The sequence below is a fragment of the Dermacentor silvarum genome, chromosome 8 (assembly GCF_013339745.2).
Source record: "Dermacentor silvarum isolate Dsil-2018 chromosome 8, BIME_Dsil_1.4, whole genome shotgun sequence".
Lineage (NCBI taxonomy): Eukaryota > Metazoa > Arthropoda > Arachnida > Ixodida > Ixodidae > Dermacentor > Dermacentor silvarum.
The window spans coordinates 95,289,484-95,417,045 of record NC_051161.1 but is presented as its reverse complement, the minus strand read 5'-3'; the positions used below and the strand labels follow the sequence as shown (position 1 = coordinate 95,417,045).

Below are 127,562 nucleotides of genomic sequence, written 5' to 3'. Positions count from 1 at the left end.
CACTCGCACTCGCACTAACCATCCACTCAACACTCAGTGGCACTCACTCGCACTCGCACTCACCTCCACTCACTCGCACTCGCACTCACCTCCACTCACACTCACTCGCATCACCTCCACTCACACTCACTCGCACTGACCTCCACTCACACTCACTCGCACTCACCTCCACTCACACTCACTCGCACCACCTCCACTCACACTCAGTGGCACTCACTCACGTTCACACTAACCTGCACTCACACTTATGTTCGCATCACCTCCACTTACTCACATGCACTCGACACGTTCACACTCGCTTCCACTCACTTCCACTCACTCACGTTCGCATTCCCCTGCACTCACACTCACAGGCACTCAATCATGTTCAAACATACCTCCACTCACGTTACACTTATCCCACTCACTCCGTTTACTCTCATCCCACTCAATCACAAGCACTCCCGACGTTTGCACTCATTCCACTCACACTCACAAGCACTCACTCACGTTCACATCTCCACTCAATCACAAGCACTCCCCACGTTTGCACTCACTTCCACTCACACTCACAAGCACTGACTCACGTTCCCACTCACCTCCACTCACTCACGTTCACACTCACCTCCACTCACTCACAAGCACTCAGTGGCACTCAATCGCACTCACTCCACTCACACTCACTGGCACTCACTCGCACTCGCACTCACCTGCACTCACTCCCACTCACCTCCACTCACACTCAGTGGCACTCACTCGCACTCGCACTCACCTCCACTCACACTCATTGGCACTCACTCGCACTCACACTCAACTCCACTCACACTTACTGGCACTCACTCGCACTCGCATTCGCCCCCACTCACACTCAGTGGCACTCACTCGCACTCACTCGCACTCACACTCAGTGGCACTCACTCGCACTCACACTCACCTCCACTCACACTCACTGGCACTCACTCGCACTCACCTCCACTCACACTCAGTGGCACTCACTCGCACTCACACTCAACTCCACTCACACTTACTGGCACTCACTCGCACTCGCATTCGCCCCCACTCACACTCAGTGGCACTCACTCGCACTCACACTCACCTCCACTCACACTCACTGGCACTCACTCGAACTCACCTCCACTCACACTCAGTGGCACTCACTCGCACTCACACTCAACTCCACTCACACTTACTGGCACTCACTCGCACTCGCATTCGCCCCCACTCACACTCAGTGGCACTCACTCGCACTCACACTCACCTCCACTCACACTCACTGGCACTCACTCGCACTCGCACTCACCTGCACTCACTCCCACTCACCTCCACTCACACTCAGTGGCACTCACTCGCACTCGCACTCACCTCCACTCACACTCACTGGCACTCACTCGCACTCACACTCACCTCCACTCACACTTACTGGCACTCACTCGCACTCACTCGCACTCACACTCAGTGGCACTCACTCGCACTCACACTCACCTCCACTCACACTCACTGGCACTCACTCGCACTCGCACTCACCTCCACTCACACTCAGTGGCACTCACTCGCACTCGCACTCACCTCCACTCACTCGCACTCGCACTCACCTCCACTCACACTCACTCGCACTCACCTCCACTCATACTCACTCGCACTGACCTCCACTCACACTCACTCGCACTCACCTCCACTCACACTCACTCGCACTCACCTCCACTCACACTAACCTGCACTCACACTTATGTTCGCACTCACCTCCACTTACTCACATGCACTCGACACGTTCACACTCGCTTCCACTCACTTCCACTCACTCACGTTCGCATTCCCCTGCACTCACACTCACAGGCACTCAATCATGTTCAAACATACCTCCACTCACGTTCACACTTATCTCCACTCACTCACGTTTACTCTCATCTCCACTCAATCACAAGCACTCCCGACGTTTGCACTCACTTCCACTCACACTCACAAGCACTCACTCACGTTCACACATCTCCACTCAATCACAAGCACTCCCCACGTTTGCACTCACTTCCACTCACACTCACAAGCACTGACTCACGTTCCCACTCACCTCCACTCACTCACGTTCACACTCACCTCCACTCACTCACAAGCACTCAGTGGCACTCAATCGCACTCACTCCACTCACACTCAGTGGCACTCACTCGCACTCACTGGCACTCGCACTCACAGTCACCTCCACTCACACTCACAAGCACTCACTCACGTTCACACTCACCTCCACTCACACTCACAGCACTCACTCACACTCACAGCACTCACGTTCACACTCACCTCCACTCACACTCACTGGCACTCACTCGCACTCACACTCAGTAGCACTCACACTCAGTAGCACTCACCTCCACTCACACTCACTCACACTCACTCGCACTCGCACTCACACTCAGTGGCACTCACTCGCACTCGCACTCACCTCCACTCACACTCACTGGCACTCACTCGCACTCGCACTCACACTCAGTGGCACTCACTCGCACTCGCACTCACCTCCACTCACACTCACTGGCACTCACTCGCACTCACACTCACCTCCACTCACACTCAGTGGCACTCACTCGCACTCGCACTCACCTCCACTCACACTCAGTGGCACTCACTCGCACTCGCACTCACCTCCACTCACTCGCACTCGCACTCACCTCCACTCACACTCACTCGCACTCACCTCCACTCACACTCACTCGCACTCACCTCCACTCACACTCACTCGCACTCACCTCCACTCACACTCAGTGGCACTCACTCACGTTCACACTAACCTGCACTCACACTTATGTTCGCACTCACCTCCACTTACTCACATGCACTCGACACGTTCACACTCGCTTCCACTCACTTCCACTCACTCACGTTCGCATTCCCCTGCACTCACACTCACAGGCACTCAATCATGTTCAAACATACCTCCACTCACGTTCACACTTATCTCCACTCACTCACGTTTACTCTCATCTCCACTCAATCACAAGCACTCCCGACGTTTGCACTCACTTCCACTCACACTCACAAGCACTCACTCACGTTCACACATCTCCACTCAATCACAAGCACTCCCCACGTTTGCACTCACTTCCACTCACACTCACAAGCACTGACTCACGTTCCCACTCACCTCCACTCGCTCACGTTCACACTCACCTCCACTCACTCACAAGCACTCAGTGGCACTCAATCGCACTCACTCCACTCACACTCAGTGGCACTCACTCGCACTCACTGGCACTCGCACTCACAGTCACCTCCACTCACACTCACAAGCACTCACTCACGTTCACACTCACCTCCACTCACACTCACAGCACTCACTCACACTCACAGCACTCACGTTCACACTCACCTCCACTCACACTCACTGGCACTCACTCGCACTCACACTCAGTAGCACTCACACTCAGTAGCACTCACCTCCACTCACACTCACTCACACTCACTCGCACTCACACTCAGTGGCACTCACTCGCACTCGCACTCACCTCCACTCACACTCACTGGCACTCACTCGCACTCGCACTCACTCGCACTCACACTCAGTGGCACTCACTCGCACTCGCACTCACCTCCACTCACACTCACTGGCACTCACTCGCACTCACACTCAGTAGCACTCACCTCCACTCACACTCACTCACACTCACTCGCACTCGCACTCACTCACCTCGACTCACACTCACTGGCACTCACTCGCACTCGCACTCACTCGCACTCACACTCAGTGGCACTCACTCGCACTCGCACTCACCTCCACTCACACTCACTGGCACTCACTCGCACTTGCACTCACTCGCACTCACACTCAGTGGCACTCACTCGCACTCGCACTCACCTCCACTCACACTCAGTGGCACTCACTCGCACTCGCACTCACACTCACCTCCACTCACACTCACTGGCACTCACTCGCACTCGCACTCACCTCCACTCACTCGCACTCGCACTCACCTCCACTCACACTCACTCGCACTCACCTCCACTCACACTCACTCGCACTGACCTCCACTCACACTCACTCGCACTCACCTCCACTCACACTCAGTGGCACTCACTCACGTTCACACTAACCTGCACTCACACTTATGTTCGCACTCACCTCCACTTACTCACATGCACTCGACACGTTCACACTCGCTTCCACTCACTTCCACTCACTCACGTTCGCATTCCCCTGCACTCACACTCACAGGCACTCAATCATGTTCAAACATACCTCCACTCACGTTCACACTTATCTCCACTCACTCACGTTTACTCTCATCTCCACTCAATCACAAGCACTCCCGACGTTTGCACTCACTTCCACTCACACTCACAAGCACTCACTCACGTTCACACATCTCCACTCAATCACAAGCACTCCCCACGTTTGCACTCACTTCCACTCACACTCACAAGCACTGACTCACGTTCCCACTCACCTCCACTCACTCACGTTCACACTCACCTCCACTCACTCACAAGCACTCAGTGGCACTCAATCGCACTCACTCCACTCACACTCAGTGGCACTCACTCGCACTCACTGGCACTCGCACTCACAGTCACCTCCACTCACACTCACAAGCACTCACTCACGTTCACACTCACCTCCACTCACACTCACAGCACTCACTCACACTCACAGCACTCACGTTCACACTCACCTCCACTCACACTCACTGGCACTCACTCGCACTCACACTCAGTAGCACTCACACTCAGTAGCACTCACCTCCACTCACACTCACTCACACTCACTCGCACTCACACTCAGTGGCACTCACTCGCACTCGCACTCACCTCCACTCACACTCACTGGCACTCACTCGCACTCGCACTCACTCGCACTCACACTCAGTGGCACTCACTCGCACTCGCACTCACCTCCACTCACACTCACTGGCACTCACTCGCACTCACACTCAGTAGCACTCACCTCCACTCAAACTCACTCACACTCACTCGCACTCGCACTCACCTCCACTCACACTCACTGGCACTCACTCGCACTCACTCGCACTCACACTCAGTGGCACTCACTCGCACTCACCTCCACTCACACTCACTGGCACTCACTCGCACTCGCACTCACACTCAGTGGCACTCACTCGCACTCGCACTCACCTCCACTCACACTCACTGGCACTCACTCGCACTCGCACTCACACTCAGTGGCACTCACTCGCACTCGCACTCACCTCCACTCACACTCACTGGCACTCACTCGCACTCGCACTCACCTGCACTCACAATGAGTGGCACTCACTCGCACTCGCACTCACGCCTTTGAAATGAGTGCGAGTGAGTGCGAGTGAGTGCACTCATGAGTGAATGCGCCAACCTATGTGTGATTTCAATATAAATGCAGCTGAAGCTAATTACACGTCACTTAGTCTTGCCAACATAATTGAATCGAATGGTTTTACAAACGTGATAGCGTCTCCCACAAGAATCACTGCTTTCAGTCAGACAACTATAGATTTATACGTCGTGAACGCAGACACTACTGTCGAATGTGCTGGTACATTGTCATCCCACCTTAGCGACCACTGTCCAATTTTTGTGTCGGTTGTACAAAGGCTTTCAACTTCCACTAGAAAAGGCCTTACTACCTATCAGTCACTTAATGATACAAATCCTAATAAATTCAGAGAAATGATAAACAGTGCTGACTGGTCCAAAAGTTATACTTATAGCAGTGTAGATGAAGCGTACAATATTTTTATAAATAAATTTTGTGAAATATATGATGCATGTTTCCCGTGGTCCACAAAGCACCAATCTAAAAAAAAATTAGAAAACCATGGATTACGCCGTCTCTTTATAAACAGATAAAAAAAAGACAAGATGTATCAAAAACTATTATACAGCCGAGATTTGGCCGATCTGGCTGCATTCAAACAGTTCAGAAATAAATTAAACAGTGAGTTGCGTAAGGCGCATATTATATTACGAATATATTTGAAAAAGACGGGCGCTGTGATGCGAAATTAGTTTGGAAAACAATAAACACAGTCATTAACACACCCAAGCCATCAAATTCTATAGGAAGTCTTACAATAAACGGTGTAATCTTAATGGGTACTGCACTAGGGGATAGCTTTAATAAACACTTTATTGGTCTCCCTAAAACAAACTACAACAAAGATGCTACCTGCCTAATTTCTGTAAAGACACCCGACTCCTTTTTTCTCCCCCCTACACACCCATTCGAAGTTTTTGCTACACTAATGGCTTTGAAGAATATCTCCAGCCTTGACGCAGAGGGTCCGTCAGTAAAACCAATTAAATTTGTAGCTGACCTTCTTGCGCCTCACTTGTCGTATATATTTAACCTATCTATATCCTCCTCTGCCTTCCCAGACAGACTGAAACTAGCCAAATTGATTGTTATCCATAAATCTGGGGCGACACAAGACATGGGTAACTATCGACCACTATCGATTCTGCCGCTTTTCAAAACCGGCAGCAGTGGGAGGCCCTGCTGCTCAGCTCAGACCAGCAAGACCAGGTCTGGGCCGTCCAGTTAGCCGAGGCAGCCGCTGAGACCCAGGGGATCTCGGCCGTCTGCTAGGCGGAGGGAGGCTGCGTCCGCCCTCCTGGCACCATTAAAGTTGTATCTCTCTCTCTCTCTCTCTCTCTCGAAACCACTAGAAAAAATCTTGCTCAAGGGTTTGGAAAATTACTTCAATGATAATCGCCTGTTTACAGATTCCCAATTTGGTTTTAGACAAGGCTTATCTACAGAACCTGCGCTACTTAAACAAAAAGAACTAATTTTGCAAAACATTGAAAATAAGCTTTTAACACTGGGCATTTTTGTTGATTTCAGCAAAGCATTTGACTGTATTATTCATGACATTCTTTTAGATAAACTTTATGCATACGGTATAAGAGGCAATCCGCTTAAGCTGATAAGGTCATACCTTGAAGAGCGGCAGCAATCTGTATGCGTCGATGGTTGTAGTTCCAGTTTTGAATATATATGATGCGGAGTACCGCAGGGCAGCATGTTAGGTCCGCTCCTTTTTAACGTGTTTATAAATGATCTCGTCCATATCTCCAAGAAAGCTAAATTCATAATATATGCCGACGATACTAGTTTATTTTTATCTGGAAACTCATCGAATGAGCTCCTGCTTGAAGCTAACGTCATATTAGAAAGCCTCCATAACTGGTCACATGTAAACAGCTTAATGATTAATTATAATAAAACAAAGGCGGTCATTTTTCGTTCAATAAATCGGAATGTTACGATATCAATCCCACTGCTTATCGGAGACTACGTCATCGTAATCGTAAATAAATATAAATCTCTTGGCGTAATATTTGACGAACATCTTAAATGGGCTGATCACTTTCGTTATCTTTCTTCAAACTTGTCGAAATCTGTAGGAGCTCTTTCACGAGGGCGCGACTTGTTTCCCGTGAAAGGTAGGTAGGTAGGTAGGTAGGTAGGTAGCAAACTTTATTGAGATCCTGAAGTAGTCACCCCTCGTTTTCATGGAGGGAGGACCGCGGGCCGCTCCCACGTCGGGACGGGAAGGCCAAGCCTCACCGCCGCATCGTGGGCCTTCTGGACTGCCTTGAGTTGATCGAACCAGTCATGACTTTTATCAGTAAATGAAATGTGTCTTGCGAGATCCCTTGATCCGTGTGCTCCTGTAAAGAGGGGCACTCCCAGAGCATATGGTTATAATCGCTGTATCCGCCGCACTCGGGACACGAAGGGGAGACCTCCGTGAAACGACTATAGATCAAGAGGCTGGGATACGAGTGCGTTTGTAATAACCTAAGCGTAACCCATTGAGGCCGTGATAGATTTCGGTGGGCCAACGGAAATGCCCTGCGAGCAAGTTGATAATGTTTTGTGACTTCGTTAAAGGTGGAGAGTATGTCCCTAAAGCGGGGGTTTCCGTCTCTGCCACGATCGGACCAGACCCATCGCGGGCCCCGCCCGGTGCACCGGCCCCAGATAGCCCGGCGCGGCAAGCAAGACCGCGCGCCTGAGCATGGGCCAATTCGTTGGAGTTGACAAGCCCCCCTACTTTCGACCCTACATGGGCCGGGAACCAGGTGATGCATGGTATAATGAACAAGTACTTTTCCTTCGAGTATCTTGGCGACTTCCTTACAGACGGCCCCAGATGCGAATGCTCTTGCTGCCGATCTCGAGTCTGTGTAGAATTCCGTTTTGCTTGGATCTAACAGCGCTAATGCTAGGGCTAGCTGTTCTGCCTTACCGGGCGACGAGGTAATGATTCATGCGGCCGAAAGTACCCGGCCCTTGGTGTCAACGGAGACGGCCGCAAAACGGGAGGTGCTGCTAGCGGAACGCTCGTATTGCGTGGCATCGACGAAACATGCGTCCGACGCGTGTGCGTGTGCCAGGAGTGCAGAGGCCCTAGCCAACCTTCTGCCTGTATTGTGTGGTGGATGTACGTTCCTAGGCAGTGGAGAAACCTTAATGTAAGTAAAAAAAATAATATATCATTCACTATTTCATTCTCAAATAAGTTACTGTCATCTTGTGTGGGGAACTGCGGCTCGCATGCATCTAAACCAACTACTACTTCTGCAAAAAAAAGCTATCCGCATAGCTTAGCTAGCTACCTAGCTACCTAGCTCATACCAGACCATTGTTTATTAAACATAAAATACCTCCCATCCATCATCTATAGTGTCATTTACCATACTTCGCGCCTTGAATAACTTGATCTTACCTCGGGATAAGTTCATAATCCAACTATCATCGGTGACACAATCGCACACTCATACTAGCGCCAGACGCAAAGAGAAATGGCATCTAACCCAACTTCGCACAACGTATGGCTCCCAAATGCTGTATTTAGTGGTTCCGAACACCCTAAACACAAACAAATGGTACATAGAAAATATGAACCTAAGCAAAAAAAAAAAAACATTTGTTCAGCAATTTTTTGAGCATGTGGTGGGCTCAAACCCAAATTAGAGATTCTTTTTATATTTTTTTTGCCACGGCATAAAGGTAAAATACTGCTATGTATTTTGTTTGAACATGATGTGCTATATCGTAGTGTGGAATTGCAATCATGGTTTAAACATTGTTTCTGCTATACCACTGTTTTTTCATTTTTTACTGTCAGTGCATTGTATATTTGAATTTTACTTTTGTCTTCCATTTAGTTTCATTGTAATTCTGTATTGTGTACGGTTCCTTGATTCATGATATATGTGAAATTGTATTTTCCCGCTTCACTGCTGCCATTTTGAAAATGGGCCCCGGACCCCATCAAGCTGCTGCAAGGCAGCTTTTTGTCCCGGGCCTTTTTCTCTTGGAGAAATAAAATGAATCTTGAATCTTGAAATTGTAGATATGGAATTTGCAAGGCGGATCCACTTGGAACGAATTTTCGGGATCGCACCAGTTTCGATATGTTAATTCCCGAACTTTGTGGAGAAATGGATTGCCGTTCCAGTTACTTGCTTAACAAAACGTCGCTTTATGCATAGAAGCACTTTTCTGCTTCAATGCATGTGCTTGCGGGGTTGCAGACCCCGCACCTCCACCAGGCATCTGCTCACCTCACCGGCCATTCTGCGTCATTACGACCTGACTGCGCCAACCGAAGTACACACGGACCACAGCGGCGTCGGTCTTGGTGCAGTACTCGCGTAACGCAAACCAGGCTTTTCCGAGTCTGTTGTAGCTTATGCTAACTGTACCCTCACCAAGGCGGAATTTAACTAATCGGTAACTGTAAAAGCGTGTCTCGCGATTGTGTAGACAATGAGCAAGTTTCGTCCCTACTTATGCGGCCACACTTTCGACGTGGTGACTGACATTCACGCTCTGTGTTGGGTGGCTTCCCTGAAGGATCCTTCTGGCCGCCTTGGCCGTTGAGCTCTTCGCCTGCATGAATTTGACATTCTCTTGGTGTGGCGATCGGGGCGTAAGCACTCTGACGCGGATGTGCTCTCCTGATCTCCCGTGAAATCGATTGAAGAGCCGCATTCAACTGGTGCCTTTCCCTTGGCTGCTCTTACCGCCACAGACATGCCATCTGAACAGCGAAAAGACACCTGGATCGCCTCTCTCCTGAATGTTCTTTCCGCTCCGCCAACTTCTGCACACCCACGTGCAGTTCGGCGCCAAGCCACGCGTTTCGCGATGAGACAAACTCTTATAGAGAGCTTTAGTTTAAGCGTTTTTGCGCCCCGCTTAGCTGCTGGGCGGAGCGGAAGCGCGACTGCGTATGAGCCCTCCGCATAGCCGCAAGCGGGCTAGCGGAGCGGGAAACACGGAGCTCCGCTTACAAGCTGCCTAAGCGGAGCGCGGGGCGTTGCTGCCGTCTTTCGCTAGCGAGGGTGGTCGATGCACGCGCCCTCTCTCGCGCATGCATCGAAGCACCTTGCATCGAGGCACTAGTTGTTCGAGCGTTAATAACTTGCGTAATACACCTCCAACTGGTTATTTAAGGAAATAAAGTTAACAACCACCCTAACAAAAATGTCGCCAACGCATTGGCATCAGAAAGGATTGGATTGAATTCGGAATGAAACCTCGCTGGCTATCACGCGGCGTTCACCAAGTCAACGCTTCATTTTTCGCTCGATAAAGTGGACCGGTAACGCATTGCAATTAAGCGGGCCGTCTAAATACTTCATGAACAAATAAGGTTTATATATGCGTCTTACGTTGTAAAAGTAACAAAACGTTTTTTATTTTGTTTCACTACGCTGAATTTGGCCAGAGGGCACTGCAACTACGAAAGGTCCGCTCCGCTACGCTAAACACAACTAAAACATAAAAATCGCCCGCCGCTCCGCTGTGGCTTAGGGGGGCAGCTGGGAACGGAGCGGACCGTAAAGACGCTCAACTAAAACACTATTATATCGTCACAACTATAGACCGGATGGCCGTAAATGGCTGCTCGTCATCCCCAGCCACATGTGCTCCGATGTCTGCGCATACTTTCATGCTTACTCTCAACATCCTCACGCTGGTGCGATCAAAACTTGTGAGCGGCTCCGCCAACGTTATTACTGGCGTGGATTATGAACATATGTCAGCAAATACATTCGGTCTTGCCAAATGTGTCAAGCACCTAAACCATTCCCCTACGCGCCCGGACTGCACGCCCCTGCGACCGTGTCGGAATCGATTTTTATGGCCCACTGCCGTGCTCTGTGGCAGGATATAGATGGGTAACCGTCGCAGTGGACCACCTAAGGAGGTATGCGGAAACAGCAGCGCTGCTTTCTGCTGGGGCTCGTGACGTTGCGAACTTCCTCTGACGTCAATTCGTCCTCCGCCGTGGTGCACCACGCAAGCTACTGAGCGACAGAGGGCGTGTGTTTTTATCCGATGTCTTTCAGGAGCTCCTTCGTTCATGCCGTACAGTTCACCGCACATCTACAGCCTACCACCCGAAGACCAGCGGACTAGCAGAGCATTTCAACCGAACGCGAACTCCTACAGGCGGACGCGGGCCTGTAGGAGTGGTGGCCGCGCGGCGACCGCGACGAGTCGAGTCGCCGGAGTATCCAGGCCCGTGGTGTGACACCCCACAGATGACGCGGCGAACGCCCAACGGCTAAAGCCTCTTGGTAATTTTAAAGTACCGCCACGCTTTGTACTCCGCCGCTGGCGCACGACCTCCTCGCCCTTCGCGAGTCCCCTCCGCGGCAAACGCTCTTGCGCCCGTTTTCCTGCACGATGATTGGTGTCCCTGCCGTTGCCCTTGGAAACGAGCGGATTTTGCGTTTTTCTTGTGCTTTGCTTTTTTGCTAGCGCCATTTTCCGCCTTAGCTCGGCTGGCTCGGCGTATAGAGAACGTTGCACGCTAACATTGCCCGCTGTTTCGTGCACTGTCTGCTAGCGTTATGCCGTGCTGCTGCGCATATAACTGCAGCAAGAATCATGATGATGGTTATGCAGTTTTCACGATACCGCAAGGAAAACGTGATGGCTTGCGCAAGAAGCAGTGGCACCACAACATTGGCCGAAATAACTTTGTTCCGACAAAGAACAGTGTTGTTTGCGAGGTAAGGCGCCTTTCTTATTGCTCGTATCAAAGCATCCCTTAATGCCGCATTTTTTACAATTGTTCCGGCCTGCTCATTAGCGTTTTTGCTGCGGCAATTTGTACGTTGCATAAAAATGAGGTTCTCCTTAGAATGTTGAATATTCTGCTGGGACTCCATCACCTCGCACGTTGTCAACTGTTATTCAATCGGAAATGCAGCACTATAGATCCTGCTTTCCACTGAACAAATATACCCGAAGATATAGCCTCTCACCCGCCGTGGTTGCTCAGTGGCTATGATGTTGGTCTGCTGACCACGAGGTGGCGGAATCGAATCCCGGCAACGGCGGCCGCATTAAGATGGGGGCAAAATGCGAAAACACCCGTGTACTTAGATTTAGATGCACGGTAAAGAACCGCAGGTGGTCCAAATTTCCGGAGTCCCCCTCGACGGCGTGCCTCATAATCAGATTGTGGTTTTGGCACGTAAAACCCTGTAATTTATTTATGCAGCCTCTCGGTCGCAATTTTCATGATTGTTAGGGTCCGTTGCCTGTTTTACTGAAAATCGAAATTGCAGCTTGTAGAGGAGCTATTTACAGCTTACTTCGATGCGTGCGTCAGTTACCTAAATACAATGAATGCCGGGCCTAAAATATTTGTGGCAGGTATACCCATGGTATTGCAGGTGATGAGCGCCAGCTATTCCACATTTTAAGGCGAGACCCTTAGTTGGATATATTTCAAGTTGAGCGTTTTAGGTACAGAAAGTAACGTGACGTAATGAAGGTCAGAAGCGAACCAAATCATGTCCAGCCGTGTATAATAGATTATTAATGATTATCAAAGTAAATTCATGACTTATTAATCATTGTAATAAGGTGGTTTAAGGTCGATTAAGGTTAAATAAGGAGGACTAGGGTCGATTAAGGGGGATTAAGTAGGATGAGGGTGGATTAACGTTGATTATTGTGCATGAAGGAGGATTAAGATGATTAGGGTGGATTAAGGTGATTAAAGTTTATTGAGGAGAATTAGGGTAGATTAAGGTCCAATAAGGAGGATTAGGGAGGATTAGTGTGCATTGACGTGAATTACAGTAGATTTTACAAGACTGGCATTCGCGTCTCTTAGGCGATAGCTAAGGACACCTGGTAATCTTTTTCAGTTCTTAAATTTGCTTCGAACTAGGCTGCCATGCACGCGTGAGTGGGTGACGATTTGGTTTTCTCACGGATACAGGGAATGTGCAGGAGGTGTTCACATGATCGCGCACCCTTGCTGTTGATATCGAGTTCTAGGTGGAGGCCGGAAATCTTCACTTTAATAGCAAATGCGTTAAAATCACTTTTCTTCGGTTTTGTTCTGTGGGTAAAGCTTTTCCATCCATGTAACACGAGCCGATGTCATTGTATCAATGAGCTTTGATCACATGGCAGTGCAAGAAATAATGATTAAGGTTATGATGTAGCAATGCAGGGAATATTATGTAGGCAATAATGTTTAGCACTGCAGCGTATTAGCCACTTGTACTTGTATAAAGGACGCTTTATTCATCCTGCCTGAGTGATTAACTCTTCGATAAATGTTCTAGCTACCTTTCATTGAAGACCAATTTGAGCCGCGCATATTACAAGAACTTGAAAAAAAAAAAGCTGAAGCCCAACGCAGTTCTAACAATTTTCTCCCACCGACCTATCGTGAAGCACAGGAAGCCCTCTCGACAGCGGCATGAACCTCGAACTGACAGTAGCAAGTGATTGCTCCTGCTTACTCCTTGTCCCGCCTCTAATAATTTCAGCATTGATGATCTCGGTCGCTTAACGACGCAGCCAACGACATTATGATCATTTATGCAGAGCCTGTCACCGCCACATGCTTGCCCGCAATGTACAATGCGTCGGAAATAGGGCCCCCCGCTACTCTAAGTGAACCCTGCTGTAAGATATAGTATCTCTTTTCATACAATAACTTAGTGTGCGGTGTTTCACTCACGCAATAAATTCACTCCTCCATCAGCACCATCTGAGGACTGCCCTGACCAATTTGGTGCTTGCCACGATGCATGCGCCAGTTATTCATTATAAGAAGGCACGCTGAATATAATACCTGCGGTGCACATGCGCGCACATGCAAGAAAAAATTGCCAAACACAGAGCGATGTGCCACGAGCAATAGTAGATCAGATGCACAAAGTAAAGCAGCGTATCATGTGGCAGAAAAAATATCTGGAGTATAGAACTCACCTCAAAGCTCCTTTTACATCAGTGTGTGTCATTCATACGACTTTAAGATGAAACCAACCTCCTCATAAACGTTGCGATCAGCATTTTCCATACTGTTATCACCATTTCTCAAAATTTTCTACGTCACTGAGGCGTGCAAATGGCCCAAATTCATGCGCCTTGATCGAATTCTGCGGCCCGTCCGCGGGAGCCAAGGCGCAAGAGCGTGCCGCGGGCGGCGCGCACAGCCGTATAGGGCGAGGAGAACCGAGAAGGAAAGCTCGGCGGGGAGGAGAGTGTCGCTACTTTCACATTATCAAGGGGTTTTATCAAGGGCTAAAACCCCTTGATCTTGAAAGTAGTGACACTCTTCTCGGTGCTCGCGCTTTCCTCCTCAATTCTCATCGGATTTCTCACCGCCCCGGGCCGGCGCGGTGCGCACGGCACGTTGAACCCTCCTTTGGCTTGGTGCAGCTGCATTAGCATCAATGCGTGCGCTTGTTTATTCGGTCTTTGGAAGCGCTGTATGGGAAATTTAACCCTTGTGAAACTGTCATAACGAAAGTACGCTTCCAATAGAACGTCGTGACATTTTTTTTTTTTAAGTCACTTCGATAAATACAAGCGGAAGGGCTCCGAACAAATGAATACCAAGCAGTGGCTGAGCGGTTTGCATCTGTCGCCACTTGGGCTGTCCGTAAAGTGGAAGTGTATTGAGCGCATATAATGTAAGCAGCGTAGAATATATACGAGAATTTGTTTCATAATTGTGGATCTTAAAAAGCTGAAAGAACGTAAGCGAGAAGAAATGTTAGTTTATTTAAAGTGAATTCACCGAAAGTAGTGGGCCTAAAACCTTTGTACCAATGCCACAGTAAAAATATATGCTATGTTTACGAAAGAGCCAATACAGAACTTAATCCAAGCGCCGGTATTCCGTCACGATGAAACGGCCATAAATAAAAAAATATTAAAAAAAACGTTTGGTCAACGGAAACTTCTGAGAATATGGCACTTGACAATTAACTGACAGCATTCAACATGTAACGTTTACCAGAATACAGGGGGATTATGAAAAGCGCGTGGCTTGTAGTTTGTAAGCATCCGCGAATAATACACACCCAATACGTAACTTCGATTCTGTGTGTACGGCTATTTATTCACGGCTGCTGCCAAGGTATCATTCAGCGGTTGTTAATTGAATTTTTACTTTGGCTTAACCAACTCATGTTCATAAGCCTATATGCAGGAAAGAGGATAATTGTTTAGTTTAATTTAACAAAATATTTCTTATTCGCACTTTTTCCACGATGAAAATCACTACCAGTGTTTTATAAGTGATGGCACTGAACTACAGAATGATCTAGGTGGCGCCGAAGATTGCGGACCGGACCGGTAGGAGGTTCCAAAAACAACTGTCACGTTAACGACGGGATATATGGCAAATAAACTCTAATATTCTCAGTAATTAAGTGCTGTATGTGCGTATTTCTTCATTAATCCCTGTTCCACATTATGTTCTCATTTATCAATACCGTATTTTGCCGTCTATTGTGTTTCATTGTGTAGTTACGGTACGCGGCCGAATGCTGTAAGTAATAAGTATAATATCATTGAAGAGTGCCTTACTTTTTTTTTTACCATTTCTTGCTAACTTCGCATCTCTTTGCCGGGAGGTTTCTTTTCTTTGACGCCGGCCAATCTCAGAACAAATAAGGAACTGCGTTGGGCTTCAATTTTTTCTTTCCATAGGATTGCAATACTTTCGGTTAAAACTGATCGTTCGTAAAGTAGAGCTGAAACATAGCAGCGATCTCTGAGTGTACGCAAGGTAAGAAGCAAATTTCCTCCATATGAATTTGTTTGCACTCTTGGAAAGGAGACGGCACAAGCATGCACATTTTTATTATACATGTAACTAAAAGAAAATGCCACTTATCTAATTACATATTGTGATTTATGCCTTCGAAAGTGTACGTAAACAAAAATAAACAAAAATGCTCGCCGTATTGAAATTTCGTAAAAATACAATTAATCAGCACGCAATAAAAGCAAGAGTTCCTTGGCAGCACACACACACACAGAGAGAGAGAGAAACAACTTTATTTAAATTAAGATCGTGCTTGGTCACTGTGGGTGGAGCCCCTCTTCCAGGGCCCCAATGGCTATTGCGGCGCGCCGGGCCTGGTCGAGGGTCGCCAATTGGCTTCCCAAGTCCAGTTCGGAGAGTCGCGCCTCCCGCGACCAATTGCTAAGTGCATCGTTAAGTAGAGGCGAGACGTCGTCTGCCGGACGCTGCGTGCATTGATAAGTGATGTGTTCTAGTGTCGAGGTGGAGTCGCACCATGGACATCTGTCGCTGTGTTTGTTTGGAAATATTTTGTGCAGTCTATGTAAATGTGGGTAGGTGTTTGTCTGTATTCGGCGCCGGTCCCTTCCCTGTCGCCTGTTGAGCTTGGGGTAAGGTGGAGCTTTGGTTCGTCTTCCTAGTCGTTATCCTCAAGTATGTCTCTCGGTGTGCTGCCGGGTGTCGGAGAGGCGTCCGTTCGAGCGGTATGTATCGCGGCTCGGCCTGTTATACCTCGAGCCAGACGATCCGCCCGATCGTTGCCTTCCACTCCGGTGTGCGCGGGACACCAAGTTATCCCGTGGTCCATTTGGAGGCTTGGTCCTAGTATGCGAAGGACTCCGGCCGGTAGAACTTCCCGAAGGTAGAGCCGGCAGGCGTCTTGCGAGTCTGTGAGTATATAAGCCGACTGGCACTAGGCGTCCCCTAGCGTCTCGGATGGCTAGGGCTGTGGCCGCGGATTCCGCCGTGGCGCTTGAAGTCGTGCGTACGGACGCTGCTACGATCAGTCTCCCCCGGCTGCACAGGTATCAGGCGCAAGAGTGACACACACACACACACACACACACATACACACACACATACACACACACACACACACACACACACACACACACACACACACACACACACACACACACACACACACACACACACACACACACACACACACACACACACACACGCACACACACACACACACACACACACACACACACACACACACACACACACATACACACGCGCGCACAGACACACAATTCCAAAACAGGAGTTACAGGCATTAACTTATCAATTACATACATTTGAGAACTAAAGAACACGCGACAGCACAAAACAACTTTGTCATGGCACGAAGAGTCAACAAAAGTTCAGCGACTCACTATATACACAGTTATAATCAATCGATCAATCATCATTTTTTATTATTTCACAACAAGCTTTTGCAGATAGAGGTGCTCTGTATTGAACTGAACGAAGAGAGTCCGGGTATGCATAGAGCATTAAAATCTCCATGCAACTTCACCCACAAATACAACAAAAGCTGTAAGATTCGCCTCGAAAAGAACGACGTGCTTAGAAGAGGCGAATCCCTTACCCCCGTAGTTGTGGAGCCACTGCTCCGGCGCACGACATTCCGTTCTCCTCGGGGGAAAGAATATAATGCTTGCCCTTTCTCTGACCTGCTGCGGCATTTCCACGGATAACGAAGCTCAGATTCCTACGGAAAGACGGAAAAACCTAAGAAACACACGCTCGGAGCGGCAGGGCGGCCACCGCTTGTGAGTTCCTCGGGAAAGACCAACTAAAAGCGCGCGAAAGCAACGTTCGCGCCGTTTTCTTGACGTAAGAGTCACGTGACGGGGTAGAATTGCGTGCCGCAGCCATTCAGCGTGGCGGATGCGGTGGTTCCGCGAAAGAGGGGTGTTGTGGCGTAGATCGAAGAGCGCCGCTACTTTCCAGCATCAAGGGGCTTTACCAACGGCCGGAGCGGTGGCCGCGCGGCGACCGCGACGAGCCGAGTTGCTGGAGAATCGAGGGCCGTGGTGTGACCTAAAAGTGCGGTCATGGCTCAAAGTGCAGCGACAGCGAAGAGGCGAAAACCTGGAGTAATGTAGCTATCGCTACAAAAATTGTAACGCTAAAGCGTTGTACTCCCACAACTGCATTGCTTTTCTGCCAGTCATATGTAACAGAATCCGCGGCGCCATAGGAGCCGCTAAATCAATAAAGAGTGAAGTAATCATAGCTATTTATTGGTTTAGGTGCTCCAGTGTCTCCATTTGAAACTTGCGTCCGGTTCGTTTCTTCTACTTTATCCATGTCAACTCTTGTCCGTCGTTTCGACTGCGCAGCAATAACTGACCATTTCCAAGACCGTATAAAAACGAAGATGACAACGATAATAATTACTACTACTACTACTACTACTACTACTACTACTACTACTACTACTACTACTACTACTACTACTATAATACCACTACTACTACTACTACGACTATTAGTTATTATTATTAATTATTATTATTATAGAGGAAGAACAACAACGCTGAAAACCTTGCGTGCGATCAAACACAGTGTTTGACTATAAGTGATGCGAATGTTTCTTTGCGAATATAGAAAAGTTATATGTTAAATCGTCCATTTGATGCAGATTGACAGTAGAATCGACATTCTCTGGCGTAGTTATCGTGATTTTTTTTTCATTTACCATAAACCACGTCTCCAATATAAAATCTATTAGGCGAACTTGGGTGCTCTCGGGGCTTGGGCTTCTGTGTACTGATGAGGGATGGTGTCCCTGTATATGCAGGGTCTTTGTTTTCTTCGCGCCACCGGCACCGCCGTTGGTCGAGCGTCGTCACGCCGTGACAAGTGATATGAGCCGTCGTTCTACTCGATACTGAAAGCCTTCTTTGCGGAAACAACGCCTGTATACCACTTGCTTTAGCACTTAATTGTGCCATCCGTATCGGCAAAGGCGTGTTCCCACCACGGCGTCAGTAGCGCATGCTTACTAAGCACTTCTGGCCGCTTAGGCTGGAGCAGCGGTCTCACTTTATCGCTTGCACCGGAGCAGCATATACGCTCACCTTCATCGCCGCGCAAAAACTATCTGCAGCATCACTGAACGTTGTGGCTCATACGCTAGTCTAGAGCACTGCACGGGCTCGAACTTACCCGAAAGCCCGGGCCCGGCCCGGCCTGGGCTTTAGAACAGTTTTTTCACAGGCTCGGGCCGGGCTCGGGCACGGCGTGTGCTTTTTGACCCGAGCCCGGGCCGGGCTCGGGTTTTTTGACGCGGGCCTGGGCCGGGCTCGGGCTTTCTGGTGGTGTGCATGTAACGTGCAGCGGGTTATTATCGGGCGTCTCAACTCTGAAAAACATTATGTTTCGGTCACGGGCCGGGTTCGGGCTGGTTTCGAGTCGGGCTCGGGCCGGGCTCGGGCCTAAGGTAAAGGGGTGGCGGGCCGGGCCGGGCGGGTAACGTAGATTATTTCCGGGCCCGGAAAGATTATTTCCGACCCGGGCCTGGCCCGGGCCGGGCCCGGGTCTCGCAATAAAAGTTTTGAGCGGGCTCGGGCGGGCAGCCCAACGTAAAAACGGGCCCGAGCCGGGCCCGGGCTGAAAAAATCGGCCCATGCAGTGCTCTACGCTAGTCTATGACAATGGGGCGGACTTGGCGCCGCGAACGCACTACTTGGCCATCGCGCCGGGTGAAAACAAGACGCCGGTGTCCTTGCTCTTTGAAGAACATGCCGAAGACGATCAATATAATCAATATTGGTAATATATAAATTCACAATACGAATATTCACTACAACAGACCCACCATAGTCACAGCTTCGCTGGCTTCCATCTTGACAGTATAGTGGGAGGGTTTTGAATTTTTTTGCGACTAGTCATGGTATACATCAACTAAATACCAGTATGCCTGCCAACCGTGCCTGCCAAATACCAAATATCAAATGCCTGCCAACAAGGACGTGGCTTGGCAGGCCTGCACCATTTAGCGAATTGGCTGAAGGAATAATTACAACCGACAGCAGCTTCCGCGGCTTTTCCTCTCTTCTTTCCTAACTGAATTCTCATGATTTGCTTGCGACGGGCATTGATCTTTTTTCAGGGTAGGAAAATCGGCTTAGGTCTTATTGACACCGTGATGACTGCTTCGGTGGAACATTTTAGCGCCTATGTTGACATGTGTATATTTGCTGAACGTAAATGCGCTGTGTAAACTATTCAAGGAACATGTATCTTGGATAACAAAATCAAAAGTCTTAGAATAAAGGTAGCATGATTTCAAATCACCTTTCCAGTAGCAATGCTTGTTCCTTTGCGTATGAGCGCAGCTTCCCTGAGAAAAATGTCAACGCTCCACTTTGGCAGGAGTAAAGGGCACAAAATTTTTAACTCTGCCGTCATTACGCCTTCGTCAAGTTTAGGTAATGACGTATGTAGAAAGTTAGGCACTCAATGAGTATCTGTGAGGTAGCACGTGCTTACAGTAGTATATATTGCGCTTATTACCGGCAAGCATACTGCGTTCGCTCGCTAGCTTGGTAAATCATTATGGGTATCCCAATTGTTGCAGCTATATGCTTCTTTTTGGTTGGCTCTGTTAACACCGCGAGCACACAAGATCCTCGGGCCACCGCTCATGGAACACTAGACCAGCTTCTGGTTGTAAGTTTATTCTTTCTGCATTTTTATTTGTATTTATAGTATTCATACAGTCCATATCTGAATGTTATTACTGAAAATGTACTGGTACTTGCGGAAAATCGTGGTCCGTTTCTCACGATTGTTTTAAGCGTACTTGAGTCCCCATGCACGGACAAAATGCTTCTGCTGCTTTCCATGCGCTTTTGTAAATACGCCAACAAAATTTATATGATACTGTGAAGAGGTACCGCATTTTCATAGCAGTGTACTTGTTGTAATATTTAGTGTGCATTGATTACCTTTCAACGGATGTCAAATGAGAGCAAATGATTATATTGAAATACACAAAAAGAGCCCCCAATAGATATCAGAGATTAAATTTAAGCTCACTAGATTAGTTTCCATGTTGAATATGAATGAATGAATAAACTTTTATTTCCCTTTTTAAGAAAGGGGAGGGGCCGGGGCGGGGGGGGGGGGGAAAGAGGGAGATATGTGTGTTCCATTCTCAGCACCTTACGTTGCTAGACGTCCGCCTACCAGTCGTGGTAGGCCTCCGCTACCTCCTCAGCCCACCTACGGACTCGGTCCTGTAGGGTAGGATCGGATCTGCGCAGGGCAGTCTCCCACAGCTCCTCGCTACTACTTAATGGTTTGAGGTTCCGGGGAGGGGGGGGGGGTATTTTTGATGGGGCACTTCCACATGATGTGGGAGAGATCTGCTGTCTGGACAGGGCAGAAGCGACACTTGGGTGTCGGTTATGTGTCGGGAAGGAATAAGTGCAAAGTGCGTGGGGTAAGAAAAGTGCGAGTTTGTAGTTGGCGCCACAATATTTCTCTCTGGCGCGTGCTCGATAGAGAGTGAGGTGGATACGTTAGGCGTTGGTGTTTCTAATGTGTGCAAATTTCATGGAATGTGATGAGTGTGTCTTTATTGGTGTGTTGTTGGGAGTCATTGGGTTCTATAGTAAGGCCCACATTTCCGTCGACTCGGTCCGTGAATCCTCGAACAGCGGCATGAGACATTTCGTTGCCTGGTAGTCCTTGATGTGCTGGAGTCCAGATGAGAGCGATGTAGTTTTTCGGCGGGTGAGCGACAAGTAGAGAGAGCTCGAGGTTGGTAATGTAGCCGCTACTGAAGTTCCGGATAGCAGTCTTCAAGTCACTGATGATGACATCGCAATCAGGTAGCCCGATGTGAGTGCTATGACGGCCTCTTCCGTCTCGCCCGCCGAGGTGGCCTTGACTGATGCTCAACGAACAGTGTTGCCCTGGTTGTCTACGAGGGCTAGAGCATAACGATGTTTAGTGGTGCAGGCTGCGGCGTCCACATAGTAGACTCCTTCTGCCTGTCCATAGCTGCGTGGTAGCACCTCGGCTCGAAGTTTCCGGCGTTTGACGTGGAATTCGGGGTGCATGTTTCTGGTTAGGGGTTGGATGTAGTATTGGCCATGTATGTTCCGCGGATGTTGGATGTCGCTTGTTCTCGTTGAATGGTGGAGCTTAGTTACGTTGTCTCAGGATCTCACGCCCAGCTTCAGTGGTGGTGAGTCTGTGGTATTGCGATAATAGATGTGCTTCGGTTCATTCTTCAAGGGTATTAATTGTGGCTGTGGCCATCACCCTTTGTGTGGATGCTTTAATCGGAACACCAAGAGCGACTTTGTGTATATGTTGCGGATCAAACAATTTAGAGTATCCGCTTCCTATCCTAGGAATGAGACATGGTATTGCCAAGGTGATTTTGCTCAAGACAAAAGCTTGGATGAGCTGAATTGGCTCCTTCTCTTGAAACCCTCCGTGTTTATTGAAGATCCTTCCTATGAGGCGTAGCGTGTTATCTATTGTTGTTTGTAGTGGTTGCAATGTACGCTGATTTGCTCGGTTGCCTTGAAGGTGAAGTCCTAGCACCCTTATCCTGTCTACCTGCGCTATGGAGCGCCCTTCAACCGTAGTTGGATATTCGGGGGCGATGTCCTGAAGCGTCTCGTGCGAGGCAGAAGGAGAAGCTCTGATTTGGTCGGGGAGCATCTAAGATTCAAGTCGTGACCTACTTGTCCGATCTGGTCAATGGCTGCTTGGAGGCTGTCTTCGATGTGCCCGTCCGAACCTCCACTCATCCACAGCGTAATATTGTCCGCGTACAGTGTGAATCGGAGGTCGGGAATCTTCTTCAGAGTGAAAGCTAAAGGTTGCATAGCAAATTGAAGAGGATGGGGGAGAGTACTGCCTCTTGGGGAGTACCAGTGCTTCCTAAACGCATTTGACCTGATTGTTCCCTGCCTAATTGTAGCGTTGCAGTGCGCTTCGTGAGGAAGCTGCGTATATAGCGGTAGATTCGCTCTCCACAGTTTATACTGTTAAGTTCGCGTAGAATGCCCAAGTGGGATACATTATTGAAGACTCCCTTGAGGTTGAGGCTCAGCAATGCTTTTGTGTCACGTGTGTCACTCGGTTCGATAATGTCTTGTTTAAACCTTAGCATGAAATCCTAGAAAGAAAGAGATTTGCGAAAGCCAGTCATTTCTGAGGGGAACAAGTGATTATCTTCGATGTATTTGGAGAGGCGTAGGTGGATTACGTGCTCCAAGATCTTCCCTATGCATAAGGTGAGAGAGATAGGATGGAAGTTATCAATGTGGATTGGCGTATTCGGCTTGGGAATGAAGATCACCTTGGCTGCTTTCCATTGTTGGGGTATCTCGCCCTCTTCGAGACAGTGGTTGTAATACTCGGTGAGTTTGCGTATGGATTCATCGAGGTTGCGAAGCGTCTTATTTGTCACAGAGTCTGGACCTGGTGCCATGGTGGTTCGCACTTGGTTGAGGGCATGTCGAACCTCCGCTTCTCTGATGGGGCTGCAAAGTTCCTCATAGGTTCACCACAATAGTCGGGCATGGGGATGTTGTATATATTTTTAAGATGTAGTTTGTGCCGAGATGAAAGGACATTATCAGGAGAACAGAGATGATGGCACGCTGGCATTAATATCAGTAGTATCGCTGTGAATTGTGCTATAGTTCTACACAGGCTCTATCTCTCTCTCTCTATATATATATATATATATATATATACAGGGTGTTTCAGCGAACACGTTCAAAATTTATTTAAGGTTGCCTGTGGCAGATAGCCCTATTCTAGTTAATGAGCTGGTCTACTCGAAGAGGCGGACATTACTTGCACAATATATTGAAATGCATAATCGACTAATTAACAAAAAATCCCTAATTAAGTTTTTATCAAATTCCCTGATGGCCCATATTGCAATTTACAAATTGTAGCCATCACGTTCGCAAGGCGGATCCACTTGGAACGAATTCTCGGGATGACACTAGTTTCGAGACATTAATTGCCGAACTTTGCGGAGAAATGCATTGGCGTTCCAGTTAATTTTGTGCTTCAATGCATAAAGCGACGTTTTGTTAAGAACTTAACTGGAACGCCAATGCATTTCTCCGCAAAGCTCGGGAATTAATATCTCGAAACTGGTGTCATCCCGAGAATTCTTTCCAAGTGGATCCGCCTTGCGAACTCCACGGCTACAATTTGTAAATTGCAATATGGGCCATCAGGTGATTAGTTAAAAACGTAATTAGTGAATTTTTGTTAATTATTCGATTATGCATTTCAATTTCTCGCGCAAGTAATATCCGCCCCTTTGAGTAGACCAGCTCATGAACTAGAATTGTGCTATCTGCCACAGGCAACCTTTAAGAATTTTTGAAAGTGTTCGCTGAAACACCCTGTATATATATATATATTCCCTGTAAATATCTTACCAGGTAATATTTGTGCGGGGTAGACTCGCAGCGGAAGTCACGTCGGTTCAGCTGCCGTGGCTGACGACGCTGCCTCATCTGGTAAGAAAGGCCCGCAAATCATCCTCTCTTATCTACTTTAATCGGGAACCTTCATGAGAACCAATAGCATCGACGTCAAATGATTGGCGTGGTATGGACGCTTCAGCTAGCACCACAGGTGGGGTGCCACACTCATGCTGGCCACCAGCATGCAGGGTGTTCCTAATTAAGCTTTATGGCTTTCTTAAATTTAGGCACTGGGAGGCACGCGAAGACCACCTGTGCCAATAAGTTATGTGTCCAGGGGGGCACAAAGTTAGAGGATAATTATCACTCTCAAAAGCCCAATTAACTAAAATTGAATAATGAACTCTTTGTTGACTTCAGTAAGTGTGCATGTTTGTATTGAAATTTTAGAGGGAGCCGTGTTTCTACACAGCTTCACTTGGAAGAATTCTTCTAGCATGTCTGTGCTCCGAGATATCCGACCGCCAGCGATTCCCGCATCATCACGGCGGCAAACAAGGATGGTCTTCGTAGGATGAAAGGGGGGAAGCGGGATCACACTTTTCTGCCTTTGCTTCTCAATTACAGGATGACTCCCCACAACACCGAAAAGTCTCCATCGAAATTTCTGCGGGGGTACCAAATATGGCCGCGCCTGGACACTTGATTTGAATTCTGGGGTTCTAGGTGCCAAAAGCACGATTTCATAAGACAATTGCTTTCCTAGCACAAAGCAAATTGGAAGTTAACGATTGGTTGCCGACAATAAATTCTAATCTATATATCCGCAACTACGGGTCAAGCAGTAAATGTACGCCTGGACGGGTAACAGTGGTGTAGGGAACACGGATGCTCACATTGAAAACTCCTGAAATAATTGTGCGGCATCACATAAGTCAAGTACGGGCTGAACCGGTAACTTTGCAAGCCACGTCACCAAGGCAGCTCCAGATACATTCAACAACGACAACGACACAGTGGAGAGTGCCGCGCAAGCCTGCTCTCAGCCAGCCGCAAGCCTGGAGAAAGCTGAATAAATTGCACCCGATTAAGCGTTTCTAGGCATGGACCACCATGCCCCCATCGTGGTCTCCACACCAATTGCAGCCCGAGGAGACAATGCAACCGCACAACCCCTTCGACTCTCCACGAAGTAAGGCAAGCCCGTACAACGTCTTTAAGAGAGAATGAAAGTTAAGAAATTGTGGTGTCAACCCGCTTCGGCATGTACACGCTCTGAGTGCACATGCACCAAGTTTACAGTAAGTTTCCTTCTTCCGTTCCCCTTTCCACAATATTGATATCATCATCATCATCAACAATATCAGCGTATTTTCATGTCCACTGCAGGAAGAAGGCCTCTCCAAGCGATCTCCAATCACCCTTTTCTTGCGCTAGTTGATTCCGTCGTGCGCCTGCAAATTTCCTAGTTTCATCACCCCACCTAATTTTTTACCATCCTCAACTGCACTTCCCTTCTCTTGGAGCCCATTTTATAACTCTAATGGTGCACCGCTATCCTTCCTACGCATTACATGGCCTTCCCAGCATCGTTTTCTTCTGCAGATGCCAACTAGAATATCGGTTAACCCCGTTTGCTCTCCGAACCACTCTTCGTGTTTTTTAATGTTGCGCCAAACATCTTTCGTTCCATTTCTCTTTGCGTGGTGCTTAACTTCTCACCATCTACCTTTAGTGTTTCCTTAACTCACTACTAACGTCCGAAATCATTCCAGTGGTTATTAGGTGTTAATCTTTTTTCGATGAGTCATTGTGATTTTTGCTTAATCAGGGTCATCATTGAGTCATTATTGCATTCTACTATTAGTATCGTTACTATCATTACCATACCTGCACCCATTACCATAATTATTTCTCCATCCTTTGCGACTTCGAATTTTTTACCCATTTTCCGCGTTGTCATGCTGATTACCATCAATAATTATTGACTTTCATGATCATTTGTAGATATTTACATTTGTCATGCAATTACCTAACGATTGATACATGTTTTGGGGTTTGGAATAAACCTATTGAGTTATCAATTTTTGTACATGTCTTTATCGATTTTTTTTCTGAATTTTGGCTCGACTTTCTCAAGGTCACCCCAAAACGAGAAACAAGGATTTCGCCTTAAAGGGACCCTAAAACGATTTTGACGATTTTCTACAAACGTACTATGTCGTTAGAGTAGGTCCTTCTGATCATTAATTGACGCATCTAAGCGCTCCACATAAAGCGTGTAATTTATTATAGGGTTTTAAAAGGTATATCGCTACCGATTGCAGCACGCCAATCGGCAGGGTTTCGTGCCCAAGTGACGCGATTTGCCCATAATACGTCACTGGGCCAGCTATCCGACTGGCTGCCCAAGGCGCATCATCGATAATTTTTCCAACATTATGGTGAACAAACGTTGTTCGTAATAGTTCAGATGTTAGTTAATTTGTTTCTATAAAAAGAAAGTATCAGAAAGAGAATGCACAAGGACGTGTATCACTACACTAAAAGCAGTTCCGGCTCACAGCAAGTGTCGTCTGCTTGTGTAAAACGTGTTCCGTGTTGACGAGAGCTGCGCGGTCAGTGTTGGTCTTGTTCTTTCTTTGTGAGCACCATGGTTCGCCCTTGTTGCGTTGTGGGCTGCAAACGTAGCGATTGGCGACATGTCAAACTGCGACATCGTGCCCCGCTGCGACATCGTGCCCCGCTGCTAGGCAGCAGACGAGCGGAATGGCTGCAGCGCATCAGACTTTCGGTATCCAAACCAATCCAAACGGCCCCAGCATCTACGCGTTTGCGGCCGTCGCTTCACGTCGAAGGTTTGCCCCAATAGAGTTTAGCGTGTACGTTATTCAGGTCAACGCAAGCGCAAGTGTACTGGCCGCTTTACCACGTTTTACGTGATGAATGGAGGCGCAAAAGTGAACTGCTTGCACGGTGCAGCCACCTAGCGACACAACGCTCAACCAAACACACACCTAATATAGTAGTAACCGTTCCTGCTGGACTCTCATCCAAGCTTGTTTCCAAATATCAAGGACCCTACCGTGTTGTAGCATAGACATCGCCTGTGAACTATATTGTCGAGCCTGTCACGCCACCTACGGACCAACGCTGTCGTGGGCGTGAAACCGTCCACGTACACCTGAAGCCGTATTATGGCCCAATGATTCTATGTTCACCATGAGTTGCCAGGATGGCTCCTTTTCCGATGGGGGGTGATAGAATCTAATATGAATACAGGACAAGAGAACAGCCGGCAGCGTGTCTCAACCAGAACAGCTCAGGCAATCTCGAACTCGCGCCTCCCGGACGACTGGCGATGTGGCTGCAGCGCCGGGTATTCCTCTTCACTACAATATACATATATAGGGTAGCGGTAGCGGTAGCGGTAGCGGTATCGGTAGAACGGCAGCGGTAGAAGTGGAGGGTGGTGCCTCTTGAGTCATGCAAGCGGAAAGTGGGCGCAAGCGGCGGCCTGAACGTAGCTCCAGGGACGTAGACTGAGCGAGCAGAGGACTGAGGATCGAAGGAGCTACCTCCACCACTTAAGACGTCTCTGTTGGCACGACGTTTATTCGGCCCGAGTACTCGGGAGCGAATCAGCAAAGGCACACAACCGATGATGATGATCACACATAACTGAAGATGAGGATCGAGCAACGCAGAATGATGATGATAATATACGGATGAAGAAGACGTGCGTAATAAACGCCCACACTATATACATATGTACATATATATATATATATATATATATATATATATATATATTGTACATTTGTACAGTATATACGACGCTTATATAGCCCTTGTGCACCGCAGCGCCCCTATTGGTCTCCATGCAAACCAGAGCTACGGACACCGGTGGACGACGAGGACAAGGCTCAGCCCTAAAGTGCTTCGCCCCTAAAAAGCGAAAGCTTGCACCAGGCCGCGCAAAGCTCAAGACACAGTGAAGCTGACCTATTGATATCGAACGGCTAGTCTCCAACGCGTTCGGCGTCGGCAAGCAGCAGCGTTCTTGGCACTGTGCCAACCTTCGTTAGCCTACCTGCGTTTGTGGCATGCAGGAACGCTGTCCCTCGTAGGCGCCGACGCGTCCAGGGCTAGTCACGCGAAATGTCGCCAACGCGTTCGCCGTCGGCAAACGACAGCGTTCTTGGCATGCCACAAACGCAGGTAGGCTAACCAAGGTTGGCACAGTGCCAAGATTGCTGCTGCTTGCCGACGCCGAACGCGTTGGAGGCTAGCCGTTCGATATCAATCGGCCAGCTTCACTGTGTCTTGAGCTTTGCGCGGCCTGGTGCAAGCTTTCGCCTTTTTTTTATCCAGCGGCCGTGGTGAGGCAAAACAAGCGTCACGTTAAAGATTAGGCAAGTGTTACACGTTTGTAAAACGTGAAGGCGAAAGCCTGCCAGCTGTGGAAGAAGACGATGACGACGAACGCGCGAGCATTGGCACGAGCGCGTCTCTGTGACCACGTGACGTGTGCAATCAGGCACGCACCCGGTACATCATTAATAAGCCCTAACCATGGAGAAGTCGTGGCTTCTGTGACACGTGTCTCTATTAACATCATCACATTCTTCGTGACTGAGCTGTGCCAACAACGAAACAAAATTTTCCGTGATAGCTTCACTATTAATTATTTTATGACATTGCTGCACAAGAAACAGCGCCGGAGTGGATGCCTTTATTGGACGGTTGCACATGCTTGCCTGACTCATGAACGTGTTTTCTGTAACCTTAAACTTCTGTAGCGCTTTGTTTTTCTTGTTTTGATGAAGATTCTGTTGCCATGCTAAAAAGGAAAAAGAGCAGCCATGGCTTCAGGGAAACGTGTTCGCCTCGCAGCACGGAGGCCCGGGTTCGATTCCCACCAAGACGGAAATTTGGAAGATATTCTTTGCAAGACCACTAATATACTTTATTTACAGGAACCTCCCTGTGAAATGTCACCTGACTCCGATCATTATTAGACGTGTTATTACTCTTTGCGGCGTCGGCCATTTTTCGTCACGGCACAGTTTCGCCAAGGTCACTGCCAAGGGCACCGCGAGCATGGCCACCTAAGGCTTTCGCCTTAATAATGTAGTCTGACGGTTACCTGCGAAGTACACCAACCTGCTAATGGAATGCGGGATTATTTCAACGGGTTCTCTCATTTACTTTATTTTCTTTGATTTGGCCATTTGGTATGCGTCACAGGCTGTGTGACCATTCATCACCAATCCTCCAGCATTACTACATGAAGAATCTTTACCTGATGTTTGACACGTACACTTTTCTATGTCCACACTGTCATCACTACTCTTACCTTGACAAGCATCCTACATCACCTCGTTCTCGTGACATCGTGGTGTAGACTGTACATCGGCCTCAATTGGAGTTTGCATTTCGTCGTAGCTTGTGAGCGATGTAGTTCAAGATAAAAATTGTACCAGGGAAGCTTTCGACCTGTATGGTGAATAAACATAAACGTTGCATGAGGTTACACGTTACATAGCAAGAAACTAAATAGGATTGTACGCATCACTGGCACTTGTAAAGCATATAAATGACTGTTTCACTAAAGCTTAACTGGCATCGCTTTTGTTGTTTATTTATCTAGGCACTTAACACCACTGAACCCATCTGGATGTTGAAGCGCAGTTACAACGTAAGCGGCCACAGCTGCGTACATTCAGTAAAAGAGTGGCTGAATGGCACATACTATAAATTTACTCAGTATTACGTGGATCAAACGAATGGGTGAGTAAATAGAATCAAGGGATCAGAAAATATTTTATAGCGAAATACAGCAGAACTGACTCGACAAACATTTTGATGAAGAATGCAAGCATAATCTTAACTTTTGGTAGCGTTTACAGGGCATGAACAGCATGCATCAGCATTGCTTTATAAAGTATCCCCCCCTTCCACCCTTAGTGCCTAAGGCCTTGTGTAAAATAGCGTTCTATGCCAGCTCTATTCCTCGTCGCATGCGGCGATTGTAGATGTTTATCATGATAGTGCAGCACGCGCACAACTAACGTGGACACAAGGCAAAGGTAACAAGCAAGCACTCACACGCAACTTAGTTCATTGTGGAAAGCAAGTTAGATGGAAATATATTGCCACGAGAGAGAGAGAAATAACATTTATTAGCCCCGAAGGAACTAAAGCCCAAGTCCGGGCCTCCTGGTAGGCTCATGCCTCCTGGCCCAGAACGTTCTTGACGTGCTGCACCAGAAGCGGCCACCATAGTTTTTCAAACCTTCGTGGGGGAGTGGTCCACTCCTCCCAGCTGCCAGGACGCTGGTTGTGTGGTAATTTGGAAAGTATTGTCTTTTTGAAGATGACGTTTGCAGGGCACTCCCACAAGATGTGTTTATTTGATGGATAGGCCCCGCACTGTTTACAATTGGGGGAGCCTGGGTTCCTGGTAATATAATGCGTATAGTGTGGTGTGAGTAATGTGTGTGTTTGTGCTTTTCGTATGATTGAGGCGTCCTCTCTCGTATGCGTGTAGGATGGTGTGTTGAGAATTGTTGATGCTTCCCTGCGAGACTTCAAAATACGTATCCTTTCTTTCCGCTGCATCTTCTGCTCTTCTCTGGGGTTGTAGGTATCTTCAACAGGCCAAAGGATAGGAGGTCCCGGATTGTCTGCTCGGGTGAGCTGGTGTGCTCTTACATTTCCTCGCAATCCTTGATGGCCTGGAACCCATTGTATGCGATTGCTTAGAAGGGGGTGAGCATGCATGTACATGTGGAGCTTTGTGCGTATGTGGTAAGGAAGATCATCATTTTGAATGTCTCTGCAAGCGCTTTGACTGTCTATTCGGATTATGATCGTGTCAGATGTGTGTGTCATTTCCGTTATGGCGAGCATTACTGCCAGCAATTGGGACTCCCAAGTAATTTTTCACAAGCGTCGAGTCATGGCCCACGACCGCTGCTTTGCTGATTTCGGCATTATGACTGGCATCTGTGTAGTACGTGCTTTTATCCTCTGTCCTCTGCATTACACTTGTTCTTTTTGAGCGCCTATTTCGATTCTTTTCCGGGTGCAGATTTTTTCGAATGGGATCTACGGTTATCCTTGGCAGATCATCCCATGGTGGTAGTTTCGGGGGAATTGGGGGTAAGTTAGCGGTTTCGTATCCCAATCTATTCAGTATTCGTCGACCCTGATTAGATGATTTAAGTCTCTGTATTTGTGCTTGATTGTGCATGTCTATTCTGTCTTCTAGTGAGTTAAAGAGGCCGGTTGCTTCAATTTTATGGTTAGGTGCAAACTTAGGAACTCCCAGGGCAAGTCTAGCACACTTTCTAATTATAATGTCTATCTTTTTGCGCTGAGTGCTGGTTATCTTAGCGTATGGTAGATAGTACATTATCCTAGAAAAGATCAAGGCTTCTATAACCTTACGAAGTTCATGTTCTTTCATTCCTCTCCTTTGTCTAGTTATTCTACGTATCATTGCAAGGATCTGTTCCAGTTGTACGGTCAGCTTCTGCACCCATGTTGATGCTTTACCATTGTCCTGTAGAAAAAAACCGAGGATTCTTATGGTATTGTTGCGGGGTAAGACTGCGTCTTTCATTCGAAGTTTGATTAAATTTTTATATTCTTCGGCTCGCTTGCTAACGTCTTCACTAGTGACAATATATTCTGATTTCTGAGGGGAACATTCTAGCCCTACTGTTTCGGCGTAGTCACGTATAGTATCTAGTCCACATTGAATAATGTGTTCTTGCCATCCTGGTGATCCTCGACAGCACCAAATAGTTATATCATCGGCGTACAGATTATGTTCTAGGTTTGGTATTTGTTCTAGTAATGCGGGTAGCTTCATCATCGCAATGTTAAATAAAGTCGGCGAGAGAATAGAACCTTGGGGTGTTCCGCGCGTGATTGGATGGCTAGGTGACACATATTCATCAAGTTTCACTTTAACCGTCCTTTCACTTAGGAAGTCCTTAACATAGTTGTATACTCTACGCCCAGGTTTAGTAACCTTGAGGTTTTCTAGAATTGCGCGGTGGGTGACACTATCAAAAGCTCGTTGCATATCGACCCCTACGATTGTTCTTAGCTGAGCTGTACTTGGTAAATCGAACACCTGGTTTTTGATCCTCAGCATAGCGTCCTGAGTGCTAACATGTTTTCTGAAGCCTATCATTGTCTCGGGTAAAAGTTGAAGGCCTTCCAGGTGCCACTCAAGACGTTCTAAAACCATCTTCTCCATTAATTTTCCTATACAGGAGGTTAATGATATGGGCCTAAAATTGGATACTTTGTCGGATGGTTTTCATGTCTTACGAATTGGTATTACTACTGCCCCTTTCCATTGTTTTGGAATTACACCTTGTTCCCATGCTTTGTTTATATGTTCCAGCAGAGCCTCTTGATAATTATCTGGCAAGTTTCTCAACATTGCGTACGTGATTCCATCTGCTCCAGGGGTATTGTTCCGTTTTAAGCTCTGCATGGCGGCATGTAATTCACGAAGGGAAAAAGGCGAGTTGATGCTTTGGGCATTGTCGTTACCAGACTCGTCGTAATCTGGTAAGGGATGATCGTCGCTTTTGATTGGAAAAAAGGTATGCAAAAATTCTACAGCGAGCTCCTCTGCATTTTTATTTTCCAACATTTGCAGTTTAGTTATCGCGTGCCTTGGTTTTGCCTGGCCTAGAAGGGTCCTCAATATTTGCCAAACCTTCGGAGTATTCAGCTGTCCGTTAAGCTGATCACATGTTTGAAGCCAGTTCTTGTTGGCTAATTCCTGGGCATAATCTTGTGCTTCTATTGTGATTCTTTGAATTGTCTTGCGTAATGCTTTGTTTAATTTATTCTTTTTTATTTGTTGATTTACCTGTGGCGCTTGTCCCAGAGATTTAAGAGATGGGAGTAAACATAGGGGTGATCTTCATCTCTTCCTATTTCCTTAGTGGTCTTTTTGTACACAGATTTGATATCTTCTACCCAAGTATCTAAGTCATCCCCTGGGTCTCTCTGTAATAGTTGAGCTCGCATATCGTCCCATTTAGTAATCTTTGTTTTACTAAAAGTTCTGTTTTCGGTTCATCCTTTTTTCACTATAAGCTGCGTTGTAAGGATAAAATGATCGCTTCCCATGTTCTCTAGGCTGTTTTCCCACACAGCATTGATAGGTCCTCTGAACCATATTAGTCCGGGTTCGTGTCTTTCTCGACGCTGTTGCCTGTTCTAGTAGCAATCGTGGTATCATTTAACAGAGTAAACTGTACGTTATTCATAACGTATTCTAACTTTCTGCCATTATTGCCACGTGCATAACAGTTGGCTTATAGTGGGTTTGCCACTTCTGCGGAAGCTGAAGTCGATGACGGCGACGACGCACTCTCAGTGAAGATGTCGCGCGGAAACTGTCGGCTTCCATTAGATAAAGCCCAATGGTATTTGCCATATATATATAGTAACGTAACTGGTGGAGGTGCGGGGTAAACTGTTCCATGCACTGCGACCAACAGGAAGCTCCATCCTTCGATCGCGACACCTCGGACGCTGACCTTCGGCGCAGCCGGCGGCAACTAGGACTACCACCAGAACTGGACCCTCTGTCAGTAAACTGTGGAGCCATGACCACCGGTTCAACGAGTAGCTAGACTGGAGAGGCTACCACTCCAGCTGCTCCGTAGATTTTCAACACGCCACGAACCATAACGTCATTTCACGGTGATGCTTTCGGGGATGTCTAGAACTGGCTAGATCACTACAATCGAGTTGCCAGCGTCAATGAATTGGGACGACCATTGATTTGATTGATTATGGGGTTTTACGTGCCAAAACCACGATCTGATTCTGAGGCACGCCGTAGTGGGGAACTCCGGAAATTTGGACCACCTGGGGTTCTTTAACGTGCACCTAAATCTAAGTACACGGGTGTTTTCGCATTTCGCCACCATTGAAATGCGGCCGCCGTGGCCGAGATTTGATCCCGTGACCTCGTGCTCAGCAGTCCAACACCATAGCCACTGAGCAACTACGGCGGGTAATGGGACGACCACTGGAAGCTCCGGTATGTCTACTTCGCCCTTGATGACTCGGCGCGCATCTGGTTTGAAAGTCACGAAGCTAGTTTGGCGCCCTGACAATTATTTTGTAGCCAGCTAGACAACACCTACGGAAGCTCAGACTGGAAAGAGCAAGCACAGCGTGCTCTTAATTCCAGGAATGAAAGACCAAATGAGAGTCTCGCCATGTTTTTTGAGGACATGTCACGGCTGTTCGGGCGTGCTGATCCCAGAATGAGAGAAGAAAGTACGCTTGGTTGATGCGGGGCGTGAAAGAGCAGTTATTTGCAGGTAAAGCGCCAAACCCACCAGGTACTGTTGCCGAATTCCTCAACGACGCAACAACGATAGTGCGTATGCTGTGACAGTGGTCGTCGCAGTACGAGCGCCCCAGCGACTTTACATCTCTCTAGTCGTCCATGGTAACCCCTGATTTGGTGACCCTGAGGGAACTCATGCACGGTATTGTACGCCAGGACCTTCAGCAACTACATGCAGTGTCTCCTCAACCCCACGTGACTGCTCCAAGTGATGTGGTTCGTGAAGAGGTCAGGATGCTGGTACAACCGCTGGTGCAGCCGCTGGTTGAGCCACTAGTCGCGCCACCAGCCGCAGCCCCTCTCCTGTCGTACACAACAGCCTTAAGAGCTCCTATGCCGGCAGTGGGCTATCCATCCCGTCCATCCGCGCAACAGACGACACAGTATTTTTCGAGCTCGCTGCCTTCCGCAAGCCCGAGTCTAAACGGGAGGAAATCCAATGTGTAGTGAGCTCCCGATAATCGGCCACTCTGCTACCATTGTGGTAAAACAGGTTACCTATACGGAGAGTGCCCATACCGCCAATTGGGCCTTCCTGGGTTTCTCCCCGACACACGTCGACTCCATGATGATGAGCGTCCCCGAGCTGTTGCCGAGGGCTTGGCGATTCACCAGTCCCCGACTCTACCGCGACGTCAGTCCCGCTCTTCATCTCATCGACGTCCCTCGTCAACTGACCAACACTTGCACCATTCGTCACAAAGGATCATTAAAGACGATATTCTGTCTTAGGCTATCTAAACGCGAGAGAGAGAGAGAGAAGTGACATTATTTGCACTCGTAAATTAGATGACGGCGTAGAGGCTTCAGCCTGAACCGACACTCATCCTCCCTAACCGTCGGCCGGGATTCCTTAGGACCCGGCGGCGGTCAGGGCAAGACCGATGACTTGTCGTTAAGCATTTTCGTCTTTGCTGAGTAGCAAGGACTCCCACAGTACCCGTGGTACCCGCAGTACCCGCGCCACAGTACCCGTGGCCGAGGCGAGGTATCATGCATGATCGCTAGGGGGCCGCGAACGCCGCTCGAAATAAATAAAAAAAGTCAGCCTTGATGCTATAACGAGCACAAAAACATAAAAATGGCGAATAAATACGACATTTTGACGATACCGTCATAGATATCTGTTGAATATGTTCAGTTCACCACCTAGAAGGTTTCCGATAGGAGTATGTCTTCGCATTCGGACATGTGAAATTGTGCACCTTCACCAGATGTCACGTAGTAGTGACGCTGAAATAAAAAGTCCTAACACTGTGTATGACGAAACTAATTCTTTATTCGGTGAACCTGTGCCCACAAAAGCAAGCTACACTCGAACCACAACGAAAGCGGCGAACACAGTCGGCGATCGTCGAAAATCTGATCAGCGGCGAAACGCGTCGGCTTTAATACACGAGTAATCGAAGGTTCCCGATTAATACCTGGTACCCGCGTGTCTTCCAAAATTAATTAAGTTAAATTAAGCGGTTTTACGTGCCAAAACCACGATCTCATTATGAGGCACGCCGTAGTGGGGGACTACGGAAATTTGGACCACCTGGGGTTCTTTAACGTGCACCTAAACCTTACTACACCGGTGCTTTTTCGCATTTCGCCCCCATCGAAATGCGGCCTCCGTGGCCGGGATTCGATCCCGCGACCTCGTGCTCAGCAGCCCAACACCATAGCCACTGAGCAACCACGGCGGGCTGTCTTCCAGAAAGTTCTAGACAATTCGCGTCGCTCATACAATCACATAACATGAGCGTCGGTGACAAGAGACAACGAATAGAAGCATCGATAACGTTCGAGAAACTTCCGATACATACAGGCACGTCTTGTGCTTAGCGATAACGTTTAACAGCCGGTGAAAAGCGGTCACTGGTGAAAGGATAAACATGTATACGTGTCAATATTAACATATGACAGTGACGTCGGGTTGATATATGACAGAATTTAGTTCTATATTGTTGAAGTAGTGCTTACCTAGTTAGACAAATATAACGTATTAGCCGTAGTATTACAGCAGCAAAACGTACTGTCGATTGCCGACTCGTACATTCGAAGCAATATGCGGTCGTTGATTGCGCATAAAAAAATTTGTGATGTATACAACCTGTGCTAATGCGAGCTTGTCCCACATAAAACCGTGAATTTTAGCCTCGTGCCAGCAGCTAAATTTTAGGCACCGATGACGCTTTAGGGCATGAAAAACCATCCTGATTTGGCACCGCAAGAAGGGGAGACATATTTACAGTGGTGGGTGTGTGTTTCCGATCCTTCTCTGTTGACATCCGAGTGATATTTTTCACTATCTGTGTCTTACATAGTCGCCCAGAAACAGCATTATTACTTGGTCCTATAAGGAACACGTCCATTTGGATGTGTGGAGTTTTACGAGCGTAGCCAGTCCACAGCGGTGGTACAGTGGTTACGGTGCTCGGCTTCTGACCGAAGGTCGCTGTTTCGATCCCTGCCGAGGCGGTCGCATTTCGATATAGGCGAAATGCTAGAGGCCCGTCACGATGTCAGTGCATGTAAAAGAACACCAGATTTTCGAACTTTCCTGAGCCCTCATACGGCGTGCCTCATAATCATATCGTGGTTTTAGCACGTAAAACCCAAAATATTCTCATTCTTACAAGCATAGCTCTCGCACGGGGAAAAAATTTTCCAGTCTGACAGGGCTACCTTTGGTGGCAGGAGGGTACGAACGGTCCGCAGGCGCCTTTATTTTTTTCTGTCTTTGTTAAATGAGCAGGGCAGTCGGGAAACTTCGTCGGCACGGCGTGTTTTGCCAGAGCCGCCTTTCGCGGTGCACTCACAAGAACGTGTCCTTTGTAGACTGCTTCCGACATCTTCGTCACGTACCTCGGCTCGAATTGCTTCTCGCTCACGTAGTCAGTCGACTGCAGCACGCGGTCCTTGCGCGGAATCGCATGGCGCCATATCTCCAGGCGGTCCGTTTCTCGGGGTGCAGCAAAAAGCGACACTTTTTAACTGCAGGTCTCGTAGCCAGATTTTCACCGGGGCAAAAAAACAATTCTTGCCCATTTCACGGCTTGCTCACACGAAGAGCACAGCTTGTCATCGCACACAAAGAATGAAAACAAGGGCGCAACGTGGCGACAACTGCTTCGACTAGACGGCGACCGCTCGTCCACAAATGCGCAATAGGGGTCGGCGTGCCCGGATGTCGGCCACGCGACCGCTCCTGCCATCTCGCGGCATGATGGAGCGGAGGTACCGAAGTTCGACGCCGCGAGTGCACTGCGGTGGCGCTCCGTCATTCCACCTGTACTGTGGTGCCGGGTTAACGCTTTCATATCTTGATTTCGCCAGCCGAAAGAGGAAGGGGGAAAGTTATTATTTTTGGCAATGCCTCCGCCTCGTTGTCAGACTAAACGCCGCACGCAACAGCCGCGTCACATCAAGGAGGAGCTTTGCGCCAATCCTAACTCTCTTGCACGCGTAATCATGCGAACGACAATTAAAATTTATAGTCGGATGTCTCGAAGCACAAATACGCTAGAAGAATTCTTCCTACTGATACTGTTTAAAAACACGACTGCCTCTAACTTTTCAATACCAACATGCCTGATTACTGCAGCCACTAAAAAGTGAATTATAATTGTAGTTAATTAAGCCACCGACGTCAATAATTGCCACATCATTCTGTCTCCGTGGGCGCATAACTTTACAGTAGAGGTGGTCTTCAAGTACATCGAAGCGCCGAATTAAAAAAACCTGTCGACTTAACTTTGATCACCCTGTATGAATACATATACATATATATATATATATATATATATATATATATATATATATACATATATATATATATATATATATATATATATATATATATATATATACATACATGTTTAACACGCCAACAGTAGTTTTGGAAAGATAGTAAATACTGTTTCTGTATAGTCGTATATGCTAATAAAGGAGCGTTTACTCATATTGTAATGAGGAAGAAGACACACATGTACTCGATCGTGAACATATAACAAAGATATTCGTTTCACGCGTGATTCATTTGGCAGTGACGCATTAGTCACCGTATAGTTCTCACAACCAAACTGTATCTGGCAAAGTAAAGAAATAAAACATTTGAATAAACAAGGATGAAACGACGCGTATGAAGTCACGCTGCCGATGTAAATCCACGCGAGAAGTATGTTTTAAGCGACGGTAACTATTCAGTGGCATTGAAGACCTCCCTGGTGTACGGCACTGGGACGCGAAGCTCTCAAAAGCCGGATACGTAAAAATACAGTTTCAATGCTCGCGACACCCACCGGCTACGCACTTTCAAGTACGGCGGAGAGGAGAAGTGAGCCCAGACCACGAAGGAAGATTATTCTTGCTCCGTGGCCCAGACTGCCCCTGTTGTCACCTTACGCAAAGCGGCGGCAACTCGAGAGCCGTCGCGCATTGGCGGAGCGGCGCCGTTTGGCCACCCCTCCTATTCTACCACCGTAGGCACACCTACCCATCTAGCCATCGTACTGTCGGCCAGCCGAGCTGGGGCGTGATGCACTCCGGTGTAGCCTCTTCGACGTGGAATAGGACATGTTCTAATCCCACGCCAGCCCCACGAAAACGCGCCTGACGCCGCCGGTGGCGCTGACTGCGTCCGACGCTAGAGTGTACGAGCGTCCACTTTTGCCGGCGTAGCGGAACTGCGTGCTTGGCGCGCTCACACGCTGGTTGTTTCGGAGCGCTCTAGACCGGTCTCGAGAGCAGCGTTGTCTTGTACTGGTCGATAGGGAGTGCGCGGCTCGCATTCGGCTGGTTCTTTTCGATCGCTCTTCTGCAGTGTCGAGTGTTTTTTAACACGAAAGTGTTTCATGCCGGGGTCCACCAAGACTTCACTGACGTATTTCCGTCACGGAAATACGTCACACGAACATACACGAACATAATACAAAGAAAGAAACCAGAAGAAAAAGTTCCACAATCATGCAAAATTTGGAAATCGAACCCACGACCTCTCGGTCCGCGACGATAGATCGCCGAGCGTTTAACCCATTGCGCCACAAACGCATTTGCAGAGAGCTACACAGACGCGCCTTATATATCTAACACTCCTCCGTGTACCCGCGCTCTTGCTCGGGGCGGTGCCGCCGCCTACGAGCAGAAAAGAGAAGTACTGCATTATGACACTAACGCGCACCGACAGTATAGTGCCTAGAATATACTTACTAGTGTGCCGACCGCCGGGAGTTTCCAATGGGAGACGCTGGCACTGCCGGTGATGCCTTCCGCCGGAGGCCCCCAGACGGCGACACTGTTTGGGACCGTGCTAACCGAGCGGCGCATCACGCGTCACTTGCGCATCACGCGTCGCTTGCGCTTCGGGTGCACTTCGGATGCGCGTTCGTAAGCGCAGTCGGTTGCGGCGCGTTGTTGCTTTCGAGCAAGTAGCGTGCGGTGCCTCCGCACGTCATTGCTGGGGTTCTTTTCTGTGCGCATGGTTCGTACTTGTGTTTGTTCACGGACGGAACCGACATGTCGTCGCAGAAAACGAGGCGTAAACACAGCACCTGTTTTGTCGCATATTGTACAACTGGATACCGCTCAAATAACGAGCAAGTCTCATTATTCAGCGCGCCTGCTGACTGGCCAGAACGTTTTGCCGAGTGGGAGAAGAATATAAGAGTGCAGATCGAAGGCTAACTCTGGCGGCTGTCGCTTGTGAGAAACACTTTAATAATTGCTACATTGAGCGCTCGTTCAAAATTAGTTGACGGTGTGTCGCCTATGAAAATGTGCCCTGTTTAATTACCTTCATTTATGGTAAATAATTTAATTTATGGTAATTAGATACAACTTGGTGTGAATTTAGCATTTGTGGACATGTCTCGCATATAATAGTTTACTGTGGAAAAAAGTTACACTTCTTCGGAAACCACGTATTTATTTATTGGTATTTTTCGCAGAAACACCCCGTATCGTGTAGCGTTATAATGATAACTGTGCATACGATCGTTTGTAAGTGCAACAAAATCATATTCTTTCGATTACGCTTTGCACCTCAATCAACGTTCCGCAGAACGAAACGGGCCGGGACAGTCCATTGGCGTCTATCGCACACGCGCGCGTTGGCTAGAGACGCCGCTCGGCATAGCACGGTCCGTACGGCTATCGCCGTCTGGTGGCCGCCGGCGGAAGGCATCATTCTCCGTGCCACCGGAAAGCCCGCGGTCGGCACACTAGTAAGTATATTCTAGGCACTATACCGACAGTGAACGCTTCGGTGGTCTCAGCACTACGACGCCTCGATGCCAGCATTCGAAGGGACGCTGGCATCAAGAAGCACTACCAACGCCACCTAGGTGGCGTTCACCGTACTCAGCACAGCGGAGCGTGGCCTCCGCAATTAGCTCTGAAAATGTTTCTGAAGTTGATCGCGGAGGCTGCAATTACGACGCGCTGTACGCGCTGATTTGACTCGGGGACGATTCAGTTACGTGCTTTGTCTTGCGCGTTGTATTAGTGTGTCAGTTACGTGCTTCGTCTTTCGCGTTGTGCTAGCGTGTGCAGCGTAGTGCAGCTTCCATATGCACGACGGTTGCTCATGGTCATCGACGTTGGTAGTCGTGATGGAGGAGACGTGCCACCAGGCGTCAGCGTGGGTGCATCAACGCCTAAGGGCGCTTTAGCCACAAAACACCAATAGACATTATATATCAATGTGCAATAAACATTACACTGCTTCTGTGAAGACACGTTTCACTTTCGTGTTCTATACCGATTCCTATATAAGAGGGATCAACCACATTTTTTGAAGCACTCCGAGCTATGTAGGAGGTGCTGTCCTGGCCCTGCAGTCGGAGCAAGGCAACGCTCGTCCTATCTGCGCGTCCGTGGTCGACGTGAGCATTTCCTGCCACGTCATCGCAACACAAAGTCGGCGCTGTTGGCGACGGACCTCCGTTACCTTGGCAAGGCCACTGCATGGGAGGCCCGTCCACGGCGGCCCCGCCGGTTTTTCCCGGCCGTGCCGAGAGCTCTGGCTAGGCAAAATATCAGACGCTTTCTGTAGTCAGGTGTTTTGCACTTGCCATTTCCTGATTCGAGAACGAATCGCAAGTTTGGCTTAGGTGCTTGTTCTCGGTCTCTGAGATCGAGACATGCCAGATCTGCCCGAGTGTAATTCGGAGGATAGAAGCGGCCAGTCAATATACCATTACATAGAAATACACAATGTTCACACACTCAGAGATACCGTGCCGCACTATGGCATCGTCAAGGCCGCTGATGCATATGAATATGTAACAGTAGCCTTTGGAAGGTGCAAGAGGACCGACCAGGTCTATGTGCGCCGTGTCAAAATTAGCCTCCGGTGGAAGAGAAGGTTCAGAAGAAGGTACGTAGCGATGCTGGATCTGGGAGCGTTGACTCGGCAAGCAGCAGTACACCCAGTTGCGAACTCGTGCGTTGAGCGCAAAAGAAACGAAACGACTGCCAATAAGTTTACGTGTTGTGCCGATTCTGAGAGGCGACGGATTGTAGAACACCCCGTACAGACGTCAGCGAAGTGATCTCGGGATGAACGGCCCAGTTGTACCGATAGATGTGTAGCAGACAGAAGATGTACCTCCTGCAGTCAAAAAGTCCTAGGCACGCATATATGTTGAGGTATCTGGAGGGTACGAAGTTCAGAATTCCGTGCTGGTGGTTCGCGAATACGTACTTCGATGACAACTGGCTCTTACAGTGGGATGGAAGCTGCATCGACGCGACTCAGGAAATCTGCTGGAATGTTGTTAGTGGCCCTTAAATGACGAAATGGGGTTCCGAACACCGATATGTAGAGAAGGTTGCGACTCTCGCGTGGTGAGCAACAGGACGCGGAGCGGCGAATATCATGCACAAGTGGCTGATAGTCTGTAACGACACTAAAAAGACAGCTGTCGAGAATGTCCGAAAGTGGCGCACAAAACGAAAACAGCTCCCACACACTGTCGATGAACTACTGCAGCACGGAGCCGACAGTGGCGTTCGAAGTGTAAAGGGGGTTTATTTGAGTCGTAGAGCGGCAGCGAGAAACGCAGCACCAGCAGGTAGGGCGTAGCCAGAGAGCGAACTGGGTACGAGCCACACGATGGCAACGGGGCGGTTCAGCGTGCCGATCTTCTTCCTCACAATCACCCTCACAGTCTCTAACAGTCCTCACAGTCTCTCGGTATGGAAGAGTAGCCATCCCGGCGACCTAGGGAGAGTGCAGTGGATCGTAGTACGGCTTGAGCCGATCAATGTGTACAGTCTCTCGCCCGCGACGACGGAGATCGGAAGATGGCGACACGGGTTCAACCACGTAATTAACTGGTGATGTTTGCGGAATCACGCGGTAGGGCCCGTGGTACTTGGGAAGTAGTTTCGACGAAAGACCAGGAGCAGCAATAGGCGGGACCCAAAGCCACACGAGGGAGTCGATGGCGAAAGGGTGAAGAGGTGGTTTGAGGTCATGACGCTGTTTTGGCGACGCTGTTGAGCAGACGTCAACGAATGGGCAAGTTGTCGGCATTTCTCGGCGTGCTGAGCGACTGTAGCAATAGGCGAGCATTCGGCAGGGTCCGGCCGGTACGGGAGAACCGTATCAATGGCGTTAGAGGGATGGCGGCCGTAAAGCAGAAAGAATGGTTAAAACCCGGTAGTGGCTTGGGAGGCAGTGTTATATTCGTATGTAAAAACTCCTCTCCTCGTAAACAGTCAAGTGCGTCGTCTATACTTGGCAACGGGTATATATCCTTTCGAGTAATCTTGTTAAGCCTTCGATAATCAACGCGAAATCGTATGGTGCCATCTTTTTTCTTAACTAGGACGACTGGTGATGCCCACGGACTACTAGAAGGCTGAATGACACCGCGTTTGAACATATCGTTCTCCTGGTCATCGATAATGCGTCTTTCGCTCACCGATACTCGGTACGGACGCTGCCGAATGGGTGCATGGCTTCCGGTGTCGATAGTGTGCCAAACAGTCGTTGTGCGGCCGAGTGACGTTGCTTGACAGTCAAAAGAGGAAGAGAAGCCTCGGAGCAAGTGAAGAAGTTCGGCTCGCTGCGTCGTCGTAAGGTCTCTGGCAATAGACGGCGTAAAAGAGGGCGGCAGCGACTGAGGAGGCAATTCTTCGAGTGCGGCAAGATAAGCGAAACCGTCCGTTGTGCCAAAGATTGAAGGTGAAGCCAGTATCTCTGCTGTGCCAAGGCTTTCACGGCGGCGTAAAGTAATTGGTTCGGCCGACGGGTTTGACACACATCAGAGAGACGCCAGTGATTGACTCGAGAACAGCGAACGGCAGTGGTAGTGATCGGCGGCGAACTAAATGTTCAGAGGGCATGAAGAGTACTGTGCCGGTATCTACAGAGGTACAAGATACACTGACAAGAGCAGAAGACCAGGCAGGTATAATGGTATCTTCTGAAACGGTGATTTTGCAACAAGAGTCCTCGTTTGCATGGATAATATCTGTCGAAAACGAAAACAGCTCAATTTCGCCGCGGTCGCAGTCGATGATCGCATCATGTGGGGAGAGAAAGTCCCATCCTAATATGACGTCGTGAGAACATGACAGCACCACGATGAATTCGATGACATAGAGAACTTCCTGAATGACGACACGAGCGGTGCAGGCACCGATTGGCTCGACGTGCTGCGCGTTGGCCGTCCGAAGGGATAATCCCGGAAGCGGTGTCGTCACTTTTCCAATTTTGCGGCAAATACGCGAATCTCGCTGAAAGTGCAGCGCCGGTGTCGACAAGGGATAGCGTCAATATTCCTTCTATTGCGATTTCAATAACGTTTTTCGGGGAACTATGAGGCCTTATACATTTTGCTGACACCAAAGTTCTTGCCTCCTGAACTGCTATATTTAGTTTTCCTGGCGCAGAGGGCTCCGCCGACGGTGCATGAGCGAAACCGAGCGCCGGCGAGGAGATGGTGAACGGCGAGCGGAGAAGGCGGTCTCAGCGGCAGGAGAAGAACCATAGCTGTCCGAATAATTGCGCCGATGTTGGAAACGTGGCGCATATGGAGGCACAGTGTTGGAGACGTTCGGTGCAAGTAGGCGACAGTGACGTGTCACGTGTCCAACACGGCCACAATAAATACAAATCGGACAGTTGTCATCCGTGCGCCAATGGTATTGAGGTCGTGCACGCTCTACCACTGGCCTAGCTGGAGGGGATACAGGCGGGCACAAAGGCGGGCGAAGTGGAACGTAGGTCTCCAGTCCAGGTCTCGCAGGGACTTCGGCGTACGTCAGGGGAGCGGCAGTCGGAGCCTGATGGAACGAAGGCGGGACGTGGTCGGCTATCTGCTCCTTGATGACATATTGCGGAGCGGGCGGCAATGGAGAAGTCGACGGGCCGTGTGTAAGCGACATCAGCGAAAGCTGAAGGGCAACTTTTTCATGGACGAACTCCTTGATCTGTGCTAACAGCGAAGTGTTATCCGGGGTAACAGCCAAGCTCGACATTTAAGTGGCCTGTGGATGAGATTGGCGGGTGGCAATGCGTCGTTTGCGTAGTTCATCGAAGCTTTGGCAGAGACTGACGAGTTCTGCCACTGTTGCCGAGTTTTTCGCCAGCAGCATCTGGAAGGCGTCGTCTTCGATGCCCTTTAAGATGTGCCTGATCTTCTCGGCATCAGCCATTGCGGCGTCAACGTGGTTACAGAGGTCGACAACGTCTTCTATGTAACTGGTAAATGTCTCCCCGCTCTGTTGCGCACGACCACGCAAACGTTGCTCGGCGCGAAGCTTGCGAACGTCGGGGCGCCCGAATACCTCCGTTACGCTATAGCTTTGAAGGCCGCCCACGTCTTGAGATCACGGTCGTGGTTTCGGTGTCGCACGCTGGCGACACCGCTCAAGTAAAACGACACGTAATTCCGCTTTTGGGTGTCGTCCCAGTGGTTGTGGGTGCTCACCCGGTCTAATTCAGCGAGCCAGTCCTCCACGTCATGATCTTCTGGGCCACTGAAGATGGGTGGGTCGCGTTGACGTAACGGGCCAGGGCAGACCAAGGTAGTCACCGAGGCAGCGGGTTGTGGTTGTGGTGGTCCTTCTTCCAGCATAATGAAGACAGGCTGTAGTGTCCGGTTGCGAAGTTCCAGATTTCCGACGTACCCAGCACTTCCACCAATTGTAAAGGGCTTTATTTGGGTCGTAGAGCGGCAGCGAGAAAAGCAGCACCAGCAGGTAGGGAGTAGCCATAGAGCGAACTGGATACGAGCCACACGATGACAACGGGGCTGTTCAGCGTGTCAATCTTCTTCCTCACAGAAGTATCACTATGATGACAGTAGGCGCGCTAGGTTTTAGGTATCAGGACTTGCAGCTGGGCTAGTTGGTTCATCTCATTCCGTAGTTTTAAGACGCAACCAAGGACTAAAAAAAAAAAATCCTGCTCCTTTTTTTCCGTTCTTGGTTGCGTCTTAATACTTCGGAATAGGTTTTAGGTGTCTGAGCAGCGTAGCGATGGCTGATTATACTCGGCTGAAAGTACACCGAAGCACTTGCTGAAGCTTACAACCAAAGAGAGCGTCTACAGGAGCCGCAAGTCGGACATAATTAGGAAGAAAACAAACAAAGCCAAGGAATCAACCAGGTGTTTATGATGGGAGAGGGGCGACCCCTATGGGATAAAGGCACGGGAACGGGTAGTACTGTGCCATGTGATCGCTGTGGGTGCAGTTTTCCCCACTCTCTGTGGTTCTGTAGATGATCGCTCCCTTTTAAAGGTGGTGAATCAGCATCTGATCTAATTATGGGCCTCGTAGTGCGCGTTTCAATTTGTTGGCATAAGTGATTACGCCATATGACATAGGGAAGGCACGAAATGGGAATGATTGGTTGGAACCAGCCATGACATCATGATTACACGGCGGCGCTGTGGAGACAGCATGTGCACCCGCGTCGGCATTATAAACGGGCGCTCCGTCGTGTGCGGTGGCATAATGAATGCAAAAACTTTGCACACACTCACAACCGCAGTATGTGGGATTCATATGGTGGCACACTCACACAGATTCAGTAAGACTCAGACAGATCCGAGAGTCTAAGTCTGAGTAAGTCCAGATGAGTAGAATTTTAGTGGGTCTCATTTCTTGTGAGGCGCGGTCGCGTAGAATTGTTCCGGTGGGTCTAAAATAGGAGGAGGAGTAGATTTTAATGAAGAGAAAGAAGGACACGTCAGCGTAGAGAGTGTGGTCTAGCCTGCTACGCCTCACTGGGGTAAGGGAAAGTGGGAGATACAGGGAGAGGTAGGTGGCAGGTGATTGTGATATGGTACAATGAGCTGCTATTTACACACGTTATCCAATACGCGGATGTGCGCTTTAGAAACGCAGGAGTAATCTTGTCTACACAAAATGTAATCGCGAAAGCAGAGCTATGATGCATAGCGAAAGCAGATCTAAGCAGAGCCATATCGTCTCAGAAAGCAGAGCCACGATGCCGCCAACTAGTGGACTATATGCGCGTCTGTGATTCATATAATTGCTTGTGAGCTGCAGCACCGGTTTTGAGTCACAGAACGCTGTCCATTTAGCGAGGCTTCGTTGCAGTATGCAGCGGGTTGCTTCTCGAACGCCCGTGAACTCAACCGCTGTGGACGTTTTGTGTCCTATCTTGAACCATTGCGTGAACCCCATTCCGGGTACTGTGTAAGCTGCCGCGGAAGAGCTCTACGTTACAGAACCATCTCCAAAAACATGTTCGGTATATCAGTACATGTAATCAATGTAGGATAACGTGAAATGCTTTAAACCAGCAAGCGGCACTTTCGGCTTTTTTTTTATTCCAGGGATTGAGAGTGTAACCGTCGGCTTTGCTATAGTCCAGTGTGGAATTTCCAGCATGTCATGCGGTGCGAAGTCCGACGGTAGTAGATCTTGTTGCGACAACACGGTTCTGAGTAGGCGGCGTCAGGCGGCGTGCTTGTGACGTTTGTCAGTGGATAATTCCTATATCTAATCAGTAGCCTTAGATCCACTCGCACTGGCTCATGTTGCAGGTGAACTCGAGCTGGACATGCGCGTGTCTCAGCAATGGTGCCCCCTGTAGAAGCACACTGTGGTAATCCTAGGCGAATTATTGGTGCATGAACCTGAGCTCCTTCAAGTGTGTGGACGGCAGATGTACTAATCCGAGCAAGTACGGGCGCGCTGCAGCGGTTGTATCCAACAAGATGTGCCTGAGAGATCTGCAGAAGAGATGATTTGGATGGCCCCACCGATTTTCCAAACATATGTCGAATGACTTAAGCAACGCTGTCCAGCTTCTTTCTTAATGCAGAGATGTGCTGCATCTGAATCCGAGTAAGCCCCGCTGAGTAGAATTTGGTGAATCTGAGCCCGAGAAAGAGAGGCTGGGTTATTACCATTTGGCTGAACCTGGGTACAATAAAGTCCTGTCAGAATGGTGTATCTGAAGAGTGATTCTGAATCATTTGTTTCTGTTTTACTCATATATACACAGATGGTTGTCCATTGTTGTCCTATTCGGCAACAATGGAGACGAATTACAGCAAATGATTGAGGACCTTAACCGAGAAAGTGTAAGAGTGGGGTTGAATATTAATATGCAGAAGACAAAGATAATGTTCAATAGCCTGGCAAGGGAACAAGAATTCAGGATCGCCAGTCAGCCTCTAGAGTCTGTAAAGGAGTACGTTTATCTAGGTCAATTACTCACAGGGGATCCTGATCACGAGAAAGAAATTGACAGAAGAATAAAATTGGGTTGGAGTGCATACGGCAGGCATTGCCAAATCCTAACTGGGAGCTTACCACTGGCGTTGAAAAGAAAAGTGTACAACCATTGCATTCTACCGGTGCTAACATATGGGGCAGAAACTTGGAGGTTAACAAAGAAGCTCGAGAACAAGTTAAGGACCGCACAAAGAGCGATGGAACGAAAAATCTTAGGACTCACGTTAAGAGACAGGAAGAGAGCGGTGTGGATCAGAGAACAAACGGGGATAACCGATATTCTTGTTGACATTAAGCGGAAGAAATGGAGCTGGGCAGGCCATGTAATGCGTAGGATGGATAACCGGTGGACCATTAGGGTTACAGAATGGATACCAAGAGAAGGGAAGCGCAGTCGAGGTCGGCAGAAAACCAGATGGGATGATGAAGTTAGGAAATTTGCAGGCGCAAGTTGGAATACGCTAGCGCAAGACAGGGGTAATTGGAGTTCGCAGGGAGAGGCCTTCGTCCTGCAGTGGACATAAAATAGGCTGATGATGAAGATGATACAGATGGTTCACCAGCGAAGCTGAAACGTGCGGCCCCGGTGTTTATCACTGGAGGGGTTCATTAAACGACGGGTTGGTGGGCGGCCGGATCCTCGGTACGCAGTTGCTGCTTGCGCTCGGCCACCAGGGCCTGTTCTTGTGCCCGGACTGCAGCATCAACATGGTGAACACGAGCTCTCTCATGGTGCTGGTGTCAGCGCCGTTCATCGTAAGCTGTCTGCTGTTCGGGACTTCGTGCGATGCGTGGCCTACCCATGTTGAAGTCGGAGAGAAATTGCTGCACGCGCGCTCGGCTGCAACGACGAGAACGACGTCACTGACGGCGCAGCCACTGGCGCGCATCTCTTTCTCTTTTACGTGTGACAAGGGTACTCCAAGGGTGCATTACCTGTCCCGGAGTCTACAGGGGTATGTGCCTTTGAGCTTGGAAAGAGATAAAATAGACGTCTTTATTAGGTAAATGAATCTTTGGAGAGGCGTACTGATTTCAGAATGCCTTGAGCTCGGGCAGCATCCTGGGCCCTCACAATCAGCCGCTGCTCATTCTCGATGGCGCAGCTGTCCAACGCTCTCACAAAGCTCCTTGGTTTGGTAAATATTTGGAGGATGTAATGGTGCCTGTCTGCAACCCCCTACTATGTGCCTGAGGGACCCGGGCTCTGCGCAGAGAATTGTATAGGGTTTAAGAGGGGACTTCTGTTTAGGTGGGGGAATTACCCTGTAGAGCTCGGAGGAATTGCTCCTGCTATATAGGCAGTGACTTGTGTGGGAGTGCGTATGCTCTGCGGATTAGCTTGTAGTGTTATGTGATGTCTTGGTACGAGACTAGAGGGTCCATGCGTTCGAGTTCAGATTCCTCGGTATCGGCACGGTGGCTCAAATCGCGAGCCACGTTGTTGGCTACCTCGTTTCCAGGAATTCCGCGATGAGCTGGCGGCCAGATGTTCATGACTGATCTCACTGGCGGCTTTTGATTGATTATCTGGAGCGTAGCGGCAAGAATTCTTCCGCTAGTGAAGATGTGGCACGCCTGTTGGGTGTCAGTCACTATGACTTTTAGTAGTAGTAGTCTTTTATTGTTCCAGACATTTAATACATCACATGGGTGAGGAGATGGGAAAAAAGCCACTGTATCGCGACTTGACAAAGCTCCCATCTCCCGTAAGTACATCAAGCAGTTGCATGCCGACGGATGACCCATTCATAAGAATATTGCAAACAGTACTTTAAGCGAATACTATAACATAACTGATATCTAAAATTCTACATTACCACAACTAATACAACTACAGAAAGAAATGACAAAAATATTTTCTTAAGGTTCTTATAAGAGATGTTTTTGATAGACAAATCATTTAAACTATGGTTATTTAGTGTTGAGGGAAGAGCGTATTTCAGTGCTTGCATTCCACAATTTGTGCGCGACCGTGAGACATACCAGAATTCATGGTGTCGTGTTGTATAGTGATTTGGGTTCCTCTGTAATTTCGCAGTTTCCGATAGAAAAGTAATTCTGTGCTTAATTTGCGACTTATACAGGCAGAGAATACGCATGGGATAAAGAGCGGTAACTTTCTTAACACGTAAACTAGAGTATAGCGGTACTGAGGGAGCCGAAAACGGCACATTGGCAATAGCTCTTAACGCACCCTTCTGCAGTGTTATTAATTTGTTCATATTTGTTATCGTGGTAGTTCCCCACACCAAGTGGAATATATTGTGTGTGATTCAAACAGTGCAAAATATATTAAACTTCTGGTTGAGATAGCGCTGCTTCCACGGCATATAGGGGACTGATTCGGGTGAGCGAAATGTTGCTCCGATGTTCTTTCCTGACGATTACGATGCAGTTGTGGCTGCGCGTCTGGGAAAAGAGCCCGCATACAAGTAGGCTGTAGAGGGCTGACTCCCGTATTGCTTTTGTAGGGCCCGGGCCTCCCTTCGCTGTGCGTGGTGCACTGGGTGCATTTTTGATTTAGGGGAAGTACAGTGATGTTCCTCCGGATGACATGGGATAAGCTCACATTCTGAGGCGGCGGATGCCTGAGCGGGGCAGAGAGCACCACGCGTAAGAAGATCAGCTCCTCGGCCGTGTTGTACTCCTAGTCGTAATAGGCGTTCTGTGGAAATACTGATCGGAAATACTCCTTCTAATGAGATGTTACTCTGTTAATTTATTTCCAGTCCCAAATCTGAAAGGCTACAAGCACAGCTAATTTCGGCAAATGGCAAAACTGAAGGAGGGGTAATGATTGTCAGTAAAGTAGAGGGTGAGTACAAAATCTGAGGCTTTCTCTTTACAATACCTATTGGATGCTAACATTTATTAAATCATTCAAAATGAACAGGGTTCAAAATTTATAAACACAAAGATGTCAAGTAAAAAAATTAAACCCGTCCCCTACCTTGAAGAGGGGTGTGGGGGTTTTACGTGCCAAAACCATGATCTGATTATGAAGCAAGCCGTAGTGGGGGACTCCGGAATAATTTCGACTACCTGGGGCTCTTTAACGTCAATCTAAATCTAACGCAGCTTCGCCATCTGACGGCCAGGCCTGAACTGGCAGGAAACGGCCAGCGCAAGGTGAGCGAACACGCGATCACACCCTTTCGCTCCTTCAGAGGGAAGGGATGCCGAGCGTTTAAGACGTTCACGGGCCTGCTACCACTGCCTTTCCTTCATCGCAGCGTCAGAGTGAATAAAAAAAAATTAATAGACGACACTCCCATAGGGCTCAGCGGCCCAATTGACTATAGCACACCAAGCGGCTAGACGGAATACTAACCACTTACATCCGCTTTCGGTTCCCTGGATACCGATATCAGCGGGTAGTTTGAATACTGGAATGGGTTGCTCGCGGCAACGGGTATGCGCACGCTATTCCGATGCTTTTACACATTTCTTAAAGCGTCTATTTTGCAGCTACATGACTGCATGCTTTAACGGTCAAAAATTTAATTCCTTAAAAGGTTCCATTGTACTTACCAGAACCGTTACAGGTAAGGTAATACTAGCGGTTCCGTTGTCTGTTCAACTTCTTATGGAGAGATTATGGGACACGAGATACCTCATAAATGAGGAAAGGTTTATTGCATGCCATTAAATGTAACAACAAATTCAAAGTGACGCAATCACTTGCAGGTTACAAGCATGTTAAGGAACATTGACAAATATAACACAACAGGGAAGCAATATGATACAGAATAATCAGAGGGAAATCACATGTTGCCATTCATAAAAAAACGTGCGAAAAGTAAAGATATCGCAACCACACGACGAATTTACCTCCATTGTTAAAGAAAAGAGAAATCTAAAAGAACCAGTAATTTGCAGTTGTATTCGCACCTACGGCATCCTAGCATTGTGTATGCAGTTGCAGTCATAAAAAATATAAAAAAATTACACCATCTTCCCGTAGGGGAACCCTGAGTTGTATGCGAAGTAGCCATGGGGAAAACGGCGTTGCATGTAGGCTCCCTAATTGGGTCGACTCAAGGTAGTTTTATCAGCTGTATAAACTTGGACATGCAGCAGCACCAGCAACGCGCAGAACTGTTGTCGACGCCGTTGGCGTTTTGCCCGTGTTCGCACCGAACGCGCGCGGCGTTGGTGACTTTTGCCGGTGCCTCTGGGGCGCCTACCGTCGCGCCTCTAACCTGAGCTGCTTTGCATTATCGCGCGCGGAGCCGCAGGTGTTGCCATTCGTTGCGCAATCCGGAGAGGAGAGGAGCGCCGGAGAGGAGAGGAGGAATGCCGAGAGGAGAGGAAATGAGACAAGGAGAGGAGAGGAGGTGGAGGAGGATGCGCAGTAGGGGTGTGGACGCCGCACGGCGGATGGATGGCTGGAGGGAGGGAGTGACATAGCCCCGACCATCAGATGCTTCGCATCTGAAATAGCAAAACATAGATAATCCCGGAACGGCTTATTACCACAATTCTTGCACATTAATTTTATTTCAGTGTGGCTATTTCTCCAGTCGATCAACACGTGAAACAAGGAAAACACTCGAGCCCCGTTTACCGAAAAGGCTTTCTTATAAGTAGCCTTGCTCAACTTATGATCATCAATGAGCTCCACTTTCCCTCGACAACGACTAATGAATAGTGCTAATTGTTTGAACAGAAATTATATTTGTGTGGACAGTTAAAGCATAACCTAGAAAAGAAAATGGGCCGCCATCCCACCCTGCGAACGTGAATCTCCAGCGAAGCTGTATAAAACACCACACGTGTTCGAGCATTGTATTCACGCTATTATTATTCAGGTGTCTTTAATTTCCGCGGTCTACCCATGGCAACCTTAGAATGGACTGAATGAGTAGCTAGATAGGTGTCCCTTTTATATAGCGGGGTGACGTCACTATATATATATATATATATATACAGGGTGTTTCAGCGAACACTTTCAAAAATTCTTCAAGGTTGCCTGTGGCAGATAGCACAATTCTAGTTAATGATCTGGTCTACTCTAAGTGGCGGACATTACTTGCACGATAAATTGAAATGTATAATCTAATAATTAACAAAAATTCACTAATTAAGATGTTAACTAATTACCTGATGGCTCATATTGCAATTTACAAATTGTAGCCGTGAAGTTCGCAAGGCGGATAAACTTGGAACGAATTCCCGGGATGACACCAGTTTCGAGATATTAATGTCCGAACTTTGCGGAGAAATGCATTGGTGTTCCAGTTAGTTTCTTAAAAAAACGTCGATTTAGGCATTGAAGTGCAAAATTAACTGGAACGCCAATGCATTTCTTCGCAAAGATCGGGAATTAATATCTCGAAACTGGTGTCATCCCGGGAATTCGTTCCAAGTTTATCCGCCTTGCGAACTTCACGGCTACAATTTGTAAATTGCAATATGAGCCATCAGGTAATTAGTTAAAATCTTAATTAGTGAATTTTTTTTAATTATTCGATTATACATTTCAATTTATCGTGCAAGTAATGTCCGCCAGTTAGAGTAGACCAGATCATTAACTACAATTGTGCTATCTGCCACAGGCAACCTTAAATAAATTTTGAAAGTGTTCGCTGAAACACCCTGTATATATGCCTTCTGTATGCCTGATTGGACAGAAAGAAATGCCGTTTGCCTTCAGATGTTAACCTGGCGTTTTTTGTTTACGCGACGAAACCAGGCGCGTTCGGCGCGAAAGCGGGGAAACGCGATCAGCGTCGCAGCAGCTCTACGCGTCCCACTACCACATGCCTTCACTCCTCCTTTCCACCTCGCATGCGCTATGCTGCGCGATGCTATTTTAAATTCGAAGCATTTCTTGGCGAACATTTGTTGCTTTGACAGTATCTATCTATCTATCTATCTATCTATCTATCTATCTATCTATCTATCTATCTATCTATCTATCTATCTATCTATCTAGCCGGTTACGTCTTTGTGCTCTGAAGGTCGTTTCGTTAACTTTGCATGCACCAAAATTGGCATACTATGAGGAGAGTATATGAAGAACATAAATGACATGTTGTGGCATGAAATTGATGACATGCGTGTCATGTAGGTCATGGAATAGCATCCTACGTCTTGGTGCTGTCATGGTCGTTTCGATAATTGGTAGCTACCAAAATTGACATAGTATGACAGGAGTGTATGACGAACGTAAGTGATAGCTCATGACATAAATGTCATGACGTGCGTGTCATGTAGGTCATGAAAATGACCCAGTGAAAAAGATTAACACTCCAAAACCACTAGAAAGGGTTCGGACGTGGGCACTATGTGAAGGAAACACTAAAGGATGATGGCAGAAATCATAGTCATGAGCATGACTCAGCAACAATGGCAATGACTCAGCGAAAAAATGTTAACACTCAAAAGCCACTGAAATTGCTTCGCACGTGGGTACTAAGTGAAGGAAACACTAAAGGATGCTTATAGAAATCAGAGTCATGAGCATGGCTCAGGAAAAATGACAATGACTCAGTGAAAAAAAAATTGATACTCAAAAACCAATGGAATGGGTACGGATGTGTCTCTAAGTGAAGGAAAAGGCTAAAGGTTGATGGTCGAAGTCATAGTCATGAGCATGACTAAGGCTTTCGCCTTAAGGTCTCTTCGGTGTAGCTATAGGGACTACTGAGTATTCATGACATGAATGTCATTACATGCGTGTCATGTACGTCATGATAAAGCCACCTACGTCTTGGTGCTCTCATGGTGGTTTCGTTAACTTGGTAAGTTCCCCGCACACTGCTTCGGATAATATCGATTCCCACATGGAGTGGGATCTGCCGGCATTTTTATACTCTGCATTCACTCTCTCTCTCTCTCTCTCATGTGTATCTTAGCTCTCTCTCCCTCAGCTCGGCGAAGCTATCGCACAGCTGGTATGTGGTATGGCGTTCTGTGTTTACGCCATGAAATGTTTAGACCAACGACAGGTATACAGCATCGCTGTAAACATCAATTTCCAATTGGCCCCTGACATGGGTGCAATTTCCCAAGTGGCCGGGTTGACTTCCCGAACCGCTATCTTCCCAGTAAAGGCCAAAGACCAGGCCAGGTGATTTCCATGCACCTAATTAACTGGAAAGTATGGTATGTTTATAACATGATATCATATTTTTACATGTCCTAAGTGTTCCTATAAGTTGAACGTTTTGCCCGCAAACGATGCAGACACTGGCGAATGAACAGAAGCTGGCATCATTGCACTTCCTACCGTAAATACAACTGGCTGAACCCACCCTCTAAGAACATCAGCCATAACAAGCATGGCTCGCTCGGCCATAGCGCTGTGCCGATCAATACTATAACCTGGGCAAATCCGTGCACAGAAACACAGGCCGCATCATACGCCAAGCTATTGCATCAGAGATAAAAACTTGCAAGCACTGCCTGGATGTTGTGAACACTCTATATCGCATGGCACGAGAATGCAAGTTCTACCCATGAACGCCTGAAGACCAATCACCAATCTTTTCCTCGCAACTCTAGACGCCAATGAGCAACTCATGCTTGTGACCCTTGAAAAACAAGTAGCGGGAGACAGGGATTTTCTGCACCCCGGAAACCATCCATCTACGGCTAAGTTATGCCATATGTGGTATGGCGTTCTGTGTTTACGCCATGAAATGTTTAGACCAACGAGAGGTATACAGCTTCGCTGTAAACATCAATTTCCAATTGACCCCTGACATGGATGCAATTTCCCAAGTGGCCGGGTTGACTTCCCGGCCACTTGAGAAATGAAATGAAATCAATGGTCTCTTTTATTTGCCTGTCCAGAGCAGTACCTAGGCAGTCCAAAACTGCTCTTGCAATAACGATTCTATGGGAAAATAAAATACGCAGCTGCTTTAGAGCTGTTCTGAGCAGTCCAAATGGCCACAAGTTTACCCCTCTTAAGGCTAAAGAAACCGTTCACCGCCAGCAACACTAGAGTACTACTCTCTCACATTTTTGCTTTCAGTAAACACGAAACGAAGCTGTGCAGAACTAACCTTTAAACTTAGGAAGCTGAATGTCTCATACAGACTGAAATCGAACTTAATCCAAGTTCCGGTTGACAAAACGCACATGCCAGCATAGGTGGATCCGGAAAAACATCTGGACAAACCTCCACCGGCACTCAATGGTACAAAACTTTAAGGAATCAGTGCAAGAAAGGTAACGGAACAAGACATCACATACCCGTGGAAGATGCGTAGGGGTCTCAATCGTCGCAAGAAAGTGCCTCTCAAGTTTTCGGACAAAACCAAAAGCTCTTTCTCGTAGCACACTTAATTTGCCAAACAGCTTCTATGGTGCGTGTTACGCTTTTAGCATTGTGAAGTACTGATGGAGGCCGCTTAGTTCTGCATATTTTACAACTGGGACCAGCTGCACTTTTTCACAGTCCTAGCTAGAAAAAAAATTATCAAGTAGCCTGCAACGTAGCCTGACCGAGATCAGAAATATCATCCAAAAATTGGAAGTCATCAGGCTCTCGATTTTCTACACTGTCAGCCAGAGATGCGTTGTTCAGGGAGAATGGCGACAATTCCTGAAGGAGTTAAAACCCATCATCTTCGACTTTACCATCGTTTTCCGACAGTTTCAATGGTTTTTTAATAGAGATGTGTTTCCGTCCTGAAATAATGTCCCACTTTGTCTCGTAGACAGGACGTCAATACGCGACATAGATGGCGTAGTATGGTTGTTGGACGGCCCTCTAAGTGGTCAATGAGAGATCGAAGTTCAGCGTCTTCACGCTGCCATCTGACCAATTCCGATGTAGTAAGAGCGCCCAGGAAGCCGTCATTATCCTCTGACTGTCGACAGAGAAATTCAGCGGGTGCACGTGACAGCGTGTCGGCGTCTTCGTGCTTGCGGCCAGACTTATAAACTATAGTGACATCAAATTCCTGTTGCCGCAAGCTCCACCGTGCCAGAAGCCTTGAAACATCGCGTATGTTCGCCATCCAAAATGGAGCATGGTGGTCTGTCACCACTTTGAAGGGACGGCAGTAGAGTTATGGGCGAAACTTCGTGATCGCACAGATGACCACGAGACATTCTTTTCTGTAGTCGAGTAGTTAACCTCGGCATGGGACTGCGAGCCGCTACCATAAACTATTAATCTTTCAATGCAGTTTTGACATTGGACGAGTACTGCGCCAAGGCCGATGTTACTGGCGTCAGTATGAACCTCGTTGTAAGCCTCTTTGTCGAAACGTGCCACTACGGGTGCGGACTGCAGGCGTTGGCGCAGTTCAGCGACGACCGCCTGCTGCTCATTCGTCCAAGAAAATGGCATGTCACCGCTTATAAGGCGACTAAGGGGCTCCTCTATCTTCGAGAAGTTGTCAATGAACACAAGCCCAGGAAACACCGTACGGCCTTCTTGTTGGCAGGAGGAGAAAAAGCTGCTACAGCGGCAAGCTTGTCCGGTTCGGGTCGGACTCCTCTGGCGCTTACGACGTGTCTGAGAAACTTGAGCTCTTCATAACCGAAGAGGCACTTTATTGGTTTAAGCGTGATATCAGCCGACCGGAGCGCTTTTAGCACATTCCGCAGGCGATGAAGATGTTCAAGTGTTTCATAAAAGCCAACTACGTCGTCAAGATACACAGGGCAAGCCTGCCACTTCAATCCAGCGAGGACAGAATTCATCATTCGCTCGAGAATTGCTGGGGGCTGAATACAAACCGAAAGAAAGCACTCAAAATTCGTAGAGGCCGTCGGGAGTCACATAGGCAGTTTTCTCGCGTTCTAATTCGTCTACCTCGATCTGCGAGTATGCACTTTTCAAATGGAGTGCGGAAAAATACTAGGTACGCTGCAGTCCATCTAACGAGTTGTCGATAAGTTGCAGTGGGAAAACGTCCTCTTGAAGCGAAAGCTTCATTACGCTACCTCGGGCAGCCTTCGTTGGCTCAACAGTTTTCACCTTGAGAGCTAGAGGTCAAACCACAAGAGAGCATTAAGGCGCGTTTATAAAGCCTCCTTGGTTGTTCTGGTTGACTTGCGAGTTTTGCAACTATATCAAAATAGTGTTGCGGAGAAGTTTGATATGGAGATTGAGCGGTTAAGTACCTTTATCTTGCTTCATATCTTTTAGGCCAACGTCTTAAAGCAATGTAAATGTACGTCTAAAACTGTGCGGTATAAGTGTTTGCTTCTAATGGATTCAGAAAGAAGCTGGTGTGATGTCGAAAGTGGGGCGTGCTTAGCACGAAAGTGTTTTGAAACAAAAGCTACATTACGATACCTCGGGCCGCCGTCTGCGACTCGACAGTCTTCACCTTGAGAGCTAGAGGTCAACCCACAAGAGAGCATTTAGGCGCGTTTATATTACATCGGTACGCGGGCGAGCGTCATCAGACGCCAGGCGCGTCGGAGCGCATTGGCCGCGTATCCGGTTACGTTGGCGGCGCAAGTACGTCGAACCATCGGTTGAACTATAGCCGCTGCTAATCTCGCCAACGTGACATAATGTGTACGCGCGTGCACGCTACGTCGTACTATATTTAGGCCTTTACGGAGCCCTGAAAGGAGACATTGCCGCCGTTGCCCGAGTAAAGTTGGACGAAACCACACCTCGGCCACAGCTCGACAATGGGCCTAGCCAGGGCAGTGAAGCTTTTGCTATCAACCCGGGTTTACCAAAGCTAAACCACAGAAAATTTTTAGTTACGTTGTTGGGCTTCTGGTAGTCGACGCACAAGTGTAGCGTTCCGTCTTTCTTTTTGACAAGCACGACCGGAGACGACCATGAGCTAGCTGTTGCAAGGTTCGATAACGCTGTCCTCAAGCATCTCTTGTACTTGCGTACGAATCGCTTCGCGTTCTTTTGCCGACACGCGGTAGGGCTGCGGGCGTATCAGGCGTGTGTCGTCGCCTGTGATGATCCTTGGCGACGGCGAGCGTGACCGCCGCCCTGTAAGCGGTGGTATGTGCTGCTGAACCAGATAATCTTCATGTCCTGAAGCCGTTGGCCCAGTCGGGGTGGCGGCGAGTAGGCGGAAAAGCCTCGCAACCTGAGGCGTCGGTGTGGGCACTGGCAATACAAATGATCTGCCTCACTACAGTGGAAGCACAGAGTACGGTGATCCGGTGTGCGCCAAACATTTGATTTCCGAGGGGACATGCGTCGATCATCGGCGCAACGTAGCGATTGCTCCTGCGGAAGCACAACCGGAGGAGCGGCATGGGGAAACGGTGGAGGCGTGCGTCGTTCCTCGATGTACTGCGCCTGTTTGCCTGGTGAAAGTGCAACCGATGAGCAACCTGAAGAAACAGTGGAGGTGACGAGCAGGGTGTCTCATGACTTCTCGGTAGGTCGTGCGGTGCTGAACAGAAGGTGCACGCGCGGTGTTAGCAAAATGCAAAGTTGGCCGCAGCACTTGGTGCACTTCATCTTTGATAACACTCACAATGGAGCTCACCGTGGCTTGTGGCGTGCCAGAAACCGTCAGTATTTCTTCGCGCACAACGGTACGGATGAGTTCTCGAAGGTTGTCATTGTCGCTTCCGATTGCCCTCAGCATGTCTGTAGTCGATTTCACTTGTCGCTCGTAAAAGTTCGAGCAATGCTGAGGCATCTTTTTCATAGTTACAGCCTCGGCTAAAACTTCGGCGACAGTCTTCGGAGGATTGCGCACAAGACCAGCGAAGAGCTGCTCCTTTATTCTGCGCATCAGGTGACGCAACTTGTAGTCCTTGGTCATTCCAGGGTCTGCTGGTCTGAAGAGGTGCGTCATAGCTTAGACGAACGCGGTAACGCTTTCGTTGGGAAGCTGAACGCGGGACTGGATCGCTCTGGGGATTGGCCAAGAAATGGGCACCTGAACTTTTCAGATACTCTTTCTAGAAACTACAATTACTATACAATTAGGTAATCAAAACAGACATATTATTTTTTTTCTAAACAGTGGGTGGTGGTGGGTGGGTAACCTTTATTGTCTTCAAAGTGCAACGTATAATAGTAAGGCTATGATTGAACACTGAAATATCACTAAGAGAATTGTAAAAATGGGGATTTACAACACTATTCGTTTTGTTGATTGAATGAAACTGCAAGCGGCAACAAATACGTCCCTGCGGCTAAAGCCCAAAACTGGCGCACCGAAAGTTAGTAATATTTCTGATGTTAATGTTAACCCTAGTTTGGCAAGCGGAATTTCTAGCAGTCTTTTTCTTAATAACTTATACCGGCAGCATGACAAAAATTTGTGATCTAGGGATTCTGGCTCTTAGCAGTATTGACAGAGGGACGATATTGTTTAAACGCACAATTCTTTCTCCTTGTGCCTCTGCTCTTACACTGTCCCCACTACTACAAGTGACACTATTGAGGGAAAACTAAAGAAGTGTCCCTCGAGGTGACAGCAACCGCAACATTCTGTGGGTGTGGTAACGACGGTCAAGGCCAGGCTTCTTAAATCGCTGCAAGCTGACCTTCACGGAGAGCCCATTAATTGCGGCAAGGAGCTAACGTCGACGACTTTCGTGGGAACAGCGTGGACCCTTGTTTCCCGATGGCCTCGTCATTGCATAGTAGGGAGGTTCGAAGGCTTTAAGTCAGAGGTGGATTATGGCGGAATGGTGCAGCATCATGGGTGGGATTTTGCGAGTAGTTCTACCATTCCGATTGGAAGAGACGCGGTCATTAAATTCATTCGACTAGTTACCTAGGGAAAGCTACTGTTTAAAAGAATATCATGTGGGTGTACAGTGTGTTTTCAAGGATGTAGTGTGTTTGGATATGTTGTTTCATCAGACAAGTAAATTTCTCAGACATGGAGTGTGCCGCAATATGTATAGAGTTAGTTGTAAGTTGTACTACTGTAAAATAAACCGAAGTGTTTCCTTCATCCTCCCCACTTAATCTCCTCACCCGCAAGCAACTCTTGGTGATAGAGGCTTACGGCGGCGCGGGTCCGCTCAGTTAGCTAAATACGACGCCCCTGTATAACTCCGGGCAGCTACCACGTTTTAGGCGCTCTCGCGGCGTAGACACGCGATTCCTTTTGTGACGTCTGAGTGCGAACCAGGTTTCCCACAACTGGATCCCAAAAAGATAGAGATAGAGCGAAAAATGGTCTGGTCTGGTTTAGCCAATGAATACGGAAGTATATCAGCTACCTGTAATGTGTGATCTGACCGTGACATATTGCAAGAGATTGTTGTATAGATCTGGTGTAGAGATAGGTTGTAAGTTTTATTGTGGTATTGATCATTGCGTACAGATAGGTTGTAAAGATCGCATGCGGCGAAATGTTAAGATAGAAATAGTGCGATATTGATTAAGGCAAACAGGTGTATTTGATATACAGTTAATTTACAATCAGAAATTCAGTTCAGAGGGCCATTTAGTACCTTGATCAGGTATACCTGGTACTTATGGGAGCATTAAAATAGGAACCTTGTATAGGAAAACAGTTGCAAAAATGGGTAGGTTCAGAGCATAAATAAAAGAAATTCCCCCACGCATCATTAAAAAAATTATTCGGCAAAACTGAGTGCTCCGAACCTCTTGAAAGAGTCAGAAAGTTAAATAATGTTCTATTACGTGCTAGAATTTTCATTAGCATCTCTCATCATCTGCATCTTGAATCCACCATCATATGCTTCCACATTCTTCGACGAAAAGCTGTCATTTAACCTTAAAATAGGCGCTTTGTTGAGAAGCTCTCATGCACATCAGCTAACAAAAATGTTTTTATCTACTGTGCTCAGACCTGATGAATTTGTTAAGGTTGGGTGGTTATCCAAGAAGACTACAAATGCAAAGCGTGGTATATGTATATATATATATATATATATATATATATATATACATATCAGTGAAGTAAAAAGTAACCGGAGCAGGCACAGAAGTAGTCCAAAAATGGAAGCACGTAGGAAAAACATAAGACTTTACTGACGTTTATATATATATATATATATATATATATATATATATACATATCAGTGAAGTAAAAAGTAACCGGAGCCGGCACAGAAGTAGTCCAAAAATGGAAGCACGTAGGAAAAACATAACAAGACTTTACTGACGTTTCGGCCGGGGTGCGGCCTTCATCAAGAGTGCGTGTACAAGCATACAGAGCTCAATTTATACCTATTTGCCGTAAGCGTGAAAAGAGACAAGAAAAAAATAATACAAAGTGAAAAAAATAAAATAAATACAAAGTAAAAAAGAATACAACGAACACGTAAATGGAAAACTGCGCGTGCACAGAGTCGAATTATTAAAAAAAAGTGAATACAACAAGGCTGTAAAAACAAGCTCCTAAATCGTGAGTGGCCCATGACCACAGGTGTGCACAGATTTCGTGTCGTCATGAATGTCAACACGTGCAATGACTCATGTCAAAGTCATCAAAACGATGTGCATGTACAGTGGTGCTATACAGGGGTAGAAAGTTGGGCGTGCATGGAGTGGGATTATTGAAAACGCATTAACAAAGCATGCGGGCATCACTGACAGGATTTAGTGGCGTCGTGAGTGTCTACACATCTGATGGCTCATGCCAAGGTACATCAAAAAGCGACAGGCATGTACAGTGGTGCCATAAAGGGGTACAAAGCTGCGTGTACATACAGTGGCATTGTGAAAAACATATTGTCACGATATGATTCATCTAGAGGAGCATCGATGAAGAAGACGCTGATGATCGGGCGCGCGCTCTCCGCCATATGGTGGACGCTTGATCGCCTTGTAAATATACTGTAAATACGTTTTCCTGTTGTGTTTGCCTCCCCGTAACATCTTGGTGGAAGTGCTGGGGGTATAACGCAAGACGGAGCTCCGCAGCGGCCGCCAAGTCGCCACTCTAGGCATGTCCACCAGCGGTGAAACTGCGTCAGCGGCGGCCGCCATGCCAACCTTCGTCCTGGCTCCACCCCGTGACCCTGGGACCTTTTCCGGCACTGCTGGCGACGACGTCGACAAATGGATTCAACTCTACGAATGCGTAAGCGCACATTACAGGTGGGACCCGACCATGATGTTGGCGAATGTCACATTTTATCTAAAGGGAACGGCGAAGGCCTGGTTCGATAACAACGAAGAGGAGCTCACAAGCTGGAGCGTATCTAAGACTAAACTTCGCGAGTTGTTTGGCCAACCTGCAGGCTGCCAGCGTGCTGCCAAGCAAGAGCTTGCCTCGCGTGTGCAGACGCCTACTGTGTCGTTCTTGACGTACATTCAGGATGTGCTGACCCTTTGCCGGAAGGTTGACGCCAAGATGACAGAAGCCGATAAGGTTGCGCACCTGCTGAAAGGGATCGCGGACGATGCGTTTAACCTGATCGTGTTTAAAAACTCTTCGACAGTCAACGAGATTATTACTGAATGCCGACGCTTCGAAGATGCTAAAAGCCGACGTATCGCCCACTAATTCGCCCGCCTTCCGAACACGGCAGCGACATCAACGTGTGAGCATGTTCATATGCCGACTCAACCTTTAACATCGGAGACCATCACCCGAATCCTTCGACGCGAAATTGAAGCCGCATCGCCCGCACATTTAATGCGAGGAGAGACCTGTGATGCCCCACCTACGATATCCCTTATACAATCCGTTGTTCGTCAAGAACTGGCAAACGTGGGCCTTCAAACCATCTGCTCTGTGAACCACCCTGACAGTTAGCCTTCGGCCACCTTCAACCCTGTCCAACGCCGTTACACCACTCCGAATTATCGCGACCCGAATGCGTGGCGGACGCCTGACGACAAGCCAATTTGCTTTCGATGTGGACGTGTTGGACACATTTCACGATATTGCCGAAGTCCTTGGCCCTCGTCTTCTCGACCCAACTCATCCAGCTTCCGCTACCCACCCCGAAGCCAGCACCAGGTACCAAGCCAACCTGACCAGGAAACATCTGCCGAGACCACTACTACTACCGCCCATTACAGCCGCTCGCCCTCCCCACGACGCCGACCTTCTCGGTCACCCCCACCACGCCGTTCCCCGTCCCCGTCTTACTCCCGGCGTTTTCCTTCGGGAAACTAACGGCTGCAGCTCCTGGAGGTGATGCTGCTATTCCGACCTGCTCTCCAATTCCTCTGTTGACGCTCCCTACCAATCAGAACTTGATCGACGTTGAAGTGGATGGCCTACCTGTTACTGCTTTGATTGACACCGGCGCCCATATTACTGTTATGAGTTCTCACCTCCGCCGGCAGTTGAAGAAAGTTATGACCCCTGCCCTATCACGTGTTGTCCGTGTGGCCGACGGTGGTACGTCTCCCGTAGCTGGCCTTTGTACCGCACGTGTCAGGGTTGCCGGCCGTCAAAGTTCTGTTTTGTTCACCGTCCTCGTCTGCTGTTCCAATGACGTCATCCGCGGTCTTGACTTTTTGTCCGCCCACTCCGCCCTCATCGATTGTTCCGCTGGTACTGTACACCTTGACCTACCAAGTGTGATTGATCCACCCGGACCAATCAAGAGTCGGCTCTGTTCTGCTGAGCACGTCCGTTTGCCGCCACAAGCCGTTACTTGTGTTGCTGTGACGCCCTTTCCACCAGTACCCGACGGTGATTATGTGCTCGCTCCCATCACCGCCGTTCTGTTGACGCACAGTGTTGGTTTGCCTCACACTGTTATCACTCTACGGGACAATCTTACTTGTCTTCCTGTGATTAGTTTCGGACTGTGTTCACAAGTGCTCCCACAAGGCATTTCACTCGCTGTGCTGACGCCCTCCTACGATTACGTTATCTCGACCTTGTCTCCTCCTGATGCTGGTCGCTCTCACACCATCGATATCCCGTCTTCTTCGCCAGATCTGTCTCCTCACGACCTGAAGAAAATGATTGCTCCAGACCTTTCGCCCCATCACGCTGACGATCTCCTTCGCCTCCTCTTCTCTTATAGGGACGTCTTTGACCTTTGCGACCGTCCTCTGGGTCAAACCTGCGCTGTCAAGCACCGCATAAACACTGGCGATGCCCATCCAATCCACCGACGGCCATACCGCGTCTCTCCAGCTGAGCGCCGCATCATTCAAAAAGAGGTCGACAAGATGCTTGCCAAAAATATAATCGAGCCATCCTGCAGCCCTTGGGCTTCTCCTATGGTTCTTGTTAAAAAGAAAGATGACAGTTGGCGATTTTGCGTGGACTACCGGCATCTCAACAAGATCACCAAAAAAGACGTGTACCCGCTCCCACGCATAGACGACGCCCTCGATTGCCTTCACGGCGCCAAGTATTTTTCTTCAATCGACCTTCGGTCAGGGTACTGGCACATAGCCGTTGATGACATGGACCGTGAGAAGACCGCTTTTGTTACCCCTGACGGCCTTTATCAGTTTAAAGTCATGCCTTTCGGCTTATGCAACGCCCCGGCCCCCTTCGAACGTATGATCGACACTCTCTTACACGGTTTTAAATGGTCCATTTGCCTGTGTTATCTTGATGACGTCATTGTATTTTCACCGAACTTTGAAACGCATCTCGACCGCCTTTCTTCTATCCTTTCTGTTTTTCGCAAAGCCGGCCTGCAACTTAATTCATCTAAGTGCCACTTCGGACGTCAGCAACTTATCATGCTCGGTCATCTCGTCGACTCAACCGGTGTTCGCCCCGACCCTGACAAAGTTCGAGCTGTGCAGCAGTTCCCCGTTCCGACTTGCGCAAAGGAAGTTCGTAGCTTTCTGGGACTGTGCTCCTACTTCCGTCGTTTTGTGAGGAATTTCGCGGAAATCGCACGCCCTCTCACAAACTTACTGAAGAAAGGCGTCTCGTTCATTGGGGGTGCTGCACAGGCTGCCGCCTTCTCTACTCTCATCACGTCGCTCACTACACCACCTGTCCTGGCTCATTTCGACAGCTCCGCTCCAACAGAACTCCGCACCGATGCCAGCGGCTACGGAATCGGCGCTGTTTTAGTCCAGCATCAGAATGGGCATGCCCGTGTTGTCGCCTATGCCAGCCGTCTCCTTTCCTTAGCCGAACAGAACTACTCTATTACAGAACGGGAGTGTCTTGCTCTCGTTTGGGCGGTCGGCAAATTCCGCCCCTATTTACATGGCCAGCATTTCACTGTGACTACCAATCACCACGTACTTTGCTGGCTTTCGTCGCTTAAGGATCCCACTGGGCGTCTTGGTCGCTGGGCACTCCGGCTCCAAGAATACACTTACTCTGTTTCTTATAAATCTGATTCTGACTGTTTGTCCCGCAATCCCGTGGATCCACCTGAAGCCTCCGATGACACGCCTGCATGTGTACTCTCGCTCTCCGCTTTAAGCCACATCCGTGATGAATAGCGCCGTGATCCCATTTTAAGTGAGCTTATTCAGAAGCTGGATTCCGCAGCGCCCGATCCTTCCCTTCGCCTCTTCGTGCTTAAAGATGACACGTTATATCGCTACAAAATCCACCCGGACGGACGCGAACTGTTACTCGTCGTTCCTACGCATCTGCGCTTGAGCGTTCTCGGCCAGCTACATGACGCCCCGCCCGTTGGTCACCTTGGAGTTTCGCGGACCTACGATCGCGTTCGGCGTCGCTTCTTTTGGCCCGGTCTTTACCGCTCTGTTCGTCGCTACATAGCTGCTTGTGAACTCTTCCAACGCCGAAGGAAACCACCTAAGCCTCCTGCTGGCCTCCTTCAGCCCCTTGACGTCCCAGCTGACCCCTTCTTCCGAGTTGGCCTTGACCTTCTCGGTTCTTTCCCGACCTCTACTGCTGGAAACAAATGGATTGCCGTTGCTACGGACCACTCCACCCGCTACGCAATTACACGCGCTCTCTCTACCAGCTGTGCTACGGACGTTGCAGATTTCCTACTACGCGATGTCATCTTGCATCACGGAGCCCCTTGTCAACTCCTCACTGACCGTGGCCGTTGCTTTCTCTCCAGAGTTATCGATGACCTGCTTCGCTCCTGCGCGACCAAACACGAATTTACGACGGCTTACCACCCGCAAACTAACGGCTTGACTGAGCGCTTCAACCGCACGCTTACTGACATGCTTTCTATGTATATCTCATCTGACCATCAAGACTGGGATGTTGCGTTGCCCTTCGTTACATTCGCTTACAATTCCTCCCGTCATGATACTGCTGGTTTCTCACCCTTTTATCTTCTGTTTGGCCGCGACCCAACGTTACATTTGGACACTATCATCCCCGATGCCGTCCATTTGCCAACTGAGTACGCTCGTGATGCCATTTCTCGAGCTGATGAGGCACGCCAAATTGCTCGCCGTCGCCTTACTACATCGCAAGGCCACCAGAAGCACCGCTACGACTCCCGTCATCGCGACGTTATCTATACTCCGGGTGCCCTTGTGCTTCTGTGGACTCCGACTCGGCGTGTTGGACTCTCAGAAAAATTGCTTTCGCGGTACTCCGGACCCTACCGTGTATTACGTCGTGTAACAGACGTCACGTATGAGATTGGCCCGCTCGAGTCTTCCTCGCCAACCGTTTCATCACCTACTGACGTTGTTCACGTATCCCGCCCGAAACCTTACCACTCGCCTGGATCATAGCAAGCACCGTGACGGTGCTTGAGCAGCCGGGGGTCATGTCACGATATGATTCATCTAGAGGAGCATCGATGAAGAAGACGCTGATGATCGGGCGCGCGCTCTCCGCCATATGGTGGACGCTTGATCGCCTTGTAAATATACTGTAAATACGTTTTCCTGTTGTGTTTGCCTCCCCGTAACAATATTGACAAAAGGGATGCGAGCGGTCGCTGCTGCCAGGTTAGTATTTGGCCACAAAGACGGTCATACACCCTCACCTGGCTTAAAGGACTCCTGCACTGTGACCTCCACTAACCCCCAAGATGAACGAACTGCGATCCATTGAATTCTTTGCACACGTGGTATTCTTTGTGTTTGTCGGCAGGTGTATTTTATACAAATTCTATGAGTGTGTGAAAAAAATCAAATATAAAATAAATGAAAGATGTAATGACAAGAATAAGTAATAAACACACACACACACACACATATATATATATATATATATATATATATATATATATATATATTGATATATATATATAGGCGAGCACGTTCTTTGCGCCCAATATTTGAGCTGCTGAGTCTTTCTTGGCCTCTTGCAACCGAATCAAAGGCATCTTCAGGTGCGTCACATATGGTCAAGCAACCGAGCTTTGGGTGGAGCATATATGTCGCCATTAAATAGATTGTAGTGCTATTGAATTGTCACTAGCTTTTAGAGCCTGTGCTGCCTTAATATGTTACATTGCACAGATCACCTGACAACTCAGCATCCTATTATCAATGTTCACACTCTTCCTTAAGAAAGCGTAATGCATAAAAAATGAACGCAAATATGCTATGTACTGATTGTGTAAGCAACCCAATAATTTGCAGGAAGCCAGCAGGAGATGAATTACACACTGCATACTTGGATTCACGAAGAGAAGTGTGGAACTCTAGCCGTTAAAGATCACACCGGTAAGAACTGTACAGTACTTCTGCACATATATTATCTGAAAACATAAAAAATGGGCGCATACCTCTTGGCAATACTCAAATTACAAAGTAGCATTTTTGCTTTATGTACTACGAACTACAGAAAGTGTGAGATTTTAGAGGAACGAAGGGGTAAATTATCTTCAACATTACAAACACAATGAAGCTAAATTCATCGTAGCTGCCATGCTGGAAGCACATCAATATTATGATACGAGTGATATTGCTAAGGCTTCTGTTCTTACTTTGAAAGCTCAGAAATTTCACTGGGGCTTCAAGAATGAACGTAATGACGCAAGTTGTTATATCAGGAACCATAGTGGCATGCATAATAACACCATTGTTTAGGATGATAAACTATTTAGACAGCGCCTCCTCTATTTTTTCAATGCCACTGCAATCGCTCGGTCGGTTGGTGCGCCTTAGTTCAGTGAGTTGCCGCGATGTGACGCTACCCAGAGGGTACGACTGCTTGCGTGTCACGCTTGCGTCTGAACCATTGAACGCGCGCCGCTGCCGTTCCGGAGGAGATGCGGTAGATGCGTCACGCGTCTGTCAGAATTACTTCCTCCGACTTCCGTCGTGAGGCACCACTCTGAGGGTATTCTTCCCCACGACCGTAAAGCAGGCGCAAACGCTAGCCGACGGGGGAGAGTAGGAAAAGGCGATCGGAGATGGTGGTTAACCGTTGGATCTGCCGCATCTGGCTGGCATCGAAAAAATAGAGGAGGCGCTGGTTTAGAAGTCTACAGAAGATTAATAAGATGGCTGATCGTACGCATATGCGAAAATTGGCGATGAGCCAAGCTTTTTTGTTTACTGAAGTATCTTCACTTCTTTTTCACCTATATTTTTCTCAAAGCTTTTCGCTCAATGCAAGCAATGGTTTTAAATGTCTGACCTACTTATGTGCATTGGCGAAACCTGCTTAAACTTTTATTTAAAATTAGCACAATGTTTAGTGACTTTGGAATTTAGCACAAATCTACTCGTTCAACTTGAATACTCGAAGAGGTATGCATTGCTTGCACTATAAATTTACACACAATTGAAAAGTGCTAAAATATCTGTAATTATCTTTGCCACGAATTAATTTAGCGCACATATTGCAATACATGAACACAAGACAGTGATTTCACAAGGCACATTCACTTGCAGCGAATTTTAAAACTAACACGAATTTATGGATAAACGCAGTCCAATTTGTCGTAAAACGTGGACTATTATTCAAGTATTTTGTATATGCATTCAAGCTCAAAGGGTATTGGAACACCAAAACATTTCGGCGAACACTTCGCGAACGCTAATCTCAAGACTGGTGTCATCCTAAGAATTCCTTCGAAGTGGATATGACTTCAAAAGCTACGGGCTACAATACGTAAATTGTAACATGTGGCGTAACGCAAATAGTGTAGAGGTTAAGAAGCAAAAAAATGTACTATTTCGTCAAGTATTCACTTGTATTTTTTGTGTAAATAATGTCTGCTTTTGAGAGTAATCTAGCTCAAGAAGCAAAATTGCATAGCAAATTAAAAAATTCGGTGAACGACAAAATACAACACCCTTTAAACCATTTATGCATTTTGGCAAGTTTTAGAAAAAAAAAACTTCTTTCCCGCCACCTGGCTAGGTCATTTTCCACCTTCTTCACATCGCGGTAGTTAATCACTCTTCGCCTAATGCACGTTCTCACCCCATACGTTTCCTTACACCTCTTTCTAATCTGTCGGCTGTTTAGTTACCGACATCTATTCTGTGTAGCCGACTTCTTCAATTTTACGTTGCCGATAACTTCACTTCGTGACTCTTGTTCTCTTCGCTTGCTTGGCCACCTAACCCGTGCCAGATGCCAGCTGCACATACCAAGTGGTGCAAGATGTCCTTTTAGTCTAACATCCAGTGGCACATGCCCTGTAGCACGTTATTAGTGGCCCAAATTTTCTATGCGAGCACATACTAACACATTAGCAGTAACAGCCAGGAGCGATCACCGAAAAGTACGACGAAAGGCCGGAGAAACGTTTACTTGATTAGTAGTTTCTTCCACATGTTCGAACCACTCATTACGCCCTTTTTGATTGAATATCTTGCGTCAACAGCAAATATCTCAACTGCGGTCAGTTTGCAGATGACATTATCCTGTTAAGGAGCACTGGGGGTGAATTTCAAAAAAGGAATAATGACTTTAACCAAGAAAGTGTAAGAGTTGGGTCGGAGATTATTATGCAGAAGACAAAAATAATCTTCAATAGCCTGGCAAGGGAACAAGAATACGTGACCACCAGTCAGCCTCTACAGTCTGTGCAGGAGTACCTTTGTCTAGGTCAACTACTCAGGGGGGACGCTGGTTCTGTGAAGAAAGTTTACCGCAGAATAAAAAGAGGTTCAAGTACATACCGCAGTCGTTACCAAAGCTTCACTTGAAGCTTGCCACTGTCGTTGAAAAGAAAAGTGATCAAGCATTGCATTCTACCGGTGCTAACTTATGGAGCAGAAACTTGGAGGTTAACGAACAAGCTCAAGAGCAAGTTAATAATTAATAGCGATGGAACAATAAATGTTATGCGAAACGTTAAGAGACAGGAACAGAGCGATGTGGTTTAGAGAGCAAATGGGGTTAGCTGATATTACAGCTGGCCTGAGAGAAGAGAATGGAGCGGGGCAGGCCAGGTTATGCGTAGGGCAGATAACCGGTGGACCAATAGAGTTACAGGATTCGTGCCAAAGGAAGGGATGTGCAGGCGAGGATAGCAGAAAACTAGGTCGGGTGATGAAATTAGGAAATTTGCAAGCGCAAGTTGATATCAGCCAGCGCAAGACAGGGGTCATTGGAGAGCGCTGGGAAAGTCTTACAGTGGACTTTCGTCTTAAGTGGACATATAAATCTTATGATGAGGGTGATGATGATGATCTTGCATTTGTTACATTCAGCAATATTATTAGCGTAAATGCCCAAGCGACAAAATGTCTGAATGAGAGTTCGGTATTTACAAATCCACGTGCAGAGAAATACCTTCCAGTGGTACGTGGGCTACAGGCGTCTAAACAGAGTCGTTGAATCAGCATGTTTTAGTTTATTTCTCTTCTTATGTGAGACCAATAAAGAGTATGGTAATTGACAATAATAATAGTGATCATGTTATTATATTCAAAAGTGCACTTATTTATCTATTTGCCCGGGCTGACTGTCACTCGCTAACAAGCTAAGATTATCGTTCAGCGCAAGACGTGCCAGCATGATTTGGAATTTGCTCGAATGTTATTGCTGATTCTATCTGTTGTGTAGGCTCTCGATGAACTTAGGCAGTTGGGAACCAGCGATTACGCTGGAACATTGGATGAGTTATGCACAGTCAGGACGCGCTTGACCCGCAGATCAGACGCCGACGCTCGCCGACTATGCTCGCCGCTATCCTTGTGCTTTGAGTGTAGCCTGTTTTTCTGGACTTTGGTTCGCCCAATAATGGTTTAGTTTAACAGCGAAGCTTTCTATGGTTAGAATCCGGGATTTTATTGTGTCCGCGCGGAAAAACTCTATGGCGTCCATCGCCGCCAGCACGCCCACCCGTCTCCCCGCACAGCAGTTCAAAGACTGACCTGTGGCACACCCCGGCTAACGTCCGTTCGGTAACCACTGCGGAAAAGCGGACCACATGCACCACTGGTGCCCATACCGCGAGATGGAACTATGAGGGTTGGCCGTTAGCGCGCCGCGTCTACAGCTGGGTGAACGACCACGAGACATCGCCGACTGCATAGCTGGAACTGTGTGGAGACCGCGAAGATCTTCGCGTTCGCAGTCGCAGGCCACTATCTTTCGCCACAGTGGCGACCGTACACTGGTCCAGCCCGGTTCGGTCAATTAGCTCATATCGGGAAAAGCAGGAGCCGATGAAGGTGCAGTGGCTGTTCGGCAAAATGTCGAAGATACTCTGCCGACGAAGACGACGCTTCAACCTCCTACTCGATCATGTAGCAGCGACACCGGTCATTAAGACGCGCTTCGAAGCCAAGACTACGACTCCTACAGAAGATTTGATGTGAGACGTCCCAACAACGAGATAATGCGATGCAGACGTGATCCGACTCCACGACCTAAACATTACGGAAGACGAAGGACCACTGACCTCGACACTCTCTTCGACGGCCACGCGCTCCCGGCTCTTGTCGACACACGAGTCGAGTACTCCATCATTAGTGGATCCTTCGTCGCCAAGTTAAAGAAAGTAAAGACTGCATGGGAAGGCCCGAAGTCCAGACAGCTGTAGGACAATTGATAAAGTGGCTGGAATGTTCACGGCGAGGGTTACACTTTATTGCAAGACTTAGAGAGTGACGTTTCTTATCCTGCCGCAATACTCACGGGGCATAACCCTCGGCATGGAGTTCCAATGCCAACATGGCGCAATCAGCGACTTAAGATGCAAGTCGATATTGCGGTCCACGAACCAAGCTAATGGGAGTCTGACTTACCATGTCTTGAACGTGGTCGAAAATCACGTCAATATTCCACCGCGCGCCAGCATGATGATTTCTGTCGGAACAGAAGACACGGGAGACATAGAAGGCATTGTTGAAAGTGACCAACAGCTGCTCGACCATGAAATTGGCGTCGCATAGGGAATCGTGCGGGTGCGCGGAGGAAAAGCGCAGGTAATAGTGACAAACTTCCGCCGTGAATTTTGAGGCCACAACAAGGGCACGAAGATTGCATGCGTGGAATAAGTTGCAGCAGACAGCGATACGTTGGTCTTCAGCCAAACCAATAACGATGGTCTATGTTACTGAACCAGCCTTCGATATTAATCCGAGTTTCCGAAGGCATAAGCAAGCCCAACTCGATGGTCCCCTCAAACAATACATGAACTGCTTCTTGTCGTCATAAAGGATTCGAAGAACACCAGTTGATAAGTATCGCATAACACGCGAAGAATGCCCTCGACCACTGCGCCAGAGCCCATACCGCGTTTTTACGTGGGAACGTGAAGCTATCAGACAATTCGACGAAATGAGGTACTGCGACGACATCATCGAGCTATTTAAAAGCCCGTAGGCGTCTCCTGTAGCCTTGGTGAAAAACAATTGCAGCAGATCGAACGAGCTGGAATTTATATACAGCGAAGCTTTGTATCATTGCATAGAGTACAAGCAAAAGTACACGCACGCACGCACGCATGCACGCACGCACGCTCGCACGCACGCTCGCACGAACACGAACACGCACGCACACACACACACACTCTCTCACACACACACACACAAATTATACCGAGCCTTTTGTTACGCGGAGTTGCTGACTATTACGTAGTATGACGAACGCAATGAACGCATCTGGCGTCAGAAGCAGCATGCGCAAACGTGGGTAGCCTAATTCGAATCAATTCTATTCACAAGAAACGTTTACTCTTCATTACCTTGCAACCGCAGATTTGCGAAGGCGAGCTTTCTGGTTGTTTTATTACAGCTAAGCTGTATACCTCTACCAGCTAAGGAAATTTTCGTGTCTTTGGCATAAGCAAAAAACGCCAGGCTAAAAATCGAATACAAACAGCATATCTCATTTGAAATCAGGCATATACCATACTGATCAGCACTCGTTTTCAAAAGAAAACCACAAAACAATGCATCAAAACCACATGATGGACGATAAGGCGCGTGTGCACAATGGGAACACTCTCCGGCGCGTTCCGGTAAATATTGTTTGGTAAAACGACACCAGGCGGGACTATTTACACTGTATTTAGCGTATTTTGAGAGACACAGTGGCCAAGATGGTGGACAGCCACTAGCACCAGAGAGAACGGTCTTATTCGTTATCTGCCCCAGGCTGAATGTCTCTCTCGTAGCATTACCCCCGACGGTGGAAGCGCCATCTCAGCGCACTTCACACATTGTCGTCAGAAGGAAGGCGGTAGGCTTTCAGTCTGCTGACGTGAGCTATGTCACTGGGAGCGATCGCAGGCGGTAAAGTCGGAGAGACGGGAACAATCTCGTAGGCGACGTCCGTGACCTGGCGGACGATTCGGTAAGGACCCGTGTATCGAGATAACAACTTCTCGGACAAGCAAACACGACGGAATGGACACCACAGGAGAACTAAGGCATCGGATGAGAAGCGAACGTCGTGATGCCGGCTCATAGAGGCGCTTCTGGGTCGCTTGCGAGGCCAACAGCCTAGAGCGGGCGATCTGACGCGCGTGATTGGCACGAGTGATGCAATGACGTGCATATTCGTGAGGCGGCGCGCGGAAGCAGCCGGAAGTAGGGCGTCCATTGGTAACGTCGGTTCACGGCCAAAGAGCACATAAAAGGGTGAATAACCGGCGGTATCGTGACGCAATGAATTGTAGGCGAAGTCCACGTAAGGTAGCGTCAGGTCCCAGCCACGGTGGTCAGATGAAACATACATTGCGAGCATGTCCGTGAAGGTGCGATTTAGTCGCTCGGTGAGGCCATTTGTTTGGGGATGGTAGGCAGTGGTCAACTTGTGCTGCTTTCAGGAGGAGCACAAAAGATAGTCGATTACTCGGGATAAAAATGCGCGGCCTCGATCTGTGAGCAATTGCCTAGGGGCGCTGTGGTGTAGAATAACATCGTGGAGCAAAAAATCGGCAACGTCAATAGCAGTGCTCGTAGGGAGCGCTCGAGTGATTGCATTCGTGATCGCATAATCGATAGCAACGACGACCCACTTGTTTCCGGGTCTTCACTCAGGAAAAGGACCGAGGAGGTCTAAGCCAACATGGAAAGAATGGTTCAGTCGGGATGGAGAGCGACTGAAGCAGTCCAGCCGAGGGTGCGGCAGGACGTTTCCAACGTTGGCATGTATCGCAGGAGGTGACGTAACGTCTAACAGACCGGGCGAGGCCGCACCAAAAGAAGCGGCGCCCGACGCGGTCGTACGTGCCGGACACACCAAGGTGACCAGCAGTTGGTTCGTCGTGAACCTCATGCAGCAACCGTTGAACGCAGATGTTTAGGCACAACGAGAAGGAGCTCAGGGCCATCTGATTGGACGTTACGAGGATAAAGTGTGCTATTCACGAGGACGAACATGCGCTATGAGGCGTCGTTAGGTACGAATTCTAGCCGGTCAATGAGCGATCGCAAAGAAGCATCACGACGTTGTTCATCACCAATCTGGAGAAACTGAGACATGGATATAACGCAGGGGCTAGGTTCGATGTCAGATCCGTCTGGTTGGTCAACCGGGTAGCGGGACAAGAAGTCCGCGTCCAGATGGAGGTGGCCAGACTTGTAGGTAACTAAGTAAGAGTACTGAGTAAGAGGACCAAGCCGTCCAGTAGGGTCCTTCAGTGAACAAAGTCAACAGAGAGCGGGATGACCAGTGACAACACGGAAAGGGCGGCCATACAAGTAAGGACGGAATTTCGAAACCGCCCAGACAAGGGCAAGACATTACCGTTCCGTAATAGAGTAATTGCATTCAGATTTAGATAGGAGATGACTTGCGTACGCAATAACACCATCAATGCCTCGTTGTTTTTCGGCTAAAACTGCACCGATGCCGTGACCACTAGCGTCTGTGCGCACTTCTGTGGGAGCAGCTGGGTTAAAATAGGCAAGAACAGGTGGAGTCGTTAGGGTGGCGATGAGCTCAGAGAAGGCGACAGCTTGTAGAGGAACCCAACAAAACGGGACGTCATGTTTGAGGTCAGTGAGTGGACGTGCGAGTGCGGCAAAGTTTTTCACGAAACGGTGCAGGTAGGAACACAGCCCCACGAAAGTACGAACGTCATGGACAGACCGTGGAACGGGGAAGTTCGTGAGAGCGCGTAGCTTCGCTGGGTCTGGTCGGACACCGGAAGCGTCAACGAGGTGGCCCAGCACAGTAATTTGACGAAGAGCGAAGTGGCACTTCGAAGAATTTAGCTGGAAGCCAGCTCGTCGGAAAATTGCTAGAATGGTCGAAAGCCGCTCAAGGTGTGTTTCGAAAGTGCGGGAGATTATCACGTCGTCCAGGTAACAAACACGTCGACCATTTAAATCCTTGAAGCAGTGTGTCCACCCTTGCGTAGGTCTAACGGCGACGGCAGTAACGACCAATGTGCCCAGCCTGATGACAGGAGAAGCAGATGGGCTGATTTTCGGGTGTTCTTCATTCCGCAGGATATTGCGAAAGGAGACGGGAGAGGTGTAGGATCGTCGAGCGGGTCCAGAGGAATAAGGCCGAGCGTCAGGACGAGTCAGTGGGCACGCTGATGGAAGGCCGAGATCGGCAAACTCCTGCCTGACGACAGCTTGAATGTGGGACACCGATGGCTGCGATGGGTCACTGTCGTGAATTGTAAACACGTGGGGTTGAATAGGTGCAGGACAGGCAGCTTCAATCTCGCGACGAACAATGCGCGTAACGTGGTCACAGGTGAGTGGCAGGCGAACGGCATCACACTCTGCATTTCTGCGTAGATTACCGTCGCCTGAACAAAATCACGAAAGACGTATACCCCCTCCCACGGATAGACGACGCTTTGGACCCGCTCTACAATACAAAGTATTTTTTGTCGATGGACCTCAAGACCGGCTACTGGCAAATCGCAGTTGACGATAGGGATAGAGAGAAGACCGCCTTTATCACGCGAGGTGGCGTATAGAATTCAAGGTCATGCCATTTTATCTTTGCTCGGCACCTGCAACTTTCCAGTGTGTAATGGACACGGTATTGGCTGGCATGAAATAGCAGATCTATTTAGTGTACTTTGATGACGTCGTCGTCTTTGTCGTCTCCATGACGTCGTTGTCCTCTGTCGGCTCAGTGACAGAGGAGTGGTCGCGGATGCGCTGTGGCGTCACGGGCAGCCTGACCACCGCTGATCACTCGGCGCCAATATCGTCGCTATATGCCTTTTCCGGCTCACTTAGAATATGTACCTGAGAGCGTTTCAGAATGAACCCCCGACCCTCCAGACCACAATGTTTTATCACCGTTCTTGGCGCTTGCACTAACAAAACATGCTGACTTTCGCGGTGCCGCCCGCCACTATGCGAGTATGGCCGAAGCGGTTCGCTTTGCGCAGTCGCCAGCCGTGCTCCACCTGAACTTTACTTGCATCGGAACACTTGTTGGTGCTAAATGCTTGATGGTGGGCATCGATTTTATTAAAATGAACAATACATGTCGCTTTGCTCTTGCAGACCTCATTTTAGCTGGAATCATCATCATCCGCAACCTATATTGATGTCCGCTGCAGGACGAAGGCCTCTCCCTGTGTTCTCCAATTACCCCTGTCTTGCGGTAGCTGATTCGAACTTGCGCCTGCAAATTTACTAACTTCATCACCCCACCTAGTTTTCTGCCGTCCTCGACTGCCCTTCGCTTGTCTCTGTACCCATTCTGTAACTCTAATGGTCCACCGGTTATCCACTCCACGCATTACGTGGCCTGCCCAACTCCATTTTGTTCTCCTAATGTCAACTAGAATGTCGGCTATCCCCGTTTGTTCTCTGATCCACACCGCTCTGTTCGCGTCTCTTAACGTTAGGCTGAACTATTCTCGTTCCATTCTTCGTTCCTGCTCGAATCGAAGCTGCATAACCAAAAAGCCAATGTTTGTATCGCCGGTAGCGGCAACGAGCTGGTGCAGCTCGTGCAGCGTCGATGCGGTGTTTGCTGAAGTAAAAACGCAATTTTCGCTGTTTGGATTTGCTGTATACAGATAGATAGATTTTATTGATAGGAAATACAGAGAGGTCGACGTGCGCTAGTGTGCTCTAGTCACCTACTCTGTACTTGGGAAGAGGGAATGGGATGGAAAGTACTGGGATGGATGATGATGATAAGAGGAGGGGTGAGTGCTTATGTATATTAGACGGTGACCCCACTAGAGCCGCCCTTCTCGCTTCGTGTCCTGTAGAAACATCAGCAGCGCTTTAGTTGCCCACATTGAAGCTGCAGTGTTAGGCCATAGGCCGAGGATGGCGTCCTCCGACATTCGTTGCCGGGCAACGCTGGCTCGAGAACATTCCAACGTCCTTCGCTCCATCATGTATGTGGGGCAATCATACATTATGTGTTCCAGCGTTTTAGACGTCTGGCGTGGTTCACAATCAGGGCTATTCGACTGGCCAATGAGGTGTGTGTAGCGACGGGTGAAAGCAACCCCCATCCGAATTCAGTGTAGCATTGACGCTTTGCTCCGCGTAACCTTCAGGGGCAAGCAGAATTTACCGTCTGGGTCGATCATATGTAGGAGTCTGTGGATGTTATCAGCATGGGATCTGTATGCCTTCGTAAGGTCCTGCATGAGTGCCTTGATCACTGAGTTGGTGTCAGGTCGCGAGGATGCAGTCCGTACTTCATCAGAGAAGAGAATGCCGATCTTGCCTCACTGTCTGCGAGTTCACTGGCAATCACATCACAATGACTCGGCACTCATTGAAAAGTGATCACGTGGCCACGCATATCGGCGCTGTGATGAAGTTCAGCGATTTCTAGCACGAGCAGGTAATATGGTCCTTTCTTTAAAAAGCATTTTAGCGCCTGTAGCCCTGATTTGGCATCGCAGAACACCGTCCATTTTCAGAAAACGGACAGCCTCCCGTATTGTGGCAAGTTATGCAGCCATAGATGTCGATTTGTGGTCCAATTGGAAACGCCGACTACTTCCAAGGCGCGATAACAAATGCTGCCGTTGTGGCAGATTTTTTATTGTGGTGAGATTGTATGATTACCACTGCGATGTGCTGCCTTTTCATTTTGTCGCCAATCCTTGCCAAAGGCACGCCCCGCTGAAAACCACGCGGGCATTAACGTCAGCTGGCATTTTTATTCCTCTTAGCTCTCACGAACGATATGCCGGCTGTATATATTCTAGTACTTGTACATCTTCTCGGTTATTTCGACTTTCTTTTGCAATAAAGTCAAATGTGCATAAATGGTTTGTCTGGGAAATTGTAGAAATATTGGTTAAAACGGCGTGGTGCGCGCTTGCCTGAATGTGACTGTGCCTTCACTCATACTCATAGTTTTGATCAAAAATAATAGAATGATAGCCCAATATTACGGCTGTCCTAGTTTTGGTGATTCGCCACGCAAGGACACCAATGGCTTTCCATTTTTTTTTTCACGGCTTTTGCACGTTTCGCACCGTAACGCGCCGCCAGCCATTTTGTTAATTGTGTGGATGACTGAACAAGGCGCGCATTGTCCGCGACTGGGCACGGTTTGTCAGCTTGAAGACACTCCCAAAATACAATGACTTGTTACCGTTCTTGCCGCTTGACCCTTTCCTCACAATAATTTCACGCGAAGAAGAAAACATGCTGATATTCGCGGCGCCACCGGCCAACATGTGAATGAATTTGGCGTCCCCACTCCCTAGACTTAAGGGTACAAGTTGCCAACCAAATACAGGGTAATTGAAAGCGTAAATATACAATCAGGAGTCATGAGAAAGAAATTAAGAGTAACAGGGACAGCGAAGTCGGTGCAAAGAATGGAGACGAAAAGACAATGGAGGTTCGCAAGTTTGGGAAGATTGTTATTGGAATGGAAAATCTGTAGAATAACAGAAAGAGCAGTGCTTTGCTATTTGAGGCTTCAGCTGACTGCTTATGAAAGAAAAAAAACGTACCGTAGCAAATATTCACAACAAAATAAGGCATGCGTATGTTGCAACCACTCAGCGCATCCTAATGGAATGAGAAGGGATTAATCCCGGTGAGACCCGTGAATAACGTAAACCTGGCAGAAGGCCTTGGATTTAAAGTGGACGGAAGCATCAACCGGTGAGCAGTCGAAATAAACAAGAGACAGAGTATTGGAGGGGCAAACTTAGGGAAGAGATGGATGCGACCGGATCTGTTATAGGCATAGGTAGCGATACAAGATAGACAAAGAAGTTTTCATTAAAAGAAAGAAGATTACAAAGTTGTAAAGAAAAGCGTTAGAATGAAGAGCATGTATAGGATACCAGATTTAATCCAGCAGGCAAAGTGACCATTTGTCACCGCCACGTTGGAAAGGGGGCGCCAAAACTTAAAGGACGCTTAAGCTTGGCCTTTGAGACTGTATACCGCGATAGCATTCGAAGATCCGTGACTGCTTCTCACGCTTACTGGCAACTGCAGCGCACGTAACCGTAATGTTTACCTGCGAACGCTGGCGGCTTACGCTATGCACGAAGGAGACCTTTATGATTTTTTTTTTTCCGCCACACGGCGGGATCCGCCGCTGCCGCGGAGGCGTGTTGCAAGAAACCGCGCGGGGAGCGCCGCTCCCACTAAGACAAACCTCAAAAAGGTAGCCGGAAAAAGGGTTTGTGTTTGAGTTTCCGCGTAGGATGGTATGGTAGGATAAAACTTTATTACGGTCCCTCTGAACGCGCGTCAGCACGTAGCGGGCCGCCCCCACGTCGGTACAGAAAGGCCGAGTCTCTCTGCTGCGTCGCGGGCCCGATGGACAGCCCATAGCTGTGCTTCAAGATCGGGGCTGCTTAGGGCAGCCTCCCATTTGGACGACGTGACGCCGTCGACGTCGCGTAAAGCGGGGCACCGCCAGAGCATATGTTCCAAGTTTCCGCGTAACAGAATTATATTGTCTCGCTGTGACACATGCTTTGGGAATGTGCCGGAAAAGAGAATATCACTGCCGCTGCTCGCGTTGCGGCGGACGTTATACAGGGAGAAACCTCGAGCTCAATCGTCGCCGCGGTGGATCGCCTCCGTCTACGTCGCTGCCGCTGGGAGGCGGCAGGCCCCAGCAACGAGCTGGCCCGCCATCTTTGGGCCGTCCGGCAAGCCGAAGATACCGCTCGAGTCCAAGGACTTCGAGCCATCACCTGAGGTACCACTATTGCCATCACCATCAACGGAGGGTGGGACGGGACAGGGGTTAATCCCCCTTTCCCCTGTCTCGCCCCGAAGCAAAACTGCCGGACCAGTTTTCAAGAAAGTTTGTTCTCTCTTTCTCTTGTATATTAAAATTACAGTTCGACGCTATCATATTTGTAGGTGGTTTGTTCATCATCATCATCAGCCTATATTTATGTCCACTGCAGGGCCAGTATTCTGTAAGAGTCCAATCAGTGACAGCCTAAATAGGCAGTTCACTAATTGGACTCTTACAGAATACCGCCCCTGGACTAAGGTCTCGCCCTGTGTTCTCCAATTACCCCTGTCTTGCGCTAGCTGATTCCAACATGCGCCTGCAAATTTCCTGACTTCATCACCTCACCTAGTTTTCTGCCGTCCTCGACTGCGCTTCCCTTCTCTTGGTATCCATTCTGTAGCTATAATGGTCCACCGATTATTCATCCTACGCATCACATGACCGTCCCAGCTCCATTTTTTCCGCCTAATGTCAACTAGAATATCGGTTATCCCGTTTTTTCTCTGATCCACACCGATCTCTTCCTATATCTTAACGTTAGGTATAACATTTTTTGTTCCATCGCTCTTTGCGCGGTCCTTAAGTTGTTCTCGAGCTTCTTTGTTAACCTCCTAGTTTCTGCCCCATATATTAGAATCGGTACAATGCAATGATTGTACACTTTTCTTTTCAACTACAGTGGTGAGCTCCCAGTCAGGATTTGGTAATGTCTGTCGTATGCTACTACCCCAATTTTTTTCTTCTCTGAATTTCCTTCTCATGATCAGTGGCCCCTGTGAGCAATTGACCTCGATAAACGTATTCATTTGTAGACTCTAGAGGCCTACTGGTGATCCTGAATTCTTGTTCCCTTGCCAGGCTATTGAACATTATCTTTGTGACGAAGATAAGTGACAAAAGCAAACCAAAAAGTTTATGGCAGCATGTAAAAGCACTCGGAGCTAAAAAAAATATTCAATGGCTATAAGAGATGAATACGGTAACATCTTCGAAGGAGACGATGCGCTGCGATACATCATAGATGTTATTAGGGATAAGTTCTGCAAGAAAGAAATCATAGGTCCTGCTCAAACAGATCCAGCAACAAAAGCGAAGGCTGCAACATAACAAAATTAGAATATAAACATTTACTGGAAAGCCGAAAAATAAAATGCCCCTGATACCACGGATGCGGTGCCTGATTAAATCCCAGTACAGCTCATCAAACACCTGGGTTTTAACAGCTTGGCACTACTGACTAATGTCAAGGAGCAAATGAATAAAACAAAGAAAATTCCGGCTGAATGGCATTAAAGCAAGATGAACCTCATCTAGAAAGGCAAAGGTGATAAGGATAAGGCGACCGCGTACAGGCTAGTTAGTGTAACGCCCGTTATGCTGTATGCAGAATGGAAATACAAGACAAAATTAGAAACGTCGAAGTGGGTCCACAGTAATGATACACTGGGGAAACTACAGAATGGATTCAGACCAGGCAGACGCTTAGAAGTTAGCACATTTGTATTCACTCCGTGCATAGATATTTCACTAGCTCAAAATAGACCTTCACGGACAGCATTTCTAGATATTAAGGAAGCCTACAAAAACGTAGACATAGAATTATTATGGAATATTCTCAAGCACAAAGGCATAAATGATGATTTCCTGTAGCTGCCGAGGGAGATATATAGAAACAACCGAATACAAGTTGTATAGGCAGGTCTAAAATGCAATGAAGTGGTTGGAATTCAACAATTACTGAAGCAAGGATGTTCTCTGTCTCCATTGTTCTCCGCGCTTAGAAAGTGCATAGAAATATGACTGGTAACCAGTCAATTAGGGTTGGATGTGTCTTACATTCGTAACGGGCAAAACGTGCAACTGAAGGTACCTGGACTGATGTATATGCACGACACAGTGCTACTAGCGAACCATGGAAGATATTTACAGAAACTTCCCAATATGTGTGGCAACGCAGCGACAAATCTGGGCTTTAAGTATAACACTCAGAAATCATGAATTTTTATGTTTAATGAAGAGACGAATAATTACGATGTGCCAATTCAACAGGAAGTCATACCCATAGTCAAACAATACAAGTATCTCGGCGTATACATAAACAAAGGAAATACTTACTCAAGCACCCCTCAAGATAATGTGAAAATAAAGGTGTAGCGGCATGCAGTAATAATGAAACAGCGCAATTTGAGGCTACAATTAATATGAGGTTGCGCCTGGAATCTAGAAAAGAGCTGTGGAGTCAGTATAATGTTCGTAAATGCCATTCTGTCCTTAAAATTACATATCTTGTCGGGTTTGCAAGTCAGCCAAAGGTTGGCAGGGCGGCTGGCATCGGCAGCCCACTGTAAAGCTACAAATGAGGCACTGCAGGGTGACACGTGTTGGGCCTTTTTTGAAGTCAGAGAAGCGAAGCGCAAAATTATGTTTGAAGAAAGACTCAGCAACACAGATGAAAATAAATGGGCGGCTAAAGTGACCAAGTATCTGCATCTGAAAAACGTGGACACGGAAATAAGGACGAGGTCAAGAAAGTTGGCAACCAAGTACTGGGTAATGAAAGTGCAAATAGACAACCAGGCATTATCAAAAAGAAAGTGAGAGAAACAGAGACATTAAATTGGATGCAAATAAAGGAAACAATAAAGACCTTGGAGAATTAAAAGAATGGGAAGAAAGAAATTATAAGGGAAAATATGTACGGTAATACAAAGGCGAGTACCGTCTCTTTAAGGCGCGAGCTGGTTGCCTAAGAGCAAAAACGTACCGGAGCCACTATTGGCGAGAAGATGAGGCGTGTATCAGCTCCAGCAAAATTCGGAGACCACTCTCCACATCATAATGAAATCCCAAGGTATTCGCCCAGTGAGACCCGTAGGGGAAGTACGCCTTCTAGAAGGGCTTGGATTCAAAGTCAATGGAAGCATCAACCGGACAGCAGTCGAGATAATCAAGAGCCTTTTAGAGTATCGGTGGTAAAAAAACAATGAAGAGATTGATACAACCGGATCTGTATAAATGCATATGTAGCGATATAACGCAGATATAGAAATGTTGAGAGAGAGAAAAAAAAGATCGATTGTAATGTATAAAAAATGTGGGAATCAAAAGTATACATGATAAACTCGCGCCGCTTAGGTGACTCCACCCCATTTCTAAGAGGGTGCACAAAAATCATCAATATACGTGGGTTCAATTGTCTGGAAACAGCGATTGTGTTCAAGCTAGAGCACTGCACGGGCTCGGGCTTACCCGAAAGCCCGAGCCCGGCCCGGCCCGTGGGCCGGGCTGGGCCGGGTAGAGGAGTTTTTTCACGGGCCCGGGCCGGGCTCGGGCACGGCGTGTGCTCTTTGACTCGGGCCCGGGCCGGGCTCGGGTTTTTTGACGCGGGCCCGGGCCGGGCTCGGGCTTTCTGCGAGTTATTCTCGGGCTTCTCAACTCTGAAAAACATGTATTTTTCAGTCTCGGGCCGGGTTCGGGCCGGTTTCGAGTCGGGCTCGGGCCGGGCTCGGGCTTAAGGTAAAAGGGTGGCGGGCCGGGCCGGGCGGGTAACGTAGATTATTTCCGGGCCCGGGCCGAGCCCGGTTCTCGCCATAAAAGTTTTGTTTGGGCTCGGGCGGGCCGCCCAATGTGAAAACGGGCCGGGCCGGGCCCGGGCCGCAAAAATCGGCCCGTGCAGTGCTCTAGTTCAAGCCACAAGTGCCATCTAATATTTCCAGCGCTTTACAGCCGAAAGGCTATAATTAAACTACGTTGTGATCTTTAAACTCAAGTGCTGCTTCCCCATAGCCGATTTTGTGGCGATGTCTGTATCATCAATTTTCTATTCTAAGAAAGGGTTACTAACTTGTGGCCGGAATCGAGCCAGTGTATACTTGCGGCCAATTTTCTCACTCTAGCTTATACGCGGATGATACAGCGCTAATAATTCCACGACAGTCACTACAGGAAGCAGAAGAAATCGCTCAAAGTGAGCTGCAGAATACATTAGCATGGTTTGAAACTAACAAGCTTGTTTTCAACTCCAAAAAGACCAAGTATATAGTATTTCTTTCTAACCGAAAAACGACTACTACGAAGTGCACATTGTACCTCTGAGCCTCACAACTTCAACAAATTAGTAGCCATAAATAAAGTCGTTACTCGTCGCTGCACTGGGCTTCACATATTGAACAAGTAACTAAAAAAATAGTTTTTCGCTTTAATACCCCGAGTGCATGCTGCACTTCGTCACGCACGATGTAGCCGATGCAGTTAACCGTAGGCTGCTGCTCCCGGTGCAGCTGTTGCAGCTGGTCGCGGACTACCGATTGCATTAGCTCGCGGAACGCTTCAATGTCAGTCGCGAAAGCTCCCAGACCAACGGTTGTTGGTTGGGAGTTGACTTGCCGGTCATACTGGTTCGACCGCTGCTGCAGCGCCTTTTCCTTCTGCGAGGAACTCGGTAACCGTCCTCGGCGGGTTACGAACAAGCCCACCACAGAGCTGTTCTTTGACACCCCGCATCAAATGACGGAGCTTCTTGTCTTTCGGCTTGCTAGGGTCGGCTCGCCTGAAGAGACGTGCCATATGTTCAACGTACATCAGAACACTTGCATTGGGCTTCTGAGAGCGTGATGGGAGGGCCCGTTCTGCTCGCTCTCGGCGATCGGGGCTCGAGTAGGTGTCCAAGAGCCGCCGACGTAACTCACGCCATGGTGTCAGGGCTTCTTCGCAGTTCTGGAACCAGGTGCGAGCGCCGTTCTCGAGGCTGAAATACGCATTCTGTAATTTTGCTCGGTCATCATACTCGTTGCAATCTGCTACTCGCTCAAACTCGTCCAGCCAGTCTTCCATGTCTTCATAAAGGTGGGTTCATAAATGGCGGGTTGTGCAGCGTTAAATGAGTTGGTACTGTTGCCGTACCTTCCACCGTAGCCATTGCGCTCCCGGATGACGGTACAATCCCAGGGGCCAGTCCCCGAATTCTCCGGCTGGCACAGTGCACTGATGTAAGCTCCGGTATGGCGCTGATGTTCTTGCTGCTAGGAGGGGTCTGTTACACAGGTCGAGGCTACACAGCACCTCCACCATAAATGTCGCATTCTAGGAGAACAGGCGACCGGAAGCGTTAAGTTCGAGTCTCTGACCGCCAGCTGATCAAACGCAAAAACTCAAGCACCTGCACGTGGATCGGAGGATCTTCGTCTGCTTCTTCGCTGGCGCCCGTCAAAGCAGTTGTCGGCGCATGGCACGTGAACTAGCGCGCGTCTTCGGCTTTCTAATTATGTAGCACATGTTGCAGGGTGTGGCAATGTTAAAGGTGCGTTAAAATTTCCATCCTCAAACATTACGGCTCATTTATTTCAATTTTTCACTGCCATTTAGCATATTTCTACGGACCGGTATTTACGATGACGAAGAGGCGAGCAGTGTGAAGACGATGACGACGATTAGATGTTAGAGCAGGCTGTTGCCTCTTGGCCAAGTGTGGCGTATTTGTTTGTAAATACACTTGTATATAGCTTCTCGTCTGCTTCTAGCTACGTAACAAATTTGGTGGAGGTGGACGTTCCCTGTACCTCATCACGGAGCTTCGCATAGAACGGTACGTCGAGCTCTCCGTCATGGCTCCTGGCGACAACAGCTGGACTCAGCCGGCTCCGACACCTGCTGCCACTTCGAAGACCTACATCGTTCTCTCCGCTCCCCGTAATCCTGGCGTATTCTCGGGAAAAGATGGGGATGCCATCGAGGACTAGATCAGCGTGTACGCACGTGTCAGCACCAATAACTGGTGGGACCCTACAATCATGCTCGCCAACGTAGTCTTTTACCTCGGTGGCACACCTCGAGTTTGGTTTCGGACACACGAACATGAACTCACCAGTTGGGATTCGCTTAAGCAAAAGCTGCGAGACTTGTTCGGCAACCCCTATGGTTACCAACTTGCCGCGAAGAAAGCATTACTCGGCCGTGTGCAGACTTCAACAGAGCTCTACGTCGCGTACATTCAAGACATCTTGGCTCTATGCCGCAAAGTTGACGCACACATGACTGAGCCAGACAAGGATTCCCACATTCTCAAAGGCATTGCCGATGAGGCTTTAACTTGCTCGTTTTCAATAACGTGGCGACGGTGGATGTAGTTATAAAAGAGTGCCGCCGCCTGGAACTCACATAAAGCCGACGCATCGGCATGCACTTCGCCCGTCTGTCAAACACCCCAGTCGCACCTTCCTGTACCGACGCTTCTCATCCTAACAACACTGGCGTTGTTACCAGGATCGTCCGGCGAGAGAATGAGGCTGCCTGTCCGGCTGCCTTCGAGTCCAGCTCCTCCAATGACCGGCAGTCGGTGTTCGGTGATGGGCTGTCGGGGTTCGGTGTTCGGTAATGGGCTGAGCAGACGGTGTTCATACCGTCTGCCCAGCCCATCACCCTGATGGCCACCCATATTCTTCGATTCTGCCGCGTCCCACATCTTATTACCCACTACGTTTCCGCAACCCATCTGAATGGTGCACTGCTGACGACAAGCCCATATATTTTCACTGCCGTCGAATTGGGCACACTTCTTGCCACTGTCGCAGTCGCTGGAGTCGGACCACTTATACTGCCAACTCTCGCCCAAGCGGTCCTTCTCGTCCCTAGGCCACACGGCCCGATAACGCCACCACTGAATCTTCCTGTTCCGAGCTGCCCCTATTCATGTTCGCCTTCGCCCCAACGCCGACAATCTCGCTCGCCCCAGCCCTGTCGCACATATTCGCCGACTCCCTACGGACGCTCCCAGCCGGAAACCTAGACGATGCAGCGCCTCGAGGTGACGCTGCATTGCACCATGCGCTGGTAAATCCTCTACTGACGCAGCCCACTCATCTGAAGCTTCTTGACGTGCAAGTCGACGGTGTTTCTTTGTCTGCTCTTATAAACACTGAGGCGCATTTATCGGCAATGAGCGCTAACCTTCGCAACCGGCTGAAGAAAATAATCAAACACGCCCCGCAGACGACGAGATGCGATTCAGACGACGCGCGCAATCAACGCGAACCCCAGCCTCCGCTAAGAGACTTAGTCGCCGGCAGCATGGTGCCGCCATCTAGTTAAGGTGCCTGCAAACGCAGCGTGCGCAGGCGCAGACGATGAGATGCGGTTCAGACGATTCAATTGCAGCCGCCTGGCCAGGGCGGCTGAATTTTGATGGTGCTGAAATACAAAAAAAAAAAACGCCCGCGTACTGTGCATTGGATGCACGTTAAGGAATCCCAGGTGATCGAAATTTTCAGGAGTTACGTACAGCAGGCCTCATAATCAAATCGTAGTGTTGGCACGTAACACGCCAGATTATATTTTAGAGCTCAGCTTTTAATTGCCCTTTCCTGTGGCGAACGTCAGCGACGGCGTAGCCGAGCGAACGAGCACAACAGCGAAAGGTGAAAGGTCGAACGGCGGATACCAATGAGAGCGGCCCACGTCATGGAGAGGGCTCTTCAGTGAGGTGCGCGCGGGAAACTGGTTTCATGCGGACTTATGTGGACCCGCGCGACCCCTCGTTGCGTACTCGTAACTAGTTTCAGCCGGACCGCTCGTTTTGTACTATCGTCTGCTCGCGCCCGCTGTCGCCCGCGCTTGTTGGTTTGCATAATTTGGTCTCATTCCTACTTGTTTCGATTGTCATGGCCTGCGAGTGTTTTGTAATCTGTATGCGTGACGCGAATTGTGTAGTACTTTCTGGAAGCCAACCGGCACCAGCGATTACAGTGTAACCTTCGGCGAGTCATGTATAAAAGCCGACGCGCTTGACCCGTAGGCCAGCCAGATTTTTGACGATTGCCGACTCTGCTACATGTCTTTCTCGAGTTATTTGCCTCAATATGTCACGAAATTAAAACACGTATATAGCTGCGCTCAAATTTGTCATTAGGAAGTGTCGTAGTCATCGGTCAATGTCTTCTATTCTAAAAAAATGTCAATCTCTTGTTCTTCTTCTTTCTGGGGTTATTTAACGTGCACTACAACGCAAGAACACGGTCGTTTTTGCAGTTCGCCTCCATCGAAATGCGGCCGCCGGGGCCGGGATTCGATCCCGCGACCTACTGCTCAGCAGCGCAACGCCTTAGCTGACTGAGCCACCCCGGCGGGTCAATCTCTTGTGCGTTGATTGTACCCATAAAGGGACGCAGGTAGCATTGAGCATGTTTAATAACAGATCTATATTCATTTTTTACAGGTGTGTATCAATGCGAAATGTACGTGTGGTCTGGAAGCGTTCATAAAAACTTGACACGGTGCAACGAGGAATACAATTACTGTACGATGTATATGCGTCAACCCTCACAGGATGTGTACAACAATAACTGCTTACCGTTAAACGGGTGCTGAAGAACTGGCCGTTGGCCAATTTTATCAAACAAAATTTTCCCCAATATTGACATTTGCAGATAAGAGGAAGAGTTCATGCTCGTATTCGGAAGTTCGAAAAGTTTTAAATAAAAATTCTAACGAACACAGCAGGCACAATGCTTAAGTTTTGCGCTGGTAAAAGAAAATCTTTCACTGATAATAAAATTTCACACGCACCAAGCTATTCATTGTTAGTACCTTGCCTCTGTATAAGTTAGATCACCTAAAATGGTCAATGTATCACGAGTACAAGCGAATAAATAGTACGCATAGTACTTATGTTACTCTGGAAGATCTGCATACATCCCAGCAGATTGAACGTTTTGTTGTAGAGTTTCTTTCGCGTTGTAATGGACGGACGGTCGGATGCAGGGATCGATGAATGGATGAATCATGTGCCCAGGATGGAGGGTGAGGTGTGGTGTTAAGATGTGAGTGGTGTTTTGTTTTTCAAGTTTATGGTACGGCAAACACAATGCTCTGCACGACCTCCCCCAGGCAGCGCACCCCCTGGATGCGAGGTGCCTGGCCTGGGGGATGCTTTTACTCGTCTTATAAAAAGGCGGGCGACGTAGTGGTATAGCATCCAGTTCGTAAGCGGGAGGTAGGGCTACTATGTGCAAATGTTGGAACCGCTGCAAACCATTCAGTTTTTTTTAGTGGGTGAAGGAGTTTTAGTTTTCCGGTCGGGTGCTAGGCTATATTATGTATATTCTCATCTAAAATGAGTCCTGGCGGCCCTGGCGGACTTTCTGCGTGGTTTGTCTAGGTGTCTTGGCGTGCATTCCTTTCGGACCACGGCTGACGTTAGAGAAGAGCAACTCCCATAGCACGGTAGGGAGCACGGTAGGGAGAACTGTTAGACACCAAAAATTAGTTGGTGTAAACTTCACATAAATATTCAGCTCTAACAACACTAAGACAATGACTATAAGATAAGGGAGACGACATGAGAAAAGCGTTACTCTGAACCGCTTATTCCACGCCGTCGTCTTGAAATATATATATATATATATATATATATATATATATAAATTTTTACGGGCTGCCTCCTCTGCCAACAATTCCTGTACATAAATACTGGCCCTTTTTTATCTATTTGACGCCCCGTCACACATTGGTGGGAGGTTCGGGGTATTCTCGCCAGACGACGGAGCTCCGAAGCGGTCGGCGCTGCGTTGCGACCACCATTGCACAGCAACCGGAATCTGCTTCTGCGCCGCGGACACCGATTGTAACAGTCCAACCCCGAGACCCTGGAACGTTCAACGGCACCGATGGTATCGACGTTGAGGAATGCCTCACGCTATACGAACGGGTGAGCGACTCCAACCACTGGGACCTGACAGTCATGCTGGCCAATGTGGTGTTGTATCTCAGTGGAACGGCGATGTTATGGTATAACAATCACGAGGCCGACTTTGGGAGCTGGGATACATTCAAACAAAAGCTCCGTGACCTGTTCGGTAAGGCGTCCAGTCGAAAAATCGCTGCGAAGCAACAGCTGTCAACTCGTGCCCAGACGCCCACGGAATAATATTTGTCTTACATACAGGATGTACTGGCGCTGTGCCGTAAAGCTGACAGTAACATGCCAGAGTCTGACAAGGTTGGCCACGTCCTGAAAGGGATAGCGGACGACGCATTCAATCTGCTGATGTGCAGAAATTGTGCTACCGTCGATGTCATGATCGAGGAGTGTCAGCGCTTCGAGCAGGCTAAGAGCCGCCGTATTGAACGACCATTCGCCCGGCTTCCCAACACCGCTGCAACGCCTTCGTGTGAAGAGCGGCCGCAATCTAACCTTTCGCCGCCGTCGGCCGAATTCACGAGGACTGTCCGCCGTGAAATCGAGACAATGGCTCCCGCTAGCCTCTTTACCAGCTCTAACGCCGGCGACTCGAGCGCACCCGGCGGTTTCACTCGTCCAAGCAATCGTGCGAAACGAACTCACAAATCTCGGGGTTCACGCTGCTTGCGCCGTTGTCAGCCCTACACCCGCTTCCGGGGCCCCGACATCGTTCCCTCGTTATCCACGGTTCGCTCCACGATCGCGAAACCCTGCTGAGTGGCGAACTGAAGACGATCAGCCTATCTGCTTTCACTGCCGCCGTGTCGGGCACGTCGCTCGCTACTGTCACAACGGCTGGTCGTTCCCGCCACGTACTCCATCCTTTGGCCATGCTCGCCGCCTTGATCGCAGCCCTCTTTAGCCACTATCTGCGACACACCCCTAGAATCCTGACGCTGCCACGGCATAGTCCAGCCGCTCGCCATCACCTAGAGGTCACCAGTCGCGTTCGCAACCATACCGCCGTCCGTCCTCCCGCTCCCTGCCACCTCGCCGCGCCCCGTCGCCGAGCAACAGTGGCTCCTTCACTGCATAAAACTAAACGATGCAGCGCCCGGAGGTAACGCTGCATCTACGACTCTGCCCCAAAACCCTCTAGTTACTCTGCCGACTCGACGCTGTGTGGACGTTGACGTTGATGGCGTGACAATTTCTGCACTTGTCGACACCGGGGCTTATATTTCTGTCTTCGCCGTCGCCTAAAGAAGGTGGTCACACCTGCTGTTTCCCACGTTGTAAGAGTGGCCGATGGAGGAACTCCCACCATCCTTGGCATGGGCACCGCCCGCGTCACAATCTCCAGTCACCCAACTACTGTTTTATTTGCCGTTCTTGAACAATGTCCGTACGACGTTATTCTCTGTCTGCACTTTGTCGCAACTCATTTTACCCTAATTGACTGTGCAACTGGCCTCCTGCAGCTCGAACTACCTCACGCAGCCGATGCCCCAACCACGCCTTCGGCCCGTCTCTGCTCTCTTGACTATGTGCGCATGCCCCCGCACGCCGCCATGTGTATCGCCATGGTCTCGAGCCCTCTTGTCACTGATGGCAATTACGTGCTATCCCCGGTAACGGACGTTCTGCTCGCCAAGAACGTCGCCATGCCTAACACCCTCGGGACTGTCACCGGCAACCGCATCGCCATTCCTATTTTAAACATCAGCGCCTATCCTCAACTGATTCCGGCAGGCATGTCACTCGCCGCCACCACTGCTGCTGAAGACTGTGAGATTTGTGCGTTGGATCCCACCAGTTCCTCCAGTTCGTCCTCCCTTTGCACCACAAGCAGTTCGCCGCGCGATGTCTTTGTCGGCATGATCCCTGATGACCTTCCTTCTGATCAAGCTACTGACCTTCGCCGCCTCCTGGAGCCTTACCACGACATTTTCGACTTCGACGATCGTTCTCTCAGCCAAACGTCTGTTGTCCAACATCGCATCGACAAGGGGGACCCGAGCCCTGTCCGTCGTCGTCCCTATCGTGTCTCCCTCGCCGAACGTCGTGTGATCCAAGGCGAAGTTGAGAAAATGCTCACAAAAGGCGTTATCGAACCTTCTTCCAGTCCGTGGGCGTCCACTGTGGTGCTAGTAAAAAAGAAAGACAACAGCTGGCACCTTTGCGTTGACTACCGACACTTGAACAACATCACACGCAAGGACTTCTACCCCCTGCCCCGAATCGATGACGCCTTGGACTGCCTCCACAGCGCCACGTACTATTCCTCCAACGACCTACGCTCCGGATACTGGCAGATTACCATTGATGCCATGGACCGTGAAAAGACTGCGTTCATCACACCGGATGGACTTTACCAATTGAAGGTTATGCCTTTTGGATGGTGTAATGCCCCCTCGACCTTCGAGCGAATGATGGATTCTCTCTTTCGGGGCTATAAGTGGTCTACGTGTTTATTTTATCTAGATGGCGTGATTGTCTTTTCTCCTACTTTTGAGGACCACCTAGCCCGCCTGTCGGCCATTCTTGATGTGTTTCGCCGCGCTGGCCTATAACTTAACTCATCCAAGTGTCGTTTCGCTCGTCGTCACATCACCATTCTCGGTTACCTTGTTAGTGCTAGCGGTGTCCAACCTGACCCCGACAAGGTGCTTGCCGTCTGAGACTTTCGTGTTCCTCGCTCAGTTAGCGATGTACGGAGCTTTGTCGGCTTGTGTTCCTACTTCCGCCGCTCTGTCACGAATTTTGCCGACATTTCCCGGCCGCTTACTGACCTGCTCAAGAAGGACATCTCATTTTCCTGGGGTCATGCACAAGCTGCCGCATTCACCACCCTTGTCAGTTTACTGACTTTACCGCCCATTTTAGCGCATTAAGACCCGTCGGCCGCTACAGAAGTTCGCACCGACACTAGTGGCCACGTCATAGGTGCAGTACTCGCCCAACGCCAGAGCGACCAGGACCGTGTCATTGCCTACGCCAGCCGCCTTCTCTCGTCGTCGGAGTGGAATTATTCAATAACTGAGCGCGAATGCCTCGCTTTGGTCTGGGCTGTGGCGAAATTCCGCCCTTATTTGTACGGCCGAACGTTTTCCGTCGTCACGGACCACCATGCCCTTTGCTAGCTCTCGTCGCTGAAAGATCCTATAGGAAGGCTTGGTGGCTGGGCGTTACGACTACAGGAGTACACCTTTGACGTGCTCTACAAATCTGGCCGGATGCACCAAGATGCTGACTGTTTATCCCGCTACCCTGTCGACCCTCTCGACACCGCCGAACGTGATACCGGTGACTTCGTCATGGCTATTGCAGTTCTGGCCAACATACGCGCTGAACAGCAAAGTGACGACACGTTACGATTTATAATTGACCGCCTCCATTCTCGTCAGCCCGACCCATCGCTTCGTCTATTTGAGCTTCACAACGATATTCTTTACCGTCGTAGTACCACTCCCGACGGCCCAGAGCTTCTGCTTGTTCTCCCCAAGCATCTTCGTGCTACGGTTCTCAAAGAACTCCACGATGCTCCGACCGCTGGCTATCTTGGCGTATCCCGCACATACGATCGCGTGTGGCGCCGGTTTTTTTGGCCTGGTTTGTAAAGATCTGCTCGACGCTACGTTGCTGCGTGTGACCTTTGTCAGCGACGTAAACGGTCCTCGGGATTACCTGCAGGCCTCCTGCATCCTATTCACATACCCCAGGATCCATTCTACCGCGTCGGTCTTCACCTCCTCGGTCCATTTCCTTCGTCTGCTTCAGGGAACAAGTGGATCGCAGTTGCGACCGACTACGCTACGCGTTTTGCCATCACGCGAGCTTTGCCGACTAGTTGCGCCACTGACGTCGCCGATTTCCTTCTTCATGATGTCATCCTTCGTCATGGTGCTCCTTGGCAACTGCTCGCAGACCGAGGCCGCTACTTCTTGTCAAAAGTTGTCGATGACCTCCTTCGTTGCTGTTCTGTGGAGCAAAAGCACACTACTGCATACCACCCGCAGACCCGTTGGCTCACCGAAAGGCTGAACCACAGCTTAACCGATATGCTGTCGATCTACGTGGCTGACGATCATCGGGACTGGGACAGCGCTTTGCCATACGCCACGTTCGCGTACAACTCCTCCCCTCACGACAACGCCGGTTTTTCGCCGTTTAACCTGTATGGCCCCCACCCTGCATTGCCTTTTGACACGCTCCTACCTGCTGTTCTACAACATACTACGGAGTATGCCCGCGATGCTTCCGCTAGCCCATCTGGCACGTCAGATAGCTCATGAGCGACTATCCGACTCACAATTATGCCAAGAGGACCGGTACGACCGCAGCCACCGGCACCTCTGCTTTTCTCCGGGATCTCTTGTGGTTCTTTGGACTCCTTCTCGTCGCGTCGGTCTCTCCGAAAAGCTTTTATCGCGTTACACCAGACCTTACAAGGTTTTACGGCAACTTAGTGACGTGAACTATGAAATCACCCCACTGAACAGTTCTTCACCATCTACCCTGCCATCGCGTGACGTCGTGCACGTATCCCGACTGAAGCCGTACTTTTCCGTCGCCTCCTCGTGTAATTAGTCTGCGCCGAGACGGCGCTCAGCCCGCCAGGGCAGTTAGATGTTATGGGCCGCCTCCTTGCATTAAGGAAGACGACGACGATCGCCGGGAAACGCTGGGCGTGTTCAGCCATCTTGGCCATCTCTGCCAAGAATCCCTGTACATAAATACTGTCCCTTTTTTATCTATTTGACACCCCGTCCCAATATATATCGTCAAGACCAAAGAAGACAACGAAATCAGGGACACGAGCACAAGCATGTCTCTCTCCGAAGAAGATAAAGTTCGCGCGGCCAATTCTTCTTGGGCCTTGAATATAGAGCTTGTGTTTGTTGTTGTGCCGTCGTCCTGTGTGCTGTTCTTCGCGTCCTGCGACACTGGTGGAGGTGCTGGGTACTCACTGATGCCAGGAACTCCTGTGCTGAGTGCAACGCCCAGTTCAAACCCGCAACCTATTCCTTAAGTGGACACTCCTATCCACCGCTACAGTCGCCGACTGCGGGACCTCAGCCCGGAGGTAATCCTCTTGGAAAACTCCCCATCAACCGGACCACCACCTAACGAGATGGCAACCGCAGGACCTTCTCAGGTGAATCTGCAGCATCCTCAGACTCCCGAGACATTTCATGGTGATGCTTACGAGGACGTCGAAGATTGGCTCGCGCAATACGAGCGAGTCGCCAAGGCGAATCATTGGACTGCAGAAGAAAAACTCGCACGCGTCTACTTCGCCCTGTCGGACAGTGCTCGTACGTGGTACGAGAACCGGGAAGCCACACTGACTTCCTGGACTGAGTTTCGACATCAGCTCTCAACGACCTTCGCAAACAACGATCGTCGCGATTCTGCCCAACATCTAATCGAGTCGCGCATTCTGAAGCCGAACGAGAGTGTTGCCATGTTTGCAGAGGACATGACCTGCCTGTTCCGCCGCGTTGACCCAGAGATGCCGGAGGCAAAGAAAATCCGCCATCTGATGCGAGGCGTCAAAGAACAGCTTTTCGCCGGTCTTCTTCGCAACCCGCCGACAACCGTTGCGGAATTCATCTCGGAGGCTACGTCCATCGAACGAGCACTGCAACAACGTTGCCGACCCTACGATCGCCCAAACAACGCCTCGAGCAACGTTTCTGCTCTGGCTGCCGGCAATCAGTGTTCGCTTCGTGAGCTCATCCGGGAGAGATTCGCAACCTCCTTGTGCCTCCACAGGAGTCAGTCGGGGCTTCTGTAGCAGAAGTTGTGGGGCATGAAATCAGGCAGGCATTCTCGTTACCCGAATTCGTACCGGAGCAACGGTCTGTGAGCTACGCATCGGCTGTTCGTCGTCCTCCTCCAGCAGCAGCCTACAACTCATCACCAATGGCTCGTCCTTTCAACGTGCCGCCATCCCCGCCGTACCACACGCAGCCACTGACCGCGCAACCTAGTGTACCTGTGGAATCATCAGCCTACTTCCCTCCGCAGGCAACTGCAGCTTGGCCACAGAGGAAGCCCACAAGTCGACCTCTTGTTCGCAACACGGACATGTGGCGCACCGTCGACCGCCGTCCTATGTGTTTTCATTGTGGAGAAGCCGGCCACATTTACCATTTTTGCACGTATCGTGACCGCGGATACCAGAGCTTTCCACCCTCTCTCCCTCGAGTTTGCTTCGAAAACAGGCGCTACAATGACGACATTACTCCACAATTGATGATGATGATGATGATGATGATGATGATGATATATGTTGTTTTCTGGCGCAAGGGCCAGCTATGGCCAAAGAGCGCCAAGACGCGGTGTAGTGAGTGAGCAATGGTATGATCAATGACAGTGGGTAGGTGTAGGGTGGCTGTAAAGGGGCCTAAAATCCTGCGCACTAAACGTGCGTAAAAGACAAAATTATTAAGATCGTGACAATGATGTGATAGGGGCGCAATGAATATGGTATAAAAAAGCTGTGAGCGATACTAGGCACTACTGCCTCACAGAAACCCTTAGAAGCAAGGGCCTGGAGGAGAGTGCATTTCAATAATGCTGTCGCAGCAGCGTTCTCTGAAAGAGGACCCTGCTACGAATCTCTCGGGCGAAGAACTTGCAAAATGTCGATGTCGGTTAAAAAGGCTATAACCGATTCGTGCTGAAATACCGGGTCATTATGTAAAAACATCGCTGGGTGTAGGGGTATATTCTCTCTATAGGCTTGGACAAAGTGTTTCTTTCTTTCAGGTTCTAGTAGTGGACACTGTACTAGGATGTGAAGTACAGTAAGTACCTCCCCACATTTAGTACAGGTCGGGGGTTCGCCTCCAGACAACAAGTAATTGTGCGTGCCGTAAGTGTGTCCTATTCTGAGCCTACAGAATAGGACATCATTTCTTCTAGATTTCGTGGTGGATGGCCAGTTCCCTAAGCGAGGCTTAATTAAATGAAGTTTGTTTAGACTCTGGGCGTCCCACAAACGTTGCCAGTGGGCTCGAAGTCTCTTGCGTAGATATGGCATCATATCGGGATCAGGGACGGGCATGGATGTGTTTCCAGCTTTTGCGTCGATGGATGTGGCAATCTGGTCTGCCAGTACATTTCCCTCGATGTCTCGGTGTCCTGGCACCCAGCACACCACAACATGCTGCCCAGACAGATAAATATTACTTAGTAATGAATAAAGCGATACTATTACAGGATTTTTGTGCCTTTTCAGAGATTTTAAAGCTTTTACTACGCTCAGCGAGTCTGTGTAGATGATTGCTTTTGGTATTTTCGATTCTTTGATATGTTTAAGAGCCGACAGTATTGCATAAGCCTCTGCTGTGAAAATGTTCGTTTGGGGGTGCAGGGTGTCGGCATCTGAAAATGATGGGCCAACCGCTGCATAAGAGACGCCGGCATGAGACTTTGATGCATCGGTGTAAAATTCCGGACAGGAGTATTTATGCTGCAGTTCGAGGAAATGCATTCGAATGTGTGCAACCGGGGCGTGCTTCGTAACATGTAAAAAGGACAAATCACAGTCGACAATCTGCCACTGCCACGGTGGGACCTGTATAGTGGGTGTCATTAGACGATGTTCAAAGAGTGGGACATCCATTTCCTCAGCCAGACTTCTCACACGCAACGAGAAGGGCTCTCTTACTGCAGGTCGGTTATGAAAGAGGTGGGAGCTGGACAAATCATTTACGGTGGAATATGAGGGATGTTCACTGTTTGCATTCACTCTAAGGAAATACATGAAAGCTGTGTAGGTCCTCTGCAAGTGGAGGGACCACTCATTGGATTCCACGTAAAGGCTTTCTACAGGGCTTGTCCTAAAGGCACCTGTAGGCAAGCGAATACCTAGATGGTGGATGGGGTCCAGCATCTTCAACGCGGTTGGGGTGGCTGACTGATAAATTATGGCCCCGTAGTCTAGGCGTGTTCGTATGAGGCTTTTATACAAATTTAACAGACACTTTCTCTCACTACCCTATGTAGTGCGTGACAACACTTTTAAAATATTCATTGTTTTCATGCACTTGTTTTTTAGATGTTTTAGGTGTGGTATGAATGTTAGCTTTGTGTCAAGAATAATGCCTAAGAATTTATGTTCCGTTTTTACAGGTAGACGCTGTCCTTGCAGGTCAATGTCGGGGTCGGGGTACAGTCCTCTCTTTCTAGAAAAAAGGACGCAGGTGCTCTTTTGTGGATTTAGGCAGAATCCATTCTTGTCTGCCCATTTAGCCACCTTGTTCAGACCAAGTTAAACCTGCCGCTCACAGATTGCAAGGTTGCATGATTTAAATCCAATCTGTATATCATCGACGTACGTTGAATAAAACATAATACGTGGGATGCCTAGACGCAAGGAATTCATTTTTATAATGAAGAGAGTGCAACTGAGCACCCCACCCTGTGGCACTCCAGTTTCCTGCACAAAAGGTCGTGATAATGCATTGCCAACTCGAACACGGAATGTGCGATTCACCAGATAACTTTCAATGACATTTAACATATTACCACGTACACCAATGTGGGAGAGATCTCTCAGTATTCCAAACCGCCATGTGGTATCGTAGGCCTTTTCCATGTCTAGGAATACAGATAAAAAGAATTGTTTGTGAACAAAAGCTTCACGTATCTGTGCCTCAATACGTATCAAATGGTCAGTGGTGGATCGACCCTCGCGAAAACCGCACTGGTATGGGTCAAGCAGCTTGTTTGATTCTAGGAAATGTATCAGACGACGGTTTATCATTTTGTCGAAAGCTTTGCAGAGGCAACTTGTTAGAGCTATGGGCCGGTAACTGGATACGGACGATGGATCCTTGCCCTGCTTCAGGATAGGGATCACTATGGCCTCTTTCCAGGCAGAGGGGATCTCGCCGGAGGTCCATATAGAGTTATAGAGACAGAGAAGGGTTTTCTTAGTTTCAGAGGGTAGGTTTTTCAACATGTCATATAGTATACGGTCAGGTCCTGGGGCAGATTGGTTGCAACAGGTGAGTGATGCATGCAGCTCTGCTAGGGAGAAAGGTAGGTTATATGGCTCGTTTCCGGTGCTCTTTCAGTCCAGTTTTTGTTTTTCTATTGCTGATTTGTATCTTTTAAATGCTGGAGAATAGTGTGATGAACTGGAAACATGTTCAAAATGTGCACCCAGATGGTTCGCTTGGTCCTCCAGGCTGTCTCCCTGTCTGTCTACCAGGGGAGGCGGATGTGCTTGTCGCCCTCTTACTCTATTCACCCTGTTCCAAACCTTGGCCTCATCCGTGTACGAGTTGATACTTGATAAAAATGTTTGCCAGCTGTCTCTCCTGGCTTGTCTGCGTGTTCTCCTACCTTGGGACTTGATTTTCTTGAAACTGACAAGGTTTTCAGCAGTAGGATAATTGCGAAGCTGCCTCCATGCTCTGTTCTGCTGCCTACGTGCGTTCCGGCATTGTTCATTCCACCACGGAACACGGCGTTTGCTAGAAAGACCACTTGTTTGGGGAATACACTTAGAAGCTGCATCTATTATGAAATTTGTAAAATACTCGATGGCACCGTCAATTCCGAGCGATGAAATGTCAGCCCACGAGAGCTTACTGGTAAGTGTTTGGAATTTTTCCCAGTCCGCTGCATCGACCTTCCACCGGGGAGCATGTGGTGGAGATTCGTATTGTCTTGGCGCTCTCAGCAGTATTGGGAAATGGTCGCTCCCGTAAGGGTTTTTTATAACTTCCCATTCAAGTTCAGGTAATATGGATGGAGAAGCTATGCTGAGGTCTATAGAGGAAAAGGTTTTGTTTGCAAGACAATAATATGTCGGTTCTTGTTTGTTAAGCAGACAAGCACCGGATGAGAAAAGAAAATGTTGAATTAGACGGCCTCGCGCATCGATGCGAGCGTCGCCCCACAGACTGTTGTGTGCATTGAGATCGCCAAGAACAAGATAGGGCTCTGGCAATTCGTCTATCAAGGACTGAAATTCGTGTTTGTGTAAGCGGTAATGTGGGGGTATGTATAGCGAGCAAATGGTGATGAGTTTGTTAAGGAGAACCAGTCGAACTGCCACTGCTTCAAGGGGTGTTTGCAGCTGCAAACGTTGACATGCTATGCTTTTGTGAGTCATGATGGCAACACCGCCTGATGATGCGAGACCATCATCGCGATCTTTACGAAACGTAACATACTGTCGAAGAAAGTTTGTATGTGTCGATTTTAAATGAGTTTCCTGTACACACAGCACTTTTGGATTGTGTTTGTGGAGAAGTTCTTGCACATCATCGAGGTTCCTAAGAAGGCCTCTGATGTTCCATTGTATAATTTGTGTGGCCATACTGAAAGTAAATGGGTGCTGTGTGTACTAAAAACAAAAAGGAAGTGTTGCATTAGATTACAGAGCCCTTTCCAGGCCCTGTACCGCGGGATTTGTCTTTTCTGAAGCGGTCGAGGGAACCTCGCCGCTCCTTAGGCGCTTGGTGCGCCGTCGGGGTGGGTGTGGTGTCCATTGCCTCTTGTGAGGCGCCGGACACGCGCTCTTGCGAGCGAGAAGTTTCACGAGAAAGTCTCGCCGCGAAGGACGAGACATTTGCGCCCACCAGCCCGGATGTCGATGGGGCTGCCTTTGGGCCTGAGCTGCGCCGGCTGTTGCCAGCACCAGCAGGGGCCGGTGAGGGTGAGGCAGCCTTGACTGCACCCACCGTGGGAGCTGCTGGCGGGCCTGCGGGTTCGCTACGCGAAGCGCAGGCTGCCACCGAGGACTGTTGTGGTGCCGGCAACCCTAGGGTAACCGGGCCTGTTCGCTGGTTGGGTGGAGTAGACTTAGCTCCTTCCACCCTGGGGGCAGGAGCCACAAGCGACAGCTCGCTGCACGCGAGCTGGGCAGGTGGCAGTAGCCGCTGCGACGCTGCCCCTTGACGCGCCGCATCAGCATAGTGGTAGTGTGGAATGGTGAGCACCTTTTGCGTGCTTCCCTGAACGATATGTTCTCGCGCACTTTGAGAGTGATAATTTCTTTTTCTTTTTTCCAGTTAGGACAGAATCTGGAGTAAGCTGGATGTTCACCATCACAGTTTACACAGTGTGGTGTCGCTTCGCAGTTATCTGAGGCGTGACCTTGGACTCCACATTTCGTGCATGTAAGTCTACCACGACAGCTCTGCGAGCCGTGGCCAAATCTTTGACATTGGAAACATCGTCTTGGATTAGGTATGTATGGTCTGACAGCTATCTTAGTGTATCCGGTTTCTATTGTTTGTGGCAGATCGCAAGTGGCAAAGGTCAGGATCAGGTGTTTTGTAGGAATTTCTTTATTGTCTCGTCGGATAATGATACGCTGTACGTTGGTTACATTTTGCTCTTTCCAGCCCTCCAATAGTTCGGTTTCGGACAAGTCAATGAGATCTGCATCAGAAACTACTCCGCGTGCTGTATTCATAGAACGGTGAGGTGAAACGGTAACAGGAATGTCTCCAAATGCCACAAGCTTGTTGAGTTTATTGTGCTGCTCTTTATCACGGATCTCAAGCAGGAGGTCCCCGCTCGCCATTTTGGTGACTTTGTTACCTGGGCCAAGGGCGTCAGTCAAGCCTTTTGCGACTAGAAAAGGGGATACGGTTCTTGCTGGTTTTTCGGTCTTCTCACTGTGAACTACTTGGTAACGGGGGAAAATTTCTCTTGGTCTGAATAAGCTTAATAGTTCTTCGGTGCGTCCCCTCTTGTGAGGGTGACGATCAAGTAAACGGGGAAATGCAGGCGTTCCCATACTGGTTTGGTTTATTTCGGCAGCAATGGCGGCCACCCACCACGGAGCCCAACTAGGGGACGCTGCAGCACTTAACGCGTAAGGCTGCAGGCGCCAACCGTACATTGCCACTATAACCTAATATATTATACCCAAGGGAGGGCACATACACAAGGTTAACCCAAGCCGCCTGTGAAAATTAGGAAGTGACGGAAAAGAAGAGATGATAGGAGAGTAAAAGAAAGGAGATAGGAAAGCAAAAGGTTGGAGAGGGGGACAGGAAAAGGCGACCACCGGTTTCCCCCGGGTGGGTCAGTCCGGGGTGCCGTCTACGTGAAGCAGAGGCCAAAGAGGTGTGTTGCCTCCGCCGAGGGGCCGTAGAGGTCCAAACACCCGGCATCGGCTCAACCCCCAGGATCCCCTTTTCCCCGGACACGGCTAAGCCGCGCACGGCTACACGCGGGAGGGTCCAACCCTCATGTGCTCATCCAACCTCATCCAACCCTCATGGGTCCAACCCTCATGTCGCAACGCACCAAACGCCTGCTTACGCAGACGCCCCTGCGGGGATTACTCCACAAAGACATACATGCATTCGTCGAACCCGCTCTCCTTCGCCTGCACCGAGCTCTTCACCGCAAGGTCGCGGTTACGCCGATGTAGTCAGGGGCGGCAGCTCCCCTAGCCCTCGCCGGATAAACTAACAGAAGCGACCTTTGGGGGGGAGGTTGCCGACTGTCGAAATTCTTCAACACCCCCAACACTATCTGTGCAATCGGACAATATGCCTCTGCCGACCCCAAAGGAAATCGTAAGTGCCGACCTCGCTGTTTTCATAGACGGACACCAAGTAACCGCGTTAGTAGATACTGGGGCCGATTTCTTGATAATCAGACAGAAACTAGCCGATAGTCTTAATAAAGTCAAAACATCATGGACTGGTCCCCACATAAGAACGGTGGGAGGTCAATTGATAACCCCAACAGGTAAATGCACGGCCAGAGTTGATATCGGTAGCACGACGTTTGTTGCCACTTTCGTTATCTTACTGGAGTGCTGCAGAGACGTGATATTGGGAATGGATTTCCTGCATGAATACGGCGCTATTATAAACATTCCGGACAGGTCGGTCACGTTTTGGATGAACGCAGATTCAGTCGTACCCTGTGACGATCAGCGACGTGAGCACTTACGTATCTTCGATCATGATGTAACCATGCCTCCGCACTCAAGCGCTCTTGTGCCTGTAACATGCGACTCGCCAAGGTGTTCCAACATGATCGCCGAACAACTTCCTGCTCTGCTGTTTAGTCATGGCGTATCAGTTGCAAGAGACGTAGTTGACATAACTCGCGGACAGACGGACGTCCTACTAACAAACTTTAGCCCTGAACGCCGGCATCTGACAAGAGGTATGGCAGTCGCATACGTGGAAGAGCTCAATGAGGTTACCGACTGCATGATTGTTGAACAAGACGATTCCGCCGGCCTACCGACCGTGCCTCTATCCATTGATGCCGGCCCAAGTTTGCTACCTACACAGAAAGAAAGATTCCTCGAGCTGATCGATGAGTTTCGAAACTGTTTCTCTTCGACGTCCAAAGTTGGCCAAACGCCGCTGACCAAACACCGAATTATTACCGACGAAACGGCCAGACCCATACGGCAAAACCCATACCGGGTGGCAGCGCGAGAACGTGAAGTGATAGAAAACCAGGTGCAGAAAATGCTTCAAGACGACGTTATTCAGCCGTCAAAGAGTCCTTGGGCATCGCCGGTAGTGTTAGTCAAAAAGAAGGATGGCAGCTTACGCTTCTGCGTCGAGTACCGCAAACTCAACCAGGTCACTAAAAAGTACGTCTACCCGCTACCCCGCATAGACGATTCTCTCGATAGACTACGGCATGCACGTTATTTCTCGTCAATGGATCTAAGAAGCGGCTATTGGCAAATCGAAGTAGACGAAAGAGACCGCACGAAAACAGCATTCTTGACACCTGACGGTCTCTATGAATTTAGGGTACTTCTCTTCGGCTTATGCTCCGCGCCGGCAACATTTCAGCGGCTAATGGACACCGTTCTATCAGGACTCAAGTGGCAAACGTGCTTAGTATATCTGGATGATGTGATTGTATTCTCTGCGACATTTGACGAGCACTTGAGGCGACTACGTGCTGTTTTTCAAGCCATACGGTCCGCTGGTCTCACGCTTAAGCCGGAAAAATGCCACTTTGGCTTCGAAGAGCTTCTTTTTCTAGGCCATGTTGTCAGTAATAAGGGAGTACGACCTGATCCGGAAAAGATAGCAGCCGTTGAACATTTTCCTGTGCCATCCGACAAAAAGGCAGTAAGACGATTTTTAGAGTTACGCGCATATAACGGCGTTTTATTCAGAACTTTTCACGCATTGCAGCACCGCCGACACGCCTCATCAGAGAAGACGTAGCATTCGTATGGGATGAAGATCAACAGAAAGCATTCGACGAGCTACGGCAGCGCCTTCAAAACCCACCGGTCCTGGGACACTTTGATGAAGACGCCCCGACAGCGGTTCACACCGATGCCAGCAATATCGGCTTAGGAGCTGTACTTGTACAGTGGCAAGACGGCGCTGAAAAAGTGATAGCCTATGCAAGTAGAAGCCTTTCCCGCACAGAAGTAAATTATTCAACTACAGAAAAAGAGTGCCTTGCGGTGGTTTGAGCGGTGATAAAATTTCGCCCATATTTGTACGGCCGCTCGTTTGATGTTGTCAGTGACCACCACTCACTCTGTTGGTTGACGAACTTAAAAGACCCACCAGGACGATTGGCACGCTGGAGCCTTAAACTTCAAGAATTCGACATGGCTATTGTGTACAAGTCGGCATACGGACGCGGCATAAAGCGGCATACGGACGCGGACTGCCTTTCTCGCGCCCCATTCGAACCTGCAAGTGCAGACGATGACGACGCTACAGCGTTTGTTGCAGTTGTCAACACGGCTACGCTCGCACAGCAGCAACGCGAAGACCCAGAATTGGAGCCCATTATTAGCTTCCTAGAGGGTCGCACTTCTACTCTGCCAAAACGTTTTGGAAGAGGACTTTCATTTTGCTTACGCAATGACGTCCTCTATAAAGTGAACTTTTCTCCAAACGGAAGCCCTTACTTGCTCGTCGTCCCACCATTTCTCAGGAATGAAATATTGCAGGCATGCCATGATGAAGCAACACCCGGCCATTTGGGCTTCACACGAACAGTCTGCAGAGTGAGACAAAGGTATTACTGGCCAAGATTGACGGCGACTGTTCAGCAATACGTCCGGACATGCCTTGATTGCCAGCGGTGGAAAGTGCCAGCCGTCTAACCTTCAGGCTTCCTCCATCCTATCGAAGTACCCAGAACTCCATTTGCACAAGTCGGAATGGATCTGCTAGGCCCATTTCCAACTTTTGCTACGGGACACCGATGGATTATCGTAGCAACGGACTATCTCACGCGCTACGCCGAAACTAAAGCTCTACCGCGGGGAACGGCCAGTGAAGCAGCTCGATTTCTTATTGAGAATGTCGTGCTGAGACATGGCGCCCCCACAGTAATAATAACTGACAGAGGAACTGCATTCATAGCCGAGCTATTGGGCACAGTTTTAAGACTTAGTGGCACATCTCATCTGCAAGCAACGGCGTACCATCCGCAAACAAATGGACTCACGGAGCGCCTCAATAAGACACTTGCGGATATGCTTTGCATGTATGTTGATGTGGAGCATAAAAACTGGGACGAGATATTGCCGTATGTCACTTTTGCATATAATACGGCTCAGCAAGAGACAACGAGGATGACACAGTTCCGCCTTCTCCACGGTCGCGATGTCACAACCATGCTCGACGCAATGTTGCCGCTTGAGCATGGATGCGATGGCATCGAAACTGACGCTGACTACATTACTCAGCATGCTGAAGAAGCCCGACAACTTGCACGCATACGTATTCGTAGGCAGCAGGAGTACGATGCAGGGCGCTATAACCTTCGCCACCGAAAAGTATCCTACGAGCCTGGAGAGAGAGTTTGGGTCTTCACTCCTGTTCGCCGTCGTGGCCTTTCAGAGAAACTATTGGGAAGGTACTTCGGCCCGTATAAAGTCATCCGACGTCTCGCTGACGTCAACTATGAAGTCGTCTCCGATAGCCCACATTCCTCAAGGCGTCCACGGCATACACCGGAGATTCTGCACGTCGTCCGGATGAAGCCTTATTTGTCCGAATGAAATCACTGCAGCATACGCGATAACCGATCCTGGCGTCGTCACGATAAAGCATCGGGACGATGCTTTCTTGGAAGGCAGGCTGTCACGACCAAAGAAGACAACGAAGTGAGGGACACGAGCACAAGCATGTCCCTCTCCGAAGAAGATGAAGTTGGCGCGGCCAATTCTTCTTGGGCCTTGAGTATAGAGCTTGTGTTTGTTGTTGTGCCGTCGTCCTGTGTGCTGTTCTTCGCGTCCTGCGACAATATATTGTAACGCCTTGGTTGAGACGAAAGTAAGAAGAGGAGGACGACGGATCTTTTTGGTGCGGAGCGCAGAACTAAATCGGTGCTGGACTATATTCCTGTACAATCATCCATCACCTGTAAATAAACATGCCTCATCCGTAACAGTTTTGTGGTGGAGGTGCTGGGTACTCAACCAAGCAACCCGGTTCTGCAACCACGAGATCTGCGCCTTGCTGGACTGCCGCCCTTGCCGCTGGTGGTCGAAATGTCTCGCGGTGAAGACGGAAGCCGGACTGTACCAGTTCCTACAGCTGCAGCCCCTGCCCTGGTTACAGCGGCCTCTTAGGTACCTGCTTCAGCCACGGCTGGTCCCTGGCAGCGTCAGCACCTGATAGAGCCTCGCACATTTGGAGACAAGTCTGGCGAGGACGTGGATGAGTGGCTCACTCACTACAAACGGGTGAGCAACTATTACCATTGCGATGCGGCAACTCAGCTGTCCAACGTCATGTTTTTCTTAACTGGCACGGCAGTTGTGTGGTTTGACAACCATGAGGACACCCTCACGACCTGGGTTCGGTTCGTGTCGAAATAACGGAGTGTTTTGGGGACTCAGTCGCGAAGAGGAAGCAGGCTGAACAAACGCTGCTGCAAAGAGCCCAAGTGCCAGGCGAGACGTGCGCGGCGTATATTGAGGTGATATTGAACCTCTGCAAGAACGTCAACCCTTGCATGCCAGAGGAGGACGTACAAGGTCGGCCACCTGTTAAAAGGAATTGCCGAGGATGTATACCACTTCCTCATCGGCAAAGAGAACCTTCGTACAGTAGCTGACGTCATACGCCATTGTCATACATTCGAGACCTTTAAGATGCGACGTATCACGCCTAAATTCGGTCGGTTACCGAACGTGACAACCGTTGTGAGTGTTCACGACGACACGTCCCTTGATCTCGCGTCTACAATACGTGAGATAGTACGGGAAGAGTTCACCCGACACGTGCACTTGACACCTTATGATGCAGCCCCAATCCCAGCCCCCGCTCATCATGTTTTTATCGCTGCAACGGGCGTAGAAGAATACAACTACAGTTCTCGTTCGCCACCGAGGCCGCAGCCCAATCACTATACCCAGAGTCGCGCTACGAACGCCGCTTCAGCTATCCTCGTCAGCCACCCGCTACACACAGGAGCCGCGTGAAGATGCATTTGTCCCACAGCGTCGCGGCAATGCTTTTCAGGAGTACAACGCATATCACCAACCTCCTGTGTGTTATTGTTGTGGTGCTACCGGACACATAGCTCGGTTCTGTCGTCGGCGCAGGGAAACATCCCGATACGATCCACCATCAACGTTTTTTCGCTACGGCAATGGTCACAACAACGATCCCTGGTCCGCCTATTCTAGAAGAACCTCACGACAAGAGAATCGGCGCAATAGTTCTCCCGCTTCTGACCATAGTTTGACACCTCCGTCCGCCCGACTGCGCCGCTCGCCTTCACCGCGACGGCGGCTATCACCACCACCACCGCCGGGAAACTAGCCGGCACGACCGATGGAGGTGAGGTCGCACAAAATGATTTAATTCAAATGCCTCCGCCAGTTACGATACTCAAGAACAAAATACACGTGATAATAGATGGTGTATGTGCAACGGCTTTAGTGGACACTGGTGTAACAGTTTAAGCTATAAGTCGTTCCTTCAAAGATCGCATCGGGCGCAAAGTTATGTTTTCTTGGCACGACTCCACAAGATTTCGTGGTGTCGGCGGAGAAATACTTCATCCTCCGGGAGTTTGCGTCGTTAACGTCTTGTTGGCCGGAAAGGTGTTCCCAACTGAATTCCTGGTTCTGCAGCGGTGTACACATGAAGTTATTCTCGTTATTGACTTTCTCCAAGAGAGTGGCGCTTTCGTCGACTGTGGCACTGGTGAACTTTCAGTCAGCAGTGAAGTCGTTCCTGCCCTCTGTGACGAGCTGCCACCCGCGGAAGACACACTGGTTGTTTCCGATGAACTGACAGTGCCACCATGGTCGATGCGGCCAGTTGCCATGTTCGCTTCCGTCTCTGCTGTATCTCCTTATGATGCGATCGTTCAACCTTTGACCGGTCAGTGTGCTAAGAAATACATCTTAGTGCCTCGCTGTATTGTGCCGATTACCAACCGAGCCACGTCTTTGTGGGCACTTAACTGTTCGCCAGTGCCTGTTATACTTCCTCGAGGAATAAAGCTCGCCATCTTTGAGGGTGCCAACGGGACTTCTATTGCTGCCGTTGACGACGAAGATCAAAAACGCTTGGCCTTTGGCGAATGCAGTTGCTCCTACGAGTCGCAGATTCTGAGCATGGTTAGTAAGAACCTACGGTCACACGAGCGACAAAGATTGGTTGAGCTATTGGAAACACATGCTTCTGTGTTTGACTTCTGCGCAAAGAAGTGACCACCTTTAGCCTGTTCTCGAGCTCAGCACAAAATCGATACAAGCTCTGCTTATCCGGTCCGGCAAAAACCTTACCGAGTGTCGTCATCGGAGCGGAAAGTTATTGCCGAACAAGTTCAGGATATGCTGCAGAAGGGCGTTATTGAAGAATCGTGCAGCCCTTGGGCAGCACCTATCGTTTTGGTTAAGCAGGAAGACGGCTCTTAGAAGTTGTGCGTTGGTTATAGACGATTAAACGCCCTCACCAAAAAAGATTTATATCCACTACCTCGGATCGACGATGTAATCGACTCTCTACATTCGGCTTCCTACTTTTCTTCACTAGATCTACGATCAGGGTATTGGCAGATCCCTATGCACCCTGCTGACAAGGAGAAGACTGCAGTCGTGACACCGGATGGATTATATCAATTTAATGTTATGCCGTTTGGACTTTGCAATGCCCCCACTACTTTCGAAAGATTTATGGACTCGATTCTGCGCGGTCTAAAATGGGAGGTATGTTCATGCTATCTAGATGACGTTGTCATTTTCGCACGTACTTTCGAAGAGCATAACGCCCGTTTAAACCTCGTTTTAGGCTGCGTCGAGACGGCCAGCTTGGTTTTGAATTCTAAGAAGTGCCTGTTTGGCGAACGACAAGCATTAGTTCTTGGTCACCTGGTTGACAAAGACGGTGTCAGGCCAGACTTCCGGAAAATAGAAGAAGTCAGTGCCTTTAAGCCACCTAAGTCACTAAAAGAACTCCGCAGCTTCTTCGGAATATGCTCCTACTTTCGACGGTTCGTGCCTAAGTTCGCGGACATTGTTTATCCATTGACAAGTCTCTTGCGAAAAGACAGCCCCTACGAGTGGACACCTGAATGCGACGCGGAATTCACTCAACTCAAGTTTCTCCAAACATCAGAACCCATGCTTCGTCACTTCGATTCGTCTCCTCCTACTGAAGTGCACAGTGACGCCAGCGGAATCGGCATCGGTGGAGTGCTTGTTCAGCGCCATAATAATGAAGAGTATGTGGTGGCCTATGCGAGCCGTTCTCTCAGAAAGGCTGAACGAAACTACACTGTGACAGAGCAAGAATGCTTAGCGGCTGTATTTGCTGTTCAGAAGTTTCGTTGCTACCTTTGCGGGCGTCCATTTACAATTGTAACTGACCATCATTCCTTATGTTGGCTTGTTACCCTCCGTGATCCCTCCGGTCGTCTAGCACGCTGGGCTTTACGGCTCCAAGAATTTGACTTCATTGTTTCGTACAAAAGCGTAAGACGTCACGCCGACGCTGATTGCCTTTCTCGCCTTCCTCTGTCCACAACGGAGGATAACACGGACAGTCTCGACACCTGCTTTGCTGCTGTCTCTCACTCGTTTCCTGACGCCACCGTGTTCCTACAGGAACAGCGCAATGCCTTATGTTTGGACCCCTTGTTCGACGATGCCTGCAGTCCAAAGGCCAGTGGTCGCTTTTGTCTTCGCGATGGACTGCTATATAAGACAAATTACTCAGCAAGTGGCGCGCGGTATTTACTGGTTGTTCCCGAAAGCCTGCATGGTGACGTTCTCCGTGTCATGCACAATGATCCGACATCAGGCCATCTTGGATTCATTCGCACCTTACATCGAATACAGGAGCGGTTTTACTGGCCTAAGGTGCGACATTCTACTAAACAATGCGTGTCGAGCTGTGGCAAGTGCCAGCGTCACAAGCGACCAACAAGCGTTGCACAAGGCCTTCTTCATCCTGTGGCGCCGCCTACTACACCTTTCGAGCAAGTTGGTCTCGACCTGTTAGGACCGTTTCCACAGTCTTCGAACAACAACCGTTGTGTCATCGTCTGTGTCCATCACCTTACTAGATACGCGGAAACCGCTGCTATATCTTCCTCCACCGCTACCTGCGTCACTGCCTTCTTGCTACGCTACGTAATTCTTCGCCACGGTCCGCCTCGCGTAATCATCAGCGACCGTGGTCGCCAATTCGTCGCCGATGCCATGGAAGAATTGCTTAGACTCTGCACTTCGTAGTTTCGCCACTCAACACCATATCATCCCCAGACGAATGGCCTTGTCGAACGTACGAACCACACCCTGACCAACATGCTGGCTATGTATGTATCATCCAATCACAAGAAGTGAGATGACATCTTACCATTTATTCCATATGCCTACAATACAGCGAAGCCCGAAACTACGGACTTCACTGCTTTCTACCTACTCTATGCTATATATTGTGTGAACGCTGGCGTCAATAGTGGATAGGAGTCAAGAGTGGACAAGAATGATCACGGACGCGCGAGAGTGGTGCGAGGAACGTGCGAGCTGCGGCTGGCCGTTCTTGGGCGCGGCTGGGCCAGTACGGGAGCTCTGACCATGGACCGCGGGATCGAGGCGTTTTCCCACATTGGCACCCGCAACGTGGGGCCCCGGCTGCGTTCCGGGTCGGACCATGGTCGTGGGGAAGGCTGGAGGAACCCGTTCCACGGCTAGTAGTGACTCCAACTCGGGCATGGCCAACGCCTCCTAAAGCTTCCAGGCCTGCGCTTCACGTGCAACGACGCCGGCTACGTCACGACGCGGAGGCAGATGGCTCTCCGGCCGTGCGCGCGGCTGTATTCGGCCATGGCGCCGTTGGTATGTTGCATTGAGCTTGTACGCTGCCATGTTCAGTGCGTTTTTGTGGTCAGGCGTGACCACCTGGGCTTTATCAACGACGAGTGAAAGCCCCTTGCATTTGTGGATGTCAGTTGGTTTGTGTTTTCAGCAACGAACATCGCACAACCAGCAAGCGAAGCGATTTGGCATCCGGCCTATTTCTGCATCATATAAACTCAGTTTATCATTTTCAGGCGCGTTCACACTCTTGTGTATTGTTTTTCGCTGTCGAATGTGCCCCACCAATAAGGTGATTCTTGCGGTCGACGAAGTAGGCGCATGCAAAATGTTTTTTTTTTCATTGTGCTCATGCTGACCTCTGTTTTTTGGCGCTCTTCATATCAGTGACCCGAAAATGAAAGCGCCGTTTTTGATTCCATGAATTAGTACTGGCTACGCAACAGGGCTAATATAATGATTAATGGGGAACTGCAGCCGTTAACCAGATAATTTTGAATCACTACAGCGGGATTATTACTTGATTTTCCTTATTTTGCGGACAATACGTGCAGCAGGTGTTGAAGGCTGCACCACATTTACAAATATTCGAAACGCCACCCTACCTTGCATCAAACAACCGAACGTAGACAACAAGGGGAGCGAACAAATGTTCATTTGCAGTTAGGCTCTCTTACAGCCATTGCAACTTTATACACAACAGGCTGGTGACGTTTGACCTTCAAAGTTTAGTTACAGTTGATCTTAGTCATTACGATATCACTTGAACTGAACATACAGCAGAAAACTAATGTCTAAGTGGATGTAAAAGAGCATTTAAGACTGTTTGTCCACAAAGATACGTGCCTTCCTTTTCTTCGCGCATTCCTCTTTTTCAACACGCTGAAGATTTCTAAGCTTACATAAATTATTTAGTAGCACATTCGTGGCACAGTTTTCAATTAGTGTAACTAGGAGCTCACATGTGGCCATTTACACATTCCGTCAGTTCTTGAAACTGGGGCAGGGACTGTAAAGTGAGCTGCCGAACAAGTTTCTTTTGGTTTTGTGCCTGTAAAAATTCAGAAAATTGGTTTTCTGCTGCGAGCTTTTTGATGACAACTTCAGTATGCATTACCACGGTAACAACAAACGGGGATGGCAGTTTCAAGCCACCTCTGTCCAATCAGGTAATTAAGGAATGTGGGTCGCTTTCCAGCTCAGCCTCCTCTTTATCGACAACTAGGCTTTCTTGGCAGCTTTCACATTTAAGCACCTTCATTGCTGCATGGGCGCAATAACCACCAACGTATGCTATGACAGGCATATGGGCACTTAGTGCTGCAAGGTCGGCATCTCTGACAGTGATACAAAAGTTGTTGTTAGTGCCACTGACAGGGCTTGTGTCTTCAATGCCTTTCAGGTCCTCCGAACTCATTACTGGCAGAGTGTTCTGTAAACGAATCCTCCCCTCTGTCTCGTAAGTTTGCCTAATTGATATGTCGTAGTTTCCTCCTGCCATCTGGCGGTACTGGCCAAAGCGGCTTTCTAGGCAGTCTGTATCTTTCCAAGCAGTACATAGTTGTGGCCTAGTTCTCTGATGCAGTACTTTAGTACTCCAAAAGATAGTGCTCAGACAACCTCAGCGCATTCAGTGTCCCTTTAGTGAGGCCACCAGTATCATATCTGTAGAACTATCATAGATCAAGCCACGTGATGAAGCAATCTAGGAACGCACACTTAGGGTCATCTGTCAAGCACGATATGGGCTCCTCGAAGACATTACGATGGTGTACGCGCTTGTCCGGTGTCTTCACATTTACGATGCTTCACCAGCATATGATGATTTGAAGAAAGTCTGATGTTTGTTCAGCATGATAGAGGGAATTGTTCTCACGGTGGGCTACAAGGACTTCAGCAACATGTGGGCTAAATACCTGAAATGCAAGTTTAACATTCTGACGCTCCAAGTTGCTGGGATTTAGTGCCTTGGACGTTAACCCATACCCACACTTCAAAAGCTGGGATGATTCTAGTCTGGACACCTCTCGCAAATCCTTGAATGAGGCACTCCTAATGCTGTTTGGGTGTACGCTGTGGAGAGGTCAAAGTGTGGGTAGAAGAAGTTGGTGCCTGCATTTGTTTGGTTAATCTAGTTATTCCTTATACATTTCAGTAATTGCACTGCGTCAACACCATAAAGGAGCGGCCCGCATTGGTCCGCAGGGTGAGGATACAGAATTCGAAGTTTGCGTGGTTCACTAAACATCATCATTGCTTTTCTGTTCAATGAATTATTGTCGCAGCCAACTGCCACAACCTTAAACCCAATTTCTTCCAGACGCAAAATAACCTTCTTCAGTATGATATGGAGATCATCACCAGTAAATGTTTTCACTGGAAGAATATAGGCCACCTCTCGAAATGTCAGCAGGCTTTGAATCGTAAAAACATGAGCTGATGTTGCTGCGTCACTGTAAGTTGCAGCAGCATCACATATGCTCCCGCCTTTATAGTCAAGGGAAGGCTTGATGTGAATCTCATCTAACATCAACATAACACAAGTCTCATGAGGCTGCAGCTGCTTAAATCTGTGTGCGACATATTGTCGAAAACTGCTCCCTGAAGACTCCGCCTGTGGGGCTAGCTGGTAAGATGAGCACACATTTCGTATTGTGCTCGGGTGAGGCAAAGTCAGTCCGCTTACTTTTTAATAACTTATACACATGTGCTGATATGGTGTACAAAATACATGAGAGTACCATTAGTTGAGAACTGTACTGGACACGCCCTTTAGGAAGTGTTAGCAGCTGTTCCTTCAAAAACTTCAGTCTCTTTCTTTTCTGCATGAATGCTGCCTTCAAGCTTGTCAAGTAGAACACTAATTGCATCCACCAAGTGGCATTTTTCTTCCTCACATGAGAACAAAAACAGACTGTCCAAAACTTTAAACGAGGATCTTGCATCGTTTACAGTGTCTGCAACAACACCTTCTCTCAGCCTTTTGACTGGAACTCCTTGATAGCAGGCACTAAGTTTGAGGCTGTCAAAACTGTTAGGGAGGCCTTCAAACACGGTTCACTTTTGTTTACAAAATACAGGAACATTATGCACCTCTCTGTATGCACGACAGTCCACACATCTGGCACTGATGCTGCTTGAAGGCATGCTGGGTCTGGCTGTGTTGAAAAGCGTTGCCTTTCTTCCTCCGCGTCATATGATGCAACAGATTCTTGGATAGCATGAGCAAGTTCTGAGGCATCCTGTCGGTATCGCTTGATGTCTGGCGCTTCTCTCAAGCTCTGTGTTTCCTTCGAGAGGTATGAAGGACACCCGGGGAACACGCTAGGCACAGACCCAGGGCGCGGACGTGGCACAGACAATGGTACTTCTACCACTTTTCCCATCTTCCAGTCGGTATACGATGTCGTTCGTTCCAAGCACGATGGGTCGAAGTGAACGGCACAGACCTGAATTATACAGGATATGCATGTGAATGACTGAGCCTCCAGTATAAGAAAAAATTACTCATGAGCTGTGGACTGCCACAGCAATAAAATGCCCCACAAACGTTATGAATTTTCTGCATTTCCTTCCTAACTGTTCTGTAATATATACGTAAACACTAACACTTATTAACAAAAGTATTGTTTTTGCAACAAAACAAGCAAAAAGAAACTGATTCACTTAGGGCAAAGAACGGTAAATCTGCGCACAGATTATCATCATCATCAGCCTATATTTATGTCCACTGCAGGACCGAGGCCTCTACCTGCGATCTCCGATTACCCCTGTCTTGCGCTAGCTGATTCCAACTTGCACCTACAAATTTTCTAGCTTCATCACTCCACCTAGTTTTGTGCCGTCCTCGACAGCCCTTCCCTTCCCTTGAAAACATATACGCAGGCACCTACCGTACATCTACAGCAAGATTTAAAGCTATTCAACCGCCTTATTAACATGCAGAATTTTTTCCCTAGGGCTAGCTTCCGCAGTCTTCGGCGTTGAGTCTTCCATCAAGACTTTTGAATTTGACAGCTTACACATGAGCATGCACTGATTAATACAGTTATGCGAACTTATCAGAAGGTTGCGTATTTGAATCACGTCCGGTGCACCAATATTGTAGATATAGCGTGCATGCGTTGAACGTGAAGAAGTTGCTTAAGCACGAGTAAGCACACATCTACAAACAGAAACTTGTTTGTATAAAAATGTTGCGAGGCGAGGAGGTAGCAAAGACTTCCGACGCTGCTCGACAAGTGTCCCGTTCTGGTCTCGTCGAAAACCTACGAGCCGCCCCCAGAGGCACCGGAAACAGTCACCAACGCCGCGCGCGTTCGGTGCGAGCGCGGGCTAAACGCCTACGGCGTCGACAACAGTTATGCGCGTTGCTGGTGCTCCGACATATTTACGCACACGTACAAAGAACTGAACAGACGCTGCGGCAACCAAGCAGCAAGTAGTCGACGTGATGCACCGGGCGTAAGGGTTAACTAAAAAAGTTTTTCTTTGTGCCACCATACCGACGACACCTGTATGCCATTGGCACGCGCGACGTTTGACAGCCTGAGAAAACCGAAAACAGCACTTCGAGAAAAATGCAAACTAAAGAATGCGCTTGAAAGGTATTCTTACCTTGGTATACGAAGTTGGCACGAAATCTTTCTTCGGAATGGCACGCAACCACTTCTTCAACGTGTCGTCGTCCTTTGGAAACGAAAACACCTGAACTTTCTTCTCGGCACTATAGTTGCTGGAGCAGCCCGGTACACAGCACTTACTGCACAGCACACACACACACACGCAGCTCATTGAAGCATACCACGAATAAAACGCGCACAAACCGCGATGGCAAACGATTGCGTTGACCGTGACAGCTATGCTTACATCGTAGCCGCCGACAAAGCACTACCAACGCCGGCGTTCACACTACAAACGCCTCCTAAAAAGTCTATTTAGGAGGCGTTGACACTACCCGCTCTACTTCCACGGCGGCGCAGGGACGCGGCGGCGATTGCCGGCAGGAAATGACGTCAAATTTTTGGGCGCAGGCCTTGAAGTTTTAGGAGGCGTTGGCATGGGGCATCACCATTTCCGCGGTGCGAGCTGCATCTCTGGTCAACGCCTCCTAAATAGGAGGCGTTGCTCTGGCGTTCGATTCCGCCGGTTCCTCCTGCGTCGCCGTCATCGAGCCTGGCGTGGATCCCGGTGGTGGCGTGGGCTCCTACGCGCTGCTGCAGCTCCTGGACCAGCCGTTCGAGAAGGGCATCGCCAGCGCAGGTGACATCATGCGCGCGACCGCGCCAACACCACTACAAGAGCGGCTAAGTCCCTCGGTGCGCAGGCGGCGGCTTCTTCCGGCGACCTGCTGTGTGCACTCGGTAGAATGAGGTCGGAGAAGAAAACCAGACCAGCTGTGCGCCAGGGGAATGTTTAGGGCCTTTGGGTTCCTGCAAGACCTCAACATGGTTTTGGGCCTTTGGTTTCTGCAAGACCTCAATCCGAAGCTGCACCACCTGGGTCTGCTCAATCTTCGCGAAGAGTCCGTAATGAAAGCCAGTCAGGTTTAGGGTCTGTGGGTTCCTGGAAAACCTCAGTGACTCGGCCTTGACGGCTCCGCCGATCCTCCAAGTCTCCAAGGTTCGCCCGCCGGTAGGAGTGTCATGCCGTCGCTACCAACCACCGTGGGCCGGTGCCATAAATACCTTCGCAGCGCAGCTGCGGTGAAAAGAGCTGGCTATGGAGGAAGGAAGTAAGGAATGGCGCTGGTGAATGCTTGCACCCGTTGTGCCGACGGCCAACTACACCACCCGCCGCCGACTGGTCGCTTCTCGTCGTTTTGTGGTGGTGTGCCTTGCGGTGCGCTCACTGTGACGACGTGGCGGAGTGAGCGAGTGATTTTGCAACGCAGAGCAGCGGTGTGTGTGTGTCTTTCGTTGTTGTGTGTCTTTTGTTGTGATCGGTGCCGTGCTCAACGAGCGCGTAGCGTCGTCGCCCATGGCGACTTGGCATCTCTCGTCGTCCATGCCGCCAGGTTCGACCGCCGTGTTGCCAGCCAGTGCCGTAAACGTCCTCGCAGAGGGATGGGCAGTTTGGGAACGCTGATGTGAATAGTGGATAGGAGCGAAATGTGGACAAAAAAGTTGTCGCAGTTTCACCTGAAAGGTGAAGCATCAATTGCGATAGCAAACTTGTAGAGAGCTATACGGAGTAATGATATTAGCTTTATCAACTGTATAAAATTGGACTATGCAGCAGCATCGGCAACACGCACAACTGTTGTCGACGCCATCCGCGTTTTGCCCGCGTTCGCTCAAAATGCGTGCGGCGTTGGTGACTGTTGCCGGAGCCTCTGATATAAATAGGCACTTTGTGCCGCAGCTAAACGTCGCCTCCGTTTCCTCCCCCTCCCCCACGGCCTCTCGCTCGTCGGAAGAAGGCGCGTTTGCTCTACATACATGGTGATTGTGAAGGAGAACAGAGACGCCTACTTCTGCAGCCCTTAAGCGAGCACGGCGCAGAACGCGCGTTTGTTCTCCGCCGTGCGTTCACTCCCCGTGAAAGACGCGCCCCTCGCGCCCTTTCACTCTAACATACAGCGTTCGGCGCGCGGCGACGATTTCTTCTCCAAATGACGTCATACGGAACCTCACGGCGACGGCGACGCCGACGGCAGAAATCTGCTTTTGAGTGTCCATATAATTGCTATCGCAATAATAAGATGACGGACGCGCGAGAGTGGTGCGAGGAACGCGCGAGCTGCGGCTGGGTGTTCTTGAGCGCAGCCGGGCCGGGACTTGAGCTGTGGCCGTGGACCGCGGGATCGATGCGTTTGCCGACTATATATATATATATATATATATATGAGTGTAGTAAACGCGTTTATTACGCACCAGCCTTTTGGACCGATTGTTTGTTCAAGGCCCGAGATCTCAGCACGAGCGGCATTTCTCGAGCAGGGCACATAGGGATCGATCCACCAGAAAGGGCTGGAGAGCATGACCCACTATGGCGTTCGTATCCTTCGCTACAATCACCCCCGGGAGCGAAAAGGGAGCCGTCGGGCGACCTAACAGCTGGTCACTATGAGTGGGTCATAGTAGGTCTTGAGGCGCTCGACTTGACAATGTCGCGTCCACGACGGCGCATGTCCGTAGAAGGTTCAACTGGTTCCATCGCGTAGTTGACGAGAGATGCGCGTTCGACGATACGGTAGGGGCCTTCATACTTGGGCACTAGTTTGGATGAGAGACCAGGTGTAGCGGAAGGAACCGAGAGCCACACAAGTGCTCCAGGAAGGATGGTGGGTGCAGAAGTGGTGTCACCGCGTGTGCTCTTCTGGCGCTCTTGGTGACTGGACGTAAAGACCCGTGCGGGATCGCGGCACTCTTCAGCATGTCTAGCCGTGTAAGGAATGGGCGCACATTCGGATGCATCCGGCCGGTACGGTAGAATTGTGTCGATGGTGTGCGACGGGTGCCGACCGTACAGTAGGAAAAAAAGGTGAAAAGCCAGTGGTGCTCTGAGTAGCAGTGTTATAGGTGTAAGTGACGAAGGGCAGAATGGCGTCCCAATTAGTATGGTCGGAGGCGACGTACGTATAAAGCATGTCCCCGAGGGTACGGTTGAGGCGTTCGGTAAGGCCATTGGTTTGGGGGTGGTACGCCGCAGTTGTGCGATGAACAACGTGGCACTCCTTGAGAATGGCTGTACAGAATGGATTCGTCCATATTTTCATTCGAACGCACTAAAGCACTTCTCAAGGACAATGCGTCTGCATTCTCTTTAATTCATTTTAACATCCGGACCCTTCGGAAACACTACGATGACGTTTGTGCTTTCTTTTCAGTCATCGATCACACGTTTTCATTCATATGTTTATCAGAAACTTGGTTGACCTCACATGACGGCGCCTTGTACGGAATCCCTAGCATATCGATGCCACATCAGAATATTGTCATCGTGAGGATAGTCGTGGTGGCGGTTCAGCTGTTCTTGTTGATTCTACTGTACCTTATCGGCGGCGACTTGACGTGTCATTAAGCACACCACTTTGTGAATCCGTATGCATTGAAATTCACCATCATCTTCTGCCAATGACTAACCGTAACACCGTCATTCTATCACTTTACCGATCACCCTCTTCATCATATGCAGAATTTTGCGCAGAATTTGAAGTAATGTTAAACAAGTTAATTGAAGAGAACAAGAATGTAGTTATCTGTGGTGACATAAACATTAACATTGCTGATCAACACAGCCAATCCTGCTCTGAATACGTACGCTGTTTTCTTGGTTGTGGCTTTTCGTCAGTAATAGGTACTCCAACTAGATGCGATTCCAATACATTGATCGATCACATCTTGGTCAGTCTGCCTACCGACGATATTACAGCAGGAGTGTTGCACTATGCTATTACGGATCATTACCCGATATCTTTGTGTTTCGGGTCTAAAGAGTTCCACCGTATTAGAAATAACGTGCGCACTACTTTTGATTCAAAAAAAATTTTGGACACCAATCGAAACACTAATTGGAGCAAACTATATCACGAAAATAACCCCGAAACTGCATTCGAGTCTTTTTCAACTAATGTTGAATTCCAATGGCAGAGCCGGAGCAGCCAACAGACTCCGCGAGCGAGCACTCGACTCTGGCGCAGAGCAACGCCTCCAAATCCGCGAGTGGAACACAACCTGCGCCGCCGGAGCAAGGCGGAAGCAGAAGTTCTATCTTTCTGGCGCTGAGTTACCCAGGATACCTTGCGTGTTGTCATTCCCTTCCGCTGTTTGTTCACAGCACCTCCGCACCGGTCACTTGTCTATTCAGCGCCGTTCACCTGCTGTTTAAAAGTGCGGAATGGATATCTCGCCAAGCGCGCAGCAGATTTTGTCTGCTATGGTGAGCACACAGTATGCGGACAAACATGGTAGGCGTCTAGCCGACTACTTTGGGCCTCATCGCGGGAATGCGGAACATCCTATCAAATTCCCGCTCGTAAGTGCAGTTTCAGCGTCGCCGTTACTCTCCGAGAAATCGCTCGTGTCTGAACTTGAGCTTTCCGACTCGGAGCTGTCGCTGTAGAGTAGCAGAAGCAATGCCGCACGCTTTGCCGAACTATCCGAGTCGCGAGTCGCGACCGGTGGCGCCCCCCAGCAGACAAACGTTGTAAAGGAAATGCGTCACGCAGAGTTCCGGTCCACTCCGCCTATTTTGGCGGAGCATCTTTTCCTGCTCCACCGAGTGACTCCCACTCTGAATCCACTCCGACTCTCTCATTGGAACACTTTACTCCCGCCCTCACTCTGTCATTGGAACAAACTTGCTCCGAAACGAGCAGAAAAACTTGCTCTGACTCCGCCATTGGAATTCAACATAAGATAAGAGAATGTATCAGTCAGTCTTCTTCTGAAATCACGGTTAAGCAATGGTTTCGTAGGCCTAGGAATCCTTGGATCACTAAGGTACTAATGAATTCTATAATGAAGAAAGATAATCTTCGCAGGAAGGTCAAGGCAGAACCGTTTAATAATTCCCTAAGGTGTCGGCTAAAAATTTATTCCAATATTCTGGGAGCTGCTCTGAGGCACGCTAAACGGGAATACTATCAAAATAAGATTAGAAATAATTGTGGCAACACCAGGCAGAAGTGGCAAGTAATTAAAGAATTTCTTAACAACAATGAGCCTAAAACACACCCAGATGCCATAACTCTTAACGAAAACAGATACACGGATTCCGGTTCCATCGCTGAAGTTTTCAGTTCAGATTTCAGTGCCCCTGTAGATACTAATAAAACCACTCAATCGGAACTCACACAGCCAAGTCTTCCACGTACTCCTCAATCTTTCTTTTTGTACCCCACGGCACCAGATGAAGTTAACGATATTATTTTATCATCAAAGAATACTGGCCCAGGTCTCGATCAAATTGGCGCTTCCAAAATTAAACTTGTATCAAATGAGCTTTCACCAATCTTAGCCTATTTAAACAATAAGCTTTTTTCAGCTGCTGTGTTTCCTCATAGCCTGAAAGCATGTAAAATTATCCCGATTTTTAAGAAAGGTGATCGCGAATGCTCTAACAACTATAGCCCAATTTGCATTTGACCTTTCTTTAGTAAAGTAATTGAAAAACTAATCTACATCCGCTTAATGAAATACTTATCCAAATTTGACTTATTATCTGATGACCAATTTGGCTTCCGTCCAGGTTTTTCTACAGAGGTTTCACTAATTACTTTCACTGACAGAGTTAAATTGGCAATTGATGAAGGCCTACTTTTTGGAGCTGTGTTCATTGATTTTACTAAGGCCTTTGATACAATTAATCACAACATTCTCTTTCATAAACTTGACTGTTACGGCATATCTGGACCCCCCTTACAGCTGATTAAAAGCTATCTTACTAACCGGATGCAAGTTGTTCAAATAAATGATTCATTCTCATCTCCAAAAATCCCTAACGTTGGCGTTCCCCAGGGATCGATCCTGGGACCCCTCCTGTTTTTGTTATTTATAAATGATTTACCACTTCGTTTGAAACACACTAATGCTCTTCTCTATGCTGATGACACTACAATCTTCACCGCACATAAGGACCCACTCATACTACAACATTCACTAAACATCGACTTAGATAACGTTCTTTCATGGTGTGAATCGAACGCATTACGTATCAATCCATCGAAGACTAATTTTATGGTGTTTCATTCCCCACAGTTATTGTCGAACATCTCTTCATTAGCGGTGACACTTGATGGACACTTCATTCATACGTCTGCTTCCACAAAATTTCTTGGTGTAATATTAGATAAACATTTGAAATTCCGTGAGCATGCTCAGTCCTTAACTCAAAAAGTGTCTTTTGGTATTCCTGTGATTATCAAAACAGGGCCTCACTTTTCAACCGAAATCCTTCTTTCCTTATATTACGCATTTATTCATAGCCATCTGTCGTACTGCCTATCATCATGGGGAAATACGTATTGGTCGCTTATAGGTCATCTTGATTGCTTACAAAAGCAAGCTTTAAGACTTATCACTTTCAACCCATTTTTATCACCATCAGCCCCCTTTTTTCGCAGTCTGAATATTTTGCCTCTGCGTAAACTTGTTAGCCACAAAATTCTTATAATCATGTTTTGTGTTTTAAATCATGAATTATACATTCTAGCTTTTCTGATGTCACTCTTGTAAATACTAACAACACAAGGTTTTCAACTAACCGTAATCTACTTTTACCCAAAATACGTACAAACTATGGTCGAATGACGACAAGATTTTCATTTGTAACTCTGTGGAACAAGCTACCTTTTGACTTGAAATCATGCACAATGCACTCATTTTGTAAACGTCTTAAAATTGAATTGTTAAACGATTTGTGACTTATTGTTATTCTTTATTTCTTTATTCAAACAAAACTCGCAGCGCCATTGGCATTATTACGAGGGGCATAATACAGAGAAAAACAAATCAACAGAGTTTTGGCTCACAACCTCAGCCGGTAACAAATTCCACTCCGATATGGTCCTCGGAAAGAAAGAAAACTTAAAAAGGTTAGTCCTGGGGGCATATTCCCGAACTTTGAACACGTGGTCTCTTCGGGTGGATAAGTAATATGGAGGACGCAGATATGATGAGGCCTTGATTCCAGTTTGATTATGATATATAGTGTAAAAAAGCTTGAGACGAAGATTCTCGCGGCGTTCGCTTAGAGGAGTCCATCCTAGATTTCTTTTTAATTCCGTTGCACTATCAAACCGATTGTACCGCCCCAGGACATACCTTGCAGCGCTAGACTGAATGCGTTCCAACGCTTTTATGCGTACGGAATGGGACGGATCCCACACAGGGCCGGCGTACTCAAGTAATGGCCTTACGTAGGCTTTGTATGCAGCCTCTTTGACGTGACTTCCCACGTGCTTGAGATTCCTTCGAAGGAAACCAAGTGAAGCTCCGGCCTTGCGCACAATGCAGTCAATGTGCTCGGACCATGATCCATCCTCAGATAAAGTCACTTCGAGATACTTATACGAAGATTCCTGGCGAACAACTTGATTATCTAGATAGTAGCGATACCGCAGTTTATTAAACTTTTTTGTGAAGAAGACATGCACGCATTTATTAATGTTCAAATTGATTCTGTTTAAACTGCACCACATTTCGATACGATGTAGATCTTCCTGCAGCTGTATGCAATCCGCCCCACTTTCCACATTACAGTACAGTGCACAATCATCAGCGAACAGACGTACAGTGGACTTGATTTCATTAGAAATATCATTAATAAAAATAAGGAAGAGCAGAGGTCCGAGTACGGAACCCTGTGGAACCCCAGACGTTACATCAACACACGGAGAACATTTACCATTCAGAACAACTTGCTGTTTCCGTGATGTTAAATGGTCCATTATCCATTTTTAACAGAGTTATCAATATTAATGTAAACAAGTTTCTGTATTAATAGCTGATGCGAGACAGTGTCAAAGGAATTCTGAAAATCTAAAAATAAACAATCAATCTGTCCTCTACAATCGAGACTGGAGGCTATATCGTGGTAAAATTCGAGTAGCTGAGTTGTGCAAGAAAAACCTTTTCGAAATCCGTGCTGTTGAGTATTTAGAAATCCTATTGACGTAATTGTGATGTCGTTGGGTGCAGGATCACTCCTGAAAGAGATAGAAGCAGCACGCAGAAGCACAAACACACATCAGACTTATATTGGACACACGTAATACATTAAAACAGCACATATACAACAGTTCCCCAAAATATGTTCTAGAAGGTATATACAGCTAATATAGATTAGTCAAAAGGTAGTCGGCCTACAGTTCATGTAGAAGTAGTTGCCGCCATGTCGGAGACGTCGGGGAACCGATGCCGGACAGCAGTGTCGGACAGCTGGTTGGACATTAGGGTCTAACTACAGGGTCAGATTGCCTCGTGGAGCTCAGGTGGCCCTGCGCCACAGTCGATGTACCGGAGCCTCCGCGTGCCCGGTTACCCGATGGCGGGGTTTGTGTTCCGGAGAACACCGCGGCAGCCCACCAGGTCACGTCCACAGCTGGCGAGGTAGCCCCGTGGCCGCTCACCCGAACACTCGATCAACCAGGCTCAGGACCGCCAGCCCTCCTGGACCAGTTGCCCAGCGGAAGAACTGGACGAGGTAACCCTGTGACCGCTCACCCGAACGCTCGAACAGCCAGGCTCAGGACCGCCAGCCCTCCTGGACCAGTTGCCCAGCGGAAGACCTTGACGAGGTGGCCTCTCAGCTGATGCTAGCTTTGATTGGGGTGCAGACGTAGTGACGCGGGCGGCGATAGCTCCTATGGGCCGCACGCCCAGCGAGGAAGCTCCGCCATCGAACGCCGTACCTCGCGCACTGCTCACGCCACGGGCCACGCTCCCCCGAGCCACGCTTTTTGAGGCGCCACTGTCGACGTTCACCAGTCGGTGTCGATGATAATGATGACGACCTTAAAGTGCATACCCACTCATGGGTATTGGCCAAGAGTCGTTGTCCTCTTCGCCACCGCACGGCACACTGTCTTCATATGTTTGTGTTTGTCACTCCCGCGTGCAATATATTATGACAATACCCCCCTTTTCGAGAAAGTTTTTCACAACTATTCTAACACAAGGACGTGGGATGAAAAAAAAGGATAATGTCCTGTACGTTTGCCTGATTACTCATATGAGCACAAGGCACAAATTGTTCACAGGTCATTGCGCACAGTTAAAGTACGAAATAAAACACAAAGTGCAGTTCCGTTACCAAAGCGTCTCACAGGGGAGTACGATTGGTTTGCACAGATCACTATCAATGGGACGCCGGCTCTGTCGCTGGAGCAGCTCGGCGAGAAATGGTCAGGCTCTGGAACGATGTTGCTTCGGTGTCAGTTAAAGAAGGTAGACGCGGGGCTTGGGGTCACGCGAAGCCTTACGCTCCGACACGTGGCTCTCTTCAGGTATGTTAACACTCGGGCCTACACCCGACCATGTCGCTGGCTCCCACGATCCTTCCTGGTTTCCTTGGAGGACTACGCTGAGGTTGGAAACCACGGGAAGCCTTACAATTTGACTTGTGGCTCTCCTCAGGCAGGCGAACAATCGTTTGTGTAGGTTCACGTTCTTCGTACTTTTTTAGCATATTTATATGAAAGATATTGTTCTTTCCAGAGACTTCAATAACGTAATCAACGTCATTTTTTCGTTCAATGACTTGGAATGGGCCTTTCCATTGCATTAGAAGTTTGTTTGCGTCAGTTGGCAACAAAATGAGTACTTTGTCACCTGGACGTAATTTCCTAGGGCAACGTTTCCTGTCATAGTTGGTTTTTTGTTTGCCATGCGCTTTCTCCAGCTGTGCATGTGCGATCTCGCATGTCTCCTCCAGGCGACTGCGCAAATCAAAGACATAATTGTATGTCATTCGCGTTTCTGCATCTAGTTCCTCGTTCGTCCATAGTTCCCTCAATACAGTCAGTGGTCCTCGGACGTGCCGGCCGTAAATAAGCTGAAAGGGAGAGAACCCGAGGCTTGCCTGTGGGACTTCTCCATATGCAAAAAGCAAAGGGGCAAGGTATCTGTCCCAAGATCGCGGTCTCTCTTGGCACATTCTCTTCAACATCATCTTCAGGGTGCCGTTAAACTTCTCGACGAGACCATTTGCCATCGCATGGTAGGGTGTCGTCTTGAGTA

At 48.7% G+C, this 127,562-nt stretch overlaps 1 protein-coding gene across 1 annotated transcript; it reads left to right on the top strand.

The window, feature by feature from the left end:
- The first annotated feature begins 20,581 nt into the window (after window positions 1-20,581).
- On the top strand, window positions 20,582-90,498 carry LOC125947821 (uncharacterized). The gene is made up of 5 exons (XM_049673250.1): window positions 20,582-20,742; window positions 30,142-30,281; window positions 51,335-51,420; window positions 68,971-69,054; window positions 90,132-90,498. The coding sequence occupies exons 1-5, from the start codon at window positions 20,629-20,631 to the stop codon at window positions 90,281-90,283; spliced, it is 576 nt and encodes a 191-aa protein (XP_049529207.1). The 5' UTR covers window positions 20,582-20,628; the 3' UTR covers window positions 90,284-90,498.
- The last annotated feature ends 37,064 nt before the right edge of the window (window positions 90,499-127,562 follow it).

Excerpts from the sequence above, each read along its gene's own strand:
- LOC125947821 (XM_049673250.1), top strand. The coding sequence starts at position 20,629 with ATGGGTATCCCAATTGTTGCAGCTATATGCTTCTTTTTGGTTGGCTCT. Across the intron at positions 30,282-51,334 it reads TACGTGGATCAAACGAATGG|TCCCAAATCTGAAAGGCTAC; the intron begins GTGAGTAAATAG and ends ATTTATTTCCAG. Across the intron at positions 51,421-68,970 it reads GATTGTCAGTAAAGTAGAGG|GAAGCCAGCAGGAGATGAAT; the intron begins GTGAGTACAAAA and ends AATAATTTGCAG.